The 144,179-nt window shown below is 41.4% G+C and overlaps 1 protein-coding gene across 2 annotated transcripts; it reads right to left on the reverse strand.

Moving 5' to 3' along the window:
• Window positions 1–6,053: 6,053 nt before the first annotated feature.
• On the reverse strand, window positions 6,054–105,994 carry mpped2.S (metallophosphoesterase domain containing 2 S homeolog). Of its 2 annotated transcripts, none has more exons than XM_018259606.2 (7): window positions 104,287–104,411; window positions 89,862–90,106; window positions 83,115–83,296; window positions 70,656–70,881; window positions 17,769–17,884; window positions 8,668–8,781; window positions 6,054–7,281 (listed from the first exon to the last, which is right to left on the reverse strand). In XM_018259606.2, the coding sequence occupies exons 2-7, from the start codon at window positions 89,987–89,989 to the stop codon at window positions 7,163–7,165; spliced, it is 885 nt and encodes a 294-aa protein (XP_018115095.1). In that variant the 5' UTR covers window positions 89,990–90,106; window positions 104,287–104,411; the 3' UTR covers window positions 6,054–7,162.
• Window positions 105,995–144,179: the final 38,185 nt, after the last annotated feature.

Genomic DNA, 144,179 nt, shown 5'->3' on the forward strand with positions numbered 1-144,179 from the left:
AACGTTTTTTTTAGTTGATGGACAAATCGTACATTTAAGGGCAAAGACATATGCTCAGATTAGGGAAAATTATTCGCCGAGCGACTAATCTCCTCTTCTTCGGACGACTTATCTTCCCCTGCCTCAAATGTAAATTGCCGGCGGGATGGCACTTGGAGCACTTCGTTTTCCGAAGTCACCCGAAGTTTCCTCGTGAGGCAACTTTGCAAAAGAAAGCCCTCCGGGTGCCATCCTGCCGGCGACTTACATTCTAACCGGTGGCAAGGCAGTTCGGGGAGATTCGTTGTCCGAAGAAGAGGCGATTAGTCGCCAACTAAATCTCTCCGAATCTGAGCGTGTCTCTGCCCTAAAGGATAGTTTCAAGATAAGCTTGGTCTTGTGATAATGAAAAGATATTTTCAAAAACTATGGCCACCTTTATGGTCACAAATCTGTGTTTCCCTGCCATCCATTGAGCGTTGGTCTCTGCTCCTCTTCTCCAAGACGTTGTTTCTCAAGCTTGGCTCCCCAGATGTTTTTGGACTACAAATTCCAGCTTTAGTTATATGGTAAATCATTTGATAACATGTTAAATTATTTGAATAGAGATCATTTTGGTGTGCCAACTTAGCATTAGATAAGAGCTGAGACAGAGGTTGTTTTACAAGCATGTGACGTCAAATGACACCAATATCTGGCTGATCTTTGAGTGTGGCCCAGTATTAGGCCCCGATGAGCAAATATAAAAATCTACAAAAACAATTCTATAAAAAATAAATTTATAACACTGTCCTCTTAGCAAATTATGGAACTTGCAATCTCTTTATGCAGAGTAAGACCGCAAGCAATTCTAATGGAATAGAGAATGGAGCATCATGGGGAATAACAGCAACCATTGCAAATGACTCCCAGCCATTTAAAGCAAAATACGAATACGTCTCTGCCCGTACTGCATTCTAAACAAAGCCTTGCAAATATTTACAGTATGTCCTCGCTGTTCTCACCTTGACCCATTAATGGTGATGCGTGGCATGCTCTTCTATGATAAAATTATTATTCCTGCTGCTTAGCCGGCTCACTCTGCAGCTTGTATGGCTAAATGCTAAGTTGGCACAAGAGCTAGTCATTCATCAGTCATAATGGGAATATCGTCCGGCGGTGCAGCGACAAACATGTCTATTTACACAAGATACTGCTGCTGAAGAACTTGCAGCTGAGAGTTGTTTGGAGGCCAATCCTTCATTTCTCTATTCTGCTGCAGTTATAACATGACTTCCAAACACATCGTTCAAGTGCCACTGATCTCAGAGAGACGGATAGTAACTGATGTCTAGCACCATACACTATGTAATAGCCAGCCGATAAATCAAAGAGCTAATGAAGTCATTTGGTGGAGATTTCTGCCAGAGAATCCATCTTATGGGGCTAAATTCATCAGGAACATTTAGAAAATGGACTGTTCTGTATTCAGTGCTGGATCCTACGTGCCGGCCAGTTAAAGATCCTTACAACGTTGATTATTTAAACCCCTGATTTCCAAATGGTTTGAACTGCATCTGGTTGTAGGTTGGGTGTCAACAACAAAGTGGCGACTCCCCTTCAGATGTATAAAGGGAAATATATATATATATTTTTTCGTCTTGTTTCGCCGCGGAATTGATGCCCATAGACTTGTATGGCGTCGTGCGACAAAAAAAAAAAAGATGCGCATCAAAAAAAATTTGCCGCCCATAAAATTTTTTTGACGCCCATAGACTTTAATGGCCGTCAGCGTCAGTGAATTTTTGGCAAAACGAAATGGGTCAAATTCGCCCATCCCTACTGGTGGCACAAGCAAAAATATGATATGGGGATGTTTCTCATACTATAGTGTTGGGACTATTTATCTCATACCAGGGATCATGGATCAGTTTCAATACATCAAAATACATGAAGAGGTCAGGTTCCCTTATACAGAAGAGGAAATGCCCTTGAAATGAGTGTTTCATCAAGACAAGACCCCAAACACACCAGTAAACGAGCAACATCTTAGATCCACACCAACAAGATTGACATTATGGAATGGTCCAATCCCCGCTCTTTAATCCAATAGAAAACTCGTGGGTGACATCAAAAATGGTGTTTGTGAGGCAAAAGCAAGAAATGCAGAAGAATTGTGGAATGTAAGAGGTTGTTGGAAGTTGGTGGACTCCATGTAACACAGATGTGCAGCAGGTCTCAGGAACACTGATTATACAACTCAATATTAGTTCAGTCATTCAAAGGAAAGCAAAATCATGGAACATTCTTCAGTTCATACAGTGAATGTTTGAGTTTGTAAAGAAGAATTCAGACACTGCCCCTGAAACGGAACTTAGCCGCTCCATTAAAAATAAACAAAATCTTCAGCAGAAATTCTCCAATATCATATCACGGTCGCATTCGGTTTTTCAGAGCATCAAAGTTACATGACAGATAGGGGTGATCTGTTACGGTTCGAATTAGAATTTTTGCCACAATTAGAATTTTTTGCACAAATTCGAATATTTTCAAAAACTTGAATGTCTGGTATTTATTAAGCCAATAAAACCTCGAATGTAAAAAAAAAATCGTCATCTAAAAGCTGGCATCATCATGTAGAAGTCCGTGGGAATAGTCCTAGACAAAATTCAATTTTTAATTATAAGATTTGTGAGTTTTAATTTAAAAAAAATTAAAAAATTTGAGGTATTCCAGTGTTTCTCTCTATTTTATTCAATTCAATTTTATTTTTTACATTCAGATTTGTTCATAAATAAGCAAACATTTGAGTTTTTTTGTTTTTTTTTAAATTGTGAGTTTATTCAAAGTAGAAAAAAGCTAACAAACCTCACACATTCGATTATTGATATCTAAGCCCATTAGAGTTAAGATGAAGACGTTGGGGCAGATTTATTTACAGGACGAACCTTGAGTTGGTACATATCAAGGAAAATGCAAGAATTGTTTCAACCGGCCCCTCCGTCTTTCATTTTTGTTTTCAAATCCGTGAATCGACAGTTTTTAGGAGGCAATGAATTACAAAATCAGCAATGTTTTAAGATTCCCTTCTGAATTACCTACATGGACATGTAACGTTGCCAATTTATTATTTTTGAGTTTTCTGGATAACGGGATTTTTTCTTTTTTTTTTTTTTTAAATCAAAATAACGCATTTGAAACAGCATTTTAAGTTTTTCAACAGCGTAACATTCCGTCAGGCACAGGCAAGAGCAATATGTAGAAATACAGTCACGCCACAACGTAATTAAAAATCTTGCAATTTTATTTGCATATAAAGGCGCTAAATATATATAATAATATCACAATAAATTTAAAAGAAACAACTTGGTTTTTTTCGTTCCTAAGATCCATTACCAAGGTAACATAAAAGAGGACAAAGCCTTGGGGAAAAAAAAGCATTTACAGGTCGGAAACAGAAAAAAGAGCTATTTGCAACAATTTTTTTGTACTCGCAAGATTGCATTTACACCCAGTGCAACATAAAAAAGGGGGAAGAATTGCAAGGAATTTAAGAATGCTCCAAATTAAAAAGAGCAACAGAGCCATTTTTTTGGCTTGATTGTAATTTTTATTTCCTATACATGCCTAAAACTGCACACTGGAGGCGTCTTCAACAGATGGAGGGCATTTGCAAACGCGTCCCCCCTCATCCTTAATCATTTAAGTGTGCATTTCGGATTTTATTTTTTTGAAGACGCCATGCTACCAATATTAAAGGGGAACTATCGTGAAAATGACATTTTAATATAAGCTTCAGCATACTGAAATAAATACAATCAATTAAATATTCTGCATTGTTTCTGAAATAATCGTGTTTCTATTCACTATTCCTCTCTCAGCATCTGTTTCTCTTCATTCTGTCTTCATGCAGCAGTTGGGTGTCAGATATTCATCCTTTCCTAGCAGATGAATTAGAGCTCTCTCAAATAACCAATTCCAGTACAAACAAAATCTAACAAAATAACTGCCTTTTGCACAAATTCTGCATGTAGAGAGACATGATGTCTGGTGATTTTAATAGAGTGAGCTCTAATACATCTTCTAGGCATAAGGAGCCCCCCTATAAGATAAAATTAGAGCTCACTCAAATAACTGATTCCAGTACAAACAAAATCTAACAAAATAACTGCCTTTTGCACAAATTCTGCATGTAGAGAGACATGATGTCTGGTGATTTTAATAGAGTGAGCTCCAATACATCTTCTAGGCAAAAGGAGCCCCCCTATAAGATAAAATTAGAGCTCACTCAAATAACCGATTCCAGTACAAACAAAATCTAACAAAATAACTGCCTTTTGCACAAATCCTGCATGTAGAGAGACATGATATCCGGTGATTTTAATAGAGTGAGCTCTAATACATCTTCTAGGCAAAAGGAGCCCCCCTATAAAATAAAATAAGAGCTCACTCAGATAACTGCTTCCAGTACAAACAAGATCTAACAAAATAACTGCCTTTTGCACAAATTCTGCATGTAGAGAGACATGGGGGCAGATTTATCAAGGGTCGAATTTCGAAGTGGAAAATACTTCGAAACTCGACCATCAAATAGAATCCTCCGACATTCGAAAGATCTTATTCATCGTACGATTATCGTACGATTTTCCTTTGAATACAAAAAACTAGAAAAATTGCTCTGGAAGGTCCCCATAGGCTAACATAGCACTTCGGCAGGTTTAAGTTGGCGAAGTATTGAAGTCGAAGTTTTTTTAAAGAGACAGTACTTCGATTATTGAATGTTCGAATAGTCGAACGATCTTTACATAGAATCGAAGTCGAAGTAAATTCGAAGTCGTAGTATCCTAATCGATGGTCGAAGTATTCAAAAAATTACTTTGAATTTAGAATTTTTTTACTTCGAAAATTCGATTGAATTCACTTCGACACTTGATAAATCTGCCCCATGATGTCTGGTGATTTTAATAGAGTGAGCTCTAATACATTTTCTAGGCAAAAGGAGCCCCCCTATAAGATATATTGAATCTAACTGTCAATGAATATCTGACACCCAACTGCTGCATGAAGAGAGAATGAAGAGAAACAGATGCTGAGAGAGGGATAGTGAAGATAAACTTGATTATTTCAGAAACAGTACATAATATTTAATTGATTGTACTTAAAAAGTTTCTTATTTCAGAATGCTGAAGCTTATGTTAAATTTTCATTTTCACGATAATTCCCCTTTAACTCCCTAGGTTTTCTTTTAATGCACAAAAAATACTCGTATATATAAATCCATATTTAAAAGGAGTCTGAATTTACATGCGTAACTGCATGACACCCACATTTTTTTTAAGCTTTCCATCCCCATATTATTATTATTATTATTATTAATGATAAAATAATTTAATAAAAACACATACATTAAAAAAAGTTCATTTTTTTTTTTACAAAACCCTAAATAAACGTGGACATAGAAGTGGTGGAAAAGTGGCCTGATACAAACAGCACTGAGCAACGAACTGAGAAGGAAACCATCTCTTTATGAAGGCATTTCCTAGTAGGCAAGAATGAGTCTTTTTCTGTGATGGGATCAAGAACCTGTCTTTAGTAAGGCTGGAACCTGACTTAGGATCCTTCAGCTGTTGTTGAACTACAGTTTCTAGGCCACAAAAGCAATGGCTGGGAGCTAGATCTTCATGAAGTCATTTAGGGCTGCCTCCATCCTGTCCTAAACCCTTCCTATCTAAACCTTGCGGGTTCCCCTCTATGTACCCCTTAATAAAGCTCAAGATGTATCTACATCCATTTCCAGTTGGGCTTCCTGTAGCCGAGGGGGGCTCTTTTTATCTTTCACTTTCTTCAAAGTGCTAAGGTGGCCATACACTTGAAGATCCTTCCCAAGAAGGCCACCTTGTGCTAGTCAATATCGTTATGATCCAATCATTTTGACCATGGGCCAAGAATGAGATAATAACAAAAGTAAATACAGGCCATTGGAAAAGGGCCACATCAACAAACGGACTTCCCACCACGATGGGCTGATAAACGACCTTCTTGGTCTGCAGGGCCTGAATCGGCAGCTAAAATTTGCCCATGTGTGACCTGCTTAAAGACCCCCATACACGGGCCGATAAAAGCTGCCGACAGCTTTTGTGGGACCATCCGACGGGCATCCCCAATCGATATCTGGCCGAAAGTTGGCCGGATGCCTATAGGGCAGGGTAAAAAAATCCCGCTGGATCACGGCCGCATCTGTTCATTGATGTAGTCCCGCGATCCCCGCCTATATGGCCTCCATTCTTATCCGATCGTTGGTCCCTAGGGCCCACGATCGGATCAGCCCGATATCGCCCACTTCAATGTGGGCATATCGGTTAGAGATCCGCTCATTTGGCGACATCCTCAAACAAGCGGATCTCCCTGTGTATGGCAGTCTTATGTCACTCGATTTTGGTCTACCGACAAAAGTGGTGAAATCTGCACGTGTACAGCCCTGGAGCTAAGGATTGGATAACTTGGTGGCCTGTGTAGTGTGGTTGACCATAGAATAAGCAGAGGTCATGGCTGCCCATTATCAAGCCTCTACCATAACTAAAGCTGGTGGACCCATCCCCTCTTTCTACAGACTAATTGGTCATCAATGGATCATGTCGTACTTCTACTACTTCTACTACTGGCCAGAGGAAAACCTGTATCAGAACCAATTTATCAGCCTGTGAATTGGCAACATCATATGATGTGATTGTGTAGGGCTGCTGAAAAGAAAAGAATACGCAATTGTTATCTGATCTATATAAATATGAACCAATTTCCATGTATAACTTGAAACCCTATCCGCATGGAAGAGCAGATCTTGATCAAGTGAAGATTACCCATATACAGTCATTACCCAAATCCCAGTTTTTTTTTCCGATTTTTGTTTAATTTGATCTTATAACTTAAATTTCCATGACATATCCAGCATTTAATAAATGTCTTGCGCCCTCTGGGACATTCTGTATGTACAATGGCAAATTATTTAACAACATTTTAATGTTTTTTCTTTTTTTTTCCCTTTTAAAGAAATTTTTTTTTTTTACAGGTAATTAAAAAAAATACATACATTTGAAAAAAAATTCAAACAACAACAGTGCGTTTATTATTACAATAAAAAAAATGGCAGCTTTTTTTTTTTTTTTTCTCTAGACCTTCCCGTTTTCATCTGTGCACCGGGGGTTCTTCATGATACTTGGGGGTTGGGAAGATCAAAAATAATTGGTGGATTGATTGGCTGAAAGCTGACTGTACACGTTGAGGCATTGACGTACGTCGTGTAACCGTCGGTCATAATCCCGTAACCTGCAGGAGAAAATGTGACACTTGCTGTGATGTATAAAGGCGACGGGCAGTCGATTCATATCTCAAGGCAGTTTGCCGTAAGGCAGATCATAATCCTCTTTGTGCCAAATAAGGAGCTTTGATTCTTAGACTTTCTCAACACACATTCAGCCTTAATGAGCTCTTGACAAAAATACTAGATCTCATTAGTGCTCCCCAGAAACCTTTAAAGCAGAACCATCACCATCATTCATTTTTTTTTTTAAATGAAATTTTTTTAAAATTTCCCCAATGGATTTGCCTAATGGAAATACAGGTATGAGACCGATTATTATTATTATTATTATTGGCAATACACGGGCAGATTTAAGATGCTGATATCGGTCAATTCGGCAATTTATCTGCCCGTGTATGGGGGCTTCTGACGGGCCTTCCCGATTGATATCTGGCCATGATATTGATCGGGAAGTTTTAATTTTTCCACCGACCGACCCATCAGAGCCCATAGCTCCTCATTGTAATCCAATTGTATGCCCCTAGAGCTGAATGTTCGGATTACCCTGATAAAGCCCTGCCGTTGTTGGACATATTGGTGAAAGATCTGCTTGTTTGGCAATGTCACCAGACGACCGGATCTCTTCATGTATGGCCAGCTTAAAGGGATACTGTCATGGGAAAAAATTTTTTTTCAAAAGGAATCAGTTAATAGAGCTGCTCCAGCAGTATTCTGCATTGAAATCCATTTCTCAAAAGTGCAAACAGATTTTTTTATATTCAATTTTGAAATCTGACATGGGGCTAGACATATTGTCAATTTCCCAGCTGCCCCAAGTCATGTGACTTGTGCTCTGATAAACTTCACTCTTTACTGCTGTACTGCAAGTTGGAGTGATATCACCCGCTCCCTTTCCCCCCAGCAGCCAAACAAAAGAACAATAGGAGGGTAACCAGATAGCAGCTCCCTAACACAAGATAACAGGTGCCTGGTAGATCTAAGAACAACACTCAATAGTAAAAACCCATGTCCCACTGAGACACATTCAGTTACATTGAGAAGGAAAAACAGCAGCCTGCCAGAAAGCATTTCTCTCCTAAAGTGCAGGCACAAGTCACATGACTGGGAGCAGCTGGGAAACTGACAAAATGTCTAGCCCCATGTCAGATTTCAAAATTGAATATAAAAAAATCTGTTTGCTCTTTTGAGAAATGTATTTCAGTGCAGAATTCTGCTGGAGCAGCATTATTAACTGGTTCATTTTGAAAAAAACATGTTTTCCGATGACAGGATACCTTTAAGGAACCAGGGTAGACCTAATAGTGACAATCTTGCTCAATTAATTCCCAAAACCAGATTACGTTGGCAAAAGTTTTTAGCACCCTCTAATTTGCAAAACGCACATCACCTACCTTCATGGATTCCACCAAACACGTGCAACTTGGGCCTGACCCGCCTCTGCACTGTGTTGAGAAGCTCTACGCACCCCACCCTCTGCAACTCCTTTGGCACCCAGTCTCGAAAACCTAATGCAGAAAAGAGAAAGCGAAGAGAGTCGCCGGGCGCTTAGTATTCTGTAATTAAAGGGAGGCTTCCCGTAGACTTGCAGGAAGCCATAACTCACTGAAGGTTTATTAGGATTAAAGTCATCTCCAACCCGCCCATTAAAGGCCACAAATGCTTTTAAGAAACTTTTAACGTTACTTTGTCCTCCGTGGAATGTTGCATTTTTTGGGGGTCTTTTTAAAGTAATTAGCATTCTTGTTCCCTCTGATTTATAGGTGAGGGGTTACGGAATTGACTTTATTCCTGGGAGTTTTTCCACTGGATCTTCCCGGCAGTAACCTAATTATATTGCTGATCCCTTATCCTCCTCTCTCATTTCATTGTTACAGCTCTTATTTAATTGCATTTTTCTAGTTTCGCCGGCAAGGCATTGCGTTCTTCCACCTCGCAACGGGCATTTACCCAATCAATCTGCTTTCCTTTGGCTAGAGCTGCGGCACGGCTAACACGAAAGGGCATCACATACTGGGATATTTCTGAAAATGGCTCATTTTTTTGGGGGAAAAAAAGGCATTTAACATTAACAGATATGGATTTAAAATTGTACATATGTTGATAAAATGTAGGATTTATGCTGCGGCAGGGGTAATCTTTCAGCGTGGAGGGAATGCAATTTCAGTTTTGATTCATGTTTGTTTTATAGGAGGGAGAGATCCAGATTTAGGGCTTTAGTACACGGACATGGGCAATGCACTCGCATTGCTTTCGATTTCTCGAAGTCGCCCGAAGTTTCCTCGTGAGGCAACTTCGGGCGACTTCAGAAATCGAAGCGCGAGTGCATTGCCGCAGGTGATTTTTCATTTTAGCAGGTGGAAGGCAGTAAGGGGAGATTGTCGCCCCAAAGAAGAGGCGATTAGTCGCCGAGCGACTAAATCTCCCCAAATCTGCCCGTGTGCTAAAGCCCTGAGTCAACTTCGGTTGACTTCGGAAATTGAAGCACCGCGAGTGCATTCCCGCAGGAGATTTTTCATTTTAGCAGGCGGAAGGCAGTTCGGGGAGATTGTCGCCCCAAAGAAGAGGCGATTAGTCGCCAGGCGACTAAATCTGCTAAGGCCCTTAATGTACAAGAGGCTGAAAAAAAGTCCAAAACTGAAAATCGTCCATCTAAAACCTGCCGAGGTTGTATATAAGTGAATGGGAGATGTCCCTCTCCTATTTGGAAGTTTCTGTGGTCAGAAATTAGTGGAATTAGTCCAAAAATCCCACTATTTCAGGCTAGTGGGAAAAGCCCAATAATTCAGGATTCAGGAAATTCTTTTTTTTTTAAACAAATCATAAGATTCGGGGTTTCGCTCGATTTTATTGAGTTATTTCCCAATGTGATTGAATTGAGCTTTTTTAAAATAATGAATAAGGTCAAATTGTGGATTTTAGTTTGGACGGACTTTTTTATTTTAAAAAATTTGGATTTTGATAAATAACCCCTTTAATGTTTATATGATTTTCTAGTAGACTACAGGTTTGAAGATCCAAATTACAGAAAGATCCGTTATTTGGAAGACCCCAGGCCCCCAGCATTCTGGATAACAGGTCCAATACCTGTAATACAATGGTTCCCATAGTGGAATTGCGGCATAAGAATCGCCCGCTAATACCATTTAAATGAGGCGTTAGTCACTCTGCAAATGTTAGGCGCAACTCTCAGCCGACTTGTAAACATTGATAAAACACAATTACATTGATTTTGACATATCAGAGGCTGCCCACTCCCTGTTTGGCCCCAATGACGGGGGAATTCTAGTGGGGGTTCATTCTGGGTAAAAAAAAAGGCAATTTGAATATGTAACTTTCCCACTACGGGAACTATTGTATTACAGGTATGGGACCTGGGGTTTTCCGGATAACGGATCTTTCTGTAATTCAGATCTTCATACCTTAAGTCTACTAGAAAATCATATAAACATTATAGGGGGTTATTTATCTGAATCCGAATTTATCAGATTTTTTAAAATAAAAAAATCCATCCAAACTAAAATCCACAATTTACTATTAAAAAAGCTTGGTTTAATCACATTGGGGAAAAACTCAATAAAATCGAGTAAAAACCCAAATCTTATGATTTTTTTTTTTTTTAAAAAAACTTCCCGAATCCTGAATTTTTGGGCTTTTTCCCGAAAAGTCAGAATTTATCAGATTTTTGCCAGAAAAGCCTGAAATAGTCAGATTTTTGGGCTAATTCCAGCACAGACCACAGAAACTTCCAAATAGAAGAGGGACGTCTCCCACTGACTTATATACAACCTCAGCAGGTTTGAGATGGACGATTTTCGGGTTTGGACTTCTTTTTATCAGCCTCTGGGCATAATAAATCTCGAAAAATTCAAGTTTTTTTTCCCCACTAAAAAAACTGAATTTTTCACGTTTTTAGCATTCAGACTTTAATAAATAACCCACTAAATACACCCAATAGGCTGGTTTTGCTTCCAATAAGGATTAATTATATCTTAGTTGGGATCAAGTACAAGCTACTGTTTTATTATTACACAGAAAAAGGAAATCATTTTTTTAAAAAATTTGGATTATTTTATTATAAGGGCTTCTATGGGAGACGGGCTTTCTGTAATTTGGAGCTTTCTGGATAATGGGTTTTCCTGTAACGCCATGTTCAGGGGTTTGGTAGCTAAAAAGTTCCATTATTTTAAAAAAATTAAAAATTAAAAATCGACTGTTAATAGCCTCAGAATATCACTGTCTGGTTTCCCTTTCATTTTTTTATTCTCTTTCCAAAGCAGTTTTATATTTCTTGTAAAGGTGGCCATAAATGCTTCCCGAACCAGTCGTTTAACCCTCTGATTGCTTCGGAGCTGCTGTAGGAGAAGAAGTATTTTCTGATCAATTTTCTATTAATTTTTTTAGGTAGGGTTTTGTTCCCCTTTAAAGTATTTTAGATGACTGACTCAGGCCTGTCATATGGTTTGCCGAATCATCAGAAAATCAAGGCTAATTCTAGAGATAATGGCTCTGTGTATAAACGCTGACCGTGACAGACCGAACGAGCAATGTTTTCTCTTTGAGACTTTTTTGTTTTTAAAGGACCAGTAACATCAAGAAATGAAATTGTTTTAAAGTAATAAAAATATAATACAATGCTGCCCTGCACTAGTGCAAACACTGCCCAGCTTGACATATATCAAAGGAGAAGGAACACTGTGCAACTATTTTCAGTCAATCCATTCCACTGAGCAGTATAACCATTTTTCCGATGCCCAAGTGCATTTGCATTACGATTTTTGGCTAGTGCCAAGATAACAATCTGGAAAGGTGAATTATACTCATTTATGGGCAAAACCAGAAGCTCTGTATACAGAAACCTATATAACAAACCCAATGTGGATGATTAACCATTCACATTCCTTAAAAATTCCACTATAAGAAGCCAAAGTGGTTCTTGCAGTCTCCGAAAATCCAAGTGGTTTCTGCAGTCATCCGACTCTGTGAATTCAAGTGGTTCAGCAGTCGACAGCATCTGAGAAGCCAAGAGGCTCCTGCAGTCATCAGTCTCTCAGAAGCCAGGAGGCTTGGGTAGTCACCAGTTTCTGAGAAGCCAAGAGGCTCCTGCAGTCGTGAGTCTATGAGAAGCCAGGAGGCTCCTGCAGTCATCAGTCTCTGAGAAGCAAAGAGGCTCCTGCAGTCGTCAGTCTCTGAGAAGCAAAGAGGCTCCTGCAGTCGTCAGTCTCTGAGAAGCCAAGAGGCACCTGCAGTCAGTCTCTGAGAAGCCAAGAGGCTCCTGCAGTCGCAAGTCTCTGAGAAGCCAGGAGGCTTAGGTAGTTATCAGTCTCTGAGAAGCCAAGAGGCTCCTGCAGTTGTGAGTCTATGAGAGCCAAGAGGCTCCTGCAGTCATCAGTCTCTGAGAAGCCAAGAGGCTCCTTCAGTCATCAGTCTCTAAGAAGCCAGGAGGCTTGGGTAGTCATCAGTCTCTGAGAAGCCAAGAGGCTCCTTCAGTCATCAGTCTCTAAGAAGCCAGGAGGCTTCGGTAGACATCAGTCTCTGAGAAGCCAAGAGGCTCCTGCAGTCGTCAGTCTCTGAGAAGCCAAGAGGCTCCTGCAGTCGTCAGTCTCTGAGAAGCCAAGAGGCTCCTGCAGTCGTCAGTCTCTGAGAAGCCAAGAGGCTCCTGCAGTCGCCAGTCTCTGAGAAGCCAAGAGGCTCCTGCAGTCAGTCTCTGAGAAGCCAAGAGGCTCCTGCAGTTGTCAGTCTCTGAGAAGCCAAGAGGCTCCTGCAGTCATTAGTCTCCGAGAAGCCAAGCAGGCCCCTGCAGTTAGCAATCTCTGTACAGATGGAAGCAATGGTTCTGCAGTCGTCAGTCTCTGAGAAGCCAAGAGGCTCCTGCAGTCGCCAGTCTCTGAGAAGCCAAGAGGCACCTGCAGTCAGTCTCTGAGAAGCCAAGAAGCTCCTGCAGTCGTCAGTCTCTGAGAAGCCAGGAGGCTTGGGTAGTTATCAGTCTCTGAGAAGCCAAGAGGATCCTGCAGTTGTGAGTCTATGAGAGCCAAGAGGCTCCTGCAGTCATTAGTCTCCGAGAAGCCAAGAGGCCCCTGCAGTTAGCAATCTCTGTACAGATGGAAGGAATGGTTACCCCACAGTTAGCCAACCCAAAACTATGGAAAAGAAAACCTTGTGATTTCTACAATTCATAGTCCATTTCCTTCAGCATTAGTAGTGATAAAGGACGATACAGACAAAAGTCAGTATAATTTTTTTTTTATCCAGAAAAAGTGGCCACTGTATTAGCAGTAAAATCTTGGGTGAAGGTAAGGAAATCATGATATGACTGCAGTAACAAAGGGGTTAAAACGTTCCCAGATGCTCCAAAAGTTAAATGTAGCCCCGGCAATGATGTCACTGCTAATTGATGGCTCTCAGAGTTTAAGAGCCACTTAGTTCTCCAGTTAATGCAGAGAATCCATAAAACGGAACATCAATTACCCCACAAACTGCCAGTTTGGAAGTAAGAAGTATCATTTCTGAGATGAGGCAAGTGAGGGCTTTATACGAGAGACATCCAATTCCATTCTCCAACTCAATGTCACCGTTTTTTTTTCTTTTTTATGGCACAGAGTACTCGGCAGCGGCAGGGATTTCTATCCAACGTTCCATTACACTCTATTCCCTTGTCTCTAGTGCCGGCCATTTTCCACAGACATAAAACAAAATTCTGCTTCCCCTCTTGATTGCAAAACATTAAGCTCACAGGGAACTGTTGATTACCAGAGGCTCCTGATAATAAAGAGGGAAGATCAGGGTTTTGTATCTGCCATTCCTAGGAAGGAGAGTACGTGTGACTGTGCATATGTCTTAGGGCTGCCACCTGTCTGGCTTTGACCCAGACAACCCGGTTATTTGAAGGACTGCACGGGTCAAAACTGCCTGCCTGTTCTTCCAAATTATGATTGATGTGGCGATTGGTCAATCGCCGCGTCATAGACCCGCTCCTGCCATCACAGCTCAGCCCCTGGCGTCTGACGTCTCCGTTACATCACATCTCCGCCAACTGCCTGGAGATCGGGCAAAAGGAAAGCTTTTCGAAAAGGGGTATTAAAGGATAAGATACTGGACTTCATTGCAAATCATAATACTATTAGTTTGTGCCAGCATGGTTTTATGTGCAACAGATCTTGCCAGACTAATTGAAATGCCTTTTATGAGGAGGTGAGCAGAAACCACGACCCTGGGATGGCAGTGGATGTAATCGAATCATTTGATACAGTACCACACAAAAGGTTAATGGTTAAATTAAGGAATATTGACCTGGAACAAAGTATTTGTACTGGGATAAAGAACTGGCTAAAAGATACATCACAAAGAGTGGTGATTAATGAGACATATCAGAGGCGGGCGAGGCCGGCCAGGCGCCCTAGGCAACAAAGCTGGCCAGTTCGCCCCCTTCTTCCCCTTTAGATTGCGCATGGTGAAGCGATCTGATGTAAGCGCGCATGCTTAGTGAATCGATCTGATGTATGCGCGCATGCGTGGTGAAGCGCTCTGACGTATCCACTCGCACCCTCCTTCCCCTGTAGATTGCACGTGGTGAAGCGCTCTGATGTCAGCGCGCATGTGTGGTGAAGTGCTCTGACGTATGCGCGCTGATGATTTTTTGCCCATACATTCTCCTAGAGGAGCGCGGTCCAGTCTAGGGGTAGGCAGAAGAGGTAGTTGCCCAGCGCCCCCCAATTGTTGCGCCCTCGGCAGCTGCCTCTTCTGCCTACCCCTAGTTCCGCCCCTGATACATATTCTGATTGGACCAGTGTAGTTTGTGGAGTACTGCAGGGGTCTGTACTTGGTCACTTGCATTTGTTTATTTATTTTTTTAATGACCTGGAGGTGGGCATTGAAAGTAATGTTTCAATGCTGTCTCTTTGCAGAGTGATTGGCCTGTCCAATCATAGTTCAAAAAAGCAAAGGTCCCTAAAAACCTTGTTATGTCAGGACACTCAGCCACAAGGCATACCTCGACTGGAAAGGAAAGGGTTACGGAAGTTCAGTGCCGCTATTTGGCGGCACAAAATGTTCATTTCCACAGGAGGGATTCTGCCATAAAAGGTAATTAAGAGATATTGTGCTTTTAAAGCCCTCATGAATGGTTTGTTCCACTACACTGCGCTATGCAGATTTCAAGGCCAAGAAAATAAAAAAACGGAAGAGAGCATTAAAGAGCTGCACAGGATAATGAAGGCGCTGATGTGCACATGTGAAACTACGGTTTGTTCACGGTTAAACCAACTGTCTCCATGGAGATCACCCAATTCAGTGTTATATTAGCGTCGATAAAGCATAGATAAATTCAAATATTCCCAGAATGGGGTAAAACACAGAGTAAGTCCGGGGCCCCTATAGGGCTGATGGATATACAAAAATATCTAATAATGTTTGCAAAATATCTGCCCTTTACATGATGTTTTCCCCCATGGGTGCCCCCTATGAAGGGAGAGGGAGAGAAAGGGTGGATACCATCAGAGAAGATTCCAGATGGGAATATATATATATATAATCATTGCAAAAGCCAAACTGACAGTTTACGTTGCACATACATACAAAGGATTGCTGGTAGGGATGCACCGAATCCACTATTTTGGATTCGGCCGAACCCCCGAATCCTTTGCGAAAGATTCGGCCGAATACCGAACCGAATCCGAACCCTAATTTGCATATGCAAATTAGGGGTGGAAAATACAAATAAAAATGAACTTCCTTGTTTTGTGACAAAAAGTTATGTGATTTCCCTCCCCGTCCCTAATTAGCATATGCAAATTAGAATTCGGATTCAGTTCGGCCTTGCAGATGGATTCGGCCGAATCCAATCCTGCTGAAAAAGGCCGAATCCCGAACCGAATCCTGGATTCGGTGCATCCCTAATTGCTGGTACATGACTAAATATGAGTGAGGAACAAGAGGGAGCCATAGTCCCAAATCACTGCCGATAATTGAAATGGGTAGTACGGAGGCTCCACCAGTTAGGAACTTCTGTCTTGCAGAGTAAGGGGGTCCTGAGCCAATGGTGGAATAATACCATATAACCAAAATATACTTAACATTCTTAACTAGGGTTGCCACCTTTTCTGCCGGTGGAGACCAGGCAGGGGGCGGAGCCGTGACGTGGAAAGAGGTGGGGCCTTGATTCGACGGGGGCAGGTTGTGATGTCAGGGGGTGTGGCTATAATGATGCGATTGCCCGATCACCATGTCAATCATGGGGTTTCCTGCCCGGTTTTCCTAATTTGGAAAACCGGGCAGGAAGTTTTGACCTGGACAGCCCTTCAAATTACTGGTCTGTCCGGGTCAAAACCAAACAGGTGGCAACCCTGTTCTTAACATACTGGAGAATAGTATTGACTGGAATCCCTCTTTCTAGACTAGATATTACTGAGCCACACAGCAAAATATTTTTTAGGCTCCAAAAATGTCTAGACTGAGGTTGACCTGTTTAGCAATATAGATTGAAATTGTTTGTGAAATCGGACCTCATGGGACCCCTACCCCTTCTGGACCCTCTGCAGCCGCAGGGTCTACTTGCTCAGTAGTTATGCCCCTGCTGGATGGAATTTAGATTAGGGCACAGATTGAAAAATCATTTTCTGGCTTGGACTGGGGGCAAAACAGTTTGATCAGCTTGAAATGGAGCACCATTGGGTGGTCAACTCAAACAAAAAACTGCTCATTTGATGACCTTTTAGGCTGATGTTTGGCCACACACTAGCCTTGCCTCCAAGAATGTTTGAAACCCAACGACTAACATCCTTGCCCAGGACTAACACCAAGATCCACATGCCCAGACCTTTAGCTTGAGGAGCAGAACCATAACCAAGACCTTCAGCCAGCAGGAGTTGAAAAAAACAGAAGACTATAGTATAGGAATATATATGGATATAGTTAGCCTTACGCATTTCATGCCATAAAGCTCATGATGAGTGTCAACTCATAGTCTGGGTTATGGGTCACCACCCACAAAGCTTAGAGAAGCAGCTGCTGGTTTCATATATGGCAGCTAAAGAAAGAATCAACTGTGCAGCCCGTTGCCTCCAAGACAAGGCAAGATACTATCCTGCACGGTGATCTCTAATGGACTTTATTCCTGAAATTGAGAGCCGGGCATATCAGGTATTCTAGAGCCCAAGCCAGATGCCAGCACAAAGGAAGAACTTGTTGGTTTCAAACTATCCAGTAAAACCTATAAAGCCGCTGAATGGGGAGCTGTTACCTGTCAGATAAATATCGTTACTAAAACAAATGGCCGAGCTGGAAGGACTGCTGGAGCGCTGTGGATATCCATTTAATTCTCCTCGGCTCCAGTAAATCAGATAAAGTAATTTAAACAACACCTAGGAACTCAGCGGAACTGTGGGGTTTAATTATCAAAGAGAAGTCCTATAAAGGCATTTTTATTCAAGGTTTAGCACAGAGACAAGGGAGGCTGCTGTAAAAGCCGTTCCTCTGCATGTATTGCCACATTACTTACCAAGTGGAGGTCCATGAGTCATTAGGATATCGATGCCTTCTGGGATGAGGTTCCACTTGTCAAGTAAAGACTGACCTCTCGGCAGATTAAATCCCCATCCATTAAACCAAGGCGTCCTTATGGGAGAGAAGAAAAGAAACAGAGTTTACAGAGTCCACTGAATAATTCTCGCCCTGTCTGGATTCTAGGGTACAGCACTATGGAGTAAGAAGGGGCTACATCTGGTAAAGGACCAAAATATTTTTTAAAAAATATGTCGGTATACCACGGAAAAAAAACACCTAGACAAATTAAACGTTAAAATCGCACAGCCTTTATTAAGAAATACCTTACAGAAAGCTCCTCTTCAGAAAAGGCGATCCAGTGATCCATCGTGCGGTTCTCGCTTTCTCCTCCCTGCCTTCCCTATAGAAGATAGCCAGGGAGGAGAAATTGAGTACCGCACGATGGATCGTCGCCTTTTCTGAAGAGGAGCGCAAGCTGAGTTTCGGGAAGTTATTTCTTAAAGGGATCCTGTCATCGGAAAACATGTTTTTTTCAAAACGCATCAGTTAATAGTGCTACTCCAGCAGAATTCTGCACTGAAATCCATTTCTCAAAAGAGCAAACAGATTTTTTTATATTCAATTTTGAAATCTGACATGGGGCTAGACATTTTGTCAATTTCCCAGCTGCCCCTGGTCATGTGACTTGTGCCTGCACTTTAGGAGAGAAATACTTTCTGGCAGGCTGCTGTTTTTCCTTTTCAATGTAACTGAATGTGTCTCAGTGAGACATGGGTTTTTACTATTGAGTGTTGGTCTTAGATCTACCAGACAGCTCTTATCTTGTATTAGGGAGCTGTTATCTGGTTACCTTCCCATTGTTCTATTGTTTGGCTGCTGGGGGGGGGAAGGGAGGGGTGATATCACTCGAACTTGCAGTACAGCAGTAAAGAGTGATTGAAGTTTATCAGAGCACAAGTCACATGACTTGGGGCAGCTGGGAAATTGACAAAATGTCTAGCCCCATGTCAGATTTCAAAATTGAATATGAAAAAATCTGTTTGCTCTTTTGAGAAATGGATTTCAGTGCAGAATTCTGCTGGAGCAGCACTATTAACTGATTCATTTTGGAAAAAAAATTTTTTCCCATGACAGTATCACTTTAATAAAGGCTGTGTGATTTTAAAGTTTAATTTTTTTTTTTTGTGGTATATTAACGAATTTTTTAAAAAAATGTCTTGATGCCACTGGCCCTTTGATATTAGTTCCAGCTAGGGCCTTCACCGTAACAGATGCCACTTCAAGGTTCAGTTGCAAAGGAGGCAAACAAAAAAAAAAATACAGAAAATGAAGACCAACTGTGATTCGCTTACATCTGCAAACAAATATTTTACACCTTTATAGTGAAAGCGATTCCATAATCCACATAAAGGACAATTAAACCTTGAAAATGTTCCTGTTAGGGCAATGGTGCACTGGGAGATTTTTTTAGCCAGCCTATGGGTGGGCAAGAAAACACTTCAATTTACCCCATGTTCCACTGACCTTTAAAGGACCAATAACTTTGAAAGAATTTAAAAAAAAATTCGTTAGTATACCATCGTTAGTATACCATAAAAAAACCTAAACTTTAAAATTGCACAGCCTTTATTAAGAAATAATTTACCGAAACTCCTCTTCAAAAAAGGCGACACGGCGATGATCCATTGTGCGGCGCTCGATTACTCCTCCTGTTCTGTTCTGTTCTGTTATTTTAGTTCGTAATAAAGGCTGGGCGATTTTAAAGTTTAATTTGTCTTGGTGTTTCTTTTTCGTGGTATACTAACGAATCTTTTTAAAAAATGTTTTGATGTTACTGGTCCTTTAAAGGGAAAGCTACCAAGGCAGTTTATTGCCAATAGATTAGCCACAACAGTGCAAGCTATAACCCCATTTTTTTTTTCTTTAAAATGCTTTTCCATACCTGAGTAAACAACTCTAGACACAGTCTCTGTTTCTTTAGGATAGCAACTGCCATATTATCTTGCTGTGACATCACTTCCTGCCTGAGTTCAAAGCTCATAGCTCTGGGCTCAGATTACAGCAGGGAGGGGGAGAGGAGCAAACTGAGCATGCTCAAGCCCTAGACCTGGAGGTTTAAGCTGAAAACAGGAAGTCTGATACAGAAGCCCATGAGTACACAATAGAAGAAAAGAAATGTGGTGTTTCTTTTGACAGAGGACTCAGAGCAGCATTACTTTGAGGGTTTACTGGTGTATTTATATAGACCTTTCTGATAAAGCTTATTTTGTGTTCACCTTTCCTTCTCCTTTTAACAATTTTTAGCAACTTCAGCCGTGCTACCGGTTTACTTTCCTTCTTCGGATCAAACCTCTTCCCTCCCTTCTAAACATGGGCGCTGAGCAAATGCTTTACTATAAATGCCACAGCTTTGATTCAGTGATGTCATATCTTGATGCATCTTGGCCATGCCTGCCCCAACAACTAGGGATGCACCGAATCCACTATTTTGGATTCGACCGACCCCCAAATCCTTCGTGAAAGATTCGGCCGAATACCGAACCGAATCCTAATTTGCATTTGCAAATTAGGAATGGGAAGGGGAAAACATTTTTTCTTCCTTGTTTTGTGACAAAAAGTCACGCAATTTCCCTCCCCACCCCTAATTTCCATATGCAAATTAGGACTCGGTTCGGCTGGGCAGAAGGATTCGGCCGAATCCTGTTGAAAAAGGCTGAATCCTGGCCGAATCCCGAACCGAATCCTGGATTCGGTGCATCCCTACCAACAACCCCCCGGATATGCCAAAGTCTTTGCTCCGCTCCACCAGACCATCAACAGTACTCCATGTTTCATCTGCTTTTGAGGATTTGAATGACACTTCTATGCATTTTATTGGCAGGGGTAAGTTGAAATTTGGGTAAAAATGACTTATAGCAGGTGGATGACCTTGTACTGCTTAGTGTATGTTGAAATGGGGTGACTAGGGGTAAGTCAGCCTTGAAACTGAGTTTTTAATAGGAGCAGGGTATGTTGGGTGCCTGCTGTGCTTTTGGAATTCTGTTCTGCATGTAAGTGCCATACACATAGGCAAAGAAGAATTTCTTTAATAACTAATAAATACGAAAAATGTCTCTTTTTAAATTTTTTTTTTTAAATATCAAATAACCAGCCACGATCTAGTCAAGTCTGAGAATACTGGGTCTGTGGGCCAGCCGGCTACCTTCAAATGCTTATTGTAGGGAACCAGCAGCCATTCATGTGCATCAGGCCCTTTAGCAACAACTGGATGTGCTACATACTTAGAACCCTCAAAATGATTGAGAGATACTTATAGAACATAAAGCGAGGTCACTGTAAGATGCGCCAGGCGATCTGCGCGTCCATCCTCGGGTCCCACGGCGCATGCGTGTCGGACGTGCAGTCCTGGTCGCCCAACGTTCATGGTCGTCATTATTAAGTGATGACATCACAAAGAACTTATCCCTATACATATTAAGAGAATTCGGTTCGCGATTTGGCTTTTTTCAGCAGGATTCGGATTCGGCCGAATCCTTGTGCATGGCAGAACTGAATCCGAATGTGCAAATTAGGGGGCGGGAATGGGAAAACCTGTGATTTTTCATCACAAAACAAGGAAGTAAAAAATTATTTTTCCACTTTTTCCTTTCCTGCCCCTAATTTGCAAATGCAAATTAGGATTTGGTTCGGTATTCGGCCGAATCTTTGACAAAGGATTCGGGAATTTGGTGCATCCCTAAGGGCAGAGACACACGGGAAAATTCAGGGAGGGGTCGACTCTTCTTCGGGCAACTAATCTCCCAAAAAAGCTTTCCCGCCAGCTAGAATCCAAATCGCCAGCAGGGTTTGGCACTTGATGAGCTTTATTTTCTGAAGCTGCCTGAACTTTTCTTGTCAGGCAACTTCGGGCGACTTTGGAAAACGAAGTGCCCCCGAGTGCCATGCTGCCGCCGATTTAAATTCTAGCTGGCGGGAAGGCTTTTTGGGGAGATCAGTTGGACTAAGAAGAGGCGATTAGTCGCCAGGCGACTAAATGTCCCCGAATCTTCCCGTGTGTCTCTGCCCTAAGGCCTCAAGCACACGGGCAGATTCGGGGAGATTTAGTCGCCTGGTGACTAATTGCCTCTTCTGAGGGGTGACAATCTCCCTGAACTGCCTTCGCCGTGCCTGCTATAATGACAAAACGCTAGCACCAATGCACTGGCGGCGCTTCGATTTCCGAAGTTGTCCGAAGTTTCCTCGTGAGGCAACTTTGCAAAGGCAGTTCGGGGAGATTGACGCCCCGCAGAAGAGGCGATTAGTCGCCAGGCGACTAAATCTTCCCGAATCTGCCCGTGTGCTATCTCCCTAATACATATATTACTGATTATTCTTGGCATTTGTATCTTAAAGTACAAACATCAAACAGCTGTTACACAATATATCAGTGTTTATCTTCCCAAGGGGTAATTTGGATGCTCCGGACGCCTCCCCAGCTCTTCAGTATACATAGGAAGAAGCAGCGGCCAGCGTGGGGCAGAGTCGATTTGCTCAGACACAATTGTGTTATGTCAAAGTGCTGGGCCGCCATTAGTCACGGCTACTTATGCGCAGTGCAAATTGTAATCCGACTTATGCGCAGTGCAAATTGTAATCCGGCTTCCATGAATGCACCCAGATAATTCCTCGACGCGTCACTAATAAGCATAGCTGAGAAAATGTTCAAGAGACGCGCTTCTTCGATGGACCCGTAGGTCTGGCAACAATGAGAAAAAAAAAAAAAAAAAGCTGATCTCTCCAGTATGGCTTCTCTCATTAAAGGAGAAGGAAAGCTACTGAAGCATTTTATTGCCAATAGATTAGCTGCAATAGTGCAAGCTAGAATGCTATATTTATTCTGTAGAATGTTTTACCATACCTGAGTAAAAAGCTCTAGAAACTCTCTGTTTGTTTGGGATAGGAGCTGCAGTATTAACATGGTGTGACATCACTTCCTGCCTGAGTCTCTCCTTGCTCTGGGCTCAGATTACAGTAGAGAAGGGAGGGGGTGTGGAAGAGGAGCAAACTGAGCATGCTCTTGCCCAGGGCAATGAGGTTTAAGCTGAAGGCAGGAAGTCTGATACAGAAGCCCATGTGTACACAATTGAAGGAAAGAAATGCAGTTTCTTTTGACAGGGGACTCAGAGCAACACTACTTTGGGCGTTTACTGGTATATTTAGCTGGACCTTTCTGATAAGGCTTACTTAGTTTTAACCTTTCCTTCTCCTTTAATAGTCACGGGCCAAATGGAGATTTATGGCGTTTACAGTGTAATAAATATTCCCCGTGGGGAGGCAATAAAAGCTTATGGAGAATAACTTTTTCCTTTGCACATATTAATGTTTTTATAACACGAGTTCTGTGAACCCTCAAAGGTATTTGGCACCAGGTCCCATGTGCGCTGCGACGCGGCGTGTGGCGTAAACCTTTTATTGGTAAAGTGATCAGACTACACTGAGTTCAGTACAAAGAAGGTGCAATGAGCAAATTCAGAGACTGGGTTTTAGGTCCATGTTTTATGTGTTAACAGTTTTGCTAATTAAATTGCCCTTTAAAGGAGAACTAAACCCTAAATATGCCATATTTTATATAGTGAACTTATTGCAGGAGGCTAAAGTGTCAGCTTGTCAATAGCAGCAATGATCCAGGACTTCAAACTTGTCACAGGGGGTCACCATCTTGGAAAGTGTCTGTGACACTCACATGCTCAGTGGGCTCTGATTGGCTGTTGAGAAGCTAAGCTTAGGGCTCGTCACTAATTATCCAGCAGAAAATGAGCTTCCCTGGCTGTAATATAAGCTGATGCTACAGGTTTGCTGATTATTAAATTCTGATGCTAATTGCACTGGTTTTTGTGCTGCCATGTAGTAATTATCTGTATTAATTACTAATCAGCCTTATATTGTGACATTTCTATTCTATGTGTACTGTATATTGTGAGTGGGTCCCTAAGCTCAGTAAGTGACAGCAGCACAGAGCATGTGCAGTGAATCAGCAGAAAAGAAGATGGGGAACTACTGGGGCATCTTTGGTGACACAGATCTTTACTGCTAAAGGGCTGTGGTTGCCTTGGGCTGGTACAGAAGCACAAAACATCATGTACAACATTTCTACCTACTTCTTTAGTTAGGCTTTAGTTCTCCTTTAAGCTGCAAGGCTAAGGGCAGAGACACATGGGAAGATTCGGGGAGATTTAGTCGGACGGTGACTAATCACCTCTTCTTCGGCTGATTAATGTCTCTGAAAAACCTTCCCGCCCGCTAAAATCGAAATCGCGGGTGGGATGGCACTCGGAGCGATTCGTTTTTCGAAGTGGCCTCACGAGGAAACCTTGGGGCGACTTCAGAAAACGAAGCTGACGGGAAGGCTTTTTGGGGAGATTAGTCTCCTGAAGAAGAAGCGATTAGTCACCAGCCGAAATCTCCCCGAATCTTCCCATATGTCTCTGCCCTAAGCTCTCCCAAGAGACTTGCTTATCTTAAATATTTTTTCAATTGTATATTTGCTTATCTTAAATAGTTACAAATGTATCTAAGCACAGGTGCTAAGTGTTCTGGGCTCTCTGCCAAAAAGTCTTTATTTTAATTACGTTTCAGAAAGGTTGTATCTTTTTATTGGCATCAGTGCAGCAGATCAAAGAGAAACTTGGGAATTTTTAATGAAAATCCAGGACTGCAGGCTGACCTGTCAAAATCAGGACCGTCCCACAGAAAACGGGCAGTTGGGAGGCATGCAATTCCAAAGTAATTGCTACCAGAAGGGGACTTGCATCTCACGCCCACAGTTGGAACCATGGAATTACAGGCAGCTTGTAGGTGGTCCTATCTCCAGGGTCCCCCTGTGTCAATTGGAGGACATTCTGGAGCAGCATGGAGAGACCTGCAGCATGCCCCTTGAACTGAGCAGTTCCTGCATGAGTCAGAGCTCAATTCAAAAGGAATGGGGCGAGTAAAAGTATGTACGCATGTCCCTTCCAACCTGCATATTATTTAGACACAGAAGGTAGGGTACGTCAGGAGGCCCATGTCTGTACCCCGGCTGCACCTCCCAATGGGGGCACAAGTCCCTCCTAGATGAGCACCAAGAGGCAAGATCTTTAAATTAGCCCATCTGATTGTTTTATTGGGGGTTTTTTAATAGTCTTAAAGTTTTGTGCTCCAAAGATCACATATCTGGAAATATCCAAGAAAAATAGATCCCAGACCTGTAGAAATGGCTCCGTCAAGCTGAAAGTTATCGTCTCATTTATGTTACGACTTTCGGAGTGGATGCTGGGAACTGTAGTTCAGAGTAAGTGCCCCAACAGGCACCAAACGCTTTAGGCCTTTATCCATAATGTCCCAACTATCCTTGGTTGATTTTTTTGGAGGAACTCACAACTATTGCAGTTTTTCCATGAACTGTAGTTCTTCTCTTGCATGTAGGGCAGAAAGGACCTGGCAAGTGATAAAGTTATCAATACAATCTCCCAAATCCTACTTAGCAGGGATCAAATGGGGCCCTTTCTCTCCCTGTGACAAATCCTACAATGAAATCAATTTTTTTTTCTTTAATGAGGAGGTTTCATGTAGAGATAAAGTTTTAAGGGAAATATATATATAAATAATATATATAAAATATTTCAGTTGGCTACGGGGGAACTAAACCCAATACGCATGGTCGGCCATCTCCAGTTGCTATGGTTATTTTCCTGAAATCTAACTCTGCTGAAATGGTTAGATTATTATGAAATAATGGGGTTGGGAGTACGTGTCCTTCATATCAAGTGGCTGGGGTGTGGGCCTTGAGTCACACAGATCTACTGCAGTTTCCTTTCAGGTTGTCTGGCTTTCATGACGGGGCTTGATGTGATGAGTGTCGTTGGCTCTTTTGGTTGACTCACATCATTGGAAACAGATGCCTAATTGCAGTGCCACTTTCATAATGATAGTAGCACAGTCTCTATATCTTCAGCAGATATAACATGGGTTCCATAGAGACCCTTCTCATAAATAAGGCTGACCACTACCGGTTGTCTTCTCCACTTGTTTCGACGCCCAACTATAATATGTCGACCCTGTCCTCATAATCACCAAGAGCCCCACAACAAAAAGCAAAGGATATCCTGCCTACTGCCGGGTCCCCTTTGAAACGAACTGCAGTTAACATTGATTGCTAGCTATAAAACCCATTATCCCCTCTTCCTAAAGAGCCATTTCCATGCAGGACCTCCTGCTCCGCACGAGCAGACATCTACTTGTCTCAGATAGAATGCTAGCTCCTTTACCAAAAAATGACAGAGCTCCCAACCAACCTGGAGCACCTACTGGGTGTAAGGAAAAGAATATGGCATTGTACTGTGCAAACACACACTGACCAAAGTAGTACTTTGTGCCGATTGGGCCCAGAAGTCTGGGAGATGGTTCAGAAGCCAATGCTTTGTTGTAGGATTAACAAATGAGCTCCTCTGAATCAATATCACCTACAAATCAAAGGTAGAGTATTTATTTTTGGAAGCTATTTCATTAAATTACATTAAACCATGGTGACCCGGCCTAGAGAGCATATTAACCCTGTAGTAGCATTTCAAATTACCACCTGTAGTAACCTACCAGATTGCTTTATTCAAATAAAAACACCTACAACCTAGCAAATATGTTGCCTTGCAGATTACCACCAGTAGTAGTCTTTCAAATTTCTACCTATACAGCAACCTTGCAGCATACCACCTATAGCATTTTAAATTACCACTTCTAGTAAACCTACAGATTACAAACTATAGTAGCATTTGTAGCTTTCATTCTTCTCATGATTAAGACTCTCTGTAGCCGAGTAATAGACAGCAGACAAGGGTATTACATGTGCTCCTAGCAAGTGTATAACTTAGCAAGATCCACCATTCTATTTTTGTCACTCCCTTGTAGGACTCTCGCTGTTCATGAGTAACATAAGAGCAGAGACACACACTGCTATTTCAGGAGATTAGTCGCCCAGTGACAAAACGCATCTTCCTCAGGCGACTAATCTCCCCGCTAGAATGAAAATCACCAGCAGGATGGCACTTGGATCAATTAGACTATTCAAAGTCGCCTGAAGTTTCCTCGTAGACTACTTCGGAAAACGAATCATTCCGAGTGCCATCATTGGCGATTTACATTCTACCCGGCGGGAAGAGATTAGTCGCCCGAGGAAGATGCGTAAGGGCAGAGACACACGGTCAGATTCGGGGAAATGAATCGTCCGGTGACATCTCCTCTTCTTCGGGGTGACTAATCTCACGAGGAAACTTCGGGCGACTTCGGAAAACAAAGTGCTCCGAGTGCCATCCCGCCGGAGATTTACTAGATTGAGCCAGCGGGAAGGCAGGGGAGACAGTTTAGGGAGATTAGTCGCACTGAAGAAGAAGAGATTTTTTGCCGGGCAACTAATATCCCTGAATCTGACCGTGTGTCTCTGCCCTAATGGACAACCTTTCAACTTCCCTCACTTCACCCTGTGACCTCAAGGTCAAACATCTCCTTGATGACTTTTAATATCCTTAAATGGAAGCTAGGACATTCCATGACTTGGAAGTTACAATACCTGCTATTAGCAGTGTTAACATCTCCAATGTCCATGTGAAGCAAATAAGTCCTGACCAAGAAAAGGACCAAACCACAAGTTAAATTCATAATTATGGGGCTCTTAAGTCTTCCATTATGGCTCAACCCATGAAAGAGCCTTTGTTTGGCTCACCTTTCAATAAGGTGGCCACATTGGTTTTTCTTATTATGGAATGAAACCTTTTTTTCCTTGTTGTCTGCAGCTATTATCAACGAGACAATGGTCCTAAAATACTATGAGCACACTGCCTAATCTGTGTGCCGCGTCCCCTCGCTGCATGGGGTGGCTGGTCTCACCGCTACATTTACAGCTTCCACTTGAATGAACTTATAAAGTACAGGGAGGTTTGGAATTTATATAGAACACTTCTACATTACAAGGGTGGGAGATACTTCCCAAAGGCTGTTCTATGCAGAAGAATCTCTCAAAGCCCAAGAGACTCCTGACAACTAATAGCCCCCGACTGGTGATCCGAACCCTTGCAACAAATCCTGCTTTCTATTGTACAAGAGTTCAATATGTGATGTGTCTACATGGGCCACTTGCAGATGCCAACAATGAGAAGATCCTCCATTAGGTCTATAGCTCTAGGACTTCTTCAGGTCTTCTGCTTGCTCATAAGCATTGTAGGATAAGTGGTTGAGATTCTTGGTACCACGAAGCAACCACACTACTACATTCTCTCAATATGAGAAAAAACTCCAAACCAAGGAGCATCTCCCCCACCCACTCCCCAGGCTGCATCATTGCTATAAATAAGATATATCTCGATATATATAATCGAGCTTACATTGTTGATAGTACCGAGTTTCAGCTCAAATAAGATTAAAACAGCCTTTTGCTCAAGGTTATTAAAGCTGCCTTATTGTAGTCACACAATTAGTAGGAAAGCCGGGATCACAAAAGAGAAATATAATGAAATGACTTCTAAACAATATCTTCACCACTTAAAAATACATTACAATTGAGCACATGGCCTTTCCATCATATTTTTTCATTTTTGTATATCGACCGACCATGATTTACATATGAATGATGCTCTTCAAAGCTCAATACAGTCTTCAAACTGTCAATAAATAATGCATGATAAGGTATTTTATTGGCTGGGGATAGCCAATATTTCAATATTTTTTTTTTCAAAAATACAATATTTAATTTCAGCAATTCATTTTAGAAGCAGACAAGTCAAAGTCATCGAGTCCTTAACCGGAGCAGAAGTGGGTGGGATAGAGAGAGAAAGGGGTGAAAAAAATGTTTAAAGGGATACTGTCATGACAAAACATGTTTTTTTTTTTTTTTTCAAAATGCATCAGTTAATAGTGCTGATCCAGCAGAATTCTTTACTGAAATCCATTTTTCAAAAGAGCAAACAGATTTTTTTTATATTTCATTTTGAAATCTGACATGGGGCTAGACATATTGTCGGTTTCCCAGCTACCCCCAGTCATGTGACTTTTGCTCTGATAAACTTCAGTCACCCTTTACTGCTGTACTGCAAGTTGGAGTGATATCCCCCCCCCCCCCAGCAGCCTAATAAAAGAACAATGGGAAGGTAACCAGGTAACAGCTCCCTAACACAAGATAACAGCTGCCTGGTAGATCTAATATTAAAACCAAGTCCCACTGAGACTGATTCAGTTACATTAAGTAGGAGAAATAACAGCCTGCCAGAAAGTAGTTCCATCCTAAAGTGCAGGCACAAGTCACATGACTGTGGGGCAGCTCGGAAACTGACAATATGTCTAGCCCCATGTCAGATTTCAAAATTGCTCTTTTGAGAATTGGATTGAAAGGACTTGGTTATTATTAGGAAGGTAGGAACAAGGAGACCACACTAGCACCAAGAAGATAGTGCCTTGGTTGGAGTTGAACCTAGAACCCTAGAACAGACCCAACATTCAACTTGGATAAAAAAAAGGGTTTCAAGAGGATAAAAGCAAACAAAGAGTGAAGAATGATGAAAAAAGTGGCAAAATTGGAAGATAAAAAGCTCAGGAGGAAGAAGTGGAGAATAGTGGAAGAGGTAGGTGGGAAGGGAATGAAGTGTTGACATGTTAACTCGTACCAACCGACCTATGGTACTGACTCACTGCTAGAGGGGCTAGACTTGTCAGCCTGAACAACCCTGAATATCAACCTAGGAAGTACTGGGATGGGTTGGAATTAAGACCACAACCATGCACATAGTTTTGTCAATTGGAGAGAAACAACCAGAAATAGAAAATACAACTAGGTGTTAAAGGAGAAGGAAATGTAGCAGGTGGCCAACAACTTGGTACCCCCAGTAATTCTAGTCGCTTTCCTACTACCCCGGGCAGACCTTCTTCTACTAAAACCACACCAGCCAAGGGTTGTTTGCTGAGGGCTGCACCTCCATCTTTTTTGTTCTCCTTGGTGTCCCCTGTGCCAATTCTAGGTGGGGACATGCAAAGAACCTAAATCTCAGAAGTTCTGTACTGCGCATGAATTTGCCCAATGGGGGGTGTCTGGAAGACTGCGGCGAGGTGCTCAGCAAACAGTGGCTAAGACCAAGAGGGCATCATCCATTGATTTAGCTTTCCTTCTCCTTTGATAATAATACAGATATTCGTTATCCGGAAACCCGTTATCCAGAAAGCTCCAAATTACGGAAAGGATGTCTCCCATAGACTCCATTTTATTCTCTGTAATAATAAAACAGTAGCTTGTACTTGATCCCAACTAAGATATAATTAATCCTTAATGGAAGCAAAACCAGCCTATTGGGTTTATTTCATGTTTACATGATTTTCTAGTAGACTTAAAGTATGAAGATCCAAATTATGGAAAACCTCTGTTGTAAGGGAATTGTAACATACTGGAAGATTATGGGAGGAAAAAGGAAGCTTATGTATAGAGAAACTGAAACAATGCATGCTGAGACAGTAAGAGTTCTGCAGTATCTATGGAGGAAAATCGGGTCTTACATATGAACCCCAATGCACCATGCAAGCACTATTTTAACTCCGTTTTATTCAAATAATCCAAATTTTTAAAAATGGTTTTCTCTGTAATTTCGGTAATTTATTTCTTAGTAAAGGCTGTGCGATTTTAAAGTTTCATTTGTCTTGGTGTTGTTTTTTTTCAATGTATACTAACAAATTTTTAAAAACATTTTGTTGATGTTACTGGTCCTTTAAGAGGGACCTGAATAAATACCGGAGTGCAAAAGGAGATTTTGACTCCAAATACGTTCTAGGGGGTCCCCCATAGGCTAAAACAGCAATTCGGCAGGTTTTAGATGGTGAGGTCGAATTTTTAAAGAGACAGTACATGATAAATTTCGATATCAGAATTTTTTTCAGATATTCGAACCAAATTTGGACTATTCCCTAGTCGAGGTCAGGCCTTGATTTGTGGCGAGGCCTAGGGCGGCAGAATAATAGGGGAGGCATGATGCCCTGCTGCTCCCCAGTGCTCCAGTGCAGGGGCGGAGTATACGGAGTGGAGTATACGGGCAGCTCCAGTACCTCGCGGCCTCTGGGTGCATGCCCACTAAATCCGGCCCTGGTCGAGGTACACTTAAATAGGTCAACATTTTTTAATTCGTAAATTCACCTCGACCTTTGCTAAATCTGCCCCGAAGTGTTCTGCAGTATCTACAGAGCAAAATACATCTTTTAGTCCTCCCCTTGGTCAAATACAAAATAAAGGTATAATGGGCCTTCCGCATGAACCCCAATGTACCATGCAAGCACTATTTATAGTCCTAACACTCTCACCATTATTTACCTTCCTCCCTGTATAAACAACACCTGTCCATGGCTTCTCACCTGAGCACAGACGCTTTAAGCAAACACCCCTTGCACCCCCTGACATTGCCATAGGAACATTATTTATGATCTTTTTTTTTTAAAGCCATTTGGTTCCAGCAGCCTCATTAAATCGAAGCCTCATTTAACCAGCAGGACGTTGTTACAATGGTCTCGCTGACACGCTGTGATCGATGGCTGCGTAACATGGGCCAACAATGGCCTCCCCGGCCGCCTGACTGTGGATAAACACTGTAGGGCCACTAACAATGGCGAGGGGGCTGAATTGCAGGAAGGAATAGGAAGAAAGCCCAAATCATAGGGACGAAGGGATTTTCTCAGGACGTCTTCCCATAATTACCTGGGTGGGAAGGTTTCCTGAAATCTGAGCCAGAGAGATAAAAGGAGCCGTGCCTTTAAGAATGAAATAATTCAGCCTCTTATTCCTGCGCCCGGGAGAAAAGGAACAGCTCTATGAATGGGAGAAATGTGCCGGCTACTGGGAAATGCAAGAAGCTGCTAATAGAGAGGGAGCGGAGGGTAGTGGGGTTCCTTATTATAAATATATACCTACGCTAATTGGTTATTATTAGTCTGCACTGAAACTATAATTATAGCAATCCGTCAAGTTGTTGTTGAACTGGAACTTACAGCCTCCCAACACAGACAAAGGGAGTTGGGAACGGCCCTGTACAGGTATAAGATCCGTCATCCGGAAACTGGTTATCCAGAAAGATCCATAGACTCCAAAAAATCCAAATTTTAAAAAATGATTTATTTTTTTCTCTGTAATAATAAAACAGTATCTTGTACTTGATCCCAACTAAGATATAATTAATTTCTATTGGAAGCAAAACCAGCCTAATTAAATAAGATGTAGACATCCTTTCCGTAAATTCTGAGCTTTCCGGATAACGGATCCCATACCTGTGCTCCTTTTCAGAAAGCGATCGGGCGATCCATCGCGTGGCGCTCGATTTCTCCTCCCTGCCTTCCTTATAGGAGATAGACAGGGAGGAGAAATCGAGCGCCGCACGATGGATCGTCGCCGTGTCGCCTTTTCTGAAGAGGAGCGCAAGCGTTTCGGTAAGTTATTTCTTATAAAGACTTTACGATTTTAAAGTTCATTTTGTCTTGGTGGGTTTTTTTTCGATGTATACCAACAAATTTTATTTTTTTTTTAAAATGTTGGTGTTACTGGTCCTTTAACTCAAAAGACCTTTGAAGTAGCCTTGAACTTCTGCAACATTGTTTCATGAGTCCGAAGCAGAAAAGCAGGAAGGGACAGACAAAATACTTCTTTCACTTGCAACAGCCAATAACTACTGATGGGCGGATAAATTCGCCTGGCATGGATCCGCTACAAATTATCGCATTTTGCCCCCTGCGAATGCCGAAAAATCAATGGCAAAAATCCGCAGCGGGAAAAAAAATTAGCTGCGTGTCAAAATTTTCGCGTGCATAAAAATTGCTGCGCGTCAAAATTGTCGTGGACATAAAAATTGTCCCTGGTCAAAATTATTCAGGCGCCCATTGGGGCCCATTTATAAATTTTGACCCCCATTGACTTTAATGCATTTGGATAAAATAGTCGCATGTATAAAAATTGTCGTTCGCATAAAAATTGTTGCGCATCAAAATCATTCAGGCGCCCATTGACTTTAATGCATTTGGACAAAATAGCCACACGTATAAAAATGGTCGCTCGCATTAAAAATAGTTGTGCATCAAAATTTTTTTGACGACCATTGACTTCAATGCGTTTCACGAATTCTCGCTCTTTCCCTAATTTTTCCCCTGTTTCGTGAATTATTCCGCGAAGAGAAACAGGACAGATTAACCCATCAAATAACCTTAAAGCTAACGAACATCTGTAATTAAAGGAAAACTATACCCCCCAAACAATGTAGGTCTCTATAAAGAGATATTGCATAAAACAGCTCATATGTAAAACTCTGCTTCATGTTAATAAACCATTTTCATAATAATATACTATATTTGTAGTATGTGCCATTGGGTAATCATAAATAGAAAATTGCCATTTTAAAAAATAAGGGCCACCCCCTGGGATTGTACCATTCACGGTGCACACAAACATACCATACTTGTTAGGTCACATGAGCCAATTAACAGACAGAGTTCTGTCTTTTGCTTCAACATTTCTTCCTGTAACAGTTAGAGCTGGAGTATTTCTGGTCACGTGATCTCTTCCTGTTACAGTTAGAGCTGCAGTATTTCTGGTCAGGTGATCTCTTCCTGTTACAGTTAGAGCTGCAGTATTTCTGGTCAGGTGATCTCTTCCTGTTACAGTTAGAGCTGCAGTATTTCTGGTCAAGTGATCTCTGAGGCAGCACACAGACCATCACAAAATGCAAGAGATGTAAAAAGGAAATATTTACTTAAATATATACAGGGGCGGAACTACCGGGGGAGCAGGGGGTGCGAACGGGCCAGGGCACGCACCCCCTCAAGGCCCCCCGGCAGTCCGCGCGCCGCATATTCCCGGCCAGTTCCGGGTGTACGGAGGGGGGCGGGGGGCCCGGCTGGGCGTCCTGCGCCAGGGCCCGCCCCCCCTCTAATTCCGTTTCTGAATATATATTCCAGTTTGGTAAGATTCTTTAATGTGCCACTTAATAGGATGTAAACTGTTGCTTAAGTGTTAATTTTGGGGGTATAGTTTTCCTTTAATCTACATGGAAAAGTTGCTTAAGAATTACATTAGGCAACATTTAATTTTCGGGGTTTACATTCCCTTTAAATTGTTCCAATGTGAGCAACTTTCTGTTTCATGAATAAACAACAAATACCTATAGGAGTGCGCCTCGTCCCAGGGATGTGGATGGGAAGGGGGGAGGGGAGGGGACGAGCGAGTTTTGTAAATGAAATCGGCAAAAACCTGAAAATTACCGTCTTCTCCTCTTACCCGGCCATAGTCCTCCTATGGCCGGGTAAGAGGAGAAGATGGTAATTTCACTGACTGGATATGCGAGGAGAATATTACGTTTCATACTCCAGTCTGTGTTTGGTCTACAAAACAGGAAATGAAATGTTTTAACCTAATTTAAAAGTTTTTGTAACTGAAGCTGCTGCTGCCAATTTCCATTGGATCCCCTTAAAGGATTTGTTCACCTTTGAGTTAACTTTCGGTATAATGTAGGGAGGGATATTCCGAGACAATTTGCAATTGGTTTTAATTTTTTATCATTTGTGGTTTTTGAGTTATTTGACTTTTTGTTCAGTAATTGGCAGTTTCAACAATCTGGTTGCTAGGCTCCAGCTTACCCTAGCAACCATGAACTGATTTGAACAAGAGACTGAGATGTAAATAGGAGATGCCTGAACATAAAGCAGCAATTACAATAAATGTGTAGCTTTGCAGAGCTTTTGTTTTCTTTAAGGGATGCACCGAATCCATTTTTTTGATTTGGACGAACCCCTGAATCCTTCACAAAAGATTCGGCCGAATACCAAATCGAATCCTAATTTGTATATGCTAATTTGCATATGCAAATTAGGGGCAGGGAGGGGAAACGTTTTTTTTTTTAAAAAGTCACGCAATTTCCTTCCCCGATCCTAATTTGCGTATGCAAATGAAAATTATCATATGCAAATTAGGATTTGGATTCGTTCGGCCGAATCCCAATCCTGCTGAAAAAGTCTGAATCCTGGCCCGAACCGAATCCTGGATTCGGTGCACCCCTAGTTTTTTTAGATGGGGTCAGTGAGCCCCCATTTGAAATCTGGAAAGGTTCAGGAGAAGAAGGCAAATAATAAGAAAACTACAACTTAAATTGTTACAAATGTATCTAAGTGCAGCTGCCACGTATTCTGGGCTCTCTGCCAAAAGCCAATTAAGTTTTAGAAACATTGTATCTTTTTCTGGCTGTTCAGTGCAGGAGATCAAAGAGAAAGTCGGGACATTTCAGTAACAATCCAGGATTGTGGGTTAAGCTGTCAAAATCGGGACTGTCCTGCGAAAAATGGGACAGTTGGGAGGGATGTTAATCCACGGGCAGGTTTCCCTTGGAGTGAGGGCTGAATCGTTCCAACTGCCTGTATTCCCGGCATTGTGATCTGATCGTTGGGCCCCTAGGATCATCCCGATATCGGCCACCTCATGGTTATCTCCTGCTTTTAAGTGGACGACCAGGTTAAATAATATAATAGGCCCAAGGTGCTGCTATCACTGTAGAGGGTTCATATTCAATAGTGGAAAATCCCTTGTACCCAAATCGATATCTAATTTCCTGATGATTACGGTCAGGGCCGCCATCAGGGGGGCACAGGGGGTACAACTGCACCGGGCACATGCCTGAAGGGGGGCCTGGTTGTGCTGCACTTTTCGAAAGAGCCGGGCCCCCCTTAACAGCAACGAAGCTTTGCCCCCTTCTGGAGTCCCGAACCGCTGAACAGCCAAAGTCCCGAAGCGGCGAAAAGACCCGAAGTCATCGAAGTCATGAAAACAACCGAAATTGAAGTCCTGAAGCGGCAAAAATACCTGAAGTCACGAAAACAACCAAAATTGAAGTCCTGAAGCGGCAAAAAGACCCAAAGTCACCAAAACAGACATAACTGAAGTCCTGACGCGGCGAAAAGACCCGAAGTCATGAAAACAGCTGAGATTTAAGTCCGGAAGCAGCAAAAATACCTGAAGTCACGAAAACAACCAAAATTGAAGTCCTGACGCGGCAAAAAGACCTGAAGTCATGAAAACAATCGAAATTGAAGTCCTGAAGCGGCAAAAAGACCCGAAGTCACGAAAGCAGATGACATTGAAGTCCTGAAGCAGCGTAAATACCTAAGGTCATGAAAACAACCGAAATTGAAGTCCTGAAGTGGCAAAAAGACCAGAAGTTGTGAAATTTTTTTTAACAGGTAGGGGGGGCCGTGGCGCCAATTTTTTTTTTTAAAAAAAATATTCTCTGGGGCCCCAATTTTTTTTTAACTTGTAAGGGGGGCCCTAGCGTCAATGTATTTTTTAGAAATATGTTTTTTACTTTAAGGGGGACCCAGGCAAATTTTTTTTTTTCTTACTTGTAGGGGGTCCTGATCACCAATTTTTTTTTAAAAAAAAAACTTATAGTGGGGCCCTGGTTCCCAATAGCTTTTTATAACTTGTGTGTGGGTGGGGGGGTTACCTTTTTTTATCGCTGATGTCTGTGTGGTCTTTTAACTGTGGATTGGGTGGGATCTGGGGTGGGGCTTGGGTGGTAAAAAAACAAATAGTCCCTAAGGCTACAAATGTATTGTTATTGTTACTTTGTATTACTCTTTCTATTCAGGCCTCTCCTCTTCATATTCCAGTCTCTTATTTAAATCAATGCACGGTTGCTAGGGGAATTTGGACCCTAGCAACTAGATAGCTGAAATTGAAAACTGGAGATCTACTGAATAAAAAAGCTAAATAAATAAAAAAATTAAAGTTGAAAACCAATCGCAGATTGTAGCACAATATCACTCTCTACATCATACGAGTGGTTAATTTAAAGGTGAACACGCCATTTAAGATCCAGACAAGTCTCGGGTGACAGTGAGAAGAGGATTATGATTAGAAGTAGAGGGGCAAGAGAGTGTCAGACAGTTCCTAGGGTGAGAATAAGGTGACTCGGGGACAGATAATCCACTCGCACTGTTATCAAACCCTTTCAGCGCCAGTGTTTTGCCGCAAGACGTGGCCCAAGCTGCTCCCTGTCCTCACCTGGGCTCTGTTTATCAGCTCAGGAAGAGAATGGCTTCCTCTCATCACTGATATCTCTGGGAACCCAATCCATGAAGATATTCCTGACCCCTGTCTGTGCTATTTTAACCGTCTGCTGTACAGGAAGGAACCATTATAAATAGTCCAACAATGCTCTTATACACAGGGGCCCGACAGTGATTGATGCCTGAACAAACGCACAACAGCAAGGCGGCCTTTTCACTGCGGCTTCTTATAGAAAAGTGAGGATTAGAAATCCCTTGAAATAAACCATCAACCCCCCCCCCCTTTAAAGGGAAGTAAACCCAAAATGAAATTAAAGTACAGACAAAATATATTAGTCTGTTTAGGAACAGACGCCTCTCCACTAGTATTGAATCACTTATAGTCATTTACTGACTCCATTCCTTAGTCTTGTCACTCAGTGGAGGTCATTTATCAACACCAGGCAAATTTGCCCATGGGCAGTAACCTATGGCAACCAATCTGATTGCTGTATTCATTGTCCTACTTGCAGCTGGTTGCTATAGGTAACTGCCCATGGGCAAATTTGCCCGGTGTTGATAAATAAGCCCCGCTGTCTGCCATTCGCTGGGGCTCCTTCATAAACACTGGACACATTTACTCCTGGGCAGTAACCAGGGTTGGACTGGGCCAGCAGGACACTGGGAAAAAACCTGGTGGGCCCGGTTCTTTTGGTCCCCGAAAGGAACGGTAGAATCACTTGGTGGGTGCCAACGAAAAAAAGGTAGAATAACTGGGTGGGTGGGTGGGTGGCTGGCTGGGTGCCAAGGAAGGAAAGGTAGAATCACTGGGTGGGTGCCAAGGAAAAAAGGTAGAATCACTGGGTGGGTGCCAGGTCCGGACTGGGATTCCCAATAGGCCCTGGCATTCCAAGTACACAGAGGCCCAAGTAGCCCCCAACCAGCCCAATAAATAGTGCCTGTCTATGGCAACTTACAGCAGCCCCTCAGGCATTTGCCAGAACCCACAGATTGCCAGTCCGGGCCTGGTGGGTGCCAATGAAAAAAAGGTAGAATCACTGGGTGGGTGCCAAGGAAGGAAAGGTAGAATCACTGGGTGGGTGAGTGCCTACGAAAAAAGGGTAGAATAACTGGGTGGATGGGTGCCAAGGAAGGAAAGGTAGAATCACTGGGTGGGTGCCAAGGAAAATAGGTAGAATAACTGGTTGGGTGGGTGCCAAGAAAGGAAAGGTAGAATCGCTGGGTAGGTGGGTGCCAATGAAAAAAGGGTAGAATAACTGGGTGGATGGGTGACAAGGAAAAAAGGTAGAATAACTGGGTGGGTGCCAATGAAAAAAAGGTTAAATAACTGCGTGGGTGGGTGCCAAGGAAAAAAGGTAGAATCACAAAAGGTAGGATCAGCCAGTTACATGGATCAGTCAGTTACATGGATCAGTTACATGGATCAGTCAGTTACATGGATCAGCCAGTTACATGGATCAGTCAGTTACATGGATCAGTTACATGGATCAGTCAGTTACATGGATCAGCCAGTTACATGGATCAGACAGTTACATGGATCAGCCAGTTACATGGATCAGTCAGTTACATGGATCAGCCAATTACATGGATCAGTCAGTTACATGGATCAGCCAATTACATGGATGCCGGAGACAAACGACGCTGCAACACAAAAGAGGTTTTCGAGGGAGCCCAAAATAATTATTTTGAAATAAGGCAACACTGAACCCTCTGCATGAACCACAAACCAAATTAAAAAAAGGGCTTGGGAAAGCGACAATTTTGCCTCTTTTATTAACCTATAAAATCCAGCTTTTCTTAAAACAATACTCTCCGCAGTCGTGCGGCGTAAAGACATTTTACGGTCCCATTAGGCAAGTACTCTGGAGCTTACATAAATCCCCATTCACGCACGCAGCAACACGGGGAGATCATTACGCCGTTGCCTCCTTGGCTAATGAATGCAGAATGCAAATATAATGCCGTGATCAAATGCTCTTTGTACAGCGGCAGCAGCGGCGGCGCATAAACCATGTCGTCCTGGCCAAGGCCGGGCAAGCGAGCCGGGAGGGAGGGGGTACGATAACTGCCGCTGCCTTATTAATTCCACTGTACAATAAGGCACAAGGTAATTTCCATAAACATTTCCAGGATGATGTTCATTCTTCCAGTTTATGTATTACCAGCATTTGGATGGCGTAATAAAAAAAATGCGATGAATATAAGGAACTGCGTCCCCCCTACTGTTAAATATAAGGATATGGGAACTCACAGAGGAGTTTAGAGGCAAAATAAATGAGTAAAAGACGTAAGGCTGAGGTTTTGCAAATACAGGTATGGGACCTGTTATCCAGAATGAACCTGGGTTATTCTGGATAACAGATCTCTCCGAAATTTGGATCTTCATACCTTAAGTCTACTAAAAAATCATGTAAACATTAAATAAACCCTATAAGATGGTTTTGCTTCTAATAAGTAAGGACGCACCGAATCCAGTATGTTGGATTCAACCAAACCCCCAAATCCTTAGCAAATGATTCGGCTGAATATCGAACTGAATCGGAATCCTAATTTGCATATACAAATTAGCGGTTGGAAGGGAAAAACATTTTTTACTTCCTTGTTTTGTGACACATGATTTCTCTCCCCGCCCCTGATATGCATATGCAAATTAGGATTCGGATTTGGTTCTGCCGGGGAGAAGGATTCGGCCGAATCTGAATCCTGCTGAAAATGGCCGAATCCTGAACCGATTCCTGGATTCAGTGCATCCCTACTAATAAGGATTAATTATATCTTAGTTGGGATCAAGTACAAGGTACAGGTATGGGACCTGTTATCCAGAATGCTCAGGACCTGGGGTCCCGGATAACAGTTTTTTCCGTAACTTGGATCTTCATACCTTAAGTCTACTAGAAAATCATGTAAACATTAAATAAACCCAATAGGCTGGTTTTGCTTCCAATAAGGATTAATTATATCTTAGTTGGGATCAAGTACAAGCGACTGTTTTATTATTACACAGAAAAAGGAAATCATTGTAAAAATATTTAGTTTTTTTTATTATAATTGAGTCTATGGAAGGTGGCCTTTCCGTAATTCGGAGCGGGTTTTGGGATAACGGATCCTATATCTGTACTCTGCTTCCATAGATATGAATACAGGGAGCTGCGAGAAAAAAATCCAAAAATGCAAAACCATTTAAAGTAAGCAGCAGCCGCTCTTACTTTAAATGGTTTACAATATAACAGCTATTAACTGGGTGCTGGTATATAAAAAGAGTTATTTCTTCATAAAAAAAATTTCACTTTGAGCATTAAGAAAGACTATTAAAAAGATACTGCTTTTTTTTTTTTTAAAGAGACAGAAACTATCAAATAGAGCATATTTATGGCAATTTGAGACAATTTGCAATTGGTTTTCATTTTTTATTTGTGGCTTTTGCATATAGTTTTTTTTTGTTCAGCAACTCTCCAGTTTGCAGTGCCAGCCATCTGATTGCTAAATTACCCAGAGAAAAAAAGAAATAATTTTTTAAAATGTGGATTATTTGGAAAATAGGTTTCCTGATAACAGATCCCATACGTGTACCCTCTTGTTCCACCCCAGTTCCTGCTTAATCTCACCTTCTTTGCCCGTTCCCCCCAGAATCTGCCACAAGGTCCGCGAATTGATGTCATTGCCACACCCCCTTTACTTCACTGCTCAACCCCTCCTACTTCTTCATCCCGCCATTCCATCATCAACCCAGCCCCCATCATGCCTCAGTCGGTCTAGTATTCATACGGTGGGGACCCAGTGTAGGACAGAGACACCAAGGACTAGGGTTGCCACCTGTCCGGTCATGACCCGGACAGCCCGGTATTTTGAAGGGCTGCCCCGGTCAAAACTTCCTGCCCAGGTTTTCCAAATAAGGAAAACCGGGCAGGATTCCCTTGATTGACACGGTGATTGAGCAATCGCAGATTGCCGTGTCATAGACCCGCCCCTTGACATCACAACCACACCCACCTACGTCATGGCCCCACCCACTGACATTTCGGCCCGCCCCCTGTCCAGTCTCAGCCGTATGGAAAGGTGGCAACCCTACCAGGGGCCCACCAAAAAACCATAGACCGGGGGCCCACTCTCAGTATTATTCTTCCTCTCCTCACTCAACCTCTATTCTCCTAGTCTCTATTCTTTACATACTATAATCTCAGAGTTGTATTACATACTATAATCTATTATTCCATCTATTAAGCCTCTTTGTTCTCATAGAAATAGGGAATGGCCATGAAATAGGCCAAATGTTGTTCAGCAGAACCTGACACCTGGGCCCACCGGGAGTTTTCCTGGTATCCCTGTGGGCCAGTCAGACACCGTGGGGGACCCTAATCGTGCCTAGGTGGCACTTTAGCAGGGACAGCAAAAAAAAGCCACTTTAAAAGAGAACTAAAGCTTAACTAAAGAAGTAGCTAGAAATGTTGTACATTATGTTTTGTGCTTCTGTACCAGCCCAAGGCAACCACAGCCCTTTAGCAGTAAAGATCTGTGTCTCCAAAGATGCCCCAGTAGCTCCCCATCTTCTTTTCTGCTGATTCACTGCACATGCTCTGTGCTGCTGTCACTTACTGAGCTTAGGGAGCCACTCACAATATACAGTACACATAGAATAGAAATGTCACAATATAAGGCTGATTAGTAATTAATACACATAATTACTACATGGCAGCACAGAAACCAGTGCAATTAGCATCAGAATTGAATAATCAGCAAACCTGTAGCATCAGTTTATATTACAGCCAGGGAAGCTCATTTTCTGCTGGATAATTAGTGACGAGCCCTAAGCTTAGCTTCTCAACAGCCAATCAGAGCCCACTGAGCATGTGAGTGTCACAGACACTTTCCAAGATGGTGACCCCCTGTGACAAGTTTGAAGTCCTGGATCATTGCTGCTATTGACAAGCTGAAACTTTAGCCTTGTGCAATAAGTTCATTAAATAATATATAGCATTTTTGGCCATATTCATTTTTCAGGTTTAGTTCTCCTTTAAGAGCCAAATGTCCATTTGCATGCACTAGGGATCCTGATCCAGTGCTGGGGCAGCAGAGTGCTTGCGGGTACAGTGGCATCACAATGAAGAACATTGGAGAACGGACACCATCCCCAGGCCAAAGCGTCGCTCATTTAATTGTGACATCACTGGGGGTCATTTATCAGCACTGGGCAAATTTGCGAATGGGCAGTAACCCATAGCAACCAATCAAATTGCTGCATTCATTGTTCTACTTGCAGCTGGCTTTAAAAAGCGAATCACTGATTGATTGCTATGGGTAACTGTCCAAATTTGCCCAGTGTTGATAAATGACCCCCAGTGATGTCACAATTAAATGAGCGACGCTCCCAATCAGATATAGTTCGGAGAAGCTGCCATTCTCCTCTCATTCATAGGCTGTTAAACATAATCAGGAATGGCCAATGTAAAAAATTTTTTAAAAATACTACATTTTTTTCTCTGTAATAATAAAACAGCACCTCGTACTTGATGGTAACTAAACTGCACAAACCCATATTGGTGGGGCCCCAGGTGAAGTGTTGAGTACAGCATACGAATAACTTGCCTGTTAAATATATATTTCTTGGTACAGGTATGGGACCTGTTATCCAGAATGCTTGGGACCTAGGGCTTTCCGGATAACTGTCCATAATTTGGATCTTCATATCTTAAGTCTACTAGAAAATCATGTAAATATTAAATAAACCTAATAGGCTGGTTTTGCCTCCAATAAGGATTAATTATATCTTAGTTGGGATCAAGTCAAGTTACTGTTTTATTATTACACAGAAAAAGGAAATTAATTTGAATTATTTGGATAAAATGGAGTCTTTGGGAGACAGCCTTTCCATAATTCGGAGCTTTCCGGATACCGGATCCCATACCTGTACTGGTTTTACTCGACCTTAGGTCAGTCCACACGAGCAGATTCGGGGAGATTTAGTCGCCTGGCGACTAATCGCCTCTTCTTCTGGGCGACAATCTCCCCGAACTGCCTTCAATTGTCTTTACGTGTCTTCCGTCCGCTATAGTGAAAAGTCGCCTGCGCTAAAACAGACGCAGCGCTTTGTCTTCCGAAGTCGCCCGAAGTTGCTTTAGCGCAGGCGACTTTTCATTATAGCGGATGGGAAGACACGTAAAGGCAGTTCGGGGAAATTGTCGCCCAGAAGAAGAGGCGATTAGTCGCCGGGCGACTAAATCTTCCCGAATCTGCTGGTGTGGACTGACCCTAAACTCTTATTTCTTGAATATAATGATAGAGGTCCCCAGTCTCAGGCTGCAACTCCCGGTGCCCCTCTTGCAGCCTCTCGCAGATGCCCCGCCCCAAGTCCCCCGAGTGCGTCTGCTTTTTCGCAAAACCAAAACACACCCGGCACGTGTCTGTCAGAGATAACCTCCCAATCTTGTGGCCACTGAGCAAAGTGGCTGCTGCTTTTGGTCTGACATTAACCAGAACCTCCCAGATTTCCCCTAAATGCAGTCATTACATGGAAAAACGAACTCCATAATCAGCTTGTCTTTCCCCAGCTGCAGACAGGATATTTAATGACGGGTGGGGGGGCTGGAGTTTGCCGTCTGCCAGTAAGGAGACCCCCACCCTGACTCTGGATCTTATACCTTTCACCAGGGCACTGCCGAGCTGGTATAAATAATGAACGATGGGTGCTGGCTAACTTAAGACATGGTGCATTTGATAGTATTGATATTTCCAGCCTCTAATAAATTTTAAAGGAGAAATAAAGAATAGGTTAAGTGTTATTCACTTAGTTTGGGGGAGTGGGGTTAGGGCCCTATTTGTGAATATAATCAGTAATCTTGGACCCAGGCTGACACTCTTATTCACTGTAAAGTGTGGCTCAGGGTCCTACTCTACTGAGCACCACCATTTTTCCTTAGGCTGGCGGCACACGGTAAGATAAATCTCCTCTTCTTCGGGCGACTGATCTCCCCGCAATGCCTTCCTGCCGGCAAGATTGTAAATCGCCGGCAAGGAGGCTTACGTATCGTTTCTGATTCCCGAAGTTGCCTCGTGAGGCAACTTCGGGCATCTTCAGAAAACGATGCACTACGCAGGTCTGGACCGAGATTTAAAATAGGCCCTGGCATTTCAGGCACACAGAGGCCCAAACAGCCCCCCAACAGCCTAATAAATAGTGACTGCCTATGGCAACTTACAACAGCCCCTCTGGCATTTGCCAGAACCCACTCAGGGCCTGGTACATAATGCCATGCTGCCGGCAATTCTTCAAGAATCGAAATTGGCAACAGGATGTCACTTGGATCGCTTTGTTTTCCGAAGTCTTCTGAAGATTCCTCGTGAGGTACTTTGGAAAACAAAGAACTCCTCGAGTGCCATCCCACCGGCGATTTCGATTCTAGCCAGCTTTTCAGGGAGATTAGTCGCCCGAAGAAGATCCGATTTGTGGCCGGGCGACTAAATCTCCTCGAATCTTCACGTCTGTCTCTGCCCTAATACTTCTGCAATGGATCTTACCTTTAAGAAACATGGTTTCAATTTGGGTGGGGAGTTGTCTGTACACTAGTACTACATTTTTTAAACGCAAGCCTAGAAAAAAATAATTAAATTGCAGCCTGGGGTTTGGGGCCTTATTTTGCTTGTGTGTGTCTGCGCTTTGCACAGGAGACTCCATTATTATCATAAGTCGGTTACACCCTGGCTGTGAGAATGTCCAGACGTTCCTCTGACACCTTATCAGATGTTGCTACTGGATGTTCTAATCCCTAGGGAGTCTTGCAAATCTGCTTGATAGGGATCTCCTGCTGAACCATCCATCACGGCACGGATAATAAAATTAGCCTAACATTTAAGGAGGCCAAAGAAGGAGACCCTTTCTTAAATGAAGGTTAAGGGCAGAAACACACATGGAGATTCAGAGAGGTTAGTCACCTGGGGTCAAATCGCCTCTTCTTCGGGTGATTAATCTCCCCGAACTGCCTTCCCGTCAGCTAGAATCTAAAACTTCGGCAGGATGGCACTTGGAGTGATTTGTTTTCCGAAGCCGCCCGAAGTTTCCTCGTGAGGCAAATTCGGGCGACATCGGAAAACGAAACGCTCCGAGTGCCAACCGCCGGTGATTTAGATTCTAGCCGGCGGGAAGGCAGTTCGGGGAGATTAGTCGCCCGAAGAAGAGGTGATTTGACTCTGGGCGACTAATCTCCCCGAATCTTTGCGCGTGCCCTTACCTTTAGAGGCAAATTTTGATCAAACAGAAAGGGGCTCTATCTTCAAATCATAATGATGGACATCAAAACAAGCCCTAATTCCAAAACGATGTCCAAAGCTGGGCCATGAAGAAGGCCAGGCACTGACTTGGCCATACCCGTGAAGATAAAAGCTGCCAACAGACCAAGTCGGCAGCTTATTGGCCCGTGTATGGGGGCCCCTCGACAGGCTTCCTCGATCTAGATCTGGCCGAAAGTCGGCCAGATCTCGATCGGATGGGACAAAAAATCCCGTTGGATTGCGGCCACATCTGTTCGTTGATGTGGTCCCGCAATCCGACCCCAGTTCCCATTCGTTAGGATCAGATCGTTGGGCCCTAGGGCCCACGATCGGATCAGCCCGATACTGCCCACCTCAAGGTGGGCATATCGGAGAGAGATCCGCTCGCCAAACGAGCGGATCTCTCTGTGTATGGCCACCTTAACACTTCATGATCTATGAACAAGTGGCCCCTGAGGCAAATGGATGGATTATATAAATTTATTGTGCGGGGTGACCTACACGTAGCATCTGCTAGCAGATTTTCAGTTTGGACAGATCAGTTGCGGTGGAGCAGCAAAACAAACCTCAGAGCTGATGTACATTCCTAGCCGGTTTTGATCAGAATCATCCAAATTGCCCAACGATATCTTGGGGTGATTTGCGATCTTAGAAGTAATATGCAGGAGGCAAAGGATAGTTATATATGGCATATGGTTACTGTAGATGTCCCCCTTCTGAACAGCACCATCCAAACACCACCCAATACAGCACTCTCGTCCCTTACTTGGTAATAAACAGTACCGCAGTGGTGCTGGAGGCTGTCATATTTGGACACATGTTCCTGTCTCTCACTCTAACTAGATCTGCTTTAACTAATAGTGATGGGCAAATTTATTCGCAAGGCATGGATTTGCAGTGAATTTCCGTATTTCGCTGCCCGCGCATAACAATTGCCGCCCATCAAAATTTTTCAGACGCCCTTTGTCTTTAATGCATTTGGTCAAAAGAGTCGTGCGTAAAAAAAATTGACGATCGTGTCAAAATTGTTGCACATCAAAATTATTTTGACGCCCGTTGACTTCAATGAGTTTCGCACATTTTTCGGTGAAGCAAAATGGAACAGATTCCCCTATCGCTATAAACTAAGCATGCTCTTGGTCAGCCATCACCACCAGGGCTGAACTGGGCCATCGGGACAGCGGAAAAAACCCCAGTTGGTCCCTGGCCTCCACTGACCCAAACCCGATCCACACCTGCAATATTCTGGTTCCCCTGCTGACCTCCCTCCCCCAATTGCGGCAAAGTAAGTAAAAGGCGTGTGTGAAGGGGAAGGAGTTGGGAGCAGGTAATGGGCCCCTGATTGGGTGTGGGGGCCCCTGGGGTAGTAGCTCCAATGAGCCTCTTACAGCCCCAGTCTGACGCAGATCACCGCTAAAGATCCAGGGGACAAGTAGTAGCCAAACATGACATCCTCCAATTCTTTGGTGCCACTCTACACTTCATTGCCAGGTACAGGGGAGCAGGGCCATATTGGGGAGCAGTGGTTGTGTGTTGGGGTGACCTCTGCAGGGGCCCTAAGATATTTATTAATTGCCATGTCTGTTCTTATGGAGTGCAGTGGCAATTATTGTATAATAAGGTGTAATGAAGAGGCTTGATGTACCCTAAGCTGTGGTTAAAGGCCACATTTTAACAAACTATGGTAAAGAAGGAAAAAAAATGCACCAAGGATCCCTATTATGTGTATTTACAGTCAAATGTAGTTTTGAATGTGTTCCTTTTTAGAGCCGAATGTTTAAGAAGATGAAAACGACACATCTTCAAACCTCTTGTTGCCGTGATACACAGCAGGGGGCACAAGGGACCATGTTGAGACGACCGCAATAGTTCCAGACGCCCCCGCTGTGATGATAAGCGCAAGCCCTTCTCTTTGGTCCCATGAATTACTTGATACCTAAAAATTGCTACAAAGCCTGGCTAAAATCACCAAGACTTGAACATTTGGGTGTATCGGCGACCCTGTGATTGATTGGGTTACGTTGAGAGCTCAGATGTCTAAAAAATAAAATCAACCAACCGGTTTCTTCTTTTTCTGAAGTCGAGGATAAAGATGCATCAAAGCCAAGACTTGTTAAAGAATAAAAACGCGGCAGAAGTTGTGGTAAAATAAACAGTATCAAAATGAAAAGTTTGATAAGCAAACGGCTGGAGTACAGACCTTAAATAATGCATTTTAGGCAAGTCTATGCTATTGCCACCGAAGGCAAGGACGGTTGAGTTTGAGTGTTTCACCCCTACTTCATGGGTGACAAACTGCTAAAAATCTGTCCATTTGCCAAAGCCCTACAAGATTTACCTATTTTGTTTGATTAAAGGTAGCCATGAACAGGCCAATTAAAGCTACCCATTTGGCCCCTCCAGACTGATGTATTGGAGCCTTTCCGATGTCCTACCCAACTGATATCTGGCTGAAAATATGTCAGGTCTCTGTTGGCTCCTTGTAGGATCCAAACATCGGCAAATCTATTGGACCTTACTAGATCTATTAGTAAGTGACCAAATCGAGCCAATATATGCTTATTTGGTGGCCTCACAACAAAGTGGGTCTTGAACCGTATGCCACTGGGCTTGATCCTGAGAAGAATAAGGAACTCATAGTTCAGCACAGCAGTGCTTTCCGCCTGCACAAAATTAGCAAATCCCATTGACAGTATACAACACCCCAACAACACACAGAACTGCCTTTAGAAGTGCTGGAATCCAGAGCAGAAGAGACATTTTTATATAAATTTAGATTTCCCGGTCTAAGCTGATACTTGTTACGCTACAACTCCCAGCACCCACTGAAATCTGAGAGTTCTTAGTAAAAGGCTAAGGGTTGGGAATCAATGGAATTAAATGTTACTGTCTCCATCTTGCCCTGTTGTCACCATCACACCCTACTGCATCAACTATTCACCAGCTCTGTCAAAAAACAGCAGCTTCTCCGGGGTCCTTCTAAGCATGATGTACTAGGCAGTTGCCTTTATATGGGCTGTCTAAAGATGGGTCCTCTCTTTAGTTTTAAAACAGGCTTGTTTTAGAGAGATGCCAAATGAGTGGAACTCTTCCCAATATACCCATCTTGAGGTGGGCCGTATAAGGCTGATCTAATTGTGGGCCCTAGGGCCCAACGTTCAGATCACAATGAGCAGAATACAGACAGTCAGATTGAGGACCACATCAACGAACCAATGCGCTCTTCAATCCAATAGGATTTTTAAAGTGCTCGATTGACATATGGCCAACTTTCGGCCAGATATAGATCGAGGAAGCCCATCGGAGAGCACCCATACTTGGCCTAATAAGCCGACGAAATAGAGAAGAATTTGAAGCTACAAACCGTTTATGAAGTCATTTGCTGCTCGATCAGACAGTGATCTGGTTTTGCCACTTCCAGAATAAATGTATCATGTAGAAAACGAGGGTTCACGGAGAGAAGATATGTTCAGTTTCTTAAAGTAATTTTATTCAAGGTGCATAGCACAACATGTTTTGGACCTCTTGAGGAAGGACCAGAGGAAGGACCCAAGAGGTCAGAAACATGTTGTACTATGCTATGCACCTTGAATAAAATTACTTTAAGAAACTGAACATATCTGCTCTCTAATAAACTGAAGACTAGTGATGGGCGAATCTCACCAGGCATGGATTTGCAGCGAATTTCCGGATTTCGCAGACGGAAAATAATTTTGTTGCACGTCAAAATTATTCGGACGCCCATTGACTTTAATGTATTTGGACAGAAGAGTCACGCATATAAAAATTGATGCTCGTGTCAAAATAATTTTGATGCCCTTTGACTTCAATTAGTTTCTCATATTTTCTGCCATTTCACGATTTTTTTCAGAGTTTTGCGAATTTCTCAGCGAAGCTGGACAGATTTGCTGATCACTACTGACGACAATCTGTCTGCAGCTTACATCTGCTAGTGTATGGGGCACTTTAGTCCCTACTCTTCTGAAAAGAGTCTCCATTAGATGTTGGAACATTGTTGGTTGAATTTGCTTCAGTTGATCTGAAAGAGATTGGGCACCAATTTTGGAGGATCACATTGTTGTTCCAGCTCATCCCATAGGGGTTGAAGTCAGTCGAGTCAACTTTTTCCACTCCCATCTTAGCAAACCTCTTCTACAGTAGATGAGGACAAGAACATTTCTTCCCACGTTATAGGTAGATACTTCTAATGACACATCTGAGCAGTGTTGAACTGGGACACCAGGGGCCCACCCAAAAACCTTTGACCAGGGGCCCACCAATTAATCTTAGACCAGGGGTCCACTCTCAGTACTATTTTTCTTCCTCTCCTCACTCAACCTCTATTCTCCTAGTCTCTTTTCTTTACATACTATAATCTATTTTTCCATCTATTTAGCCTCTTTGTTCTCATAGAAATAGGGAATGGCCATGAAATAGGCCAAATATTTAGCAGCATGAGGGCCCACTGACACCCGGGCCCACCGGGACTTTTCCTGGTATCCCTGTGGGCCAGTCCGACACTACATCTGAGTAATATGGATTAGTGATATGTGGGTCGGGTAAAACCCGACCTGAATCCGTCCTCCCTCCACCCGCGCCCTCCAGAGCCCGACTTCCGTGTTCCTTTTAAAGACCCGCGCCAACCTGCCTTGCCGAAGACGTCACAAAAGGGGCTGAAGCCAGCAGTGTAAATAGTGGTGCGAGGTCGGGCTGAACCCGACCGACCCGCAGGTATCGGGCCAGCCCACACATCACTAATATGGATGTGAGCTTTGGGCAAAACGGCACAATACACTTCTTTGGCCTGTGAGTGGTATTCAGACAGAATAACCCATTTCTCCATAGTTCTGACATAAGCTACACTCTTACATGACCTTGGCCATAAAGTCAGTGCAGAAGAAATCTCTCCAGCATTGTTCCCATAGTCTCGTAATGGAAGGCTTCTTTTCGCATTACAGACATATTTTTTTTTCCGTTTCTGAATAATTCACATATTTTTCCAGATCCAAGTACCTTCTTACCAAGGATACAATAGCCTCCTGGCCTCTCGTTGGACACGACTTTAGGGAACTCTGCCATGAAAAATCATTTCAGTTTATGAATAATTCTGCTCAGTACATTTATCAAACCTTCCCGGTAGTCCAGTTTTATTAAAATTCCTTTCTAAAGAGCTTTGGATCCCACCAGGATATAAGAGCTAAACATGACTAGTGTTCCTTTACACTCCCTACACTATATTGTCTCTCACCTAACATGCCATGGCTGGGCAAAGAAAGCATTTCCCCTGGGCCCCCAATATCATAGCACCTCCTTATGGGAAGAGAAATGTAGTTGAAAATACAAAGGACATTTAACATTATGAAACAATTTTTAAGATCAGGCATGAGTTCAGCCCCCCAAGCTTTGTTTGGACTGTACCTCCCAGCGTCCCACTGACAGCCAAAAGCTGCCCAGGAAATTAAAGCAGTTACAAAGAATAATGGTCTTGCAAAGTGAAGTTGAAGAATGTTAGATGTTTCACTCGCCTCCTTGTTGAGCTTAGGCGGGTAGGAAAAGTAATTCCCTTTTAAACTGTAGTCTCCAAGTCCAAACAAATCGCAAAAACATGGGCTGCCCTCATAACAATCAGAAATCATGGAGCCCTATACTACTTAATAGGCAGAGCCTTAGGTTATAAACAGGGTCGGACTGGAGGGCCTGGGGCCCACTGGGGCTACTGCCCTGGGGCCCCCCTGACGCTCCACGTTTGTGCGCATGCGTGCTGCATCGAGTATGTGCGCAATTTTTTTGCTCCAACCACCCAACAAAGGAGGGTCAAGGCATTAAGAAGCGGTTCTCGGTGCAGATCTGGGCCGAAGGGTCCCACAAGAGCTTGGGTTTTTTCTCTGAGTCCCGCCGGCCCAATCCGACCCTGATTATAAAACTACTTGCCATCTGGCAATGCCGGACCAATTTACCTATAGGCAGAGCTTGTTTATTGGCTCAACCCTCAGCGCTTGAACATGCGTCTGCGCTAATCAGTGGGGCGGGCGGCGCGGGTCTATAAAAGGCGGGTTAGGGTCGGGTACCGGTCAAGAAAACCCTGACCCGCACATCACTAGTCTGCGCATACACTCACGCTGTGACGAGGGGGGGAGTGTAGGTCAAGAAGTGCCAAATGGGAGAGCAATCAGGCAAAAATCCCGCAGGAGCTATAAATTAGAAGGAAGGCAACCAGAAAAGGTACGTAATTGGCACCTACCTAACCCTACCAGCTGGGCAACTGTCTGAATAGACCAGGGACCCTTAACTGAACACACTGAAGCACCGAAACCCAACTAAATCCCTTGCACAGCTTCACTCCTTTTAGGGTCTACAAATCTGGACCATCACATCTGACTGGGCCACCAACTGGAACCATCTTGCCTGGGTCTGGGTATATATATATATATATATATATATATATCTCTAACATATATGCAAAATAATTTGCCTGACCAAGTAGGAAAAACTGTGATGATGCAGGTTCTGTCTTGGACTGTAAGCTCTACAGGCAAGGGCCTGTGGTCAACCAGAACTAGATATCGAATTAATTAGAAATGATTGGTTCGGTAGACAGAGACGCTGGTTCTTATGCACAGTGCCAAATTCTGCCTTACCAGGAAGTGACTCAAGATACCCATAATGGGCTGAAAATAAAATAATCTTGATTAATCGCCGCACTGAAACAATCCATCAATTACAATTTTGGGGGGGGGGGTAGAAGACCGGCGGAGACAGCACGCGTCGGGAAGATCATTAACGCCAGATGTTCATGACTTACCCAGAGTGATTTAGCCTCAGAGTTTGAGTAATTGAAGTTGGTGCTGTGACACGTACATCATTAAGCTTCAAGGATAGAATCATCTCCTCACCAAATGGCATCTCGCAGGATGGAAGCCATGAACGTGTCACTTAAATCAAAAAATGGCAGCCCCCGTACTTGGGGAAAATTTAATTATTATGGGCCTCGCTTTAAAAACCGGCACTTTGGAAAAATTTCCTTTGCGACGGCTGCATTTAATTGTGGGTAAGCCGCACTAAAACAAACTGGAATTTCGGGCTGCGAATATATTAAAATGCTAATTTGCTGCAGCGAGGACCAAGGATTTACGCAGTGGTTAAACCCTGACAAGCTGACCTGCGGCGCACTGAAAAGGAAATAGGACTTGCCTGTTGTGTACAGGCCCAGATAAGTGAAAATAAATTGGAGTGCGCAGGTAATGCAGGTTATTATTTTTTCCATGCAATAGCGGATAAATAAAATCCGGTCAAGCGGGAACTGGAAGAGTAAGGCGTAAAGACAGATTTCATTTTAGAATACACTAAGGTGGGCAGGAGGGGTCAGAGAAAGAACATCCGTGGCAGAGATTAGGAAGGGGTTATGCTCAATAGGAGGAGGAGGAGGAGGGAAAGAGCAGGCGGGTATAAAAGTTCATGCGAGCGCTGTTATAAGACTGTAGGGAAGGGGAGGATATAATTAACTACTGCTATAAATCCGAGAGATAAAAACCATAATCTACCTCTATCTGCATACATTAAAGGCACAGTAAAACTTAAAGGGACCCTACCATAAAAAAAAAGCGAGACTTTACTGTGCCCGAAGCCAACGTGTAAGCGCCGAACAGAGCAGAGTCATTTGGCAAAGAGTAATTTATGTACAAGGAAAAAGTTATAGTCACTAGGGAGCTTCCATAAGGAATTGGAATGGAGTGGTTATGCATCATTCTGTCCTGGCATGAAGCAGGTTAGAAGTAGTGTAGGACCACGCACACCCTTTGGAAATTAAGAGACGCCTGGTGCATAAGGGTAGAGGCTCGGCAACCTCACAATAGGATACAAATCGGCGACATCCGATGGCACACAGGTCTACAGGAATTCTTCCAAAAATTCTTTATTTACGGATTGCAAATGCATTTGCAATCCGTAAATAAAGAATTTTTGGAAGAATTCCTGTAGACCTGTGTGCCATCGGATGTCGCCGATTTCTGGCATGAAGCAGCACTTCCGTCACGCTCTAGGGCAGAGGGGCTGGGACGTTATGTCCGTCACTGCTGAAAACTGTCATCATAAGCAACTCTCCAATACACATTAATGAAAAGGAAAGAATTTTATAAAAAAAACCGAGGCTCAGATTCGATGGCCACAAAGACTCGGGCCTAGAGCAGGAGGGTTCTAGGTACAGCAGACATGTCAGTGCCCCACTATTTGTTGGGAGTCTCTCCGATTTAAGCCCCTCTCCCCGGTCTTCTGGAGTAACAGGTTCGCCTCCCGTTATCCATAATTTGGCAGTAAAACAAGTGGTGTAACTAGAGTGCACCGGGACCCCTCCCCCCCGCAAAAAAATCTTCAGAGGGGCCCAGCACACGCCAATACCCATCCTCCAGCCCACTTCCCACATAAACTCCGCCCATGCCAGCATAGACTCCACCCACTCCCACATAGACTCCACTCACTCCCGCGTAGACTCCACCCACTCACACTGACTCCTCCCACTCTCCACTAGTGCAGACTCGCGCTCCGATACTAGTGCAGCAAAAACCCATTGGGCCCCCGGCTCTTGTGGACCCCGCCCAACTTGGAGCGCTTCATTTTCCGAAGTCGTCTGAAGTTGCTTCATGAGCTAACTTCAGGCGACTTCGGATAATGAAACACAGCAATTGCCGTCCCGCCGGCGATTTATATTCTAGCCGGTGGGAAACAGTTTGGGGAGATTAGTCGCCCCGAAGAAGGGGAGATTAGTCGCCCCGAAGAAGAGGAGATTTGTCGCTGGGTGACTAATCTCCGCGAATCTGAGTATCCCAGCTCTGAGGCGCCCGGCAATTAATCGCCTCTTTTTCGGCCAACTAATGTCCCTGAACACCTACCCGTGCCTTCCAGCCGGCTAGAATGTAAATTAGCAGACGGGATGGCACTCAGAGGGCTTCGTTTTGTGAAGTCGCCCGAAGTCGCCCGAAGTTTCCTCGTGTGTCTCTGCCCTAAAATGGCTCAATTTGCTATAATTGTTAGAAACCAAAGTAGTGCAGCATGATTGCCAAGTTCATCTTATATTTCGCTTCAGGTCTTCTTCTCTGTGGCCTCTGATAGAGGTAGTTCACTTTTAAGTTTAATTTTAGTATGTCATAGAATAGCTAATTCTAAGCAACTTTTCAATTGGCCTTCATTTTTTCTTTCCAGCTTTCAAATGGGGGTCACTGACCCCATCTAAAAAAACAAATGCTCTGTAAGGCTACACATTTATTGTTATAGCTACTTTTTATTACTCATCTTTCCATTCAGGCCCTCTCTTATTCGTATTCAAAGCATTGCTTGTTTGCTAGGGTAATTTGGACCCTAGCAACTAGATTACTGAACATGCAAACTGAAGAACTGCTGAATAAAAAGCTAAATAACAAAAAACACAAATAATAAAAAAAGGAAACCAACTGCAAATTGTCTCAGAATATCCCTCTCTACATCATACAGGTATGTGATCCGTTATTACAGAAAGGCCATCCCCCATAGACTCCATTTAATCCAAATAATCCAAATTTTTAAAAGTAATTTCCTTTTTCTCTGAAATTGTAAAACAGTCGCTTGTACTTGATCCCAACTAAGATATACTTAATCCTTATTGGAAGCAAAACCAGCCTATTGGGTTTATTTAATGTTTATATGATTTTCTAGTAGGCTTAAGGTATAAAGGTCCGAATTAAGGAAAGATCCGTTATCCAGAAAGCCCTGGGTGCCGACCATTCTGGATAACAGTTTCCATACCTGTACTAAAATTTAATTTAAAGGTGTACAACCGCTTAAAATTCAGGTCCAGATCACATTCAACTGCACATGCTCCTTTTGGGAGAAGATTGGAAGCAGCACAAGATGGGGGGTTTCTAATAGTCTTCTGCCAAAACTTCTTCCTATTATTTTAATGACAAAAATATTTTGTTTTTTATTTCTAAACAGTGCTAAACAGCAAGATTAAAGCTCCTCCATGTTTGGTCCTTGCCAGGTAGGTAATTACGCATAGATACGTAGAAATCCATTAATCTGCACACTTGTAACCTTTTTAGCTGCCTTGTAAGGACCAAACATGGAGGAGCTTCAATCTCTCTGTTTAGCGCAAGAAATAACAAAAAACATATATTTTTTCACAGGTAAAACAATAGGCAAAAAGTATTTTAAGCCTTATTCGTTGTACTCACGCTGAATAAGGGGTGTATTTCCCCTTGAATATATTGCATTATGCAAAAAAAAAGATCAGCTTTTGGGTGCCGATCCCCTTTAAGGCCCATAAAAAAGGGTTTATCTTAGTACACGATGAGGAAGGGGGAAAAAAATGATGAAGTGTTAATTAGAGCCTCAATCAGGGCACCTACTGACACATTTGCATAAATGAATACATGCTTGTAACGTTAATTCTGTTAATTTTACCAATTAATCTGTGCCTAATAAATTTTGGTTATACGTAAACTCTGCTCTGCCTCAGAATCCCCAGGGGAGACAACGCAGGGACCTCACTTAAATGATGTCAATTTAAATTGTAATTATTTTTAAGTGTCATTTCATCTGATTTCGCTGCTGATGGGGAAATCGATGGTGGATGGGATTTTACGGTTTTGCCATAGCCCTTGTTCCTATTGATTTGTAACTGTGATGGTTGTTTGATTTCCTTATTTATCGTGAGTGTCATGTCGATGCTCAGTCTTTCCTTTAGTTTTTCTTCTCAATAATAAAATGTAGGGAGGCACCGAATCCTAATTTTGGATTCCTCCGAACCGCCGAATCCTTTGCAAAAGATTCGGCCGAATACCGAACGAATACTAATGTGCATATGCATATGGCTAAATTTTAGATTGAGAGGATCCCTCCAGTAGTGTAACTGTAGAGGAAGCAGTCCCCAAAGTCACAGGGGGCCCGGGGAACAGGGGGGTCCGGACTGAGGGGTTTGCTTCCTCTATAGCTAATAAGAAAACCCCTCATTGCCAGCCGTTCTCTTACCGTCAAGGAAGGGGATGCAAGTGGGGGTGGGGGGAGTCTGGGCGGAATAAGGGCGGGACATGGGCAGTCGGACGGACATGGGCAGAGTTAGGGAGGGACATGGACAGTAAGAGCGGGACATGGGCAGAGTCAGGGCGTGACATGGGCAGTCAGGGCAGGACATGGGCAGAGTCGGGCGGACATGGGCAGAGTCAGGGTGGGACATGGGCAGTCAGGGCAGGACATGGGCAGGGGCAGGACATGGGCAGAGTCAGGACGGGACATGGGCAGAGTCAGGACGGGACATGGGCAGAGCCAGGGCAGGACATGGGCAGAGTAAGGGCAGGACATGGGCAGAGTCAGGGTGGGACATGGGCAGAGTCAGGGCGGGACATGGGCAGAGTCAGGACGGGACATGGGCAGAGTCAGGACGGGACATGGGCAGAGTCAGGGCGGGACATGGGCAGAGTCAGGACGGGACATGGGCAGAGTCAGGGCGGGACATGGGCAGAGTCAGGGTGGGACATGGGCAGAGTCAGGGCAGGACATGGGCAGAGTCAGGTCGGGACATGGGCAGAGTCAGGGAAGAACATGGGCAGAGTCAGGACGGGACATGGGCAGAGTCAGGGCGGGACATGGGCAGAGTCAGGGCGGGACATGGGCAGAGTCAGGGCGGGACATGGGCGGGACGGGAAGTATTCGAGAGGATAGGAGTGTGCCGGGCCCCTCTGAAGGTTTTTTTTGAAGGGGGGCCCGGCAAACACTAGAGTAGTTACGCCACTGGATCTCTCATTTTAAAAGGTTTGAGAAATTTAAATGGTTGGTAAATTTAAATAAAGCTGTAAGTAAATGGTTGGTTCACCTTTTAGTATGTAATAAAATTGCCAATTCGAAGCAACTTTCAATTGACCTTCCTTTTTTCTTTTTTATAGTTTTTGAATTATTTGCCTTTTTTCTTCTGACTCTTTCCAGCTTTCGATTGGGGGGGTCACTGACCCCATCTAAAAACAATTGCTCTGTAAGGCTACAAATGAATTGTTACTTTGTATTACTCATCTTACTATTCAGGCCTCTCCTGTTAAAAGTCCAGCCACTTATTCAGACCAATGCCTGGTTACTAGGGGAATTCGGACCTTAGCAACCAGAGAGCTGAAATTGCAAACCGGAGAGCTGCTGAATAAAAAGCTAAATAACTCAAAAACCACAAATAATAAGAAAATGAAAACCAATTGCAAATTGTCTCAGGATATCTCTACATCATACTAAAAGTTCATTTAAAGGTGAATATCTCCTTTAAGATGTAATAAAAAACAGTATAGCAGCTCCCACACAGGGTTTTTATTCCCCAGGTCTGAGCACCATTCAGTTTGATGGAGGTTCTGATGGCAATGAACAGATCAGGGAAATACTAACTTCTCAAACACTGCATAATACACTGGATATTCATGAATCGATGTGTAAACGTTCCTTTATAAAAGGTGCAAAGCTCTCTGTCGCCATTAGCACCTCTAAATACTCACGCTCAGGCAGGAGCCGCATAATGTGACACGGTACTAGGTATTCATTTTGAAAGGAAGAATCACACAGGGAACGAGTCTAATTATGCTAATCTGCATCTCATTTGCATCTCGTTTTCATTAACGTCTCTTCTCTCTCCCCCACTCCCAACCCCCGGTTCATTTGATTTGTCTTAGGAGAGTTCTGACAGCAGCCTGGGAGATCCCGGACATTCGTTATCCCCTTCCTTATTCATTCAATTTCTTTTTAAATTATTATTATGAATTATTTTTGCCACATTTTCACATTTCAAAAGTTCAGTGGTTTTGTTTGTCTGCCTCTGCAAAGCTTTCTTTGCCCTAAATCTCAGACTAATCCGTCATAAGTATCTCCAGGCGGCAGTGCAGGGAATATAAATGATATCATTTAAAGGGTAAGTGAAACTGCCACGTTGCTCTGACAATGATTTTACCCTACCATAATGCAAAGCAGCTGTTTCATTTGTTCCATATTTTTCTTTGGTTCCTTCACCTTGTTAGCCATTTTTATAGGGATGCACTGAATCCACTATTTTGGATTCGGCTGAATCCTTTGCGAAAGATTCGTCCAAATACCGAACTGAATCCGAATCCTAATTTGAATATGCAAATCAGGGTGAGAAGGGGAAAACATTTTTTACTTCCTTGTTTTGTGACAAAAAGTCACGCAATTTCCCTCACTGCCCCTAATTTGCATTAGGGATGCACCAAATCCACTATTTTGGATTCGGCTGAACCCCCGAATCCTTCACGAGAGATCCGGCCGAATACCGAACCGAATCCGAATTTGCATATGCAAATTAGGGGAAGGAAGGGGAAAACATGTTTTTTACTTCCTTGTTTTGTGACAAAAAGTCACGGCATTTCCCTTCCTGCCCCTAATTTACATATTCAAATTAGGATTTGGTTCGGCTGGGCAGAAGGATTCGACTGAATCCGAATCCTGCTGAAAAAGGCTGAATCCTGTGCATCCCTAATTTGCATATGCTAATTAGGATTCGGTTCGGCCGAGAAGAAGGATTCGGTCGAATCCGAATCCTGCTGAAAAAGGCCGAATCCCAAACCGAATCCTGGAGTCGGTGCATCCTTACTTTCTTATCTCTGTCTGTCTGCTAGTTAATCCTAGTAGGGGCAAAAAAATCATGCAATAATGAAAACTATGAGTTTCAATACTCATATATTGCAAAAATACAGGTATGGGATCCAGGTCCAGAAACCCGTTATCCAGAAAGCTCTGAATTACGGGAAGGCCATCTCCTATAGACTCGGTTTTAAACAAATAATTGATTTTTTTTTTTTTTTAAATGATTTCCCTTTTTCTCTGTAACAATTGAACTGTACCTTGTAATCGATCCCAATGAAGATATAAAGGTATGGGAACCGTTATCTGGAAATCCGATATCCAGAAAGTTACGGAAAGGCTGCCTCCCATAGACTCCATTTTATCCAAATAATCAACATTTTTTAAACATGATTTTGTTTTTCTCTGTAATAATAAAACAGTAGCTTGTACTTGATCCCAACTAAGATATAATTAATCCTTATTGGAGGCAAAACCAGCCTATTGGGTTTATCTAATGTTTATATCATTTTCTAGCAGACTTAAGATATAAAGATCTAAATTACAGAAAGATCCGTTATCCAGAAAACCCCAGGTCCCGAGGATTCTGGATAACAGGTCTCATACCTGTACAGAGAAAAATTTAATTGTTTTTAAAAAATCTGGATTATTTGGATTAAATGGAGCCTATAGCCTTCCCGTCATTCAGAGCTTTCTGGATAAAGGATGCCATACCTGTAGATTTATAACCTGCAGTTAAGAGGGACGTGAATAAATACCGGACTGCAAAAGGAGATCTTGACCCCAAGGAGTTGGAAACCTCTGTTGTAAGGGAATTGTAACATAATGGGAGGATTATGGGAGGAAAAAGGAAGCAAAAAAAGAAAAAGAGAAACTGGTATGAAGCTCCAAATTACAGAAAGATCCGTCATCAGGAAAACCCAGGGTCCCAAGCATTCTGATACGTCTAATTAATCCTATTGGAGGCAAAGCAATCTAATCGGTTTATTTCATTTTGAAATGATTTTTTTAGCAGATGGTGAGGCCTATTTATCAAAGTTCGAATTTGAGAGGTGCTACTTCAAATAAGCTCACAATTTTAAAAAAAACTCAAATGTTTGCTTATTTATGAAAAAAAAACATGAATGTAAAAAAACTCGATTGAATACCACCGTGAAAAAAAACTCGAATACCTCAAATGTTTTAGAGTTTATAGGCTTAATACAAGGGCCGAAAAACGAACAAATCTCCTATTCGTACGACTTGATCTTTGCGTCTATGGCCATCTTAAGAACAGAACAAAGAAATCACTGAGTTTTTATAAACTTGGGAACATAGGACAGAAGAACTTACGGGTATAAAAGGTCGTTACCATTGCGAAAGCATCGAGATATCGCTTCACAGCACAGAAAAACAAAGAACTGCTCAAATAACCAATGGGATGGGTCTTCCTCAAGGTCAAAGTGATATGACCAAATTAGCTTGAAAACCGAATCCATTTATTCTAGGTATACATCAAATCCAGGATTCGGCCATTTTCAGCAGGATTCTGATTCGGCCGAATCCTTCTACTCGGCCGAACCGAATCCAAATCCTAATTTGCATATGCAAATTAGGGGTGGGGAGGGAAATGCATGATTACAATGAAGTAAAAACAGTTTTCCTCTTCCCACCCCTAATTTGCATATGCAAATATTTGCATAATAATTAGCATATGCAAATTAGGATTCAGATTCAGTTCGGTATAAAGATTCAACCGAACAACGAACCAAATCCTAATAAGGATTTGGATTCGGTTCGGCCTAGCAGAACGATTTGGCCGAATCGTTGGCCTGCTGAAAAAGGCAGATTCCCGAACCAAAGGATTTGGGGGTTCAGCCAAATTTAAATATAGTGGATTCTGGATTAGAATAGCGGATCTATTCTAAGTCAAAAGGACTCCCAGGAGGAATCCGCATACACAGAATTTAATTCTCACCTTCAGATGCCGATTTTTTACATTTAAATTTTCACCTTTTTTTTGGCTTAATTAATTAGACATTTGAGTTTTTGAAAATATCATTCGAATTGGCGGGTTTTTGGGCAAAAAAACTTGAATCGTAGCAAAAATTAAAATTTGAACCTTGCTTAATCAACCCCTTAATGTACAGAAATCCAGATTACGGAGACTCCTTTTTTATCCGGAAATGCCCAGATCCCAAGCATTCTGGATAACAGGTCCCATACCTTTATAAACATAATATAAGTCTCTAAGGAAGTCAGTGACCATATAAAAGCATAGGGCCGAGTGCTTTTATACAGGGTGTGGAACTCTAATAACCCATACCTCCTAACTGTCCCGTTTTCTGCGGGACAGACCCAATTTTGACAGCCCGCAGTCCCGGGTTTCTTATTAAAATGTCCCGACTTTCTCTTTGGTCTCCTGCACTGACTCAAGAAAAAGATACAAAGTTTCTAACTTAATTAAAATAAGAGCCTTTTTGGCAGAGAGCACAGAACAACCACCAGCTGCACTTGGATACCTTTGTAACAATTTAAGATATGCAAAGAAACAATTGTAACTATTTAACATAAGCAGAAGTGATGTGCAGGTCAAGAAATTCTCGACCCGCGCCCAAACCCTGGCCCGCAGTGACGTCACAAAAGGGGCGGGGCAGGGGTGGCCTCGAGTCTATAAATTTAGGTGCTGGAAGTGCTAGGTCGCGGGGGGGGGGAGAGCAGGAGAAGAGCTTGACCTAATTAGGGGGTGTGGCCATAAATTGGGCGTGTCTAAAAAATTGCCGCACTGCTCACTGCACAAATTTTGTCCCTCTTTCCTTTTTTCAAATGTTGGGAGGTATGATATCCTCATATTTTACAACAGGAGAATATAATTCCATATAATATTCTATATATATATATATATATATATATATATATATATATATATATATATATATATATATATATATATATATTAAGCCAGGGATCGTACAATGTAGAATAGAATATGGGGACCGACTTATGTCTCCTCTGCCTCTGTATGATAAAGTGGTCCTTCATTCTGTTACTTTGCAGCGCTGCAGTCAGGCGACTTGTTCACCCAAGCAAAGGAGTAGAATGTAAGTAAAACAAGTCGTAGGGCACAGAATATTTAGGTGAGGGAGCAAATATCTTACAGCAGGTGCTGCTGCCCATAAACCCTTTGTTATACAGAACTTGGCAACACAACAACAAGGGCAAAGACGACGGCTCCTTCTTACGGCCCAGTTTACAATAAGCCCATGTGAACACGTAGCTGAGCTGTATAATCCTTATTATATGAGCAGGGGCTTTGGCTGCACAGGAGAAGGGTTCCAGCTCCGTTCTCAGGAGTAAATAAACAAGGAAGGGTTTTAACATTTAAAAGCTAATTAACCAATTCCCTGTCTTAGCTGCGAGCCACTGGCAACCAATCCCTGTCAGCTAAAGCCCAAACCCAAACATTACAATTCTCTCTCTCTCTCTCTGGCACTAAGTGCCTTATTCTCTCTTATTCTCATTACTCGTATTTTATTTATATAGAACCAACAAACTCCAAACATTGTACAGAGATCACTATACATCAGTCCCTGTCCCCATAGAGCTTACAATCTATCATATTCACACGCATACACTGTGGGCAAAAAAAAAAACTAGTACACTAGTCACTTTTGAAATAACCCAACAAAAAAATATATACACGCAGGTGCTAAACTGAGAAATACATTTATATATTACAGATATCAGACCTGTTATCCAGAATGCTTGGGACCTGGGGTTTTCCAGATAACCCAATAGGGTGGTTTGCCTCCAATAAGGAATAAAGGAACAGTACCACCAAAAAATGAAAGTGTTTTAATGGAATGGAATGAAAATGAGAATATAATGTAGTGTTGCCCTGCACTGGTAAGACTGGTGTGTTTGCTTCACAAACACTACTATAGTTTATATAAACAAGCTGCTGTGTAGCCATGGGGGCAGCCATTCAAGCACAGGATACACAGTAGATAACAGATAAGTGCTACTATAGTTTATATAAACAAGCTGCTGTGTAGCCACGTGGGCAGCCATTCAAGCACAGGATACACAGTAGATAACAGATAAGTACTACTATAGTTTATATAAACAAGCTGATGTGTAGCCACGTGGGCAGCCATTCAAGCACAGGATACACAGTAGATAACAGATAAGTACTACTATAGTTTATATAAACAAGCTGCTGTGTAGCCATGGGGGCAGCCATTCAAGCACAGGATACACAGTAGATAACAGATAAGTACTACTATAGTTTATATAAACAAGCTGCTGTGTAGCCATGGGGGGAAGGCATTCAAGCACAGGATACACAGTAGATAACAGATAAGTACTACTATAGTTTATATAAACAAGCTGCTGTGTAGCCATGGGGGCAGCCATTCAAGCACAGGATACACATCAGATAACAGATAAGTACTACTATAGTTTATATAAACAAGCTGCTGTGTAGCCATGGGGGGAAGGCATTGAAGCACAGGATACACAGTAGATAACAGATAAGTACTACTATAGTTTATATAAACAAGCTGCTGTGTAGTCATGGGGGCAGCCATTCAAGCACAGGATACACAGTAGATAACAGATAAGTACTACTATAGTTTATATAAACAAGCTGCTGTGTAGCCATGGGGGGAAGGCATTCAAGCACAGGATACACAGTAGATAACAGATAAGTACTACTATAGTTTATATAAACAAGCTGCTGTGTAGCCATGGGGGCAGCCATTCAAGCACAGGATACACAGCAGATAACAGATAAGTACTACTATAGTTTATATAAACAAGCTGCTGTGTAGCCATGGGGGGAAGGCATTGAAGCACAGGATACACAGTAGATAACAGATAAGTACTACTATAGTTTATATAAACAAGCTGCTGTGTAGTCATGGGGGCAGTCATTCAAGCACAGGGTACACAGTAGATAACAGATAAGTACTACTATAGTTTATATTAACAAGCTGCTGTGTAGCCATGGGGGCAGCCATTCAAGCACAGGATACACAGTAGATAACAGATAAGTACTACTATAGTTTATATAAACAAGCTGCTGTGTAGCCATGGGGGCAGCCATTCAAGCACAGGATACACAGTAGATAACAGATAAGTACTACTATAGTTTATATAAACAAGCTGCTGTGTAGCCATGGGGGCAGCCATTCAAGCACAGGCAGATAAATTTGCCGGCGTCTATTTCCGATGTTCACTTTTTTTTCGTGAAAACATTTCTTATTGCACGATTTTTTTCTGTGAAAGCGTTCAAATTGCTCAACTTTTTTGCGAATTGTTTGATTTTTTTTTTTGTGAAAACGTTCTAATTGCTCGATTTTTTTTGCGAAAACGTTTGAATTCAAAATTCGCCCATCACTTCCCGGAATCCCTATTGGCCTGATGGTTGAACATTTGGCCACATTTTAGGGCCAAATCAGGTAAATGTGCTCTCATTCGCTCAAACTGGATCTTTATACGTATAGCCACTTTATAACAAGTGCGTTGACTAAAACCCCTTTGCTTTTAACCCCCTCCAACAAACAGTTAAAGGTGCATTGAACCACTAAAAGTCCTTACGTCTTCCCCGGCCTCCAGTAACTGCTCCATTCTATTTAAGAATGGCTCTGAAATGTCTTAAAAGCCTTTTTTGCCAATAACTCAACGAGAGTGTATTTATTCTGTATCCAGGCACGGCAATTGGGGCGGTGGATCAGGCATTTAATACTCGCGGAGGCAGACGGGACAAACACAATCATTCGCCCCACTTGAAAAGGGCCCTTTGAATGGCAAGGCTTTTATTTCTATAATTAGTATCTAAGCAAGTCAAACAAAGATTGACCCAAGATAAGGAGCACTTGGCACATGTAATTTCCACAAATTGGTGCAATAACGTACAATCGGCTTGGGTTCCCCCTCCCCCCTCAGTAACCTTTTATTTTATTCCTACAGCCCAAAATTATACTTTCGACCATTAACCGTATGTGTCGGCTGGAGGATAGTTTATTAAAGGAGCAGTGTTGTGCTAAATTTTATTTAAAGGTGTCTATTTCCATTTTCATGCAAATAAATGAATGCTGGCACATGTTCTGTTACCGTCTTGCTTTATGGCACGGATTCTATGATATATATATATATAGCAACAGACAGAGCTATTGGATCCGTTATCCAGAAACCCATTATCCAAAATGCTCCGAATTACAGGAAGGCTATCTCCCATAGACTCCATTTTAATCAAATAATTAAAAATGTTCTTTTTCTCTGCAATAGTAAATCAGTACTTTGTACTAAATTATAATTAATCCTTATTGGAAGCCAAACAATCCTATTGGGATTAATTCATATTTAAATTATCTTTAAGCAGCCCTAAAGTATGGAGATCCAGATTACAGAAAGACCCCTTATCCTGAAAACTCGAGGTCCTGAGCATTCTGGATTCCATACCTGTATGCACTATAGACCAGGAGAGATGTCTCACAAGGTGCAGAGCTTTCTTATTGGACAATTAAGCTATTATTCATATAGCACCAACTCGGGATGCACTGAATCCAGGATCCGGTTCGGGAATCGGCCAGGATTCTGCCTTTTTCAGCAGGATTCAGATTCACCCGAATCCTTCTGCCTGGCCGAACCAAATCAGAATTTGCATATGCAAATTAGGGGCAGGGAGGAAAATCGCATGACTTTTGGTTACACAAAACAAGGAAGTAAAAATTTTTTACCCTTCCCACCCCTAATTTGCATATGCAAATTAGGATTCAGTTTGGTATTCGACCGAATCTTCCGCAAAGGATTCAGTCAAATCCAAAATAGTGGATTCGGTGCATCCCTAGCACCAACACATTTGAGTAGCTATGATCAATGCACTTCAGTCCCTGCAACAGAGGTATAAGAATACAGCCGAAAGTGCCGTCTCGCTAAAATGGACGCAATTGTTGCATGTATTGATGCTATTAAAAGTACTTGCCTCCAAAAACACTCCTCATACTTGTGGCAAATGCTCCCATCGTCTTCGTTTGATGCCCCTATTGACGTAGGAGAACCGTGAAGCAACTGCCACACTTAAAGGTTACCTGTTGGGCACAAATGTTATCCCCAACCAAAAGGTTGGAGGCAACAGTAGTTTTTTCTTAAAAAATTGCCCCCGCCAGTGCTAAGATACCAATACAAGCGTCTATGTTGGGGCACAGATATGAGCTGCAATCTGCTCAATATGCGCATGAGCGTGAATTCAGAAGCGCATTTGTGCGATTTGACTGACATGGCCGCTCGCACCAGGAGCTCCCTCCCGGTGTAAGTGTCCTAGCGATGGTGGGGGGCATCTTTTTGGGGAAAAAAAAAATACTGTTACCTCTAATAGAGTGCAGGCTCTATTAGTCCGCACCTTTGGTTGGGGATAACATTTTAGCCCAACAGGTGCCCTTTAAAGTGGCAGTCATTTCATGTTCCCCACTGCGGGCCACCTTAATGTGCACAGCATTTCCTCACAAGGCTATCTCCTACCCAAACTGTTCCAAAGAAGAGACGTAGCTGGGATTCAAACTAGGGCATTTCAAGTACAGAGGCCCAAACAGCCCTCCACCAGTCCAATAAATTGTGACTAGCAAGAGGAAGAAATGAAATTTCTGCACATCAGAGTGCTTGACCCATTTTGGGCGCAGGTGCCCTTAATCAGAAGCATAGAAGGAACAGTGCTTATGATAAAGGGCGCCTGAAACGCGTCAAGCTAGACGAGATGTGTTCCTTTTAACATGGACCAATAACGTTTCTGGATTTTAAAGCTCTCTGGTGTGCAGAAATGTAATTTCTTCCTCTTGCTAGTCACAATTTATTGGACTGGTGGAGGGCTGTTTGGTCCTATTCGTTTCTTCCTCTTCCTGCGAGCGCGGTGGGTTGCAGAGGGAATACAGTACCTATTGATACATCCACGGGCTGCCTGTATTTTAAAGAACACAATGTGAGTCGGAGCGGTATCGCTCGCCAATAAATTGTGTCTATGGCATCTTACAGCAGCCCATCTGGCATTTGCCAGAACCCACAGATTGCCAACCTGGGCCTGGACATAGTCAACCAGCTTCCTACTGAAATTCTTGCTGGAGACTTCCATGGAGACTTCAGGGCTTTTTCACTCAAATCCTGACTGCTCTTCGGGTACCCCAAACCTGGAACAGGACTCTACCTTATAACGTACAAGTGTAATTTTGACGCAGAACCAGAAATGTCGCAAACCCCAACTCCAGACTGGCTCCTCAAGAAACATACAACGGCAACTGAACATTTTTAAATTGGAAGCAACGTTGCTGGAATTTCCATTGCAAATATCTGCAGCATTGCATTAAACCATGTAAAGCAGTTTCATGCTCATTTGCCTCATGGTGAAAAGTTGGTAAAAAGGGTTAATAGAAAGCAGTGGGATGTGGCCGGTGTCAAAGGGAAGGCAGGGCACTTGGCTCAGTATGTCGGAGAGTAAAATTACATTTGGCAAAGCATTATTTGGTCACATTGAACTTTAGCCCAAACAAAGGTAAATTTCTGTGCAATTCCTCCCAGAGTTTAAGTGCCTGTTTAATTGGATCTTTAATTTTATAGGCCTTTTGTTCTACTTGTGGGTGTAGAACATTGCCTACATTGCTGGAGACTGAACTCAATCTCTCTCTCTTTATGCCTGGGAAATATGTTCACGTTACACTTTAAAGGTATATTGTCAATTTGAGAAGAATACAATGCATAGCACTTATATAAAACACAAAAAACATAGAAAAAAATCATCTGGTTTTTAATTGCTTGCCTGCTGCCTGCCAGAGATCCACTATATGCCCCAAAAGCATGTGAACATGACTAAATATTTAAACTCGATATCAAAGTCGCACCTAACATTGCAAAACATAGAGCCAAAAGCCAATTAAGTTTTAGAAACTTTCTATGTTTTTCTGGCTGTTCAGTGCAGGGGATCAAAGAGAAAGTCGGGACATTTCAGTAACAAACCCGGGACTGCGGGTTGAGCCAGTGCCGGGCCCCTTCCGTGTATGCTCACCCCGAGTGTGTGCACACATGCTTTGTGTACGAGGGCAGGGGAGATTGCCAGAGGGAGGGGAGAACAAGGGGAAAAAGCCGAAGGGGAGAGTGCCAGAGGGAAGGGAAGAGGAAGGGGAAAGTGCCACGGAGGGGAGATTGTCAGAGGGGAGGGGAAAAAACACAAAGGGAGAGCACCAGGGGGGAAGGGAGAGGGAGGGGAAAGCAGCAAACATGGACTAGGGGTAGGCAAAAGACAGGTACCTGCCCATTGCCCCCCTTTCGTTGCACCCTAGGCAGGTGCCTCTCCTGCCTACCCCTAGTTCCGGTCCTAGGTTGAGCTGTCAAAATCGGGACTGTCCCGTGAAAAACTGGACTTTTGGGAGGTACAGTAGGCATATTTCTTCTGCCGACATTCCTCTAGTCCGGATAACTGCTGAGCAGAGCCTGATGGAGGGTCGATCCAGTGTGGGGGCTTGCCTTGGGAGCCCCTTTGAATTGACCCAGCACAGCATAGATAAAATAAAATTTTTGACAATTTCAAACTTTCAACTTTTTGGCAACAGTTTGGGCAAGGCCGTTTCCTGTTTTAGCCGCGTAATATCCCCTACGCACAAAGTAATGTCCATAAATGGGACTTGATTGACTTTGACTGCCCTGCACCTCAACCCACCCTGACTGATCACCCAATACGAGTACCAAACGAATGGAAGCAAATTCTACCAGCAATCTAGGGGAAAGCCTTGCATTTAAAAGTAGAGGACTTAAAAAGAACAAACGAGACCAACTGAGATAATGGACATGAGTCCAACATCTACAGATGTGCCTCACCTTTCAGTGTAAGCTCCTTATATACTAGGGTACAACAAATTTGAAATCTTTATCATTATTCCAAGAAGAATCAGGAGACACGAGGGCCAGTCTTTAAAAGCTCCACCAAACCCATTTTAATATCCAAAGAAAATCACTATCTGAAGCTTAAAGATGATCCCAAGTCAAATGGTTCCATATGAAGAGAGTCATGCGTAAAAATAATATAATATAAAGTCTTTACTGAACTCCAGTTGCAATTGCCATGCCGGTCTACACAACAAACTGGCTCAAAGCAAGCTGCCCTGACTACTTAAAGGCTATACTATGCAATTCTATTATATTCTGGGCCACAGAGAGTGGGCCGTAAGATGAAAAAAAGAATACTGAATAAAAAATAGTAATCGTGAATCTGCTTTCTGGTTGCTAGGGGCATTGACATTAATTCAGACTGGAAGGAGCCCGAATAGAATGTAATGAAGGAGAGAATTACAAAAATTAAACTAGGATGCAATTAGCTAGTTGGTAATATTTTTAGTTCTTGGTAGAACTATGGAGTTCATTATAGAAGACACAGCGACGTTCTATAGACCAGCCCTTAATGTACCATTGCTCACTCCATCTATTAACCTGGATATTGGAATTCTACTGGGTTTCTACTCAGCTTTATTAATCTCCCAGGGTCCTGGACTGATTAAATCCATACTAACAATATTATTGCACTGTCTCCTGTGGGTAGAATGCACATTTCTCATACTCTATACAATAATTATTGAACCAACGCTACAGCAAGTGGATAATATCTGGGAAATCTTTGCCGGTCGCGTTTCACAATATAGGCTTTTCCTTCAAACAGAGCGATAGGTCTCCATTACATTGAGCTGCCGTTGCAAAACATTCAGGGTGCAATTTACAAAGTGCACATTTCACAAAAACACAAAAAAAAAGACTTTTGTCCATTTTGGTCCTTTATTCTTTTCATCTCCAACAAGCATAGCTCAAAACACAAAAAATGCATAATGGGGTAGATTCCTGGGTTCAGGCAGGTTCTGCTCTTTAACACCCAGTAGTAGTGCACCCTCCTTCTTCCCAACCACAGTCATATCTGGCTGCCCAGCAAAGCAGGTTTCAGATTAAGCTGTGGTTAAAAGAATAAACTAGTTTCTGTTTGGGTTTAAAGGGATCCTGTCATCGTTTTTTTTCAAAACGCACCAGTTAATAGTGCTACTCCAGCAGAATTCTGCACTGAAATCCATTTCTCAAAAGAGCAAACAGATTTTTTTAAATTCAATTTTGAAATCTGACATGAGGCTAGACATTTTGTCAATTTCCCAGCTGCCCCCAGTCATGTGACTTGTGCCTGCACTTTAGGAGAGAAATGCTTTCTGGCAGGCTGCTGTTTTTCCTTCTCAATGTAACTGAAGGAGTCTCAGTGGGACATGGGTTTTTACTATTGAGTGTTGTTCTTAGATCTACCAGGCAGCTGTTATCTTGTGTTAGGGAGCTGTTATCCGGTTACCTTCCCATTGTTCTTTGGTTTGGCTGCTGGGGGGGAAGGGGGGGGGTGATATCACTCCAACTTGCAGTACAGCAGTAAAGAGTGATTGAAGTTTATCAGAGCACAAGTCACATGACTTGGGGCAGCTGGGAAATTGAAAATATGTCTAGCCCCATGTCAGATTTCAAAATTGAATATAAAAAATCTGTTTGCTCTTTTAAAAAATGGATTTCAGTGCAGAATTCTGCTGGAGCAGCACTATTAACTGATTCATTTTGAAAAAAAAAAGTTTTCCCATGACAGTATCCCTTTAACAGCAGATAGGCAGGCTAGGCTATGTATTCTCCATAACAGACCCACACAGGAGTGATGCTTGGGTCAAAACTATGAGTCAAAACTACAAAACTGTGTTGGGACAATATAAGGAGGGTCTGGGGGCAGCTGGGCTGGCAGTGAATATGGACCTCCACCCACTGCAGGAGGAAACTGGCCAGTCCGAAACCACTCGACCCACGCATCATTACCATGCAGGTTTTGGGGTGGTCCACTTGGTCAACACAGAGTGGAAGACACAAACGATTGAGCACAAAGGGCCACAGGGCCAAGAAAGAGATGTCTATGCAGTGGACTTACCATGGCGCACCGTATATTCGGAACCCTTTCACCGTTACTTCTGAATCTTGCAGGTAAATACTGTTAGTGAGCATTGTTTGCACATTATCAAAATCTTCAGGCTTCAACTTGGAAACGGAAGGGAATCGGTAGTAATCCTGTTTCACCAGGTCAGCCATGAATTCTTTATCAAAAGTCAGTTCATGATTCCCGGCAATCACTATTTTATATTCGTAGGGTAAGGTGCCTGCAAGGGACAAACAGATGGACTGTTAATTGCAGCATAAACATAATCACATATATTTTTTGTATCGCTGTATTACTTTTCATTGGGGCGGAACTAGAGGTAAGTAGAGAAGGGCAGTTGCATAGGGCACAGCTTCTGTGGGACTCAATTACAAAAAGACACAGTTTAGATAGATAGAGAGAGAGAGAGAGAGAGAGAGAGAGAGAGAGAGAGAGAGAGAGAGAGAGAGAGAGATTGAGAGAGAGAGAGAGAGAGAGAAAGAGAGAGAGGGAGGGAGGGAGGGAGGGAGGGGGGAGAGAGGGAGAGGGAGGGAGGGATAGATGATAGATAGATAGATATAGGGGCCCATTTACTTAGTTCGAGTGAAGGAATAGAGGAAAAATAGTTCGAATTTCGAATGGTCGAATATGGCTTCTTCAACCATCGAATGGGCTACTTCGACCTTCGACTATGACCTTCGAATCGAACGATTCTAACTAAAAAACGTTTGACTATTCGACCATTCGATAGTCGAAGTACTGTCTCTTTAAAAAATTATTCGACCCCCTAGTTCGCCACCTAAAACCTACCAAGGCCAATGTTAGCCTATGGGGAAGGTCCCCATAGGCTTCCTAACAATTTTCTGATCGAAGGAATATCCTTAGATCGATGGATTAAAAGCCTTCGAATCGATCGAACGATTATTCCTTCGATCATAGGAATAGCGGTAAATCCTTCGACTTCGAATATCTTTTACTTCGACGGTCGAATATCGAGGGTTAATTAACCCTCGATATTCGACCCTAGGTAAATGTGCCCCATAGAGTTATGAAAGATAAATAGATTAGACAGACAGAAAGATAGATAGAGAGATAGAGAGATAGAGAGATAGAGAGATAGAGAGATAGAGAGATAGAGAGATAGAGAGATAGAGAGATAGAGAGATAGAGAGATAGAGAGATAGAGAGATAGAGAGATAGAGAGATAGAGAGATAGATAGATAGATAGATAGATAGATAGATAGATAGATAGATAGATAGATAGATAGATAGATAGATAGATAGATAGATGATAGATAGATGATAGATAGATAGATAGATAGATAGATAGATAGATGATAGATAGATAGATGATAGATGATAGATAGATAGATAGATAGATAGATAGATAGATAGATAGATAGATAGATAGATAGATGATAGATAGATGATAGATAGATGATAGATAGATGATAGATAGATAGAGAGATAGATAGATAGATAGATAGATAGATAGATAGATAGATAGATAGATAGATAGATAGATATCCAGCCTTTATACATTAAATTTTTGCCTAACTAACCATATTAGAAACATTTTTTTTATCGCACAGCCTATTTACCCAGTTTTAATTTTTATACTGAACAATTCCTTTAAGGCAGTGCTATGTATATGGAATGAGTCATATAAATACGTTCTGTTTTCAGAAGGCCTTACGCTGCACGTTTTTGTTGTGAAGGCCTCTTTGGCTCCTTTTAGCCCGTCTCACCCTAACCAGACTAGGTTCTTTGCTTCATAAATTTATATTGAAACTGCATATCAGTAGCCCCACTGGGCCCCTTATACCTCTAGGGTCCCCTCCCAGCAGTCACAAGCTTTGTTTACTTTATATCCAGGAAACGCTGTACATGTAAAAGTCATTTTTATACGCCTTTACCAAATTGAACTTGTACATTCGATGCTGGAAATGAGAGCCTGCCTACATTTACAGTTAAAAAAACTCTCTTCACGAGCACGGACGGCTTTCAGATGTGAAATCTCTGAGGTGTGATGGTGCCCCTTTTACTAGGGTTAATAGAGAGAGAAATGAGCCGGGTGCAGCGGCTGTGGTGAGCACAGCGAGAGGAGCCCTCCACCTTTTGTTAACACTGCGGCTGACAACAAAACAGCACAGGCGCTACAGACGTTCAGGCTGTGACCTCTCACTCCCTACGCGTCAGGCTTCATTAATTTTCATAGGGCCGAGCTGCTGAGGCGTTAATGCTAACAGTGTGCCACAGACACCGCAGCAATGGCCGACTACTGTCAGTTGTGTGGATAACACCGAGGTACAGATCTTTCTGCTGGGCCCGTCCATTCTCTCTCCTACTTTGCTCTTTTTAAAAGCATAGTGCATCATTTTAAATAGGGATGCACCGCATCCAGGATTCGGTTCGGGATTCTGCCTTTTAAAGCAGGATTCGGATTCGGCCGAATCCTTCTGCTAGGCCGAACCGAATCCGAATCCTAATCTGCTTATGTATATTAGGAGCAGGGAAGGAAATCACGTGACTTTTTGTCACAAAACAAGGAAGTAAAAAATGTTTCCCCTTCCCATCCCTAATTTGCATATGCAAATTAGGGTTCGGATTCGGTTCGGTATTCAGCCAAATCTTTCACAAAGGATTCGGGGGTTTGGCCGAATCCAAAAAACTGGATTCGGTGCATCCCTAATTTTAAAGGACACATTAACCTCATAATGAACTTTTATGCTTTCCAACAATCATAAAAAAAAAGTCAGACCAAACTAGAATCCATAATTGGACCTTATTGATTATTTAAAAAAAATGAGTTCTGGGACAAACACAAAAAAATCGAGCGAACATATGAATCAGACAATTTTTTCTGACTTTTTGCCCTGATATTTTTGGGATTTTTGCCTGAAAAGTCTGAAATAGTCTGATTTTCCGTGTAATTCCAGCGCAGACCACAGAAACTTCCAGATAGGATAGGGACCTCTCCCATAGACTTATATACAACCTTGGCAGGTCTGAGATGACAGATTTTTGGATTCTGACTTTTTGCAGCCTCACGGTATAATAAATCCTGATTCCACTAAAATTTCTAATTTTATAGTAAAAAAACTTGCGTTTTTGGCATTCAGATTTTGATAAATAACCCCCTCAGAGAGTAAATTGGATGCCATTCTGTGTACTGGAAGTACCTTGTACAGGTATGGGACCTATTACCCAGAATGCTCAGGACCTGGGGATTTCCGGACAATAGATCTTTCCATAATTTGGATCTTCGCACCTTAAAGTCTACTAGAAAATCATGTAAACATCAAATAAACCCAATAGACTGGTTTTGCTTCCAATAAGGATTAATTATATCTTAGTTGGGATCAAGTACAAGCTACTGTTTTATTATTACACAGAAAAAAGAAATCACTTTTTACAATTGATATTATTTGATTTATTTGAATAAAATGGCATTCCTGCAATTCAGATCTTTCTGGATAACGGATCCTACACCTGTACATGTATGACCAGCAACAAACTCATGATTCCCAGTAACCATAAGAGAAAATAATTGGAGACAACTGCAATGCACTTTTACAGAAAAGGGATACCGATCTGGGGCAGAATGTTCTTAGGGAGAGGTCCCTAAAAAAACTGACACTGCACCCAGTGGGTCAAACTTTCCTTGTCCTTTAAAAACATACAGTATGTGGGTCACAGTTTGAACTACTGTCCTGAAAATGTCTCCAGCAACTCAGCTCCACGCAGAACATATACTAGAGGCCTATGATGTTCTAGAGCAGGGATCCCCAACCTTTTTTACCGGTGAGCCACATTCAAAAATAAAAAGAGTTGGGGAGCAACACATGCATGAAAATGTTCTTGGGGTGCCAAATAAGTGCTGTGATTGGCCATTTGATATCCCTTATGTGGATTGTCAACCTACATTAAGGCTCTGTTTGACAGTACATTTGTTTTTTATGCAACCAAAACTTGTCTCCAAACCTGGAATTCAAAAATAAACCCCTACTTTGAGGCCACTGGGAGCAACATCCAAGGGGTTGGAGAGCAACATGTTACTCAAGGGCTACTGGTTGGGGATCACTGTTCTAGAGTCTCTGAGTGCTGGACCAGTAGTTCATAGAATGTAGTTCTGAGGGTACCGTTATGTATTGATAAAATATCCCCTATGACGGTAAGAATAAGGGAGCGGCGGCTCATAACTTGCTTACAAGTTCCGCCGTAAGCTGGCAAATAAATAATAGCCGTCTCCATTTCCAGACTTCCAGACCATTTTCTCCGAGCACATCCCGGATCAATTTACATGGTGCTTTTCCTCCGACGCGCAATGCAATCATAAGTTCCAATTGACTTACTCCATATTGGAGAGTGACAGAGCAAACGTTTGAAAATGCAATTACTGCAAACACAGCTCCATTTGCTCCACTCAGGAGGAAATTTTCCAACATCATTTATGGCCATCAAATAATATTAGCAGAAGGCCTCGGCACACAATTCTATTTTCTCCTAAAAGCTACATTCTCCCCTTATCATTTAGTGCACGGTTTCTGAGCCTCAAACCATCCTTTATTCACTTTATAAAATATACCCCCAACCTCCAGCAATCTATTAAAAAAAAAAAATGTGCATTTCTATATCAAAATATCAACTCCCACTCCGAGCCAATATAAAAATCCTTTTATTGAGTCACGACGACACTTTATTTGCTTCCCCGTATCCTTTTCGTATAATAAAATCTGTTTCCATTTCATCTTTAATTATCTCTGGAAGAAACGGTGTATAGCTTGGCACAATGGTGCGTTTGTCTGGAGCTATGCAAATGTATCCATATGGACAAAGAATCTCATTAGAAATGGAATTCTTACAGTGCACTACCTTTTATCACATGCCTCCATTTCTCAGAATGGTCCCTAACAAGTGGCTTTTGTCCACTATTCACAACTCAGAGGTGAACTGATGAGTGAAGGCCTATAGAAACGGCAGGTTGTGGCTTTTTCTGTTCTACTTGTCTTTAAGGAGAATGAAAGGCTAAATTACTGGGGTAATTTGGTCAATTTGTTAATAATACCCCCAGCGATTATAATTGCTAACCTCCGATCCTTTAATCCATATTTTGCTCTATTGCGAGGCAGTAGGGTGACTACCTTTGCTCCCTTGAAGGTCTGGACAGAGGACAGGGCTGGTGAGGTTGAGAATGAATAGGGTGATGGCCACCTTTGCGCCTCTGAAAGTTTGGAAATAAGGCAGGATGAGGGACAGTAGGGGCGGAATGATAACATGTAACAGAAGCTGGTGATTGGCCATGGCAATAAAAAGTCCTGTCCAAATTTGAGACTTCTGAACCTCGGGCAGAAAGTAAGAACTAGACTGCCTGAGCATAAACCGGACTGTCCAGTTTAATACCGTATTGGACAATGATGTTTCAAGGTGGACAATTATGTCAGGGGTGGGGTTATAACATGACAGTCGATGATTGCCTTGATTCCAAAGCTTAAAGGACAAGGAAAGTTAAGCTAAAGAAGTAGCTAGAAATGTTGTACATGATGTTTTGAGCTTCTCTACCAGCCCGAGGCAACCACAGCCCTTTAGCAGGGAAGATCTGTGCCTTTAAAGATGCCCCAGTAGCTCCCCATCTTCTTTTCTGCTGATTCACTGCACATGCTCTGAGCTGCTACTTACTAAGCTTAGGGACTGACTCAAAATATAGAATATAAATGTCACAGGCTGATTAGTAATTAATACAGATAATTACTACATGGCAGCACAGAAACCAGTGCAACTAGCATCAGAATTTATTAATCAGCCCTGTAGCATCAGTTTATTTAACAGGCAAACCTTGTTTTCTGCTTGATAATTCTCAACAGCTGCTCAGAGCCCACTGAGCATGTGAGTGTCACAGACACTTTCCAAGATGGTGACCCCCTGTGACAAGTTTGAAGTCCTGGATCATTGCTGCTATTGACAAGCTGAAACTTTAGGCTGGTGCAATCAGTATATAAAACATGGCATTTGAGCCATATTCATTTTTAGGGTTTAGTTCTCCTTTAAGCCATGTCCAGATCTCAGACTCATAAAAAAAACTGGACACCCTATGCAGCAGTGAAGCTCACAAGAAGCAGAGCAAGATGGCAGTGCTTCCTACAATAGAATCCTGGGCCGGTGCAATTTTCAGCAAAAATCAGCACCAGCCTTGGGTTTGAGATAAATGATTATAATCCCAGAAGGGGATTATAGCAATTAAGACTTTTCTTTTCCTTTAAGGATACTTTCACCGTCTTATTTTTCCATCCATTTATTGAATGCGTACTCTACATCAGAACTGTGCAACAAGCTTTCAATTACAATGGGACAAATGGTCAAGTGAAAGGAGTGTCCTAGAGGCATTGAAACACTGAATACATTCCTAATTCGTGCATAAAATCAGTGTTCCCATTTAAAGTACACATCTGCTTTGTTATTTCATTTGGAGCCCATTTTCGGGCAGAAAATGTTTATTTTTGTCTAAAGTATTCTGCAGAGGAATGTTTAATATTTTAAGATTCTCTGCCGTTTCCCCTTTAATGTAGCTTCAAAGAAAAGAAAAAAAACCTTTAAGGATTTATTAAGTAGAAGAAGTGGCTAGAAATATGATTCAAAATAAATTCAAACCATAGGACAAACGGAATGATGTTCCTTTTCAGTGTTCCATAGTTCAGAATCGAATGCATAGAAAAACAGATGAGACAAATGCAAATACTGGAAAGACTGATATTAAACTTTAACAAGCCTGCCCAACCAACATGAAAGTCCTTTCTGAGAGACTCAGAGGAGAAACAAGCTATTTAAACATTTCCCTGCTTAGATGGCAAGATAATATGGAAGCGAACGGGCAGACTAAGGCACAAAAAATATAATACTGCCTCCTGATTGGTGGGCCTCTATCAATATTATTATTTAATTATCAGTTAGGGGAAGTCTCTAAAAAAAAAAGCAGAAAGAGAGAAGGAAACATTTTATGAAATAAAGGAAGGCAGAATCGGAATGAGATACCAGAGGACCACCAAGAAACAATAGACCTTATGCCTACTCTTAGAACTATTTAACTCCACTCATCTTCTCGATTGTCCTAGTTTTCTTTACATACTAGAATCTATCTTTCCACCAATTCTTCCTCTTTGTTCCCATAGAGAAATAGGGAATGGTCATGAAATAGGCCAAATTGTTGGAGTAGGATGGCCCACCAGATATTTTCCTGGAGTCCTGGTAGGCCTGTCTGACTCTGAAGGAAGGAGCATACGAAAAAAAAAAAGAAGCTGATATAGATCAGCAAACTATGGAGAAAAGAAGATATCGAGGGTGGAATGAAAAAAACTTAGAGATGAGGAAAGAAGCAAAAATGAAAGATGGTAAGGATGGAAAGGAAGTCAACCAGAAAGGACAAGAGGGTGGAGAAAAGTTATGAGCATGCCTTTTTCAAATCCCCCTTGAGTTACACTTTCCTTAGTCCTCACTGGTATTCAACCACAAGAGCATCGTGGGTGGCACTAGTTTGGCTGTACAAGTTCATGAGCAGTGAAGGTTAGCTATAGCCCAAAACCAAAAGAACCCATTTCACAGAGTTTCAGTCCTATCAAACAAATTAGATCCTCTTCCAAGCTCCAAGACTCCCTACACCTCTAGTGTGCGCCTGTGCTTGGGCCCATCTGTTGCCACATGCCTTTAATGCTCAATCGTACTAGGCAGAGACAAGCGTGAAAGTGAAAAGGGTCTGTTTGAGGTTGGTTAACTATCATCTCAGGTAAAATATGCCATCTCAGGGGGTGGGAGGGTCATAACTCCTGTAAGTTCTACTGCTGGCGTAGAGCAATGACTTGACATCGCTCAACTCAAAAAGTCTGGAAAACCTTCACTCCAGGTTCCAACAAAAGGTGTCATAAAAGTATTAATGAGATTGTACATCTTCAGTTTATCACTGCATCTCAAGGGCAGTCAGACCATTGCCAGGCGTGCCCTTCTATTTTACAATTCAAATATTAGGGTTAAAGTTATTTTATATTTTAGTACTTGCAGATAACACTTTGGTGACAAGTGTGATGTACGAGCCACATCTCCTAATAGAAAGCATGGTTGAGAGTCATAGAAGGAAGGCAACGGTTTAATTAATTGGAATGTCTCCTGCTTAATCACACCAACTGCAAAGTGACATTCTTTTTCCTCTACGGTATTTTATGTGTAATAAATCTCTTCTGGATTTTGGTCTCCTCATTCTACCCCACAGCTCTAAGTGCTGATGAGCTTAAACTTCCACAGAACTGGCATTATCATTGCTGCCATTTCAGCCCCTGTGAGATGTTTGATAACACAGAGCCCAAGAACATGTAAAGTAGAACCCCCATTTAACATCCCCTGATTTTAAGTTTTTCCTCATTTTATATTGTTGTTTTGTGGTCCCACCTATATATTATGCATAATACATTTCCCTGATTTTACATTTTCCTGGATTTTACACCATTTTGTTTCTGGTCCCCTGAAAAATGTAAAATGGGGATTCTACTGTATATATGAAGGGCATATTTGGGTGTGATAGTAATTAATTATAAAAGAGTGATATAATATACCCCCTGCTGAAACAGTATACGGAATAAGGTTATTCCTACTGAAAAATATAAGAATATTAAGGGGGTTATTTATCAAAGTCCGAATTTATCTCAATATTTTCTGCAAGAAGTTGACTGCCGCTGATCTCTTATACTCTTATTTTTATTTTATTAGGAGCATGTATTAAAATATGCATGTGAACATTTCTAGTGGTACAGCCACTCAAAAGTAGAAGAAGATGAAGTCAGGCCAGGTTGCTGGGTGCATTAGCAATGTGTTGGCCAATTGACCCACTCCAGGCCCGATCTTCCTGACCCAGCCATCATTCCTTACATACAGACGTCCACCCTGTCCCATCTCCGTCAACAGGATCAGGTATATAAGAGAGTGCACACTGATAACAAACCAAAAAGTGAATTGCCAGCCTGAACCTGTTGAGCCCTTGGGTTTCAGGCTGGCCCACAGAGCATTGGCACGCCTCTATATAGAAAAACAGGCAGCAATGGAAGTTTCAATGCCTCCTAAACTGGACATACAAAACAAGATTTGATCATTTCACAAGATTACTAAAGAAGCAGATCTTTGGTCAATTTGCCAAATTGGAGCCTTATGTCAATGTTCAGATCATACTTTGGGTCTATGGAGAACCCATGGGAGAAAACCAAAATCAATGCGGCAATGTGGTCCTTGTCCACCAGGTTTGCTGTCTGATTTTCAGACAACTGTTAGTAGGGCTGGCTGCCAGGAAGACCCCTTACAATAAGTTGGACACTTGGTTTGAAGGGGTTGAGTTGACAGCTTTTATCGGCCCATGTATGGCCAACTTTAATCAGTCACCAGGACAAATATGTGTTTTAAATGTATTCCTTTAATTTATTAAATGTATTCCTTTAAAAAAAATCCTGAAGATCCACATATAACAACATATAAAGATGGCCAATAGGTTAACTATACTAAACTTCAAGATTCCATGGGCAACTTCTAACACATTCCGTTATACTGCCTGATCTCATATTATATATTGCACTCAGCGCATACAGGGATAAACTAACATGAAAAGAGAACCATCAAAGCATTTGAGTACAAGAACCAGTTAAAAACATGTAACGTAGCTCGGCAAGGAAGCCCGTAATCTCCCCGCTGCCAAGATGAGGCAGAGCTTTTGAGAGAATCGAGCTGCTAGAAGATCATTTATTGGGTAGAAACGTGTTCCTGAGCTTTCGGGTCACAGAGGCTACAGATCAAATGAAAACAATTATTTAAAACGAACTGTGTTTAAAGCATTTAACAATTGCCAAGGTCAAGTGACTCGGCAGTTACAAGACCCGAGGGGCATGTTCATATCAAAACAATGCAAATAAATTATCCCACCAGACCTTTTCAGTCACTAAGTGACCACAGAGGTCATTCTGCGTGCGCTCTGGAAACCTTTATGCAAAACCAATATAGATTATTTATCAGGGCCAGGGAACAAGCCACATCGAGCCAAATGCCAGCCGGCTAAAGTTAACCTAAAAATGGTACAATATAAAAGAGAGTGAAATTAGGCATTTATTTTGGTCCCAATAATTTAGCAGTGGGGTTACAGTAAATATACACATAAGCAAGGTCATCAGGGTGAAGGAAAGGCTCATTGCTTCTGAATAAAGCCATACAGTTGCATTTATAGTAGTAATTCACAAGCAGGTCCATACAGTAAAAAATGCCATTGGTCCCATGAAGTGGTTAGGCCCTTATTGAGTTCTGCATTTATAAGTTGGAAAAGTGCTGAAAAAGGCCAAGCAATGCTACGTAAATGTTCTGTAGGAACAGGTAAATTAGGGCAAGATGGCTCCAGTAATGCTTAATATCAGTTAAGGTGGCCATGCATGTAGTGATTTTTTTGGAACATGCAAGCTTGCCAGTCAATATCAACACATATATGTACCATATATATTGGTCATGTCATCAATCTTCCATGTTTAAAAATACTATCGGTCCATTTACCAAAGCCACAGTTGTCATTCCGATCATTGAGGCTGTTGGCCTAAAAGATAGGAATAATTCAACAGTGGTCATACCATACAGTATTCATCGCCAACAAGTTGGACCCCATACAGGATTGGTCCATGGTCATCTTTACCCAAAATACATGGGCTGTGAGTGAAGGCAAGCAATTATCATTGAACAACAGCTAAAAGAACTCTGCAAAGTCTGTTTTAATCCTGGTTAATGTACCACTGAAGATAACTTCATGACTCAATCCTCAGACATCAGTTTAAATACCTCATGGTAGGAAAAATTTACTTTTAACATTCCTATGCACTGTGTGTAATTATACAATGCACTTTATTTATAGTCTTTTTATTTTGTTATTTTGAAGGAAAGCTAAATGCTTAAATATACTTGTTATAAAGTGGAAGATCATATTGGTCAACCTTACATTTTCCCATGAGTCAGGAACGGAGCTGTTATTTGCTTCCCAGGCTACAGACCTTAAACCTCAACCTTCATCTCCATTGAAAATAGACTCTTTCCGTTGGCCAGTGTGAAACCATCACAGCCCACCACTGATATAGATATAAGAGAAGTTACAACAACTGCAAGTGTATTATGGGTATTTAGCAGGGGTTAAATGTTCTTGTTGTTTCGATCATATGTATTTGTTGTTTCTGACAAAACTTCCTTCTTGCCCTGAGTAGGAAGCTTTTGTGACTACTGCACAGAGCAAGGAGGAAATTTCTATAGGACATGTTGACCAGGATTCTCAGGAGGTCATGGCATATCATCACATCTGGTTCTAAAAAGCTCATTGTGATAGACTATTTGTTAGCAGCTAATAGTTGGGTTCAAAAGCACATACTCATAATTAACAACATATCTTCTCAACAAATAAGTCACAGACAAGGTCCAACTACCTACAGACTCAAGAGCATGGTACCACTCAAGCAACAGTGAGATACCTTGAAGTGTACAGTATATACCCTGGCTATTCCTAATGCTGTCTAGCCACAGGTTTCCTAACTAGAGTAGCATACCCCAAGATGTGGGGTATTTGCACAGCAAATGGTCAGAATAAGGCCTTAAATAGCTATAATGCATAGTTAGGTTGGGTTCCACACAAAGCAAAAGTAATTTCAGAGCACAAACTCTGCCAGTTCATCATGTTCTAGGCACAGGTTTCCAAACTAGAGTATGTTACACCTAGGAGGCTCTAATGGAAACTATACCTACAGAAACATTGTTGAGAATGAGACCTTAAATGGCCATGTAGGAGGATGCACATGCAGTGAGATAAATTGACATGAACAAACCATGTTCTATGCACAGGTTTTCAAACCAGTATAACTGAGACTGCACCTATAGAGCCAATGATTAGAAAGAGACCTTACATGGCCATACTGGATAATAACTTGGAATCCAAGACACTGGATTGTGCACGACTTGACCCCAAACTTGGCTGACCCAAAAGCATCTAGTTGGGTCACCGACAAAAGGTAGTCAGGTTGCACAAGTTCTCATCTTGTATGCAGTGATTGATATTAGTGGTTTACTAGGTACTTCGTTTTGTAGCTTTATGCAAGTGTTTTCATTCCACAGAAGACTGATACTAGACTTTAAAGTGTCCTATTCAGCTAAAAAGGCACATGACACACTACAGAGATGACAGAACGAATTGCGTATGAATTTTAAAACAACATTAGGAACAACATTACATTCCTTATAAAAGCCTTCCTACCCCCAATACTTCATCTTTACTCAACGTTAATTGTAAATCCATCCAAGAGTAACCATAGAAACCATAAAAGGACCCTGGAAACAAAGCAGTGTCAAGTGTCTACATTCAATTACATGACAATAAGTAGAAACGGCCACAGAAGGTTAATTGGGGTCAGTAGGCAGCCACACAAGCCTTACCCAGCCAGTCATTAAACTTCTTAACCTCAGATGGCAGGCCCAGCTCGGTGAAATCGCCTGTGTGAAGAAGGATGTCCCCATACGGCATCTGGATGCCATCTGTCCTGGAGTGGGTGTCGGATACACAGACAAAACGCGTGTGACCGGCTGGTTTGGGAGTGTCATATGGGATGGGGTCTACCCTGCAGAGGAGATAATGAAGTGATTGTTACAACACGGACAAGGTGGTCAAAGTACAGAGACAAAATATTAGAGATGAAAAAAAATTAAAAGGGGGGGTAGCATTGGTTTATTTGCGGAAGGATATTAAAAAATGGAACAACACAACTAATTTCTGGCTGTTAGGGGCACAGGAACCCACCTAACCAGGTGGAATGTGGGATAAAAGGGAAACAGTTCAAGGTACAAATTCAAAGTTCTTTCTGTCTACACAGGATACTGTTCAGCAGATACACAATGCAATGCTGCAGACAACGAAGGTCAAATTCTCTACACAGAGAAGTCTGTGCAATTTCTGATGTGAAAGCCTGAGGGAGAACACTGTGCAGGTACATTTTATGTATGCATAACCATGGATATACAACACCAAAATTAAAAAAAGGTTAACTTACCCTTTATAATGTATAATGTAATATTATAGATGCCTTAAATTCAAGCACATTGTACCCCGAGTAAAACAGTTTCATTAACCACCAAAACTGACCACAGAGAACAGAGCAATCAGTACCGTCCCAGCATCTACACTGCAATCGAGCGAGCATTACATTTCATAGTTCATTTTCATGCAACACATGAAAGTAAAGGCAGAATGAAACAGATAAAAAATTGATCATTTATGGCAAAGGCTTTATTGGGTTCAATATTTCCCCCTTAGTCTAATATGTTTGGTTACCCTTTGTTATGACATATTTTGTCAGAAACTAAGGGCCACAAATGAGCAAATGGTGGATTGAACTTGGGTAGAACTGCAGTTGAAAAACAGTCCTGTGTGGTCCTAGAGTTACCCACCGAGACTGTCTTGCTGCATAAATTCACATCCTCCAAGTTCATTAGAAAGCCTGGATATTGGGCCGATTCCTCTACTGCTAATCGGTGAACAGTGCTCAAAGTTCACTCACATTCTGCAACCCAACCAATAGTCATTGGCGGGGCTGCACAAGGGGAGTAGACTTGAGAACTGTCCACCAATGAGCAAAACAGGATGAGCAGGGCATGTAAATTAACATAATAATCACAACATTAATTGGTTGGAAATCCACTGTGTGGAACTGCAGGACTTCCATATTCACATATACCTTCACACACTATTTCACTATCCAAAAAACCTTCTAAGGGTAATTCCATCACAGGAAAGTTCATAGCAGTTGGCTTCATCACCAGATAAGGGGTGCAGTCAGGTGCCCATATGTTTGTTGTTTTGTACGTAAGTTGTACTTAAAAAGTACTATGGAAACACCAAGCAGAATATCTCAATTTGGATAAAGCATAGGTGCAGATGTAGAGGAACATTATGAAGAACTTCATAAGACTTTCACATGAAATAAACTCCTACGGGAACCTGCAGACTGACTGCTGGGGGATTATGTAGCATTACGGACCCTTCTGATATTTAGAGGATTACCACAACCCTGCATGAACATAACTCTATTTATCTAGAGAGCAGGGATGTCAAAACGCTCATTGTTTCAATTATTCTGAGACTTCCAGTTCAACTCTTGGGCTAGCTTAGCCTGCTGGGGGTTAAGACTGAGAAACCACTGAGGGACCGGAGTGTGGATTCATGATCTAGATCAGTGATCCCCAACCAGTAGCTCGTGAGCAACATGTTGCTCTCCAACCCCTTGGATGTTGCTCCCAGTGGCCTCAAAGCAGATGCTTATTTTTGAAAATCAGGCTTGGATGCACATTTTGACTGCATAAAAACCAGGTGCACTGCCAAACAGAACCTCAATGTAGGTTGACAATCCACATAGGGGGTTACTAAATGGCCAATCACAGCACTTTTTTGGCGCCCCAGGAATTTTATGCATGCTAGTGTTGCTCCCCAACTCCTTTTACTTCTGAATGTTGCTCATGGGTTCAAAAGGTTGGGGATCCCTGATCTAGATCAATCAGCTGCAATACAAAGCCATTTCCCAAGGCACTGCAGTCGTCCTCAGCACAGACTGGGCTCGGAGTAATCTTCAAGTATTAAATCTGATCTGTCTAAACCGCAAGCGGGGAGCAGCCCTCTATGTCTACAGTACAATCCCAGGCCTCCCATCAAGACAAAGGATCAGAAGGCCATTCCTACTGAAGGAACCTCTGCACATTACTAACAAGCCATGGCCTAATATATTTTTAATAATTATTACATTTCAAAATGAGCAGCCATAACAATAAAAGGCCTCAGAAATTGTGGAAGCTGTAGACAAGCTCAGATGGGAAATATATATTCTTGGCCTATATATATAAAAAAAAAAAAAGGAATTACTTTAAAAATTAATTAATTAATTAATTAATTAATCCATTTAGTAATTCTGGGTCCTCATTGCACCTGCCCAGTTGTAATATTTCTTTCTGTGTCCCCAGTAACCTTCACACTCTACTTTAAAGGGAGACTCCTAGGGGGTAACTTAAAAATAACGGCAAATCAGGCAAAAAAAAATCTATTGCCTATTTTTTTTGAGAGAGATTTTTTTTAAAAGAAAAATCATCCAATAAAACCCTGTCATGCTTCAAGTAAATTGGGCAAAAAAAATTCAATGGAATTTTTTTCTTTATCAATTGAAAAATGTGATCGATTGAGTTTTATCAACTGAAAAAATCTTGAAAATGTCAACAAAAACAGCCATTCAAATGGTGTCACGCTTCAAAAAATACAATCTCGTTTGTTTTTTTTTGGAAATTTTAAGACTTATCAATGAAACAGTTTTTAAAACTAAAACCAGTTGAGAATCTGTGGTTGGGAGAAATAGCGGAAAAACTTGATTAAGTTCAATAGCGATTTTTAATGGAGAAAAAAAAAAAAACACCCGAAAATGTATTAATCAGATTCAAATTGCTATGAACATGCATTCAAATTCTAATGGATGTTTAATAATAATACATGTAAATAATCATAAATAATAATACCGAGCACTTTCATAATTATACTTGTTAATGATATAGGATAGGGTATGGTAACCCACATGTTTTTCCTGCTACAAATAACATAACTACACAATACCCACTGCTGGAATCAGCCAATTAGAGCAGGTGAAATCTGTCAGTGACTCACAGCATGTGTTGGTAGTTAGGTTGCAAAACAAACTATTTAAAAATGTTACTAATAATAAGAAAGAAAGAATAAAAATTAACTGTATTTATTTTAAGTCTATGACATTTTAGTCGATTTCTTTTATAACAATGCCAGTTTCCTTTAAATGTCCATGTATTAGGTCATTAGAGCCGCCAAGTACAGCACTCTGAAAATGTACTCGTATGAACTCCCTGTACCTCCGGTGTATCTGCTGGCACAACGTGTGCATATTCAGCCGCTGCCTTGGATCAGTGGTTGCAAGCTCAATAATTGAGCTGAAATAAAAATGTTTAAAATTTAACAAGCAGCAGAGCACTGGCCTGACCTGTTTGTAGAACAAGTGTGCTGCGTGGGATTAGACTAATTAATGCATTCACCTCGGCAGGTAGGATCTACATAGACGTGCCATCAACAAATGGGGGCAAGCAGTAGACATGACCTCAGCTAATACTGAGCCAAGTAATGTTTGTATAGAGGCAATCGCTCGGTGTATTACACACATAATTATATATATATATATATATATATAATTCTATTAGTCTAGCTGCAAGCCTATAGACATCCATGCTAAATAAACTGAGCTATTTTTGGATTAAAATAACTATATACATAAATACATAAATGTATTTCATTATCCAAAAAAACTGTTTTTGGGTGGAGTTCCCCTTTAAATTTTGCAGCCATTAAGGACCATCAGATCTACTTCCCAATCGACCTCCGGATCAGCACAAAACATTTATAAACATAAAATAAAGTCGAGTATCTAATTTTGTTACGTCGCCAGCAGAAAAGCAACTTTCAGCAAGTTCTGAAGGAAATCAATGGAGTTTTAAAATTTCACAAAGATGAAAACAAAAAGAAGGTAGACTGCAAGTTTTATTAGTATTTCTTAGTGGTGGAGTAATAAATCACTTTGGAAAACAATTGCTGGTAATCTGATACATTCATTCTATCCATTTACTTTTTTGCAATTGTTACTTTAAGTTGTATTTTAAAATACAATGTACAGTTGTCATGAGATGGAGCTTTTATTATGTTTTTGTTTTTTGTAGTCTCACTACTAACTAGAGTGTGAAGGGCCCCTGCAGCAAAAAAATCTTCCCCACTTTCCGTCCTGTCTCAGCCCCGCCCATGTCCCACCTCCGCCCCACCAATGTCCCACTCAGACTCCGCCCACTCCTGCCTGACTCGTTTACCCCTTCCACCCCGGTAAGACTATAGTCCGGGTCCCCTTGTTCTCCAGGCCCCCATGTGACTGCGGGGTCTGCTTCCTCTAGTTACGCCACTGTCTCACATATATTTGTCTATGTGGGAAAGTTAAAAGAGAAGTTTCATGAAAACAAAAATGTAATTTAATATCATGGAAATAAGACCCTAAATATAATTCATTATTGCCCTTTCGACAGTCGATCTCTCTACATGCAGGCTTTGTGTTGGAGTCGGTTCTTTTGACAGTAAGAATTTTACATCATTTATCTGCCCTTTGCCTTGATCATGTAACTGAGCGAGAGTGTCGTTAACAAACCCATTGTCCAGCATCTCAACTCCAATTTAACTTCCTTCTAAAAGTGACCCCACACTTACTAAGATGGCCGGTACTGAAGTGTTTACTGCTAAACTTAGACATACTTCTAATGTTAGACCATGGGATCCGCTCTCTATTTTTTCCTTTATTTACTCAACATCATTCTTTCCATGAAGTTTTGTCATTAAATATTCAGCTCCTTTGTTCTTTCAAATTCTGTTATGCTTCTTTTCTCCATCTCAGTCTGTTCTCTCTTTGTTCAAAAGAGAGGACCACATGAACCACAGGGTCATACGTGACTCCCCTTTTATATCTGGCCAACTCTGTCCATATTTATCCATTCCTAGATAAAGACATGTGCATTAGACCAAGCAACTATTCCTGCTTGGCCTACACCACTCTGGGACTCAACTCATCTTGTTACTGCTAGAATTAGCCTCCCATCTCACTACTCCCTATTTTCTGCAACAACATACTATGTTTAAGGCTTGTGATTTCTGTTTAATGCCATCAAGCAATACAAATTCTCCCTTTAAACAGACTTCTTATGCCCAATATGCTGAATCCTTGACACCTGTCCCTTAACATCCCAGCCTTCTCTTTCCCATGTTCTTCCATCCATTCAAACCTTGCATGAAGAACCACCTCTTCAAGAATAACTGTAAGAGAGGTTGGACTCCCCAAAGAAAATTTTAAGTTTTCTTCAAATTCCCTTAAAAAATGATCTTCAATTTATAGAATGTTGAGAACCAACCAACACTCAATTTACTCAGCTACTTAACTAAATACTAAAACTGAGTGCTATACAATGCCAGTCCCTTTCCACTAGCCTCGCTTGGAGTCCAGTAATAGAGTGAACTGGATTCTGCAGCTGGGCCCAAACTATGTCCATAACTAGAATATATTGCTAACAAATACAAAGCTGTATTGAATATACATAGCCAGGATGGAAGTCAAGTGATCCACTTAACTTAAAGGCTGCATGTGGTCCTCCAAGAGATTTATATGGCCTTCAACCTGACCAACATAGACATTTTTCTGTGATTTCATCATTATATTATAATCTGGCTCCTGAACATAAAGATAGTCAGACCACTACATGGATAAAGTTGGTTAATTAAAAAAGGTTGGGAATTAGGAAGGGTGGAGTTGTAGGAAAGTGAGACAATGGTAAGGCAGAAACTTGAGGAAACATGAGTTAGATGAAGCAAGTCCCATTTGCAACTTTCCAGCATTATGGTATGGAACAAAAGCTTGATGGAGCACCTCATTCTTTTAGAACAGTGTGGGGCTGGCCCAATATGGCCCAAAAAGGATGAAGTGGTAGCCCAATATGAAGATAAATTAGGATGAAGATTAAGAGTTGCATGCTTATGTTCTGTTTTTGGCCCTTGATCTATACAAACTGTTACTACTATGTTTTGAGGGGACTGAAAACAAAAAGACTTGTATACCCCATGTGCACTAAGGTCTTCTTATAGCTTGAGCTGCCCAAGTCGAATTTGGACTATAGCACCCTCCAGACCATGGAGGTTGAAACATTTGGCCAAGGCTCCTCTTAGCTCATAACGAGGTAACAGTTATAGTTAAATATTGATATATCAGCGATAGGACACCATAAACGGATCTCAAATCCAACCCTAACTTTCCTTTAGGATAGTCATCTAGTTGTATCTAAGACAGCAAACAGGCATTCTCCACCAATCTCAGTTGGTCTTTAGGTTGAGCAAGTCCCAAGGGTGCCAGACCAGCATTTGGGAATTCTAGCCATTGAGAAAAGGCCATCCAAATATTTCCCCCATCAAGTCTCCCATCCTACCCCTACCCTAAATCATGAAACTTTTAAGATGGACAACAGATGGAACAGAGAAATATCAGATCATGTACTCGTGATTTCTGTTTTACCACCACAATCACCCTCCTAAGATACCAGTCTACTTACATGTGAACATGCGGCGGTTGGAACCTGCTTTGGTTTATGTTGTAGTGTGTGAACGCCTGGGTGGGATTAGAACTGTATTCGTCCACAGTTACAGTGACTTTTCCTTGGGAGGGAATTCCATGTGCCATGCTTCCTTTTCATAGACATGAGCAATTCACAGAGTACAGGAACAAGTGAGAGAGGCAAGCATGGCGCACCCAATGGCCGCTAAATCCAGGACTTCACTACATTAGCACCACATACATCTGGAAGAATTAGAGAAAAAAAGATGTTGTTAATATTATTATTCCCAGTACATTGCTAAAGGTACAGAGAGATTGATTTATAGATTCCTCATCCATTTATTTCTCTTAGATGGTCTACAGTATTTGGGACCTGCCATAGTATTTCCCTTTGTCCAGAGTTGTCCAACTATTTCAATAAAGTGGGTCATATATTGATATTACATGATTAGGGGCCCAGATTATAACAAAATGATGGTGTCATCCACGGAGGTCAACAGAGTTCTTTAGCTGTCTGGGGGGAAATAAAAAGTTCTTGGGGTGCCCACATCAGGCCCATGGGCCTTCAATTGGACAGATACTGGAAAATGAATTTATGACTCTTACCTAGTTTAAATAAAAGGATTCTAGAAAGTTACCAAATTACAGGAAGCCCATCTCCCATAGAGGTGGAGCCAAAGGAAAAATATACAGAGTAGGGCCCATTAATTAAGATCCAACTAGCAGCTTTCCAATTATAGCCCTATGTAGCACAGGGGTACAGAAACAGAGCTTCCATTAAAGAAAGATGGGTGGAAAACCAGTTAGGGACCCTATAGAAGGAGGGGGTCTGGACAGTCCAATCTATAAAGGGACAGGGCTTGTGGCAGGAATGGGGTGGGTGTAAAAGGCAGATCCTTGGCAAAGACCAAACAGTAGGGATGCACCGAATCCAGGATTCAGTTCGGGATTCAGCCTTTTTCAGCAGGATTCGGCAGAATCCTTCTATTCGGCCGAACCAAATCCTAATTTGCATATGCAAATTAGGGTTGGGGAGGGAAATCTTGTGACTTTTTGTCACTAAACAAGGAAGTAAAACATGTTTTCCCCTTCCCACCCCTTATTTACATATGCAAATTAGTATTCAGATCGGTATTCGGCCGAATCTTTTGCAAAGGATTCGGGGGGTTCAGCCGAATCCAAAATAGTGGATTCGGTGCATCCCTACCAAACAGCACTATAGATGAGTATTATACTTGTTATGGCCTACCAGCTTGGATTACTGAGTTCAGTAAATGTGCCATAGAAGACACACGTGCATCAGAAAGCTCATTGCGTTGTCTCTTTAAGATTAAAATATAAGCAGCAGCAACTCCGCAGGATGGTAATTATATTTTTTAGCAACAAAAAGGCCAGTTCCCTCAGCACGATGATTATTTATAAAAGTCCAGAGCGAGCGATGCACATTTAGCATTCATCTTCCGAAAAAAGAACCCTGCGCGGCTCTAATTACAGATATTGAGACATAAAAGGTAAAGCCCAATTGCCGTCGTTTCAATTACAAGTTGCACAAAAGGTCAATCGACTCCTTTCACGCGCGCACCGCCCTTGTGTGAACTGGGTAATAATCAGAGTGATGAGATTCATAAAGTCAATTACTTTGGGTTCCGCGTTTTGATGGGCCAATTGTCAGCTCGAGATGAGAGGGATACACGGCAATGAAGTGCAGGAAACAAATATCCACAAAAAAAGGGAAATGGCACACGGGACGATGCCCTCAATGTATTTTAGTAGCCCAAATACTCCTTCCACTGCCCTCGATGAGAATTCCCTAAGGAAAAAATCTGTACAACCAAAAGCTGCTGCTGTCCTTCTATTATTAGACAAATGTAAAATAAAGTAGGATACAGCTAAGAACTTGTAATCACCAAAATTGATCTCAATATGCCAGACACTGTCAGATATGAATCAGCAGAAGGAACTTTTAAACTTGCCCAATGACCAAACAAACAATATTCCTAGTAAATAGATAGTGTCGCCAAAAATAATGCATAAGACTATATTATTGGTACGAGTATGGTCCAGTGATAGACTTCTTCCAAAACAAAATGCAGGTGTGCCCCAACTGCGCAGAAACTACTAGTAAAGACTAACAATGAGCGGGTCGGCTGGTTAAGGTGGACCAATTGTCCATAGAGGTGGGTCGTGGGCCTAATTTGCAGCCACTTGACCTATCCTCAACCCCACTGCGCCACTGCACGACCCACTAATTTCGATTGATGACATCAGTGAAAGCGCAGTTTGGACATGGGTATATAAATCGGGCGGTACAGTTGGCCAGGTTGGTCGTGGGTTGGTCTATCACGGGTTAGGGTTGGGTTGAATTTTTTTTGAAACATACATCACTAGAATTTTCATGCTAATAGTTACATTTTCTGGAAAATTCAGGGGTTTTTTCTAATTCAGATCTCAGTTTCTTGCAACAATTGTTATGTAGGCAGCCAAAATCCATTGTTAACTGCACTCTTAAAGGACCAGTAACATGAATCTTTTTTACAAAAAAAATTTGTTAGTATAGAATGAAAAAAAACCCCACAAAGACAAATGAAACTTATAAATCGCTAAGTCTTTATTAAGAAATAACTTACCGAAAACTCCGCATGCGCTCCTCTTCAGAAAAGGCGATTGATTTCTCCTCCCTGCCTTCCTTATAGGAGTTAGCCAGGGGGGAGAAACCGAGCGCTGCATGCTGGATCGGCGCCGTATCGCCTTTTCTGAAGTAGAGCGCAAGTGGAGTTTCTGTAAGTTATTTCTTAATAAAGACTTAGAGTTTTAAAAGTTTAATTTGTCTATGTGGTTTTTTTTTTGTTCTATACTAACGATTTTTTTTTATTTATTTTTTTAAATTGATGTTACTGGTCCTTTAAGTAGCTGCCCAAGCCTCAGCCCAACCTGCAGGTTATCATCCCAGCCCATGCATCTTAACTAGAAACCACAAAATTTATATTTAAAAACTCTTGCATGGGAAGTTTTGTCAGCACAGCTTTTTAAGGGCAGGTAATGAATATGTATTATCCTCGGAGACCCCATTAAACACAACAAACCGGCTCTGTTTGCACAACAAATAAAAGCTGGCCAAACACTGCAAAAATGCAGGAATAAAAAGTGAACGCATTTATCTACATAGCATTAAATTATATGTAGATTTGGATTCTTAATCTTCATATTTCATATTTCCAGTCCTTTAAATAGATGTGTTACTCATGTTACTATTTTCGTTTACGTTTTGGGGTGGAATTGGCTAAAACCTGGGATTTATACGACTGCTTCCGACAGCTTCTTGTGATTATACCAATGAAAATGCACTGTTATTAATGGAAAGGATTAAAGTAGATTAAACATTTAAATACCACGGCCCCCGCATAATCTCTACTCAAATATTCCGACAAAATTGCCACATCACTCTCTCTAAACAGTAACAGAATGTACTGATTCTGGGGATGCGTTGGACATAAACACAAAAAATTTACGGAAAAAAATACTAATGTCTTCATGTTTCCTCTTCGTTTTAACTATTGGTTAATTTTCAACAACCACCCCTCGTTGCTGAACAGATGGCAAAAGGTTGGCCAGGTCTTTTATTATTTTACAACCTTATGAACTTGCCAGCCCATATGTTATCCACGTTCATATAGAAAGAACTTTCTCTTGTTCTGGTTTTTTAGTACCTCGGCCCCGTGTCCAATCAGAGGGACCAAAATCACATGAAAATGAAGGAAATTTATGGGAAAATGTATCAAAAGTTACAGCCACTGGTTGTATATTTATAACTGGCCAAACAGAAAACGATACCTCTAGATAAAGCTAAGAGACATTACAATGTTATGGAGGCCTAGTCAGAATTAATAATTCATCCAAACTTCAGGGCAGATTTATCAAAGATTAACATTTTCCTAATTTGACAAAGATCGATCAATTCAATCAAAATCTATCTTTATCTCTGTCCACAGGAATTTGTTATCTCAGAATGACTGCTCTGAGATGTCAATACAATTTATTTTTTCCCAGCATATTAGCTCAACGGTAAATCAGATAACCAGATTCGATATTTGCCATGAAAAATCGGAATCAAACGATCACAAAAAAAACTTTTTCAAAATCCAGATTTTACTTCCTGTATATATACAACTGTGGCCTATGAAAGTTGAAATTCTGGGCACATCTCTACGGGAAAAAATCTTGCACCTTTTTGTAAATGACGCACGTGTTGTATTTGTATCATGTTGGGGCGGGAAACAGCATTCTTCTTCAGGACCTGTAATTTTTCACAATTTTAAAGCGGTGTCTTCTTCCCTCTCTTCCCATTCAAAAAAAAGGGTAAACATGTTTCCATAGTTCAAATTGGGAATATTAGCAATAATGTAATTCAACTGAAAATGAATGGGCAGGTTTGAAAATTCCTCTCACCATAAGTTTTATGATCCAATATTTCGGCCTGGGGGCCAGAAGATCAGGTCATCCCAGTTGGACAAATTGGGTTAAGATCCACTTATTTGTCAATGTTGTCAAAGGAGCTTTGTACACTATTATAACACAATTATTGTTAAAGGGATACTGACATACATGTATGCCCTCCTCTGAGATGCCACTACCTAAGGATGACTTTTCAAAATGCTCTATTTTTTACAAGACAGTTGTGCGAACCTCTTCACCCATTTCACCAAGGAACCAGTAGATAATGCCATCTTCTACTCTGCTGTGGAAGCATGTACCCAACCTCCCAAGGAACCAGTAGATAATGCCATCTTCTACTTTGCTGTGAAAGCATGTACCCAACCTCCCAAGGAACCAGTAGATAATGCCATCTTTTACTCTGCTGTGGAAGCATGTACCCAACCTCCCAAGGAACCAGTAGATAATGCCATCTTCTACTCTGCTGTGGAAGCATGTACCCAGCCTCCCAAGGAACCAGTAGATAATGCCATCTTCTACTCTGCTGTGGAAACATGTACCCAACCTCCCAAGGAACCAGTAGATAATGCCATCTTCTACTCTGCTGTGGAAATATGTACCCAACCTCCCAAGGAACCAGTAGATAATGCCATCTTCTACTCTGCTGTGGAAGCATCTACCCAACCTCCCAAGGAACCAGTAGATAATGTCACCTTCTACTCTGCTGTGGAAACATGTACCCAACCTCCCAAGCAACCAGTAGATAATGCCATCTTCTACTCTGCTGTGGAAGCATGTACCCAACCTCCCAAGGAACCAGTAGATAATGCCATCTTCTACTTTGCTGTGAAAGCATGTACCCAACCTCCCAAGGAACCAGTAGATAATGCCATCTTCTACTCTGCTGTGGAAGCATGTACCCAACCTCCCAAGGAACCAGTAGATAATGCCATCTTCTACTCTGCTGTGGAAGCATGTACCCAGCCTCCCAAGGAACCAGTAGATAATGCCATCTTCTACTCTGCTGTGGAAACATGTACCCAACCTCCCAAGGAACCAGTAGATAATGCCATCTTCTACTCTGCTGTGGAAACATGTACCCAACCTCCCAAGGAACCAGTAGATAATGCCATCTTCTACTCTGCTGTGGAAGCATCTACCCAACTTCCCAAGGAACCAGTAGATAATGTCACCTTCTACTCTGCTGTGGAAACATGTACCCAACCTCCCAAGCAACCAGTAGATAATGCCATCTTCTACTCTGCTGTGGAAGCATGTAACCAACCTCCCAAGGAATCAGCAGATATTGCCATCTTCTACTGTGGAAGCATGTAGAAACCCAACCTTCCAAGAACTCTACATGGTCATCAAGGGCTGGGAATTGTATTTCAAGTTTTGGTTGGATAACACAGTTATAGAAGGTTATAGTTGCCATCTTGACCCACTGTACCGCTTACCCCACATTTTGCATAATTACAGTTGGTGCTAAATGGGGTCCCATAGCAGTCACCTTATTTCCAAAGGCAGTTCTAACTCTCAAAAATCAAAAAGAGACAATACTTTTAAAATAAATAAAGCAAAATTAACAATATACAACAATTTTTTGTTCACATGCAGCTTCAGACAGACCTTCTTTGATTCCAAATTCTCCTTGTGACTGGAATTGTTTACAGAAATGACAGAACAAATTAACTCCTTTGCTAGCGATGAAAAGGCTCTCAATATTATCTTGTAACAAGCCATGCGAGCCACCGGCTGTGATGTGAGGAAATTAGAAAAGGAAAAGATGAAACTGCAGAAATGTTTATTGGTCAAACTAACCAAGCATAGAAAGTCCTTAGTAAAATAAACGGAGGAGAGAAAAAAAAAGCAGTTGAATATTTGAGCAGAAAAATATGTATTTATTTGAATTGAAGTCTAAGGAAGGAGGTTGGTAGTAGAAAAAATTTTTTCGGAACAAATTACAAAAATTTGCCGGAGAAATCAAATCCTTCTTGAAATAAAAATTCAGACAGTAAAATGAATACATTTTATTTTTTTTCCTGCTCTAATATTTATACAGCAAATAATTTTGAAGCAAATCCAAAAATGGTATTAAGAGTTAGGCATTATTTGTAAATAAAAATTTTTATTTAAAAAAAAAAATGGTTTTACTTATGGGTTTACTTGGGTGTAAAGAATATGTATTAGCTAGAGTAGGCAAGATATCTGAACTCCTGTAAGCCAAATGCAAACTCACGGCAACAAACACAACACTTTTTCTAACAATACAAATTTAATCAACGATAAATGTTTTCTAAAATTATCAATTTTGGTGTTGGAATTTTGATTTCTCCAGAGCAATGTGCCATAAGCAGTTCTCCCTAAGCAAACTGGTAGCTATTGTCTTACAATTTTTAGCATTTTATAACAGATACATTATATTGTTTTTGGATATCTCCAAAGAAATGTGCCATAAGCAGTTCTCCCTAAGCAATCTGGTAGCCATTTTGGTAGCCAAATGTTTAGCATTTACGATTTTGACTTGAAATTAATCAATTATCTTCTTTACATATTGCTAGGGCCATCTTAGATTTGAGGTGTGCGACTGCGGCCAACAAATCAACTAAAAATGTAAATCAAAAATTCTGCATTTCTACATACCATTTTTGAAAATTTTTTATTTTGAAATCAGCATGAACTATATATTTCCTTTTACTTTCACTTTGTAAGGCTGAAACTATAAATGATGCATTCAGTAAAATGCGTCCAAGACGGATTATGGTTGGGGGTTGCTTAGATAAGAGAGATCTCTCTATAAAGGGACAGCAGATAAGAGCAGAAATAGAAATTTCAGCTGTGAATAATATTTTCAGCTACTGCTATTATTAGTTTGCATTTCATTACATATGAATCATTATCGCATTGCTTTAAGCACCCACGGCGAACTAATAGAAGAATCTAAAAATGCTGCTGTCCCCCTAGAGCAGTGACTGTAGAGGCCCATCACAAAACTCAGTTATGATGAGCTTTGGAGAGAATGTCTCCTCTAGATTTTCCTGGAAGCCTAGTTTGAAGGCCAGTTAGAGTGGTCTTTAGGAGGGACATTGACTTGGTGGCCTAGATAGTCTTCAAAAGTTGCTGAATGCACTGTTCCTACTAGTGATGTGCGGGTTAGACGGGTTCGGGTCGAGCTCGCAGTGCTCCTCGCGGGTGGCCACCTTCAAATGCCGGCATCCGACTTCCGGTTTTATAGTCTTTTGTGATGTCATTGTGACATCATCGGCGGGGCGGGTCGAAGTGGGTCTGTAAAAGGACCCCGGAAGCGGGTGCAGGCGGGCGCGGGTTGTAGCAGGGCAGGTTAGGGTCAGGGAAACCCTGACCCGCACATCACTGGTTCCTACGTATCCTTCACTAGAGGGAGTTCTGGCCATACAATGGTCATATAAAGAGGTGCTTGAACTAAAGAAATCCAAAAGTCACAGCATTAAAGATGGCCATAAATGCGCCGATATAATTGTTTTGTGTGAGGGCTCAGAATAATCGTCATGACAATTTCTGTACCATGGTGACCGGGCATTTAATCGATTGGACAGGTTAAGATATTTCTTTTGGATAACAATCCATGGGTGCCCGTCACAACTATTTCCAGGACACAGCTTTTATACATTTGGCAAGAACATCGTCCAATATATTATTTATCCGACTTTAATCCTATAGGTTAAAACTAGGGATGCACCGAATCTAGGATTCGGTTCGGGATTCGGCCAGGATTCTGCCTTTTTTAGCAGGATTCGGATTCGCCCGAATCCTTCTGCCCGGCCGAACCGAATCAAATTAGGGGTGGGGAGGGAAATCGCGTGACTCTTCGTCACAAAACAAGGAAGTAAAAAATGTTTTCCCCTTCCCACCCCTAATTTGCTTATGCAAATTAGGATTTGGTTCAGTATTCGGCTGGATCTCTTGCGAAGGATTCAGGGGTTCAGACAAATCCAAAATAGTGGATTCAGTGCATCCCTAATGCAAATTAATCTTTTAGAAAGGATTCGGGGGTTCGGCCGAATCCAAAATAGTTGATTCGGTGTATCCTTAGTTAAAACTGAATGTGCATGTTAGATTGCTGCGTTAAAACTTAAAGATCGATTTCCGAACATTTGTCACAGAACAAGTAAAATTCGGACGTCCAGCTTTATGCAGACCTGTCTGTGCATGAGGATTGTTGGATTTTCAGAGGTTCCTATTGACTTCTTCGGAATAGTAAGATAGGATCTAGAGATTCTGGTGGCTCATTGGCAACGATGATCCCCATTAGGGTATATCATACAAAACTCTGAGTGTATACAGTATTTGCACAGGAATAAAACATACCCCTTGGAGAACCCCACCTCATTTATGCGAGGGCCAAACACATGGAGAATTGTTAAATAAATAAACAAATGTCAGCTTCTCTGCGGTTGAAAAGAAATAACAGTATAGGCCATTACACATACCAATCTCACTTGTTTCTGCCCTTCTGGCGTGAGCAGCGAGACACTGCAGTGAGACCCCCCCACTAACTGCTGGAATATAGATTTGCCCTTCCTGTATTTAGATTGGCTTTGAGGCTGCTGCCGCCAAAATGCACAGCGCTGCAGAAACCAAGGGGTCGGTAATAATGAATAGGAAAAACAGCCAAAACAAGTAAAAAAAAAAAAATACAATAAAATAATGAGGTGAAAACTCAGAGCAGCACATTTTTTCAGTCTCCTCTGCAGGAAAAGACGGGAATTCTCCATAACAAACATATTTAAAAATCCCCAACTGTTCACCTTAAGCCATTAGCAGCTGTTTCCTTAATTTCCCCTCAATTGTTGTTTTACATAAGCAAACACCTGCCTTCAAGGGCAGCGCCACTCACAGGCACCATCACTGGCGAATATAAAGCTACTTGTCTTGCCGTGGAACAGAATCGGATTTTAAGGGGAGGGGGGTCCCAGCAGGAGATTCTGACAATGATCCTTCCCAGCCGTGCGCTCGTCAACAAATTCTGGGGTCAGAGCACTTAACAAATTATGTCTGAAAACATATTGTGTAGAACATATTTATATTCACTGAAACCTCTGTATACTATAGTACCCACAAAAGATAATAGTTATACACATTAAAAAAGAAAAATTAGAAGAATTTTTGGTACTAAACATAAAGGGGCATGTTTTTGTAAATAGGTATAGTAGGGAGAGATGATGCCTATAGTAACAGTGGATAATAGTCTCTGGGAAGTGAGTGTGACTGTGGGATAGCAGGTATAGTAGGGAGAGATGGTGTCTATAGTAACAGTGGATAATAGTCTCTGGGAAGGGAGTGTGACTGTGGGATAGCAGGTATAGTAGGGAGAGATGGTGTCTATAGTAACAGTGGATAATAGTCTCTGGGAAGGGAGTGTGACTGTGGGATAGCAGGTATAGTAGGGAGAGATGGTGTCTATAGTAACAGTGGATAATAGTCTCTGGGAAGGGAGTGTGACTGTGGGATAGCAGGTATAGTAGGGAGAGATGATGCCTATAGTAACAGTGGATAATAGTCTCTGGGAAGGGAGTGTGACTGTGGGATAACAGGTATAGTAGGGAGAGATGGTGTCTATAGTAACAGTGGATAATAGTCTCTGGGAAGGGAGTGTGACTGTGGGATAGCAGGTATAGTAGGGAGAGATGGTGTCTATAGTAACAGTGGATAATAGTCTCTGGGAAGGGAGTGTGACTGTGGGATAGCAGGTATAGTAGGGAGAGATGGTGTCTATAGTAACAGTGGATAATAGTCTCTGGGAAGGGAGTGTGACTGTGGGATAGCAGGTATAGTAGGGAGAGATGGTGTCTATAGTAACAGTGGGATAATAGTCTCTGGGAAGGGAGTGTGACTGTGGGATAGCAGGTATAGTAGGGAGAGATGGTGTCTATAGTAACAGTAGGATAATAGTCTCTGGGAAGGGAGTGTGACTGTGGGATAGCAGGTATAGTAGGGAGAGATGGTGTCTATAGTAACAGTGGATAATAGTCTCTGGGAAGGGAGTGTGACTGTGGGATAGCAGGTATAGTAGGAGAGATGGTGCCTATAGTAACAGTGGATAATAGTCTCTGGGAAGGGAGTGTGACTGTGGGATAGCAGGTATAGTAGGAGAGATGGTGCCTATAGTAACAGTGGATAATAGTCTCTGGGAAGGGAGTGTGACTGTGGGATAGCAGGTATAGTAGGGAGAGATGGTGTCTATAGTAACAGTAGGATAATAGTCTCTGGGAAGGGAGTGTGACTGTGGGATAGCAGGTATAGTAGGGAGAGATGGTGTCTATAGTAACAGTGGATAATAGTCTCTGGGAAGGGAGTGTGACTGTGGGATAGCAGGTATAGTAGGGAGAGATGGTGTCTATAGTAACAGTGGATAATAGTCTCTGGGAAGGGAGTGTGACTGTGGGATAGCAGTTATAGTAGGGAGAGATGGTGCCTATAGTAACAGTGGGATAATAGTCTTTGGGAAGGGAGTGTGACTGTGGGATAGCAGGTATAGTAGGGAGAGATGGTGCCTATAGTAACAGTGGATAATAGTCTCTGGGAAGGGAGTGTGACTGTGGGATAGCAGGTATAGTAGGGAGAGATGGTGCCTATAGTAACAGTGGATAATAGTCTCTGGGAAGGGAGTGTGACTGTGGGATAGCAGGTATAGCAGGGGGAGATGGTGCCTATAGTAACAGTGGATAATAGTCTCTGGGAAGGGAGTGTGACTGTAGGATAGCAGGTATAGTAGGGAGAGATGGTGTCTATAGTAACAGTGGATAATAGTCTCTGGGAAGGGAGTGTGACTGTGGGATAGCAGGTATAGTAGGGAGAGATGGTGCCTATAGTAACAGTGGGATAATAGTCTCTGGGAAGGGAGTGTGACTGTGGGATAGCAGGTAAAGTAGGGAGAGATGGTGCCTATAGTAACAGTGGATAATAGTCTCTGGGAAGGGAGTGTGACTGTGGGATAGCAGGTATAGTAGGGAGAGATGGTGTCTATAGTAACAGTGGGTAATAGTCTCTGGGAAGGGAGTGTGACTGTGGGATAGCAGGTATAGTAGGGAGAGATGGTGCCTATAGTAACAGTGGATAATAGTCTCTGGGAAGGGAGTGTGACTGTGGGATAGCAGGTATAGTAGGGAGAGATGGTGCCTATAGTAACAGTGGATAATAGTCTCTGGGAAGGGAGTGTGACTGTGGGATAGCAGGTATAGTAGGGAGAGATGGTGTCTATAGTAACAGTGGGTAATAGTCTCTGGGAAGGGAGTGTGACTGTGGGATAGCAGGTATAGTAGGGAGAGATGGTGCTTATAGTAACAGTGGAATAATGATCCCTTAAAAAGAACTGTAACTGCACAACAGATTGAAGCCATGCAATAGTTCCTTGGAATTTACAGCCTGCATGGCCACACACACACATACAGATTAACAGATAAACTTGCAAAACTGGTTTCTTAGGGGCACCTACATCACAAGGTGATATTTACAGTTATAATAAACCTTGTCTTTACGCAGATATATTAACAAGGCAATATAGAAACACAAACACTTTATATCAACCGTCCTTTAGTGAAACTTGGTGTACAACTCCCAGCACCCTCAGAAGACTTAAGGGCAATAAAACGGCAGAATCTTATTTCAACGTGTTTTAGTTCACTAAATAGTTAAAAGCTTGGGCTTCAACTATAAATCAGACAAATACACGGGAAAAGGGAATTTAACGATGAAGAAGGATTTTCGACACAAAATATACATTGATAACTTGTACAGATATGGGACCTGTTATCCAGAATGATCGGGACCTGGGGCTTTCCAGATAATGGATCTTTACATAATTTGGATCTTCATACTTTAAGTCTACTAGAAAATCATGAAAACATTAAATAAACCCAATAGGCTGGTCTTGCTTCCAATAAGGATTAATTATATCTTAGTTGGGACCAAGTACAAGCGACTGTTTTATTATTACAGAGAAAATGGAATTAATTTAAAAAAATTTGAATTATTTGGATAAAATGGAGACTATTGGAGAAAGCCTTTCCATAATTCTGAGCTTTCTGGATAATGGGTTTCTGGATAACGGGTCCCAACTATAGAGAAGTTGAAGGCAAAGTATAAGAAACAGACAAACTGAAAGCCGTAAAGTTTTTTTTTTTTTTTGGATGTTTCTGAACATATACCCCTCGAAACGCCAGCTGTCAGGGAATTCTGGGAGGATTAGGCACCCCAGTTCCTATAAAATAAATAAATCTGGGGGTTTTAGGAGCAATCCTTCCCGGGTAACTACGGTAAAGTCAGATTTAGGTCCATTACACTATGTACAGGGTATGGGGTAGAAACAGAACTTTTATAGATGACAAAACCACAGAAAAACTAAAAATCTCCCACCAGAATTGTATTTATTTATTTATTTTTATTGCTAATTTAAATTCTGCAAATTATTAATTCTCTAAATTCTCCATCATGGCTACTTCCTAATAATCTATATTGTGAGTGACTGTTCAAGACACAAAACACGAGACAATATTAAAAAGATAATAACCCTTTCATTGCCAGATCAATATTATAGCACATAGACTGTTCATTTTTTGGCATAATAACCTTTTTCGGTATAAAAGTTGCATATTATTTCCATTCGTTTAGCATGAAAGCTTTACTTTTCTTGCCTATTATTGCATTGCCGAATTAAAAACAAAAATGTAAACTTTTTTTTTAATACTCTTTTTTTTTTTTTTACAGCCTTTGATTTTTTTTTTAAGAGCCAATAGAAAACCCCGAAATATTTAGAAAAAGCTTAGCAATGAAACGGCGAATGGTTTCAGGCACGGCAATGGGTTTTTAATCAACATTCCTAATAATAACTGTGCAGCGCTTGGTAAAGTCCATAAACCGAATTATGTTTGGGCTTACAAAGGCCATTTAAATGCAGATTTGGGGAAAATTAAATGTTGGAATTTGGAAAGGCCTGATCCAGTCTATGCTGCAGTTCATCCAACCACGCAATAAGCAACAGATCTCCAAAATAAAAGCAAAAAAAGAAGCCCCAGAACTCTCTGGGCTCCATTCACGCAATACGGGCAGGTGCTTGGTATGCACATGTGATCACTATCATATATATATATATATATATATATATATATATATATATATATATATATATATATATATATATATATATACTACTGACTATAATATAGCTATCCATGATATTTTTTTAAAAAAAAAAAATTACAGTAAAGATACAATAAACCAGTAAATACTCACTGCCCCTATGTAGTGGCTCAATAACTTTCCCTCTACAGATAACGCCATTAACGCCGGCTATAGTATTAACCCTTTCCCTGCCAGCATTGCAAAGTTAAAAGGACAACAGGTTACAGGAGACAAAAGCGAGAAATGTAAAGCACCAGACAATCCCCAGATTTCCTCTATCATTTCCTTATCGAATAGAATTTAACCATCTAGAAACCAGAAATGGTATATAAGTCTGTCCCGGCTCTGGAGAAGGTGGAAAGCCGCAAGCGATTGCGGAAAATAACGCTCAAAATTCTGCCGTTGTTGGGGGGGGGTTGGAATTCATTGTCGGCAAAGGTTTGCAGCTGGACCCAAGAGCATGCAATTGAAATATGGAACAGAAATAAAAGAATCCCAGCGTTTCTTTTTGAAATTGTTCAAGAAGGATGAGAAGGAGAAGAAGAAGGAGAAGAAGAAGGATGAGAAGGAGAAGAAGGATGAGAAGGATGAGAAGGAGAAGAAGGAGAAGAAGAAGAAGAAGAAGGATGAGAAAGAGAAGAAGGAGAAGAAGAAGGATGAGAAAGAGAAGAAGAAGGATGAGAAAGAGAAGAAGAAGGATGAGAAAGAGAAGGAGAAGAAGGATGAGAAAGAGAAGAAGGAGAAGAAGGATGAGAAGGAGAAGAAGAAGGATGAGAAAGAGAAGAAGAAGGATGAGAAAGAGAAGAAGAAGAAGAAGGAGAAGTGGTTACTACCTATGGAAGTCCATGGTCTGGCTGGAGGTTGAAGGAAAATCTGCCCTTTAGAAGCATGAAATTCCCCCGCTGGTTGCTCCTCTGTGTCTCCCTGGCTGCAAAAATCCTCTCTGTGGCCGCCACACTCCCTGTCTCTCTCCCCCCTCCTTCTCCCTTATTCAGGGATTGATTGATTACAATCATTGACCAAGGGGCTTTGACCCGGGCACCCTCCCTGGCTCTCTGCGGCTTGGCGAGCAACTAAAGAGAAGCAGCGACAGGAGCAGGAGACTCTGCAGATCTTCATTGAAGGTGTTAAATGAATTCTAAGGAATCAGTCTTACACACAGGAGAAGCATGCTTATATACAGGTTCATATGAACAAAAGGGCAAGCAACACAATGACATTTTTTCTTAAAATAAAAATTACAATCATGCGGAAAATTTGAGTTTTGAATAAAAATGTAACATATCAGGAAAATAAACAAGGGTGAGGGCACAGTTTTTAAGCTATTTCCGTCTCCAAAAAATATTATGATTTTCATACACTTCTTTATCTTAGAATTATATCAGCCGACAGATAGGGAAGAATATTTATTTTTTACATGAGAGAAGATACGGTGAGGGGATGAAAGTTTTCTGGGGATCAGAGAATGGAATAATAAATTCGATATTTATTTATTTTTTTGTAGAAAAAGCAAAGCCACATGAAAGGACATAAAAGAGGACTGTTCAGCAGAGGGAAGTGGCGGGGGTTGCCCTGAACTTGGCCTGGAAAGGGTTAAGGATCAAAGCAACCAGTAATGGCGAGTTAACCCCCGCGCACCCGTGACACTGCACTTACTAAACTGGATAATGATAATAATAATAATAACAGGAAGTGTTACGGTCACAATGGAAACAGCCAGGGGCATTTATTTATTTATACCCAATATAAATATAAAATATGTCTGAGTTCTTGTGCACAAAATCAATTGTGTAGCAATATTTATTATTTTTTGTAACCACCTTCCCCGGCCTGGCGTGGACTCTCCCCACAAGAAATGTGATCCCTGAGCCTGGCTGCCTATGAAGGCCACAATAATCATTAGCATATAGCCCTGTGCCCTGCGGTGTGTGAGGGAGAGGTGGTGTCTGTCTGTCTGTGTCTGTCTGTGTCTGTCTGTCTGTGACTGCCCAGCCTCCATCACAATAGACAAGTCTGTAGTCCCAGGAATGAGCCCAGAGCAGTTGCAGCTTCTCCCCAGTGGTCCCACTGCTCCTTGGCCTGAGGTGACTGACACTGGGGCACAAGGCTGAGCTGAATAGAAATAAAAGGCACAGACATGTCCCCCATCATGTGTCTCCCCAGCAAGAAGCAGAGGGATGAGAAGGGGAATGGGAGAGAGAAAGGAGAGAGAAGGGAGAGGGGGAGGGAAAGGGCAGCTCGTGTCTCTCTCCAATTAATGAGCTTTAGAGAAACACTAAATGCTACAGACTTGGGATAAACACATGGGGGTCTCAGAGAGGGTCCAGGGGGTGTTTGTCGCTTATTGGCCAGTCCCGGGCTCAGACGAGGCACCTCTAACCCACAGGCTTTGTGTTCCTTCCCTGTGATCTGTCTCCCCTCACTAATCAGGCTTCATTACCTCAATCCCGGCTGCAGATGTGACCAGAGCCGCGGTCAGTCGTGGGCTGGAAACTCATCCATCAGGGCTGAGGGTCGGGAGGTGCAGTCAGGAGGTGAGGGGGTCGGTGCAGACAGGGCAAAACCTTCGACCCTGAGGGTCCCCCGGCTGGTTTAGAGTGGGAATGAAAAGGCTCACACACAAGAATCAGAGCAGCCTCGATCTGGGGAGGGAGACAGAGCAATGCAGTGATAGTGGGCTGCCACTGGGGTCAGAGAGGAGAGGGGCTGCCACTGGGGTCAGAGAGGAGAGGGGCTGCCACTGGGGTCAGAGAGGAGAGGGGCTGCCACTGGGGTCAGAGAGGAGAGGGGCTGCCACTGGGGTCAGGGAAGAGAGGGGCTGTCACTGGGGTCAGAGAGGAGAGGGGCTGCCACTGGGGTCAGGGAGGAGAGGGGCTGTCACTGGGGTCAGGGAAGAGAGGGGCTGTCTCTGGGGTCAGGGAGGAGAGGGGCTGTCACTGGGGTCAGGGAGGAGAGGGGCTGTCACTGGGGTCAGGGGGGGAGAAGGGCTGTCACTGGGGTCAGGGAGGAGAGGGGCTGCCACTGGGGTCAGGGAGGAGAGGGGCTGTCACTGGGGTCAGGGGAGAGAGGGGCTGTCACTGGGGTCAGGGGGGGAGAGGAGCTGTCACTGGGGTCAGGGGGGAGAGGGGCTGTCACTGGGGTCAGGGAGAGGGGCTGTCACTGGGGTCAGGGAGGAGAGGGGCTGCCACTGGGGTCAGGGAGGAGAGGGGCTGTCACTGGGGTCAGGGAGAGGGGCTGTCACTGGGGTCAGGGAGGAGAGGGGCTGTCACTGGGGTCAGAGAGGAGAGGGGCTGTCACTGGGGTCAGGGAGAGGGGCTGTCACTGGGGTCAGGGAGGAGAGGGGCTGTCACTGGGGTCAGAGAGGAGAGGGGCTGTCACTGGGGTCATAGAGGAGAGGGGCTGTCACTGGGGTCAGAGAGGAGAGGGGCTGTCACTGGGGTCAGAGAGGAGAGGGGCTGTCACTGGGGTCAGAGAGGAGAGGGGCTGTCACTGGGGTCAGGGAGACGGGCTGCCCCTGAGGTCTTATAGCTGGGAGAGGGGCTTGTCATTGGGGCAGAAACATGGAGAGGGACTGCCAGTGGAGTCAGAGAGTAGGCAGAGGGGCTTGTACTGGAGTCAGAGAGTAGGAAGAGGAGTTTATCACTGGGGTCAGAGCATGGGGATGGGCTGCTGCTGGGGTCAGATTGCAGGGGGCGGGGCTACCACCAGGGTCAGAGGGAACAGAGAAGTTGTACAACTTGTGTCAGAGGACACTGGGGGCAGAGTTCATGGGGGGAGATTGTCACTAGGGACAGAAGGTGCAGGAATCATATTAGAGACGGGGTGTCATAGGGCCCCCCAGTGAGCAGTGCAATGAGCTGCCTCTAGTTCACTGGTCTGGAGAAGGCCTGGTTTTGGGGAGGGAAGAAAAAGGAAGTGTTATTATAATGTTATTAGAGGGCAGAGAGAGGGGCTATAACTGGGGCTATAGAGCAGGTAGAGGGGCTACAAATGGAGATAAAGAACAGACAGAAGGGTTGCCACTTGGGTACAGAGGGTATGGGGAGGGGGCGTCGATTGGGTCAGAAAGCAAAAAGAAGACTGGAGTCAGAAGGCAGGTTTGGGTATGTCACTGGGGTCATGGAGCAGGAATAGGGGCTTCCACTGGGGGTAGGGAGTGGGTCTGCCATGGGGGAGGGGCAGAGATCAAGGGGGGGCTATTGGGGGCAGAAAGCACATAGTGATACTGCCATGAGGGGGGGGCAGAAAGGGGCTTCCAGTGGGGCTTAGACTTTTGAGAGTCGGCTACTGGAGAGTAGAGAAGTGGGAACAAGTCCTGTGGGGACAGAAATCATGGACAGGGGGAAAAAAGGGGTCTCAGTAAGTAGAGCGACGGCTGTCAGCTCATTGGCTTTATTTATACTACAGGAATTGAATCTGGAATTGGGTTTTCCACATAAGGGATCTTTAATTCCCATACCTCATGTCATCATATATTGGATTCCTGCACCTTAGTTACCATCAAGTACAAGCGAATGTTTTTATTAGTAAAGACAAAATGAAAATAAGAAATTGGAATTATTTGCTGAAAATGGACTTGTGGGACATGGCTTTCTCTTCATTTGGAGCTCTCTGGATAACAGGTTTTCGGGTAAATGATCCCATACTTTTTCTGGGCTGCTGTAGGCAGGGCAAACCTGTGATTCGCAGAAGTAACTAGAACCTTCAGTCTATGAGATGTTTGCATCTCCGCTTTAACCAGTCTGGGTTTATAACTCCAGCTTTCAAATGGGGGGTCACTGACCCCATCTAAATAACTCTGCAAGGCTACAAATGTATTGTTATTGCTACTTTTTATTACTCCTCTTTCTATTCAAGCCTCTCCTAATCATATTCCAGTCTCTTATGCATGGTTGCTAGGGTAATTTGGACCCTAGCAACCAGATGGCTGACATTGCAAACTGTAGAGCAGCTTCAATAATAACCTAAATAACTCACAAAACACATATAATGAAAACCAATTGCAAATTGTCTCAGAATATGACTTTTTTATATCATACTAAAAGATAACTCAAAGGCGAACAACCCCTTTAAAGGGTTATACTAATGCTCATGTAATTAAAGGGGTCCTTTAAGTTAACTTTTTGTATACTATAGAATGGCCAATTCTAAGCAACTTTTCAATTGGTCTTCATTATTTATTTTTTATAGTTTTTTTTTTTAATGATTTACCTTTTTCTTCTGACTCTTTCCAGGTTTCAAATGGGGGTCACTGACCCCATCTAAAAACAAATGCCCTGTAAGGCTACAAATATATTGTTATTGCTACTTTTGATCATTCATCTTTCTATTCAGGCTCCTCTCCTATTTGTATACCATTCTTTTTTTACAAATCAGTGCCTGGTTGCTGGGGTAATTTGTACCGTAGCAACCAGATGGCTGAACTTGCACCTGGAGAGTTGCTAAATAACTCAAGAAGAAGAGTAGATTTGTCTCCGGGTGACTCATTTCCTGAGCATGTGTCTCTGCCCTTAGATGGGGTCAGTGACCCCCTTTTGAAAGCTGGAAAGAGTCAGAAGAAGAAGAAGGCAGATAATTCAAAAACTATAAAAAAGAAAACAATTAAGGGCAATTGAAAAGTTGCTTAGAATTAGCCATTAGTGATGGGCGCATAAATTTGTGATTTTCATAATTTTTCCGTGAAAATTGCTCGATTTTTTCGTGAAAACTTTCGAATCGAGCAATTCTTTCAAATTGCTAGATTTTTAAGTGAAAACGTTTGAAACGTTAATTTTTTAGTTTGAATTGCTTGATTCTTTAGTGAAACCGTTCTAATTGCTTGATTTTTTATTGTGAAAACGTTCGAATTGCTCGATTTTAGTGAAAACATTCCAATTGTTCGAATTTTCCGTGAAAACTTTCGAATTGCTCGATTTTTTTTGTGAAAACATTTGAATTGCTCGATTTTTTAGTAAAATCTTTCCAATTGCTAGATTTTAGTGAAAACTTTCTAATTGCTTGATTTTTCCGTGAAAACGTTCAAATTTCTGGATTTTTTTGTTAAAACGTTTGAATTGCGCAATTTTTAGTGAAAACTTTTGAATTGTTAGAGTTTTTTGTGAAAACGTTCGGATTTCACGATTTTTTCGTGAAAACGTTCGAATTTCACGTTTTTTTCGTGAAAACGTTCAAAGTTCAAGATTTTTTCTTGAAAAAATTCGAATTTCACAATTTTTTCATGAACTTTTCGATTTCACGATTTTTCGCCATTTCTCGAATTTTGCGGGTAATTCGTGAATTTTTTGGCGAACTACTAGGGTTCTTCTCCCAATGACCAGAATCAGGCTGGAGATTGGAAAAGGAAAAGCGATCGTCCAACACCAGTTTGTATGAAAGCTGGCGAGACGTGTTATCGATATAGTTGGCATCTTTCCATTACAAACACAGGGTGAAGCAGAAACACGTAAAATTGTACATTACTGCCAATTTCTGTCTGACTTGGGAAAAGCAAAGGAAAACAAGTATCCCTTGTACTTCATCATCCCAGTGGTGGGTCATATCAGGCTGATCCAGTCATTTTCAGATTCTATAGGAGGTTCCAGTGCAGATCCGCTGGCAGAAGAAAGAATCCATGGCTTCATGCAGTTCCTCAAGATGTTGATCAGGGAGGGTTCTGGTTTTTGACCCCCTGTAGTGCCAAAAAATCTGCCAATTTAATCAAGAGTGAGCATTTTGTTCGATGTATGGGCAGCTTGAAGCTTATGACTTCAGTCTGATGTTGGCCAGTAGTGATGGGCGAATTTGTCCCTCCACGAAATTTGCAAATTTCCCTCGAAACGCAAATGTTGACTGACTGACAACGGCGACAATTGATGCGCATTAAAGCCAATGGGCGTCCATTTAATTGTTGCTGGTGTCGGGACTGTTTCCGGTGTCAGAACTGTCACCGGTGTCAAATTTATATATATGTCGAATTCGCACCTGGCGGATAAATTTGCCCATCACTATTGGTCAGGGCCGCCATTAGAAATCACGGGACTCCCTGGGCCCTGCCCACACCACAGTTTAAAGACCACACAGACATCAACGCTTAAAACGCTAATCCCCCACACACAAGTTAGCTATTGATGGTCAGGGCCCCCCTATAAGTTAAAAAAAACTGTGGGGTCAGGTCCCCCCATAAAAGTTTTTTTGAAAAATTAGTGGTCAGGGCCCCTCTACAAGTTAAAAAAAATAATTGGTGACCAGGGCCCCCCTATAAGTAGAAAAAAAAACATTGGCGCCAGGGCCCCCCCATAAAAGTTTTTTTAAAAATCATTGGTGGTCCGGGGCCCCTTACATTGGGGCCCCAGAGAACATTTTAAAAAAAACATTGGTGGCAGGGGCCTATAGAGTATTAAAATAATAAATTGATGGCTAGGGGTTTAATAAAATACACACCGGTGTTCAGTAGAACTGGACTCGTGGCTTCAGGACTTCAACTTCAGCTCCTTTCGTGACTTCGGGTCTAGTGATGGGTGAATTTCCACATCTCGGCACCGGCGAATAAATTTGCGAAATTGGCGCGAAAATTCGCCAGCGTCAAAGTTTTTTGACACCAGCGACAATTCCACGCCGGCAACAATTAAACGGACGCCCATTGACTTTAATGCGCATCAGTGGAATTGTAGCTGTGTGTGTTGTTCATTTTTTGCCGTTTTGCAAATTTCGAGGGAAATTCATGAATTTTGTGGCGAAACGGGACAAATTCGCCCATCACTAATCGAGTTTTCAGGACTTCAACTTCGGCTTTTTTCGTGACTTTGGGTCTTTTCGTGGCTTTGGGACTTCAAGAGGCGGCATGGCTTTGGCGCTGTCAAGCCTGGGCTCGGTACAGGAGTACCCCCTGTGCCCCCCTAATGTTGGTCTCAAATCAGGTGCTACTTTGCACTCAATGGAGGCTATGTCAATATTTCGATGAAAGAGAGACATGATCATTGTGTATGTACAATGGCCCCCTTCTCCTTGTTCAAAGAACACCTTTCCAAAGCACACAAGGGTGTCCTTTGATAATAGAAGAATAGAGAATCCAAAAAAACCTAAAAAATAAAGGATGTAGACTAAGGGGGTTATTTATCAAAATCCCAAAATATCTCATTTATTTCTGAAATCTTCTCCGACCAAATCCTCACGGGTTATTTCCCCTTATTTATCAATTTTCCCGAAAATTTCCTGAAAAAATCGTGAAAAATTCGGATCCCACGAAATCTTCAGATTATTGCACAAACCAAAGATCAGGATATCTTTGGAAACTCTCCCATTGGCTTATATAAAACCTCGGATGCCGGATTTTTCAGATTCTGACTTTTTCCAGCTTCGGGGTTTAATAAATCCCAAAAATTGTGCCGATTTTTTTTTCACGAAAAATTCGGATTTTATAGTCAAAAAAAACTATAATTTTCGGGTTTTTGGTAAAATTGGTATTCGGACTTTAATAAATAACCCCCTTTAAGGTCACCATAGGCTTTTCGACTTTTCTTTCCTTAACGACCTATTTAAGTGTGATCCGACAAATCCATCAAATTATCGTGAGGTTAGTGGGCACCGAACAATAGTGCATCTAATGATTTTTCATCCGACATTGGTTAGAAAAAGGTTAAAAAATTTTCATCGGTCACAGTGAAATTTATCGATTTTTTTTGGTGCAGATTTATCAAGGGTCGAAGTAGAAATTTGAAGTAAACAAATTTGAATCTCGAGCTATTTTTGTGTACTTCAACTATCGAATAGGCCAAAATTAGATTTGAATATGAAAAAAATTAGACCATTCGAATTTCGAAATTTATCATGTACTGTCTGTTTAAAACTAGACTTTGACCATTCGCCATCTACAACCTACCAAATTGCTGTTTTAACCTATGGGAAAAAACTTCGAAAACTTTGAATCAAAGTGAATCGATTACGTTCTTACTTTGATTCGAACGATTTGAATGCAGCATATTCACCGGCAGAAAAAAACGCATATTTTTTTAATAAATTCAGTTGGTCTTCCCATTACTTCGAAATTCGACCCTTGATAAATCTGCCCCCTGAGATATTAGTAGTTATAGGCTGCAAATATCAGACTTCCTTCTAGCTAACACTGGTCAAAACTTTCTTTGTAGCAACCAATGACAAATGGCTTTGAGCAGTGGCAGTAAGAATACTGACAGCCAATCCCTGACTGGTTGCTAGGGTTTATTGCACAGAGGCAGATTTTCCCAATGTTAATGAATGAGCCCCAACGAATAAGAAAGGAGTCATGCAAAATATGAATGAACTAATGATCTCTCTGGCACAAAAGGTTCAAATAAAATTCCCCAAAGAATAAAAAGATTAGCAATATTCATGGACAGAATATTTGCTTTGTAACCGATGCCCTTAGCTGAGACTCAAAAGAAGAAAAACCTTTAAAAAAATGACAAGAGTTTTTTTCTCTAATAACTCCATGTGACAGCAAATCTATAGTGTCTAACAAGTGAGAATATATTATACTGACTGCTGCTTAAATCTACTATTAATGACTTGCAGAGCATGCAATAGAGAGCAGCCTACTAAGTAAATAAATTAGAGATGACCTTAATCAATAAAACAGGGCATGATAGTGGAGGACATGTGATGGCTAATCTGGCACTCGCTGCCGCACTACAGCAGTCGCCTTCCTCCACGGCTGAACTTCACTTCTCAGAAGCTTTTAATTCTAAGAGATTTAGGGCTAAATTCCCTTGGTTGCCCAGTGCTGCTCTGCACCCTTCAGCAGCTGAACTGTAAACTCATCAAGTATTAAAGGAGAACTAAACACATAATTAATATAGAAATGTGTGCAAATTTCTCCCGTTTCGCTGAAAAATTCTCAAATTTCCCGCAAAAATTCGCGAAACAGCGAAAAATTCCCGTAAAATCGTGAAATCGTTAAGTTCAGGAAAAATTGTGAAATTCGAACGTTTTCACGAAAAAATTGTGAAATTCAAAAGTTTTCACGGAAAAATCGATCAATTCGAAAGTTTTCACAAAAAAAACGATCAATTCGAACGTTTTCACAAACAAAAACCGAGCAATTCGAACATTTTCACAAAAAACCGAGCAATTTGAATGTTTTCATAAAAAAATCGAGCAATTCGAACGTTTTTACTAAAACCGAGAAAGTAGAATGTTTTCTCATAAAAATCGAGCCATCCGAACGTTTTCACGAAAAAAACGAGCAATTCAGACGTTTTCACAAAAGAAATCATGAAAATCGGAAATTGATGCCTGAGAATTTTCACCGGCGAATTTTCACAGGAGATTTGAGAATTTATTCACTGGCGGCGAAACCCAGCAATTCGCCGCAAATTCATGCCAGGTGAATTTATTCACTCATCACTAGTTGTACATTATGATTTGGGCTTCTGTACCAGCCCAGGGCAACCACAGCCCTTTAGCAGTAAAGATCTGTGTCTCCAAAGATGCCCCAGTAGCTCCCCATCTTCTTTTCTGCTGATTCACTGCACAAGCTCTGTGCTGCTGTCACTTACTGAGCTTAGGGACCCACTCACAATATACATTATAAATAGAATACGAGTCACAAAAAAGCTAATTAGCCATTAATTCAGATTCTCATTGCATGACAGCTAAGGAACCAGGACAATTAGGGGGTTATTTACTAAACTCTGAATGAAAAAAATCTGACTTTTAAAAAATCATGAATTTTTTTGGAATTTATTAAACCCAGAGGAAGAAAAAGTCAGAATCAGAAAATCCGGCATCTCAGATCTGTCAAGGTTGCATTTAAGTCAATGGGAGAAGTCCCAATGATTTTTTGATGTGCGCTGGGTTAAGTGCAATACCCTGAAGTTTTCTGAGTTTTCAGGCAAAAAATCAAAATAAATCGTTTTCAGGTGAAAAATCTGAAAAAATCGTGAAAATCTGATTTTTTCCCACAAAAGTTTTTTCGGGAAAATTTAATAATAAATAAGACTAAAAAACCGGAGCCAATTTGATCGGAGTTTTTAGCAGAAAATGTTGAGATAAAATCAGACTTTGATAAATAACCCCCTAAGCATCATGATGCAATAAACAGCCCTGTAGCTTTAGTTTTTACAAATGTTTCATCTAGTTTTTTTGCTTGATCATTTGCCACAACCCGTAAGCTTAGTTTCTCAACAGCTGCCCAGGTCACACTGAGCACGTGCAGAGCCACTGGCACTCAAAAGATGGGGAGCTTCTGTGTATAACTTTGAAGGCTCATGGGTCATTACTGTTATAAGGATCCTGAACTTTTGGGCTGGGGCGGTAAGTTCAGTGTATAAAATACACCATTTCTAGCCATATTTATTTTTAGGATTTTTGTTTTCCTTTAAGTATTTTTGTTTTCCTTTAATTGTGGTTGTTAAATGTTCTGTGTACACATTAAACTATATTTAGGGGCAGATTTATCAAGGGTCGAATTTAGAGTTAATGGGAGTTTATAAAAACTCCCATAAACTCCATTTTCGAGTTAAAAGCGACCAATCGGAATTTTAGAAATAAATAGAATTTTTTCAATTTGAGTGAATGGGGTCGACCCACAAACTCGAATCGAATTAGATTCAAGTTTTTTCTTTGATGCTACCAAACTACTCCAAATTGATTCCAGGACGTTCCCCATAGGCTAAAGCAACAATTCGGCAGGTTTTAAGTGGCGAATAGTCGAATTTGAATTATTAAAGGGCCAGTGATATGATACATTTCAAAATTTGAATTCTAATTTTTTTTAAAAACTAGAATCGAATTTTAACTATTCCCAGATCAAATTACACTAAAATAAATTTGAAATTTTGAATTTTTAAATTTGAATTTTCACTTCGTCCCTTGATAATTCTGCCCCTTAGGGTAAGGACAATCGGGCAGATTCGGGGAGATTAGTCTTGACTTGACTTTTTGGGGATTTATTATACCCCATCTTCAACCTGTCGAGGTCCTGTAGAAGTCAATGGCAGAGGTCCTATTTGCAATTTGAAGATATTATTGTCTGCGCTGGGTTTCATACTATAATCCGAACATTTTGTGCTTTTCCGCTCATTTTACGAAAAATTCTATGTTTCAGGTGTCAAATTCTTGTGACAATACGAAAAAGTTTTGTTTTGTTTCGATCCGATTTTTTCATGTTTTTTTTATTGATAAATAAAAATATATCGTGGATTTAAAAAATCAGAAAATTACAGATTTTGATAAATAACCCCCTAAATTACACTTCGCTAGACCTCTCTATTAGTATGTGGATGAGTCCTGTATTGTTTTGTCAGTTCATAGAATTGAGCAGCTGGGTTGAACTCATAGTCTACCAGGATCAGAATCCAGTATTGTGTGTCACGGGTCATAAACCTCTAGTAGGTCAGACGTTTCTATTCTGCTGCTGCCCGGGTGCATTCATGCATCATCTAGGTCAAACGTCTTGACCTACTGGAGCAACACCTAGTTCTATAAATCTCCAGCAGGTCACACTCCCATTCTTCTGTCTGTCTATTCATACATCAAAGACACTTTCATCCCAGGTCCCCTGTGTCCACAGAAAAGTAATTTTAAAGTAAGGTTGCTAGAGGTTTTGAAAAAACAGGCTGTGCTCATAGGCTCAAGCTTAGGAAATGGAGCACTGTATTTCTAAGGGGGTTATTTATTAAGTCCGAATGGCAAAAACTCGAGAAATTCTATTTTTTTTTACTAAAAAATCCAAAATTTTAATTGAAAAAAAACTTGAATTTTTTGAAAATGTATTATACCCCGAGGATGGAAAAAGTCTTAATCCGAAAATTGGACATCTCATACCTACGAGGTTGTATATAAGTCAATCGGAGAGGTCCCTATCCTATTTGGAAGTTCCTGTGATCTGCGCTGGAATTAGCCCGAAAATCTGACTATTTTGGAGTTTTCAGGCAAAAATCCCCAAAAAATTGGCCTTTCCGTACAATTCAGACTTTCACTAGATTTTTTTAAGTGCGGATTTATCAAGGGTCGAACTGAAAATTCTAATTTTGAATTTAAAATTTTGAATTTTTGAGTTTATTTTAGTGTCATTCGACTAGGGAATAGTTCAAATACAATTTGAGTTTTTTTAAAAAAAATCTAAATTTGAATTTTGAAATGTATCATGTACTTTGAGAATTCGAATTTGACTATATCTATCTATATACTGTACCATTCGAATTCTGAATAAAATTTATTAGAGTTTAAAAAAAAAAATCACATTACTCTAAGGGGGTTATTTACTAAACTCCGAATGCAAAAATCTCAAACAATTTAGTATAAAATTGGACTTTTAAAAAAATCACACATTTTTTTCGGAATTTATTATACCCCAAGGATGGAAAAAGTCAGATTCAGAAAATCCGGCATATCAGACCTGTCGAGGTTGCATATACATGTAAATCAATGGGAGAATTCCCAATGATTTTTTGATGTGTGCTGTGTTTCATGCAATACCCCGAAGATTTCGGAATTTTCGCAGAAAAAAGCAGGTGGAAAATTCAAAAAATTGTGAAATTCTATTTTTTTCTACAACCCACATTTTCAGGAAAATCTAACAATAAATAAGCAGAAAAAACCTGTGCGGATGTAATCTGAGTTTTTGGTAGAACATGTTGAGATAAATTCAGACTTTGATAAATAACCCCCTAAAATTCGACCTTTGATAAATAACCCCCTTAATGTATAGCAATACAATTTACTGGAAAATTCCTTATCTGGAAACCCCAGGTCCCGAACATTCTGGATAATAGGTTCCATACCTGTATATAAATATTTATTCTTAGAGCCCTAACTCGTGTGAATGTCATGCTCTTATACCGGTGCCTTGTGAGTGCATTATTTTAGGAATTTGGGCCGTGGTGTTCTGGTCTCCTATTTCCTTCCATGAATAATCACTGAGAGAATGACATCACATCTCAGCACCCCCAAGCCTTGGCACCCAGTGCTTGGAAAATGCCATGTTTGGGGCTGGCGTAAAGGACAAGAATGAGCTATTAGGATTAGAGAACATTTCTTCAGGGGCCAAGTCAGACTCTGGCATTTACTCAAGTTAACATGGCAATGGATTAAGGAACCAGGAATAGAAACATATACAACCAGAATGCCAGCAAGGAAAACAATAACTGATGATTTCACCTTAAATACCTAAAATAAATACATTTTTAAAAATGCAGAGAAATAATACTTTAAGGGAAGAATAACTCATTGTTTGAAAACACATAAATGCAATCTCTACTACAGGTATGGGACCTGTTATCCAGAATGCTCAGGACCTAAAATTTGGATTTTATTTAATGTTTACATGATTTTATTTAATGTTCATGCCTGTACAGTATACATTACATACAGTATATTACGTTGTTCTAAATATTAGATTATGGGGCAGATTTATCAAGGGTTGAATTTAAAATTCTAAATTTGAATTCGATTAAAGTTTGCGGGTCAATCTTATTCACCCAAATTTAAAAAATTTGAAATTTTGAATACATTTCGATTGGTAATTTTTTTTCAAATTTTGAGTTTATGGGAGTTTGTTGGAGTTTTTATAACTATGTCCCTAAATGTGATAAATTACCCATTATCTGAATGGCTCATTTACTGCACACTATTGTAATTTATCAGAACATAGCTACTAAAATGTGTTTAAAATATTAAGTGCCAGTATAAAAAGGGGGACATTTGTATCTCTGTAAATGGATAAGTACTCCAGTAGCAGCCAAGGCAGGAACATTTTCTCATAATTTATCTGGGAACATCTTACTTGCTGTTTTTTTAATATGAAAAAAAGGAAATTATGTAAAAAATGTCCTTGATTTAAAAAAAAAAGGAAAACTCATGCATATTTTTAAATAATTTATGCAATTTCAGTGATTTAATATTAATCCATCAGCCCTAAGTGTGTCATCCTTGTTAAATCATTTGTGTGTTATATGCGATTGATAATAGATACCTCATTTGTTGATGTCATACTTAGGGGGTTATTTATCAAAATCAGAAATTTACTGAAAACCACTCCGAACAAATCCCCCCTATTTATCAATAAATGTTTACAAAAAATTCTTGTGCGGGAAAAGACTCAATAAAATTGAGAAAAAAATCTCAATTGTACAATATTTTCAAAAACTGTGACTTTTTCAGATTAGACCCCCCTGCCTAACTGCGCCTTTTTTGGATTTGACTCCCAAAACCACAAAATCTTCGGATTATTGCGCGAAACCCAGCACAGATTAGGATATCAATGGGACATCTGGCATTGACTTCTACATGAACTCAGCAGGTCTGAGTTGAAGTACTTTTTTATTCAGACTTTTAACACTATCGGGGTTTAATAAATCTCGAAAAAATCTAGGTTTTTTTCCTACGAAAAAATTGAGTTTTTTTCCCTTTTTAAAGTCTGACATGAAAAAAATCCTATTTAAATAAATAACCCCCTTAATATGTGGCTATAAAAAATTAAATGGAAATTTTAATAAAAATGAAAAACAACAAGATTTTCATTAAAAGTATATAAAAAAAACTTTGGCTATTTTCCTGATCACATGATTTTAAAATCCCCAAAATGGGATCCAATCCCTCGAAGGCTGTCTGTGGGAAATTTTTACGATTCTCCTAAAACGATGCACAACTTTGGGTGAGAATTGTGTGAAAATTAACCAGCTGTTGTTTTCACATTCTTTTTAGGGGAATTTTGTATTTTAAATTTGATATTCCATAGACAATACACCCCAAGCCATTATGCGTAGTGTAGCTACAATACAAGACACTGAAACCCCTAAAAGAGACAGACAGTAAAAGTATGGGATCCCTTAACTGCAAACCAGTTATCCAAAAATCTAAGAGTTTGGATAATAGATTCCATGCCTGTAGATGGGAAATAGAAAAGAAAGTTGGGTTGGGTTGGGTGGCTATGCAGGTGAGAAAGGAAGAAAGAAAAGGAAGGGGGTGAAAGCAAAGATGGGAGAGTTTTCTTACAATACTATATCCCCAATTTTTTTCCCAAAAAGCCCAAATTTTTCAGATTTTTGCCCGAAAAGTCCAAAATAGATGGATTTTCGGGAATTAACTTATATACAAAATTGTGGGTCTGAGATGCAGGATTTTTGAATTCTGACTTTTTCCATCATCGGGGTATAATAAATCTTGAAAAATTCAAGTTTTCTTTTACAGCAAGGGGCAGCTTTATCAAGGGTTGAAATGAAAATGAAAATTTTGAATTTAAAAATTAGAAATTTTTTAATTTATTTATGAGTGTAATTCGACTAGGGAATATTCGAGTTTCGAGTTTGAAAAAAATTTGAAATATATCATGTACTGTCCCTTTAAAAATCCATCTAAAACCTGCCGAATTGGTGTTTTAGCCTATGGGAGACCTCCTACAATCAATTTGAAGTCATTAGGTGGACTTTTGAAAATCAATTTTTTTTGTGAAAAAACTTGAATCTAATTCGATTTCAGTTCAAATTTAAAAAATTTTTTTCAATGGTCGTTTCCCCCCCCAAATTTCGAGTTTATAAGAATTGTTATAAACTCCCTTTAACTCGAAATTCGACCCTTGATAAATATGCCCCTAAAAATTCAGATTTTATAGTAAAACAAACTCAATATTTTTTGGGACAATTCATTTGCTTGAGACCTACTGTAAACCCTTGTACATTTTTTTTTAAAAAAAAATAGAGGGTAAAAAGTTGGCCAAACATTTTAAATAAATCTGTCCAGAAATTTATGCATCTTTAGGATAAATATACGCTGGGGAAAGTGTACCGAAAGATCAGAGTGAAAAGAGAGACAGCTGGAAAAATTGGAACGGTCCTTGTTTTTCACGCCAGTCTCCTAACTAATGCGGAGAGAATGTAGATGATAGATTATGAGCAAGGTTTTCCGCCTTCTGCCGGGTACCAGACATGGCCTTGCTGACAAAATATAGATAATGCAAATCATTAATGTTACAGAAAATGGATGTAGGCTGTAATATCTCTGTAAGGATAATCAATTACAAAAGGCTTAATAGGACACAGAAATGCAGCATACACATAAAAGGGGCACAAGTTAAGAAGAAAGAAAACTGGAGACCTGGAGAAAACCAGCAGAAAACGCTAGGGAAACAATTGTGCATGATGGGACTATATCAACTCACTTTTCTCCCCTTTAAATTCTGTGTAGGGATGCACAAATCCAGGATTCGGTTCGGGATTCGGCCTTTTTCAGCAGGATTCGGATTTGGCTGAATCCTTCTGCCCGGCCGAACCAAATCCGAATCCTAATTTGCATATGCAAATTAGAGGCGGGTGGGAAATCTAGTAAGTAAAAAATGTTTTCCCCTCCAGATTTGCATATGCAGATTCACATTCGGTTTGGTATTCGGCCAAATCTTTTGTGAAAAATTCGGAGGTTCGGCCAAATCCGAAATAGTGGATTCGGTGCACCCTAATTCTTTGTACAAATGTTGTTAGTTCTGCCTAGATTTCTACTACTATGGGGCAGATTTATTAAGGTTAAAATGGTAAATTCGAATTTTCCAAAAAACTTTTTGGTCAAAACTCGAAATTAACATCACCAACGTAGAATTTTAATTAGAATGTGAGATTTATCACATCTCGACCCTGGAAACAGTTCTAATTCGAATAATCTCTCCTGCCAAGTTCATGTATAAGTCAACGGCAGAGGTCCATTGAACTATTTGAAGATGTTAATTGCCTTGCTGATATTTGAGGTTATTTCAGAGGAAAACTAGACTTGATTCAAATTTTCACGTACATTCGAATTTATTAGAGTTAAAAAAATTCACATAAATTGGAAATTTGATCTTTGAATTTGAATTTATCAAGGGTCGAATTTCGAATAAAAAAAATATTCAAAATTCGAGTAAAAAAAGACCAACCAAAATTTATTTTACAAAAAAATCGATGTTTTTTTTTAGGATGATTAGACCATTTTCATTCAAACTCAAATCATACGAATCAAAGTAACATTGAATTCGATCAAATTAGATTTTCTAAAAAAAACTTTGATTTTTCAAAGTCCACCAACTGACTCCAAATGGGTTCTAGGAGGTCCCCCATCGAATTTGGACTATTCCCGAAGTACACAAAAAATTGCTCAAAATATAATTTCTTTAATTCGAATTTTCACTTTGACCCTTGATAAATCTGCCCCTAAATATTTATATTTAGACCTGCTCTGATGTTGCTTCTTCTGAGTTACTAAGCTTCCTAATGTAAGTCATTCTAGTATGTTATTCTAAAAGAAATCTTAGGTGGCACTGAGCGATGTCGCCAAACGAGCGGATCTCTCCTCGATATACCCACAAGGTGGGCAATATCGGGCTGATCCGATCGTGGGCCCTAGGGGATCGGATCCCAACAAATAGATGCGGTCGCGATCCGACGGGATTTTTCGTTCCATTCGATCGAGATCTGGCCGACTTTCGGCCAGATCTCGATTGGTGAAGCCCGTCGGTGGGCCCCATACACGGGCCAATAAGCTGCCGACACGGTCTGTCGGCAGCTTTTATCGGCCCTTGTATGGCCACCTTTACTCTCGCCAATTATAATTCGATTGATCTGGCCAATCACACTGCAGCATGGCTGTTTATATCATTAGATGGACATGCAATTTAGGGTCAACTAATAACCAAACAAAAGAGGTGAATAGGGCCATGAATCCGTTTGACAGTTTTGATTGGTCAAATGGCTTGACATGGTGAAGGGCACAGCTATATTTCTGGGACAGTAGCAACTGGTTCTGTATTTTCTATTATGGCCTTGGAAGGGGACCTTTTATTGGGTCTAAACCCCAAACAAATGAAGGACCAAAGCCAGACTGAAATCTCTCTGTTAATATAACAAATATTACATGTGGATAAAATGATGTCATTTTTAAAAAATATGGCTCCATCTAGAATATTCCATCTATTTTTTGACACTGAAACACAAGAGTTATTTACTGTGATCATTAGATGATACAGGGATTTGAACACAGATCTCCCACGTGGAAACTGGAAACCTCGGTCCCGTTCTTCACCTCACCCTCTTGGACTTTGCTTCTGGAAAGCTTAGCAAAGCTCTTCCTTAACACATGTTCCAGCCTTAAGCAGCCAGCTGTCAGCCGCATTTTCAAAAGAAGTCTAAAATCTGATTATGCTGCAAGGGGATTTATAGCAATTGATTTATGGGAATAATTTTCTTCATTTGAATTGTCTTAAATGCACCAAAATATGTTTGAAAAGTCAACCAGGTTAGGCAGTCTGGTCCTAGGGTGAATGTGGGGCTCTGGTCGTAGGAGTGAAAATTCGAATTAAAAAAATTCGAATTTCGAGCTATTTTTTGTGTACTTCGACTAGGGAATAGTCCAAATTTGATTTGAATTTGAAAAAAATGTGAAAATTCTAAAACCTGCCGAATTGCTGTTTTAGCATATGGGGGACCTCCTACAACCTATTTGAAGTCAATTTTTTTAGAAAAAACTTGAATCGAATTTGATCGAATACGATGTTACTTTGATTCGAACAATTCCAATTAGAATGAAAATGGCCTATTCACCCAAAAAAAGACTGCCCCAAGGGTCAAAGTGAAAATTCGAATTTGAATTTTTGAATTTTTTTGGTCATTTTGCCTCGTCACGTGCTTTCAGAAAGAACCAGTGCAGCACTATGGAACTGCTTTCTGACAGGCTGTTGTTTTTCCTACTCAATGTAACTGAAGGAGTCGCAGTGGGACCCGGATTTTGCTATTGAGTGTTGTTCTTAGATCTACCAGGCAGCTGTTATCTGGTTACCTTCCCATTGTTCTGCTGATGGGCTGGGGGGGTGGGGAAGGGCGAGCCTGATATCACTCCAACTTGCAGTGCAGCAGTAAAAACTTGACTGAAGTTTATAAGAGCACAAGTCACATGATTCAAGGCATCTGGGAAACTGACAATATGTCTAGCGCTGTGTCAGATTTCAAAATTGAATATAAAAACAGTTTGCTTTTTTGAAAAACAGATTTCAGTGCAGAAGTCTGCTGGAGCAGCATTATTAACTGATGCATTTTGAAAAAAAAAAAACATGGTTTCCCATGACGGGTGCCATCTTGAATTTTCCACCTCTGGTAGCTGAATGGCAGTCCAAAATGGTGACGCAGTCAATTTTCATACTATTAAATGAATAGAGGAAGGGCATGGATAATATGTTCTACCACATAATTCTAAAAGAATTGTTCAGTTTCTTATAACTCACAGACCACAAACCTCATCTGGTATTTATTTATCAATTGTGCTTTAAATATTGCCTTTGTATTTTGTACAATTGAAGCATACCTCATTGGCTTTAACATGGAATACCCTATCTATACCACATGGGAGAATCCTAGTCATATTAAAACAATAAACTCCACGATGAATTTTTTGTTGTTTTCAAAATCCATAATTGGCCAGTCTTGAGTATTATTAAATAGCAGACTCTGGAGAGATGTGAATTATTTTTTTTGGAGTCAGAAATAATGTAATCAATGACTTGGAAACTGGAAACTATTTGATTTATGGATTTTATTTAATATAATAAATGGAAAATCGCTGTCCATATCCTGAGCTATAAGCCTGTTTCAGCAGTACCGTGAACTGAACCTTTCTATTGCAGAAATCTCAGCCAAAAATATACATTTTTACATAAGTAGAAAAATATTATTTGCATTATATCACCTACATTTCATAGAAGTTTATTTCTGTACAATCCATGATGCATTACTTATTCTGCACTTACACAGTAAAAGCATAGCACTATGACCTTAGCCGTAGCTGGGATTTGAGAAAAAAAAATCAAAATTGGGGCAAAAATTAGTTTGATAAAAAGGCTATGAAACCATATCATTTATTTTGTTATGATCAAAAAACGCTTAGAATGCTTCTCACACCCAGTTTTGTTAGCTGTTACGCATGTATACTTTGGCTATACATATTTATATAAATTTTGGTTGAAGGAGTCCCTGCCAAAAATTTTAAAAAAGACTACAAATCCTATGATTTATTTGGAAATTCTTCTTGGCATATGGCAGCTACAAGAGGAAACACTGTCAATAAATGTAAAAAATTTATCATTAAGGGGGTTGTGTATCAAAATTCTAAAAGTTCTCACTATTTTCTGAAAACGACTCCCCCCCATTTATCAATAAATTTTCCGAAAACTTCTTATGCAGAAAAAAACACAACAAAATCGTGAAACAATCATAATCTTACAATTTTTTTGGATTTGTTACCAAAACCTCAGACTTTTTTGGATTTGTCGCCGAAACCTCAGACTTTTTCGGATTTGACACCAGAAACATCGGACTTTTTCAGATTTCATGCCCGAAACTACAAAATTTTTGGATTATTGAACGAAACCCAGCATAGAGCAGGATATCAACAGGACATCTGCCATTGACTTCTACGTGAACTGCAGGTCTGAGTTGGAGTACTTTTTTATTCAGACTTCAGAGTTTAATGTTTTACAAAAAAAATAGATTTTTTTTCCTCCAAAAAAATTACGTTTTTCTTTTTAAAATTCTGACCAGAAAAAAATCTGATTTTAATAGATAACCCCCCTAAAAGATTTTTTTCCATCAATAAATAGAGTATTGACTATGGGGATTATTTACTGAAACTTGAATTTTTGTGGTCGGGGATTTTAAAAGGAAAAACACACATTTTTTGGGGGAAAAAAACAACTAACATTTTTCCAAATTTTATACTCCGAGGCTGCTAAAAATCCGAAAATACTCTATATCATGATCTGCGCTGGGTTTAGTGTGATCATCTGAATAATTTGAGGTTTTTGGGTGATAAAATTTGTACGATTCAAATCTTTTTGTGATTTTATCAAGTCTTTTTTAAATAAGGTAAAATTGTTTGGTCGAATTTGTTTTAATAAAGTAAATAACCCCGTAAATGTCTGGTGTTACCTACAGGATATACATTGTATGAATCTATGTATACAGTAAATAGAATCAATAAAACTAAGCCATATTTAGAAATAAATAGTAACCAAAGTTATTTTGCCCAATTATCGGGCACAGATAACATAGCACCTTATAGTTCATAAATTTAAATTTAAAACTTTTTTTGGTGATGGGGATGTGTTAAGATGGAACACAATCACAGTGATAGGCGGTAGAGTGCAGCCTGGATTTCTTACATTACAAGAATAGAACTATCTTGTCTGTGTGTCATCAATCTGATACTCTTGAAGCCAACGCATTTTGATGCTATGAGGTCCTAGAAGGATTTGCAACCTTTATTGTCCTGCCAGTGCACATTCTTCGTGGAGAGCCGTCCAAATGTCAACATGAAAAAAATAGATTTGTGTCCTGAAATCATGGATTGGTTGTTACTGGACTCACTCCAAAACCAGGAGAAACAAGTAAAATAGTAACAAAATAGACAGGCGGGTAACAGTCATAGAGGTCGACTTAAAGGGATCCTGTCATCGGAAAACATGTTTTTTTCCAAACGTATCAGTTAATAGTGCTACTCCAGCAGAATTCTGCACTTCTCAAAAGAGCAAACAGATTTTTTTATATTCAATTTTGAAATCTGACATGGGGCTAGACATATTGTCAATTTCCCAGCTGCCCCTGGTCATGTGACTTGTGCCTGCACTTTAGGAGAGAAATGTTTTCTGGCAGGCTGCTGTTTTTCCTTCTCAATGTAACTGAATGTGTCTCAGTGGGACATGGGTTTTTACTATTGAGTGCTGTTCTTAGATCTACCAGGCAGCTGTTATCTTGTGTTAGGGAGCTGTTATATGGTTACCTTCCCATTGTTCTTTTGTTTGGCTGCTGGGGGGGAAAAGGGAGGGGGGTGATATCACTCCAACTTGCAGTACAGCAGTAAAGAGTGATTGAAGTTTATCAGAGCACAAGTCACATGACTTAGGACAGCCGGGAATTTGACAATATGTCTAGCCCCATGTCAGATTTCAAAATTGAATATAAAAAAAATCTGTTTGCTCTTTTGAGAAATGGATTTCAGTGCAGAATTCTGCTGGAGCAGCACTATTAACTGATGCGTTTTGAAATTTTTTTTTTCCCATGACAGTATCCCTTTAATCATTAAAATGTTTATTTCACCATCATTTCACTAAGCAGTGCCCTAAAATCTGTCCAGCACCTCAAAGATGTTGCTAGCAAAATAATTTTTGCCTTTGGCCAGTTCAGTGTATTTTTGTTTGAGGAGTATTTTCGTGAACTTGTCAAGGTAAAATAATTTTCAGCAATTTTTCTCCCAAACACCCAAACATTTTCGATGAACTTTCTGTCAGGGGCCTATCAGCTCCTAGCGGAGAAGTCTGGACAAAGGAGGAAGCTTAGGGGTTAAAGTCCAAGTCTGTGGTATCCAAAGGGGTCAGGCGTAAGCATAGTCAAGTTTAGGCAAGAGTTCAATAAAGCAGCAAGAATCAGAATCAGGGTCTAGCAGAGAGTCAGGAATCCAGGAAACAGCAATTTAGGAAACCCAGGAACACATATCAGCAATTCCTATAATTGGGCATTGAACCCGTGGAAGACCTAGAAGTCCTTTTATTTTTTCTTCATGCCGGGCCATGTGACGTCATTGTGCCGATGTCAAGGCACTGGCGTCGGCTCACATGGGTCATGGGCGCCGCCATCTTGAATGTGACGCTGCCGGAGACGGGAAAGCCATCGGGCGCTCCTGACACTTTCATAACAGAACACAACCAAGGGGCACATTTACTAATGGTTGAATATCGAGGGTTAATTAACCCTCGATATTCGACCCTCGAAGTTAAATCCTTCGACTTCGAATATCGAAGTCGAAGGATTTAGTGATATTCGTTCGATCAAAGGAATAATCGAACCAAACAATTCGAAGGATTTTAATCCATCGATCAAATGATTTTCCTTCGATCAGAAATTGGCTAGAAAGCTTATGGGACCTTCCCCATAGGCTAACATTGATGCTCGGTAGGTTTTAGGTGGCGAAGTAGGAGGTCGAAGTTTTTTTTAAAGAGACAGTACTTCGACTATCGAATGGTCGAATAGTCAAAGATTTTTAGTTCGAATCGTTCGATTCGAAGTCGAAGTCGTAGTCAAAGGTCGAAGTAGCCAATTCGATGGTCGAAGTAGCCAAAAAAACACTTTCAAAATTAGAAGTATTTTTTATTCTATTCCTTCACTCGAACTAAGTAAATGTGCCCCCAAGGGTCAAGTTGAGAGGCGACAAAACAAAAAGGACAAGGAGAATATTGGACATCTGTATTAAATAGTCCTCATAAATCTCTTACATTTTTATGTTTTTTTTTTTTTGTATATTTATGACTTTTGTTTAAATTGACATTATTCACTTTTATCGGAGATCATTTTGTTTTGGCGACCTTAGAACAGCATTTTATGACAGTGCCAAATAACTGAGTAATGTGTGCTTTATCTAAGGTCTTGGAAATGTCTTGTATAGAGGAATTCAAAGTCAATAGTCCATTTGTTACTTTGGTTGATGCTATAAGTGGTGTCCCGTAAGGTTCATTATTAAAATGTGGCAGATGACAATTCCTGTACATAAAACCAAGGTCATGTGATTATATGTGTGGTTTAAAAAAAGGTTTAACAATGATAAAATTGTAGTATCCAAGAAAAAACAATGTTGAGTTATTTAGAGTGCTACAAACTCAGGAAAGAAGAAGGTGCAGATTTATTAAAAGGCGAAGTGGCTAACGCTAGGACAATTCGCTAGCGTTACTGCCCACAGGGACATTACCGGTTTACTAATGGGCGCAGGTGCCAATTTGCTAGCGAAAGAAACTGACGCTAGCAGTCATTCGCAGGAGACTTTTTGCTCTGGCGAACGGTCATTACTCCGCAAATTCACTAAAGCGCGGATTTTACTGAACATTATCTCTTTATCTCCGGCGAAGTGCTAGATCTTCCTCAATCTTCTGTCACTTACATTCTATTCTATGAGCCTGGTGAAGTGTAGCGATCGGTCGCTGGTGACAATTCGCCCTTTAGTAAATCTGCCCCGAAGATTGTAGTTCTGGCTCTATTTAGTGCTACTAAGAATTAATCTAGAACAGGGGTCTCCAACCTTTTTTACCCATGAGCCACATTCAAATGTAAACAGAGTTGGGGAGCAACACAAGCATGAAACATGTTCCTTAGGGGCCGATTCACTAACTTCGAGTGAAGGATTCGTAGTAAAAAAACGTCGAATTTCGAAGTGTTTTTTGGGCTACTTCGACCATCGAATGGGCTACTTTGACCTTCGACTACGACTTCGAAACGAAGGATTCAAACTAAAAATCGTTCGACTATTCGACCATTCGACCATTCGATAGTCGAAGTACTGTCTCTTTAAGAAAAAACTTCGACCCCCTAGTTCGCCATCTAAAAGCTACCAAACTCAATGTTAGCCTATGGGGAAGGTCCCCATAGGCTTTCCTAAGTTTTTTTGATCGAAGGATATTCCTTCGATCGTTGGATTAAAATCCTTCGAATCATTCGATTCAAAGGATTTTATCGAAGGAATAATCCTTCGATCGTTCGATCGCACTATTTGCGCTAAAATCCTTCGACTTCGATATTCGAAGTCGAAGGATTTTAATTCCCAGTCAAATATCGAGGGTTAATTAACCCTCGATATTCGACCCTTTGTGAATCGGCCCCATAGGGTACAAAATAAGGCCTGTGATAGGCTATTTGTAAGCTGCTTGGTAGTTCACCTGGTTTTTATGCAACCAAAACTTGCCTCCATGCCAGGGGCATTTCAGGGGTCCTTGCCACCCTTAGATGGCCTTTCAGATGCCGCCCCCCTCTCATACAGTGCATACCATTGCAATCACCGGAGCAGGAGCTATAAGTTGGTAAATTAATGCCATGTGTTATATATGCCTGAGCAAGGATGAGCTGCAATGAATTATGAGAAGTATAATAGTATTATAAGCCATTTATTTGGAAACGATAAAGTTATGTAGATGCTTCAGAAGCGATTACTATGCTGCTTCTTCAAATGGTAATTGGGTGGTTCTCTTATACTGGGAAAGGACCACCATCAGAAATCTTGTATCCCCCATACCATGAAATGGTCAGGTCGCTTGTGACCAGCACAAGGAGACAAATGGTGCCTTGGTTTTGCCTTGCAGTGTTAGGGTGTGATTTTGCCAAGCTTATAAGAATCAATAATTGCTTTTCAGCCCCCCCCCCCAGGTACAAAATTTGCAGCCTTAGCAATGGAATATTGATAAGTTTACATTAAAAAATTCTAGGAAATAACAACGTCAACTCTTTATCCACCTTTCTCTTTAAAGGACATGTAAAGGCAAAAAATAAAATCCAATTTTTACTTTCTTAAATGAAAAAGAAATCTATCTCCAATCTACTTTAATTAAAAATGTGTACCATTTTTATAAGAAACCTGAATGTATGCAGTGAAATTGTCCCTTTATTTACGGGTGTGGATAGGAATTGTCAGATGATCCCTAACTGCTCTGCAGGGAAACAATCATACTTATGAACAGCAGGGGGAGCCCTGTCTTACTTCCCAGCCATGCAGAACTCAAGCAGCTTTGGTTGTTTCCCTGTAGAGCAGTCGGCGACTGTGTAAAGATTTGTATTGGATTTTATTTTTGCCTTTACATCCCCTTTACTGTTTCCAACTCCAGCTGCAGGGACAAAGATCATGGAGCCAGATTTAAACAGATAAACTGGGATTCTATTTGGAGGATTATTTTGCTGCAGCCACTGGTTCTGTAGAGTTGGAGAAAGTTTGTATTAAACAATACAAAAACTATAAAATCCACATTAGATTACATGACAACACAGGACCCAGTGCAGTCTGTATATTCTGATTATTAATCAGTCTTGTTGTATCGGCTTCTGGCAGATATTATTTGGCTTGTGCTGTTTTGATAATTTATGATGATCCCTAAACAGCCCAGACCACACTGAGCATGTGCACAGTGTTGGTCTTGCAAAGATGTATAACAAAGTTACAAGATGGTTCATGTTTATGTTTAGTATATAAAATATAGCATTTCTAGTCTTATTCTATTTTAGACTTTACTTCCCCTTTAATTAATAAATTGAAAAGATATGGACCAAGAAACCATAAAGAAGCATGGAAATGAAAATAGATCTAGAATGTACAATGATAATATTCCAATGCGCTTCCATTCTCCAGCCTGGGGAGTAATGCTGATCCAATACTGACGCTACCTGGTAAGTTTGAGACTTGGAGCCATAGACGTAAGTTATGATGTTTATACAGAATAAAAACCTCATGGGAGTTGATCATTTGTTTGGCACTAACCTGCATGTTAGGGAGGTTAGCGTGAGCCTGGGAAGAATGCCAGGGGAAATATTTCATGTTAGAAATTTGTATTTACTGGCAAGAAGTGATTTGCTTCCTACCTTCCTCCTAGGCCTTCTAATGACCTTACACCAGTGCTGGACTCTCCTGCTTAAGCGACACCCAACCAGCAGTGGAGGAATAGAATTTAGATTCTATTTTCCGTATGGATTTGTCTGGTGGAAATACTCTTACATTTATTTGCGATAGAAGTACTCTTGTTTTAATTTGCAGTTGCTTATGCAGTCATTGTCTCCCCTCTAGGCTGACCTCAAGTTCTTTATCACCTCAAACAATGTTCCTTGTGTGTTTAATATCCAGTTAATATCCAGAGTAAGCAGAAGGGGGACTAATCTTGCTGTCCAAAGTGTAGTCGAACATCAATGTATGTTTTCATTGTTTAACGTTCACCGCGAAGACCTGGATTACATAACATTCTGTAGGTCCTCTAATCTACCTTCTTCCTGTATCCTTCATGAGATCCTACCAAGGCCAGGTATTAATGATCCTGAGAAAGGCCAACATAAGCAGGACCATAAGGGCATGTCACCTTCTATCTACTAACATGGAATGGTAATTACAATAAATCTATTCCAGCATAGGTACTCATCTGTAAAAAGCACAAATCACCAGGGATACTTAAAAGGGTAACTATTGTGAAAAATGTAAGATATGCTTCAGCGAACTGAAATAAAAAACGTTCTAAATACAATCAATGAAAAATTCTGTACCGTTTCTGAAATAATCAAGTTTATCTTCACTATTCCTCTCTCAGCTTCTGTTTCTCTTCATTTTGTGTTCATGCAGCAGTTGGGTGTCAGATATTCATTGACAGTTAGATCCAATATATCTTATAGGGGGGCTCCTTTTGTGTAGAAGTTCTATTAGAGCTCACTCTAACCAGAAATCCTGTCTCTCTACATGCAGGATTTGTGCAAAGGGCAGTTATTATGCTAGATTTTGTTTGTACAGGAATCTGTACAGTGGAATTTGAGTGAGCTCTAATTTATCTGCTACAAAATGAAGTTCCTGCTAAGCCCAAGCCTTAGGGTAGGACTACATGACTGTTTTCGGCGTGATCCGATGTGCTGCGACAAAACGACTGCGACAAGTCGCATGCAACAGAAATAAGGTAAGAGATGGAAATGTCAGATGAAGTCACATTGTTGATCCGACGTGACACAACTGTCGGATGCAGACGCTGCACGCAGGCGTTTTGTCGCAGCGCGTCGGAATTGACCCAAAAACATCCATGTAGTCCTACCCTAAATTATCCTGAGGAAGGCCACCATATGAAGACAATTAAGGCCCCCATACACGGCTGATAAAAGCTGCCGACAGACGAGTCGGCAGCTAATTTGCCCGTGTGTTTGGCCATTCGACGGGTGTCCCTGATCAATATCTGGCCGAACGTCGGCCATATGCTGATCGGACAGTATAAAAAATCCTGTAGAATCACGGCCACATCTTTCCGTTGATGCGGTCCTGCAATCCGACCGCGTGTATGACCTCCATTCTGATCCGATCGTTGGGCCCTAGGCCCGATATCACACGCCTCAATGTGGGCATATCGGGGAGAGATCTGCTCGTTTTGCAACATTGCCAAATGAGCGGATCTCCCTGTGTATGGCCACCTCAAGGGCTATATGGCTCTGTACCATTAGGGCTAAATTTTGGGCATGTTATTGTATAATTCTAATTATTGTTTTTTAAGGCCCTGGTACTGTATGGTAGAACCTTCTATAATGTCTGATTTTTGAAGTTACTACCCAGGTTAAACTGAGGACACCCAAGGGGATATTGGGCAGGAGGAAAGAGAAGGGGGATGGAAAAATAGAAGGAAGAGACACATAATTAATGCAACTCACTGGCCTGCGCTAATTGCATTTAAACAAATTGCGACCAGCTTAGTTTTTTCTGCAATTTTCTGGGAACCAGTCTCAGGCTTCTTTCACTATTTCTGTGAGTTCTGGGTGGGTATCTACTGCTTTCAATGAGAAAACGTCTTGCTTATATCATCATCGTAGGCTGCCATTGCTTGCTAACGAGCCTTTATGCCCACGCGCGTGGCCATTTTTAGCTTCTCAGCCTCTGGCGCCAGCCAAGCCAAATGTTTTTTTGGCCCAGCGCGGATATTCTCATGTAGCTGCTAGAGCCAACATATTAGCAGTATTGCCATTAGCACTAACCACAGATGCGTTAACCCCTTCACTGCCAGTTAACAACGCATTGTTTAGTAAATACCCACACAATTTAAACCATTCACTGATTCGGCTGAATCCAAGTGCCTGGCCGAACTGAATCTGAATCCTTAAAATCACATGGCTGAATCCAAGTGCCTGGCCGAACTGAATTTGAATCCTTAAAATCACATGGCTTTTTCTCAAACAAACAAAGTAGCAAAAAATAAAAAAAAAAGTTTAACCAAGCACGGTTCATTATGCCCTTTCCAAGTACTAATTTACATATGCAAATTAGGATTCGAATTCAGTTCGGTATTCAGCCAAATCTTTCACAAAGGATACGGGATTTGGCCGAATACCAAAATAGTGGATTTAGTGCATCCATAAATGCAAGCTCAGAGCTTACCCTGTGATAAACGCTTCTTCTTTGGGGCGACTTATTTCCCCCGAACTGCCTCCCGCTGGCTAGAAAGTAAATCGCCGACGGGATGGCACTTGGAGCTCTTCATTTTCTGAAGTCGTCTGAAGTTTCCTCGTGAGGCAACTTTGGGCGACTTCGGAAAACCAAGCACACCGATTGCCAGAGGCAGATAAGTCGCCCCGAAGAAGAGGAGATTTGCCGATGGGCAACTAATATCCGCGAATATGAGCATGTGTCTTTAGCTCTAATATATATCAGTCCTATATAAATGTGACTTTAACCCATTAGAATGTCAATTATAGCACATGCACAAACACTCTTACAGGGTGCAGGGCTGGACAAGTGTAAAAAAAAAAAGGGTGCAAGCCATCATGTTTTTGCACATTTGAAACCTACCATTTACAAAATTGCCTTGTGTGTGATAATAGCCAGATAGATTACATAGTGCTCATAGGGATGTTTGAGTAAGGGTTTAAATTTTGGGGGGGGGGGGGGTTAAAATCACCAGCCCAGCAGTGATGAAGATCTGTAACAGACAAAGATGCTTTTAGGGTGGTGGCACAGAGGGCACGGAAAACTCCTCAACCCTGGGCCCCATAGGCAATCAGGGGGCATACATTTTCCAGTATTGGATCACCCACAAACTGTAGGGTAACGTCAGTCTGCTACATAACAAATAAACCGAGCAAGCACTTGAGATTTGAGACTTGGGATTAAGCTCATCGGAGTCCAATGTCATCCATAAGAAAATGCAGAACATTTTCTGCACATTTACTTTCATTTTGTTGAGACGGTCACGACCCTTTAAAAGACAGCACTAGAATTCCCCAAAAATTCATAAATATTATGCAAGCCAGTGTGATGGAGTTTATTTCAAGCACTGACAAAGCCACAGAGCTGTAACCGCAGAGGGTATGTGGTGAGTAGATCACACCAACTCAGTCCATCGGTCTTAATCCGGCTCCTTTCGGAGTCCCATTGTGCTAATGTAAAGATATTATCAGAGTCCTATATCTCTAGTAGCACATTGGTCTCATTTGAAATGTCCTAGGAATGGTATAAATTAAAATGTATTGTTATTCTTCATTTATACAGTGACGGTGCTTACACTTTACATTTTGGCTACCCCAGCGGACAATGTGATTTCCCTTCCATGGGGTCCACACAGACCATGGGGTCTAATTTATTAGAAGCCACTTAGTCTATCAGCATTTCTGTGGGCTTTTGGAGGTAGCCCATTTAAAAAAAAAATGGGCATGGTGGCCTGGTCAGAATTCGAACCCAAGACCCTAAGTCCTGCAAAAGAGCAAAGTTGCCCACTTTGCCACCCAGTTAAATGATGACACTGAAGTGTGCTACCCTTGTCCAATGGTTTCTCATTTAGGCAGCATAGAATAAACTGGGGGTCAGGGTCATCTAAAAGAGTGGGACCTACTGGTAGACCTGCATCACTGCATCCAGAATCTACTGAACCTTGCAAAGCTCAATGGCTTATGGCAGGTCCTTTCTGCTTGATGTAGACGTTGCATAGCTGAGACCCTAAGGAGGACTAAAAGGGATTACAATGCCATTTCATACTTCCAGTCAGTGTTAGGGAATCTTAGATTGTAGTCAGTGTTAGGGACTCTTAGATTGTAAGCACCCAGCTCCATTTCTCAACCAGCAATAAGGAGAGTGAGACATTTCTGTAGGTCATGCTGGGCTGGGGAGGTGCCATCTTCGATTGAAGGATTATGCTGACCCCATTGCGGGTGACAGAACTGATAAGACAGAGATCTGGGTTGGAGTCTGAGAGAGGTAAGTAGCATTGGGCTGGAGGCCTCTTTGAGGTACAAGAACATTGATAACTAGGATCATTGGAGCACTGAAGAAACCCATAACCGTGTAGTGATGTTTATAAATCCACCCTCCAGGGGATCTGTCTAATCTTTCAGATGTATAACCTTATGTGTATATTCACTGGTGATTGGCTGTGTCGGATTGGGGGTGTGAGAGTCCCATCTGGGCTACTACCCAAGGGGCTCCCACACCCCATCAGGGGCCACTCACTCACCACCCACTGCCAATCCCTTCCCCTTCGCACATGCCTTTTACTTACTTACCACAATTGGGGGAGGGAGGGTAAAAGTGGAGCAAGAATATTGCAGGTGGGATCGGGTCTGGGTCATTGGAGGCCGGGGGCCCACCGGATTTTTTCCTGCTGTCCCGCCAGCCCAGTCCAACCCTGGTGATTGGAAGTTACTGCAGACGATGACAAGCCCACACTTGTCCAACAGATTTCTTGGAGCCAAACTAACAACTTTGTTTTTCAGCCGACCACGAGCCCAGTAGGGATGGCCGCCTCCATCTATACATCTGCACACAACATGTTAGGGGAGCTAATAGCAGCTTTTAGTTCAGTCATATGTTCCCTGTGTCTGAACTGGTATTTAAAGCCCACGCAGAAATGGACGTTAATTACTGGATGAGGTAACCGAGCTTCAGTCCCAGAATGAGCGGAGATGAAATATTATATCCTCCACTAATATTTCTCAAGCTTAAACATGATTTTAGAATTATTTAACCAAAAAAAAACCCCCTTCAGCATAAAATGTTCAACCAAGGACACACTATAAATAATCCGCCAGAACTATTTACAGTAAGAGGCTAATCTTTATAATAAACGCACCACATAATGGAGTCTTTCTTTAACCCTCGTATGGTTGCTAGTTCTGGTGCTTGGGGGTATAATGGAAAGGACATGGATTTCTTGCCAGAAACGTGGAGCTTGAATATTAACCACTGTTCCTTTTAAATGGGGAGGGGGGGCTCAAGCTAGACCCTGCCGTTATATCCTATGTAGCTTTCTACATATTCAGTAATAATCAAATAGACATTTACCCAATTTACTTTAGTAAAATACTGTCAGCCTCTTTTTTACCCCAGCTCTTGAACTCCATTGTATATTTACCATAGAAGAATATAGTATCCATAGTACCCCAAAATGTCAATATTTTTGTGGCCCATGTAATCATATCTCCTGTAGGATGGAGGGTACAGTGATGGTATGTAGGCTATATTGGGGGGAAAGCCAACATTTGCTGTTAAAAGCAGACCAACGTTTACATTTAGGGAGGCTAAGCCTCCACAAAACGAGACCAGCTGCCATGTATACAAATACTGTACAGTTAAAAGCTCTCTCATGGGAAGCCAACTATTGGTAGTCGCTCCAAACACAAAATTTACCCTCCTCTCCCTTCTAAGCCCTTCTGTATGTGTTGGCCATCGGGTTGGCATCTCAGGTAGCTTGACCACGATTTAATCTACTGCCATCCACACCAACCTTGCTTTTCTGATCAATATGGACTTCCTTTGTTGCCTTCTGGTCTGTGTTTTGAACTCTATTGTTGTCATCATTCCTGATATCTTTTCTATCTTCTGGATATAATGCTCTGTCAGTCTTAGCTTCCACCTTGTGCCCTGCCCTTGAGGGGTGGGTGCCATTTTTCTTTAAATTAGGCTTTTAGACAACTCTGCAGTAGTGTTCTAGTTATTCATCGAAAAACAAGCAACTAAGAAACACACAGATATAACACATTTACAAAGAAAAACAGTTATTCTATCTTAAATACCAAAAAAACGAAAATATCAAATAAACCGTGCATCACAAACCTAAACTTTCTTTATAAATAAAATCATATATTATAGGCATTATAGGTACTTTCAACCAAAGTCCAAATCAAAGTATTTTAAAGTCATGAAAGTGGTTTAAAGTCAATAAAAAATATGATCGTTGGACCAAATTTCTCAGTCCAAATTTGGTTCATTTTGTGGGGCCCCTATACTAGGTGTTGCTGGCTGGTAGTCCTGGGTGGGCACATGGTACAGTATCTGTCTCTCGCTTCCCTGCTGTAAGATGTTCCATCTCCCTTGTTCTGTTTTACTAAGATCATTTGGCTCCATCCCAACACCTGCATTGTTGGACCAAATTGCTCAGCCCCAGTTTGGTTCATTTTGTGGGGCCCCCTATACTGGGCATTGACGGCTGGTGGTCTTGGGGGCTCTGGGGATGAGTGGGCACATGGTGTCTGCCTCTCCCTTCCCAGCTGTAAGATGTTTTATCTCCCTTGTTCTTTTTCAATAAGATAATTTGGCTCCATCCCAACACCTACAAAGTTATAGAACCTACTAATCAGTGCTAGAGACCCCAGGCAGCAGCTCATAAACAGAAGTCCACACAAGGGCCTGATTGGACCAATAAGTAAAATTGGCCCACGGACAGCAGTCAAATTGCATAGGGCTCATTATATATATATATATATATTTGTATAAAAGATCTTTAATTAGTGATGGGCGAATAAATTCACGAAGACGCAGGGAAAACCTGCTGGTGTCTCGGAAAAGTTGCTTGCGCAAAAACTGTAGTGCGTCAACATTATTCAGAAGCCCATTGACATTAATTGACTCAGGCGTCGGAATTTACTTTACACAAATTTTTCACCGTTTCGCGAGACAAATTCGCCCATCACTATCTTTCATGTGATAATTGGTGGGAGACAAGGTGACAGATAGCAGTAAAAATCCTTGGATATCTGTTGTCTCGTCTATTGGGCAGGACTGAAGATTTCGACAGGGCACATTTTAAGGTGCAGAGCTGGATTTACATAGCTTCCCCCCATAGGCCCACTGTTGTTCGCCAACCATGTCCCCTCCCCTTCATTTGTGCACATGCACAAATTTTCATCATTAGGTTGGGGGCACTGTGGATTGGCGCATGGCAAATTTAAAAAACAATGGTATCTTGGTTGGGCTTCATGCCGCCCAAAGTCGGACTGGTCCGGCGGGACACCAGGAAAAAACCTGGTGGGCCCCGCCGGCCCAGACCTGATCCCCACAGCCGGCAGCTCCTGCGCTTCCTGGCCTCAACGGCCAGTGATTGAAAGAAGAAATGCGTAAGATCATGTTGTTGGGGAAAGGGAAGGGGAATGAGGAAGCTTTACGTCTAGAGCAGGGGGATTTGCATTGGTGGCAGGCCCCCAATGTCATTTTTGGCTGGGGCCCACTGGTATTATCGACTGGGCTGGGGCCAGGGGGCCCCGAAGTGGCAGCCCCGGTGGGCCAAGACCCCCCCCCAGTCCAACGCTGATGCCGCCCATCAAATCCTGCCGCCTCTTGGTGACCTTTCCACAAATCCGGGCCTGCAAAGGTGTAGTAACACTGATTTGTCAGATAGAGCTAAAGAATTATTTTTGTTTTTACCTGCATATCTGAGGGTTCAGCTCTTAGCTTTAGCAGAGTGGACGAAAGATCTTTCGTTCGCCCAATGGTCGTGGGAAAGATCGTAATTGTAGTGTGTATGGCCACCTTAAACAGTACGATTGCTCCCACTATAATGAACCCCTCCTCAGAATGCTAACAAAGAGGAGCAATAAAATACAGCCAGCTTAATATATCAGCTCCAGGAATAAGAATATCACATTATTCTTTTCACATATATTCTTGTTTATATATATTCTATCTTTTCAAGAAATTGTTTTAAAAAAAAAAGGTGCAGGGATTTCTTTTCCGGACCTTTAAATAATTTTTTTTATTTATTATTTATTTTAATGAATTATCATTATGAATCCAGTCATTGTATAATCCTCCCTTTTTTTTGGCAGCGGCGTTGATGCATTAATGGTAACGTTACGATCATTACTAACCCTTGCGCCTGTTCATAGATCTCTTGTTTAAATAGGGAAGAATTCATCCTTAATTGTTATCCAGGAGAGGCAAATCCTATAGCTCCTCGTTTCTCTCTGTGTGTGCGCATCCTAACTTGCCTTTGTACAACAACATGTTATATAATGTCTCTGTGCGGCTGGTGAATTGTGGGTCAAGCTCAGGGCATCTCTCAATTTGCTGTGTTCTAGGACATCTGCCTAAACAAGACAGGCCGCGCCAACTGATTATTTTGTTCCTTTCTCTCCTTTAGATGTGACTTATAATGTCTCGCTCTGGAAGGCATTTACGGCACGCATTTCACAACACGCGTTTTGCAACACGCAACAACACAGTTTGAGCTGTATGGATGGGCCTGTGTGATATGTGAATAAATATAGCTGAGGGTCATCACAGCCTCTTGTTCCCTCATTATATATCTGTGCCTTGCCAATAAATCAGCCGGCTACATGCAGCAAGGCTCTGAGAGATGCTATTTTACGAGCGCGGTTGAGCAAAGAATACACATTTCAGAGAGAGACAGAAATCTAATTTTTCAGGCGGTGTCAGGGGTACGAGGAAGCTTAGCGCAGCAAATCTCAAACAAACAGGGCTCCAAGACGGGCCAATTAGACTTCGGAAAATGTTAGTGGAAATGTACTTGATAAAGGTTCACGTCTGTGATTTAAAGGCGAAACGATTTATGTTGAATTTTCTATTTTTTTTTTTTTAAAGCACAAATCGCAGATTTTACTGCAGTGTATTTGCTACGAGCTGTGATGATGGCGAGAAAGTAATGTCCGGTTCCAAGTTCAATTTTCAATCGTGTTTTTGGCATAAAGGCCAGTTTCCTTTGTTGTTAACATTAGCCTTATAAAGGATAGCAAAGTATGGATCCTTTACAGTGGGGCAGATTTACGAAAGGGCGAAGTGGCCGTCGCTAGCGAAAAATTGGCAGACATCCAATCTGCAGGGACATTGTCAATTTACTAACAGGAGCAGGCGACAATTCGCTAGCGAAAGAGAGCGTTGCTAGTGTTTGTTCGTACTCTATCGCCAGGCGACTTTTCGCTCTGGCAAATGGTAGTTGCTCCGCAAATTTACTAAAGTGCGGATTTAACTGAACGTTACCTCTTTCGCCAGAGTTGACTTTGCCACCTCAGACCAGGCGAACTGCTAAAATAAAGCTCCATCTTCCTCAATCTTATGTCACTTCCATCATATCCTGTCTGCCGAAAATGCATTTAAGTTGAAAAAACGCTGGCAACTTTTCCTTTTTTTAGGGATGGGCGAATTTTTTCACCTTGTTTCGCCGCAGAAATGACACCCATAGACTTGTATGGCGTTGTGCGTAAAAAAAAAAACGTGCGTCAAACAAATTTCGCTGCGCGTCAAAACATTCTTGATGCCCATAGACTTTAATGGGCGTCTGCGACATTTCGCCGGTGGCAAATTTTTGACAAAACGAAACGGGTCAAATTCGCCCATCCCTACCTTTTTTTTAAGATGGATTGCCTGCGAAAGTCCTAACAAACTTTTTTGGGTTAACATTTTTCCCCAGACATTTGAGGGCCATGGAACATTCATTTTACAGTGGGCTCATGTCTAGGGCATTATATGATTTATTTTGTCTTTATTAAGTCTGGTTGGGTTAGGGTGGGTTAGGGTCTAGTATATTAGGAAAACTAAATACAACAGGACTTTTTTCACCAATGCAATGGCCACAACTTCTGGAACATGCTCCTTAGGGGTCATACAGGGAGCACTTAAGGCAATAGAATTGGACAAACTGTACTTTGCTTATTGCAATGGATTAAACATTTGGGATAAGGTGCAAAACACAGAACTGTCAGGTGCACCTGAACCAGTGGCGGAACTAGATATTACTGGACCCCACAGCAAATTACTTTTCAGGCCACCAAAATGTCTAGAAGAGGTTGACCTGCTTTACCAATATTCATTAAAATGGTATATGAATTAGGGCCTCGTGGGGCCCCTATACCTCCTGGGCCCCTTCTGCAGCCACAGGGTCTGCTTCCTCTGTATCTTAACCATTGGCAGGAGGTAGGTTCAAACGGTACAGGATTCCTCAACATCTTGAACACCCCATAGCACAAACTAGGAGGCATTCCATAAGATGTCCACATGCCCCAAGCTTAGCAACCCCACTGTGTACAGTTATACACAACAGAGGCGCTACAGAATGGGGTGTAAGTCTTCTGGGAGTGCAGGGCAAGGTACACAGTGCTCTATTTAGTGAATACTGTATAGTTAATCAGGGATTGAAATACAATAGTAAAATGCTCTCAAGCCACTAAAATAGTCAGATGCAATGAAGACCACCAAGGTTTGGGCCTTTGGAACTACAGGTATATCACTGCTAGAATACTCTGAGTCCGGCTCCATTCTCCCCTGAATTGGATCAATAAGTAGCATGTTTGTGTTTGCAACTTTCCTTTTGGCATAGGCGGTTGGCTTTATGCGGAGGTCAGCTGGAATAGTACTACAATTCATCAGAGAAATCAAATCTGTTCTTCTTGTGTTGCTTGGAACTAATGTAGAATTCAGTGCATAATAAATCCCCCTTTCCTCCTCAGGGAGATCAGCCTCTGGTTTTAATTGAAGCTCCTGTTCTCGCTGTGTGGGCACTGGTTTGCTTAGCTTTCCTTAAGGAGAAACACTTTTCTGTATTATAAATTCATTGTAGAGCTCATTTCTAATGGAGAGATACGCACTGTGTGTTTGTAGAAAACAGCAAATCAGGTGCGTTTGAAACAGATAAACCATTCGATCTAGATCAGTGCAAGACACACAGTATTCTATGGAAGGGCACACAGGACATCTACTCAGTGTCCATCCAGGCAGAAATGGTTATTCCACCCCCGATAAAGGCCTACAACCATTTTCTATCCCTTGGCTTGTTCCTTGACTTCATCTAATACCACCCATCCTAAACTCGGCCAGACCATGTTGGATTGCTGCTGGACTTTGTTGGTTTGTTTCTCATCATACAGGTACATGACACCAGGAGATAATAGTTATTAAGGCAAATGGTGAGTATTTTCCTCTTTGTGCTCCACTCTCTGGGGGTGAATGCTGCTGTAGGGCCTGCTGAACTAGTCCTCAGAAGATAACCAAGACCTAAGGGAAGTTGGAGGAGGTTTAGTGTGGGATACTACCCCAGGTGACACTCAACAGGTTGTAGGGATGCAAGTGGGTATGACTCAGGGTAGAGTAATCCCTTTGAGCACCCATTGAGGCAATCTCTAGTATAGTATTCTAGTAATATCCACTGTAGATATTTGGGGCAAAGGTAGTTCATATCTGATTGATAAATTTATTGTTCCTGGTTAAGGACCACTGGCACCCAAGTCTCTTTCTGAAAGTAAATTCAATGAGCGGGCACTCTATAAAGACAATCTTCCACCAGGCAGTTGGTTCAAAGTGAAAAAATAGTTTATTGTGTCCACAGCCTTACGTGTTTCGTATTACAAACACTGGTAACACGAAACGCGTAAGGCTGTGGACACAATAAAAAAAATGTCACTTTGAACCAATTGCCTGGTGAAAGATTGTATTTATTGAGTGCCTACTCCAAAGGATTTTTGGTTTGTCCGCTCCCTGTGCTGAGGGCTCAGGGATGTGCACCTGGGCCTCTTCCCCTATGTGGTGAGTAATCACTTACTATTTGGAGACCCTATCCTTTGATTTATTAAATTCATTGATCATAGTTGAAGCCTTTCCCCATTTCTTCTGCTACTACCCAACAGTCATAGGGCAACAGTTACCTACCCTGCCACTGGATAAAGGTACCCAGTATCTCTAGTACTAAACTATTCTGCAATTTATCACAACTTTCCTAACTTTATAAAATGTATGTTTCTTCCTTTGTGCCTCCTTGAGTGCCATATTTGAAGAACACAGCAGGCTTATCATATTATAATTCAGGGCTGTTCAACTGTTTCCATATAGTGGGCCAATTATTAACAATTAATCAATGGAGTAGTCTGGAGGCTATAAAAAACTGTTGGTGGGCATCTTCAGGTATGGCAAATCTTGCTATCTAAGGATTACAATGGGCTGTAAGTGTAGTCTATGGCCAACAGGGCTTCACATGTCCCTATAAGATCAGATTATTAAGTAGCAAAATAGTCACAGATTGTTGACCTGGCCATATGAGCAGACCTTTCCGTCTATGGGCAGCTTTTAAAAAAGGCACCTGAGATTCCTAATCTTTGTCATGTCCCTTGTCCATTCATTTTCAAGGTACCCCCATCCTGTGTCCCACTGGATACCCAGTTTGTCTATACTGCAAATATATATTTTTTACTATATTGTAGACACAGCTAAGCATCTTTGAGATACTTTGTGTGTTCATTCTTGGTCCCTCCAGCCCTCAACATCTACGTTACACTAAGATGCAGATAAATTATAATGCAGACGACTTTTCACCGCCGCAGATGTTTGTTATCGTGAGTGTGAAATCTCCCATAGAAATGCAATTTCCCTTTAAGCATTTTCTTTTGCAGAAACAATGAATATTAAATCCAAGTTTTTGACATAAAAATACAACTATAATGAGATCTACAATGCCAAAGCCATGTCTTTGATGATGACAAAAGAAAGGTCAGACGTGATTGGAACAGTTGGTCCCCAGCTGGCATCAAAATGAATATTTTTCAAATGCCTTAATAACTTTATTGCAGAAAATGTTTTTTTTTTATTTTTTGTTCTTTTTAAACAATCATTGATGCCACAAAGATAAAAGAGGGCTAAATGCTAGAGCAGAAAAGAACTCCACCAATTTCAGATTAGTAATTGTTAAAGGCCCTTGGTCTCCCATGGAAGTTGCCATCAGATATCATCCCAGCCTGTTGTTTGACCCACATTCAACTTAGATTTGATCCCGAAAATTCACCTGACATTTTGGGATCGAATCTAAACTGAATGCAGGCCAAACTGTTGGATATAGTATGATGAAGAAAGAGAACTGCATCTATCTGTTGAAGTTTTGAACAGTATTCTCCTTTATAGGGTAAATATACCTTCCCTGCAGAGCCAAGTGCCCTGTTAAGAACATGGATATTTTTACAGGTAATGGAACCTTTTCAAACCCAGCTTTTTTTTTTTCCTTGTGGAGCATTGTGTGCACTCG

This window comes from Xenopus laevis, chromosome 4S (assembly GCF_017654675.1).
Source record: "Xenopus laevis strain J_2021 chromosome 4S, Xenopus_laevis_v10.1, whole genome shotgun sequence".
NCBI lineage: Eukaryota > Metazoa > Chordata > Amphibia > Anura > Pipidae > Xenopus > Xenopus laevis.

Bases quoted from the DNA above. Each gene is read 5' to 3' on its own strand.
- mpped2.S (XM_018259606.2), bottom strand. From the start codon at position 89,989: ATGGCACATGGAATTCCCTCCCAAGGAAAAGTCACTGTAACTGTGGAC. The intron at 83,297-89,861 runs GTAAGTAGACTG...TCTCCTCTGCAG, and splicing joins CAACCGCCGCATGTTCACAT to GGTAGACCCCATCCCATATG. The intron at 17,885-70,655 runs GTAAGTCCACTG...CTCTCCCATAAG, and splicing joins CGAATATACGGTGCGCCATG to GACGCCTTGGTTTAATGGAT.